This window comes from Papio anubis, chromosome 7 (genome assembly GCF_008728515.1).
Source record: "Papio anubis isolate 15944 chromosome 7, Panubis1.0, whole genome shotgun sequence".
Lineage (NCBI taxonomy): Eukaryota > Metazoa > Chordata > Mammalia > Primates > Cercopithecidae > Papio > Papio anubis.
Genome location: NC_044982.1, coordinates 25,087,216 through 25,209,111, shown reverse-complemented (window position 1 = coordinate 25,209,111; position 121,896 = coordinate 25,087,216). Strand labels below are relative to the sequence as shown.

The window sequence follows — 121,896 nt, the reverse complement described above, 5'->3', positions numbered from 1 at the left end:
GGACAGTGGAATGTTGTCATTTCCACCAGGAAGCCTTGTAAAGGGTCTGGTGTCAGTGGAATAAAAAGTCAATTTGGTTTCTTTTGGCACTTAAGACCTCCCACAGCTGGACAGGACCTTAAGGACCATCCCCACCCAGTCTCTTGATGCCTATGAGAACCCTGTCCAGCAAATCACTTGTCTGGGGCCACCCACCCAGTGTGAGGACTCGACTGCAGTCCAGAACTTTCTCGCTATGGCATCCTTCCCGTTTTCCTTTGCATTTTAGGGCCATTCAGTGGGGCTAGGACTGACCATCACTAATCTCTTTTGTGAAGGGATTGGGCAACTCAGGAGAACCCATGCGAGGATCAAACGGTTGGTTGTGTCTCAATCTCTTTTCCTTTTTTTGAGACGGATTCGTGCTGTTACCCAGGCTGGAGTGCAGTGGTGTGATCTTGGCTCACTGCAACCTCCACTTCCTGGGTTCAAGCCATTCTCCTGCCTCATCCTCCCAAGTAGCTGAGATTACAGGTGCGCACCACCATGCCCAGCTAATTTTTGTATTTTTAGTAGAGAGGGGATTTCACCATGTTGGCCAGGCTGGTCTCGAACTCCTGACCTCGTAATCCACCTGCCTCCGCCTCCCAAACTGCTGGGATTACAGGCGTGAGCCACCACACCTGGCCATGGACCTTTCCCTTATGCCTCTATCTGATCTGTTATAATGGCCTGCACTGAAATGGTGACTCACAATTAAAAAGCCCCTTTAAGGAGTGGCAACAGGTCAGATGAGATGGAGTTTCATTTCTCTGTAGTAAAGTTTGGGTTTCATCTCTGTTCATGGGTTTCTCCTCTGTTTAACTGCTCTAAGGCACAAATGTGCTCTCTTAACTTACTGTACTGTGTTGAGACTCAACAGATTCTTTGGTTTAGCTAACGTGAGAACACAAAACAACAGTCTAGTTATGAGGCTTTAACTAATTTTCAGTCTCAAATGAGTGATGAAATACACATACCAATTACACAAACTTAAGGCTTCAATTACTTTTTCCTCCTTTTGAAAAAATAAAGGCCCATTGTGGGTGCTTTAACCTCAGCACATACTTCAGCTAGGGTCCAAAGATGGCTACAAGGAAAATACCCTGCTCTTCTCAGCTCTCGCAGTCCTGGAAGTACATTTCCATGCACTGAAAGATGTAAGACGGGCTGGGTATGGTGGCTCACACCTGTAATCCCAGCACTTTGGGAGTGGGAGGATTGCTTGAGCCCAGGAGTTTGAGACCAGCCTGGGAAACATAGGGAGACCCTGTTTCTACAAAAAAATTAAAGAATAGCTGGCTGTGGTGGCACACACTAGTAGTCCCAGCTATGCAGGAGGCTGGGGTGGGAGAATTGCTTGAGCCCAGGAGTTTTGAGGCTGCAGTGGGCTCTAATTGAGCCACTGCACTCAGCCTGGACAACAGAGCGAGACCCTGTCTCAAAAGAAAAAAAAAAAAAAAGAAAAGAAAAGAGGTTTAAGACGCTACCAGCCACAGAACATTGTCCAAATGGTAGGTAAAAGAAAATACATGTACAGGTTGGAGAAATTCAAGTAAATTCTTCTTTTAGTACTTAAGGGAAACAAAATCAGCTGGAAGGCTCCCCAACTCCTCACCACCATGCACTCACACACACGCGCAGCCAGCGTTAGTCTCTACTCACTTCAGGACATTGCATTTAGAACAAAAAATGTTCAATTAATCAAATTTTCCTAAGAAAAGCATCTACGGGCATAGCCACAGAGGAAGGGTGAGGAAACGCAGGTGTGCAAACTCTTGAAACCCACAGCTGTGCTTTCACATCCTGAAATAAATCTGTTTCCAAGAACAGAGGTTTCTGTTGCCCACATTTAAATCTTGAATCGTGTAAAACTCAATGACATACTCATGTTCGAAGTTAGCCTCCTTACATGGGATACCTGAATCTCTTATCTCCCAAGGCTTATGGACATTCTTTCCAAGTCTGAGAGGTGAATTAATGAGGATATTATACTGGGCGGTAAAGAGGAGGCAAAGGGAAACCCGATTGAGCAGCAACAAATTATATGAACATTCCAAATTCAGTTAACCACATTCCACTCACACGAGAAAAAATTGTGCAGTTTTTAGAAATGGGATTTAATATACAATTCAGCATTAACGTTGTTTAAAAGAAATTAACCCAGATAAAAAGAATTTGGCCTCTAGGGAAAATCAGAGTTCTACTCAAATTCTAATACCAATAATAAACTACTAGGGTGGTGAAGTTTCAGAATCTAATGAAAAGCTTGTTCAATTCGATGGCGAAGTAGTGGCGTGACATGAGAAGGAATGTACAAAGCCCGTTACACAGCAGTACCTCCTTTTGAACTGATAGGTTCTAATGCTTTTTCTTATTCATAGAAAAATACCCAAAAAGTAAAAAATTTCCTTTTTTTTCATAGTTCCTACTACAAAAATTCTGATTTTTTTTTACTTGCATCTAATTTGTGTATCTGCTGTAACTTAATGTAAGTATACTTCTAAGCTGGTATAACTAACCTAAATTAGCATCATAAAGGAAGTTAGGAAAGAGGCTGTAGCTCATCAAGTTGCAGCCAGTGAAGATGGAGGACGTTCTAATGACTTGTCAGAAAGAGGCCAAGTGGTGAACAGGTATTGCCCCAGGTTGGAAGGTCACCTGCTGGTGTTAAGGCTCCGACATCCGACTTCCCCTACAACTTTTAGGTCAGTCAAGGTCATCTGGGGTCACTGACTGTGCTGCCACAAGTAAAATTTGAGATTTGACATCTCAGTTGCCACAATTTGCACCATACAGGCTTTTTATCCAAGATCTAATGCTTCTAAGCTTGAACATTTTACCTCAGGTACCTCTTTGAGTTGCCTGCTGGGAAGCTGGGGGCCAAATTTGTAGCCCACTTCCAGCTGCATTTTGTGTACATGTTCACTCTTGATTTAGTATTTTTTCATTTCTCCTTTACTCAGAACATATTTAGTCTAAATAAATGTTATTGTGTTGTACGTGTCTCTTAAAAATTTCCTGGCACAAGGCAATGCATAAACAAACTTTAGATAAATTATATTATCATCAGGCTAGAGTGAATCACGCTTACTACGTATCACAGGCCGCTTCAGGGCAAAGATGATCAGAGATTGAAAAGATAATCACATTTCTTAGCATATTCATGCTCTCCCTAGGGCAATATTGGACTTGTAAAACTCTGAATTTCAGGAGTTTCAAATGAAACATGAATTCAAATTGCCCCAAATGAATGTTTCCAGAAGCTTCTGAATTTCCAAAAAACATGAAAAAATGGAATCATTCAGCTTAAAAACAGTCTGTCTGGAAAGACGCCTGGTTGTGGTATATTACAGCATACAGGATAACCAGAGGTGGAATCTTTATTTCACAAGTTTCAAGATACAGTACAAAACGAATCTGTACATCTCTCTATTAACAGGGTTTGTTTGTTTACACAATTATATTACACTTCACCAACCTTTATACTGCATTTCATTAAATACAAAATACATTTACAAAAAGAGTCTACCATGGTGTTCCTTCACAATGCCAGCTTAAGGTCTTTTAAAACTTCCTTTTCTACATATTTATAGTGGTTATATCTTGATTATATCAACATTATGAGTTTTATGAGTTTATTTTTTAATCAGAGAGAATAGTGTCAGCCTGTTTCTCAGACCAAATAGGAAAAACAGCATGTGAGGTGATTCCCTGCACATAACCAAGGAATCCTTTTCATGCACACATCGGACTTTTACTTGTGCAAACAGTCACTTTAACATACAAATCATCTTTCCTTGGGATCGTTTTAAATTTTCTTGAAATACCAAGTGGGTGGAGAAATATAGCTTCTTTTCAATGAATACCACAAATTTAAAATCCAGATCGTGCCTCAGGCATTCAGGAGTGTTATATTTTCATTTATATTTGAGAGCGATGACCGATGAAAAATATTTGCATGAAAATAGAAATTTTCTTTTGTTCTAATCATTTCTTATATACTTCTAGTCATAATAATGTGTAATATATATACATATGAGATTCACTTTCAAAACAAGTATCAGCTGTCACTGAAACAAATATAACCCTGCTTGTCTTGGCAGGTAAAGGGGCTGTTTCCGTGACACATCTTGTTTTGAAATGTGCATGTTAAATGTTAGTCCGAACCTCTGTAAAGGAAGTTTTTGCATATGTAGTTGAGACATTAATGCACATGCTACCCACATAAAGAATTGTGTTTTTCACCTATAGGCCTGCATGCATACTTCCAAACACTGAAAAATGAACATGAGGATAAAAGAAGGGAGAGAAAGACAAAGCAAAAAAAAAAAAAAAAATCCTATATATATATTAATGAAATACTTAAGTTTCCTGGAGGCATCAACGGCTCTTTAAATAAATCATCAGATCATCACCAGATCACTGGCAGGGGTTTCCAAAACTTCCCAATAGTACAGAGACAAAATGGCTTAGTGGTAAGACTCTCACATGTAAGGTAAAAATTAACCTAATATGCAGAAGAGTAACAAATCCTTAGGAGTATCAAGATTAATAATTTATAAATTAATCTGAGTTAAGTGCTAAATAATAAATTTTGAAAAGAAGTCATCTTTGATTTAGTTTTTTTTTTTTTTTGCCATTGACTACTAATCAAAAATAAGCCTCACCTAGAAAACAGAAACTGAAACTTCAAACAGAGAGAGAGAGAGGAAAAAAAAAACCCACCAATGCTACCTCTGTAAAATAAAATAGAAGCAAAATGAATAGTTTCAAGACAGTCGGCTAACCAACAAACCAAATGCATAAGAGAATACTAAACAGGGTATTACTGTCATCACGCTCGAAGGCAGGAAGACAGACTACAAAAGGTCTTAGGAGAGATGGGCTACCGTGGACAAATGAAGCCACACTCTATCTGTTAAGTCTAAATTCTAACATTAAAACTCCTGAATCCTGAGTTAGTTTAAATGTCACTGACATTAACTAGCTTTAGTTACTGTCATTTTATTCAAATGGATGCCATTTGATTAGGTAAGTATTGAGCATTATTTTAGGAGAAAAACCAAACCCAACTCCTATTTGCTTAGGTACCATGTCCCATGAACACAAAAGAAGAAGAGAGCAAAGTATTTTTGAGACAGTCTTTAAGTGAAGCCATAAGAACTAAGTTATTTGAAAGATACCATTCACAAACTGCTGGCAGCAAATGACCCAGGGTAAAACAAAGTGGAAACAAGCCAAGAAAAGGAAATTCAGAACATTAACAATAAAAAAAGGCAAGTGGTAAACTAATAAGAAGTGGGTTATCATATGAAGAACGAGACTGCACTTTCCCATCCAGCCTTAGGTGGCACACACTGTTTTAAGACATGTTTTCTCAAAGCATGTACTCGATGGAGGAAAGGAAAGTTAGATATAAAAATCTTGCTGAAAGAAAAATGAGGGTGGACAGCAGAAGAAAAAAGTGAAAGTTGGTAGTCATCTTGGGTGGTTTTTCAACTTTTAAATAAATTATAACAGTTCTTTTTAAAGGAAGTGTGGCTGCTACCATGGATTACACTTATTTTGAAGCGGGGAGAAGGGGCCGTGGTGCAGACACCAAAGTACTGTACCAACTGAACTCAAATCTCTATGTGTAAGCGACCAAACAAGTCTTAGTATTTATAAGAGCTGCCTAAAGCAACATTACACTTAGTGGGGGTAGATTTCCTACCTTTCACAGATATGCTTTCATACATATGGTTCTCTTGGTGACCAACTCTTCGAATTTGGAAGCAATTATCTGGGAGGAAAGTTTTGCTTACCAGGTTTCCCATGATTCTCTAAACACAAAAAAGGTATACAACTTCACATTTAAAAGCCTTCATGTTCATTATAGACTAGTTAAATCTAGTTCTAACTACTACCCCAACTTCAAAAATCAAAGCAGTACACCTCTACAAGCAATAAACTTTTCAAGTTTTCTGGCAGATGAGGGATTCTGGGAAAAAAGCATGAAGGTTAGTATAAACAGACTGACATCAGTAGGCATAGAAAACCCGCTCAGATACAAATGCAGTCTCAGACAAGATACAGGCTGGTGAACACCACCATCTGACAATGAAATACAAATTCAGTTTAAGCTTTAATTCCTTCACGTGTGTGATTATGTGAACCTCTTCAGTTTTTTTCCCATACTATTTACCCCAGACAATCCTGAAAATTAAGTAGCCTTGACTTTCCTAATGTTAGTAGTGAGAAAATGGTGACTATGATAGCTAAGCAGTGGCTGGCTTTCTATTATAATATAAAACTATCAGAAATAAAAAGATACCTGAATAGTACAGAACAATATAGACAGGTTTTGGCTTTCATCAACCACTGAGTTTAATCCATCTTCGATTCTCTGAGTTTTAGTATTATAATAGTAGTCACTGTAAGCCATACCCTGGCAATGATATTTCATATTTAAAGAATTCAGGAAGGTGATGTGTTCTTTGTGCAAAAAGAAATGCCAAGTAAAATAAATCCTGGGAACAAATGCTTCAACTTTAGGAAAAGTGTGTCTGTGTCTGTGATCGTGGTACCCCAACCAGAGTTCGTTTTGTTTTCTAATTTCTCCCACTTAGTCCATCCTCTGGCTTCTGGATCAAGGCTCTGTATATTCAAAACAAACAAGCAAATTACAGAGTAGGTGGGGCAAATTCTCGTTAGCGCAAGGAGTCAGTTCACAAGGCTTTGCATATGTATATTCCATTCCAAAAAGTAAAGCTCACAAAAAGTTCCTTAACAAGGCCTTTCAGTCTTTGAAGGAGAGGAGTATGGTATACCGTATGACGATCACCAATAAGAAACCGCCCAACCTTCCCTTTTAAAATAATGAATATGCTGAATACATCTAATTGCATGTGGACTGGTAAGAGTTTCTCAGTTGTCGCAGTTTCCAAAAACTTAAAAGGCAAGTTCTATTTTCAGACTTTCGAACACATTTAAATTTGCAACTAACTGGGTTTTCCTTTTTACACTGATCAGTTTTTAGTGTCGATGCACAATACCTTAAAGATGGTTGACATTAAGAACTTATGCACACTGAAATCATGACCAAAAGGATCCAAGAGAGATAGCTGGATACAGTAGACGTTACTTTGAGTGTCTCACATATGTTTCCAGAAAAGAAAAAAGAAAGCCACTGAGAGTTGTTATTCCATATGGCACTGAAACAAACATTCAGCTTAGTTTAGGTAAGAGTTACTTATCCCTGAAAATAAAGGCATCAGATTCTAAGCAGCTTTAGGAGTTCAATGCTTCCTTGTGCCGTGCCTCTTCCGGGAGGTGACCACTGATCCAAGGTCAAATGCAAGTGTTCCCAGCAGATAACTTCCTTTGCCGTCACTGATCGAGGCTGGACCCAGTGGCTGTTACTGTGGTGGCTGCTGCTCTGGTGGCGCCTCTTGCTGGGGTGGAGCTGGCCGTGGCCCTGGAGGCCTGGGTGCAGGCAAGTCTTGGTGCTGCCTTTGTCTGTAAGCTATGACTGTTCCCAACAGCAGCGCAATGATGGTCATGAGGTAAAGGTCCCACTCAGGTCCCAAAAGCTGGTCCATATCAAGTTGGGTGAACATATCCCGAATCTTAATGAAAATAATATAGAAACCATTATTATCACTAAAATGTCAGGCAAGGAACAGGGAAAGTTACATCACCAGAGGTAAGTACAGAAACTAAAATAATTGGTTTTAAAAATGTTTTGCAATGCGTGTGTATGTTTACAAGGGTTTTAAAAGCCTTCAACTGAAGCTCAAAATAATGTGTCTGAGGAATTAAGCTATTAATGTATAACAGCTGACATTTAATATAAAATGTTTGACAGTGTTCTTTCCATCAGTAATCCAATACACTAATTTTAATCATTTTTCACAGAAAATATTTGAAAACAAACACAGGGGCTCACACCTTGTAATCCCAGCACTTTGGGAGGCTGAGGTGAGTGTATCACTTGAGGCCGGGAGCTCGAGACCAGCCTGGCCAACATGGCAAAATCCCGTTTCTACTAAAAATACAAAAATTAACCAGGCATGGTGGCGGGCGTCTATAATCCCAGCTATTTGGGAGGCTGAGGCACAAGAAATGCTTGAACCCAGGAGGTGGAGGTTGCAATGAGCTGAGATTGTGCCATTGCACTCCAGCCTGGGCGACAGAACGAGACTCTGTCTCAAAAAAAAGAAAAGAAAAGAAAAGAAAAAAACAGTGGCGAGCCAAGGGGAGAAATTAGTATCTTGGCACAGCGGATCTACTGGCAGTGACAGCACACCAGCTGGAAAGCTCTGTTCCATGACAGTGGGGCCACTTCACTGTTCTCCATGTAATTGAAAATAGCAGCAATTCAACCATTTAATAGCTGAATAAATAATGCTTCTCAATTAGGATTTAACTAAAACACAAAATATTTAACATCTGAATTGCAACCTGAAAGTTACGTCCTTAGGCTATGATATTTTAATTGTTTTAATATCACTTATTTCTGACACTTTCTGACTTCTATTATACTTACCCATTAAGATAGTAAATATGGGGTATAATTTTTAAAATAAAATTACATTTGAAGTATCTCTATAACACATTTGTAGGTACAGGTGCTAAATTTTTCTGGAAAAAAATCACAAGAAACCACTAATTGTGTTCTCTGGGGAAGAATCTGGGATGGGAGATCTGTGGTCTTCTGTACTGTTTGACTTTCTTACGATCACTACTTATTAGTCTTGTACTCTCTTTTTCTTTTTTGTTGGAATAGCTAGGTGGTAGGATTATGGGGCGTTTTTACTGTCTTCTTTATACTTCTATATTAACACAAATAGCAAAGATATAATATACCCAGTACAGCATATTGTAAGATGAAGTCCTAGACCATAACCAACAGTGAGTAATAAAAACTGTGAGAGAGAAGGGTCTGCAATGGTACTGAGAGAGAAAGAGGAGGCTGCCACATGATCGGCTTTTTAATGAAAGGAACACAGATTGCTTCAGTTGGCAGTGGTTACAGCACACCTGACTCACGCTACCATGCAATTAATGTATAAGTGACTGGGAGGCCAGAGTCCCACCAGACCAGTGCTCTGGAGCCCTCTCTGTGGAGGACTTCAGGTGCATGGACTAGACAAGCCCATTTCTTTTCACTGATGCTGGAACAGCATGGACTACATTGATACCTGTGACAGACATGAGGGAAAGCCCATTCTTGAATCTAATACTGAAAGCCATTAACAAAAGGGTGAATCACCACCCTTTTCTGGTCCTGAAGAAACCTCTCTTGTCCTAAATAAGCCTGTGTTAGAAACAAGGGCTCTGAACATCTTAGGGCTTTCAGAGTGAAATGCTGCACCAGTTAATCCATTCTAGGAACTACAGTACTAGAAACAAAATATAAAGCTGGCAGAACCCAAGAGTACCTACATGCCAGTATTGCCAACTAAAGTTGGTAATTTTGAAGAAAATGGGTAACCCACTTCCTATATAGGTTCTTCCATTAGCCTATTTAAATAATTTACGCTACTTTTAGAGAAGAAAATTCGGGTGGTGTTTTCAACTTAATGTTTCACTATCAGAAGAATCTGAAGTACAACAACCTGGGCAGGTTCTCAGGTTCTTTTTTCCTTTTTTTTTTTTTCTTTTTCTTTTTAAGGGACTCGTTTGAATCACTGCCAGGCGGTCATCTGATTTAACGTTTACTGAATTAAATACTGTTTCAAACTGCCGTTAGTCTCAGTTTTCCCTAAACCAGAAAACATCTGCCTCCATGAAAAATGCTTTAGCGTTAGGAAGTGTCAAACGCTATCTAAAAACTGCAGTAGCTGCTTTGTGCCTGCATTTATCCCTCCCCTGATAAGGTACTCTGGTACCTGAGCCGAGGGGAAGAAGGGAACACACCTGATACCTGCAGGACACTCTTCCCTGTGCTTCTCAACTTTTGAAAAACAAACCTCCAGGACAGACCTTCCATCATTTATATTTTAATGAAAAGCGGCATGGACCACTTACGTTTGTTTCCCGTATGTACTGCAAGAAATAGACAACGCCCAATTTGCAGAGGGCTAGGAAGACTGGAACTTGTGCGTCTGGGCTGGCTTCAGCTGCCATGTCATAAAAACGTTTTGCGAGGTGAATATCCTATAACATAGGTAAGAAACAAAAACGCATTTTCTTGTCAAAATAAGTAAAAATATTTAGTGAACATATTAGACAAATTTATTTTACCTTTGAGGTTTTCATTTTAAAATGAGTTTCCCTCACCTAAAGAAAAATGCCAAGCTTCACTTGGGTAAAATTCGTTTAATTATCTAACTGCTTAATATTGAAAAACTTAATTAAAAAACTCATTTTCCCCCAACATAATATCTCATTTGCTGTGTAGATATGCTGGATACAGCCATGTATCTATGCATTAGCACTTTTAACCTAGAGATTTCCAAGGGTGACCTCTGAAACTCACACTAATTTTTTGCTACTGAAAACTTCAATCAGTGTTAGCAACGTCTGGTTTCAGTTTGGGACAGTGATCTTCAAAGTGGGGTAGAGACACTCAAGATTTTACAACAAAGGCCAGGCCGGATGGCTCATTCCTGTAATCCTAACACTTAGGGAGGGTGAGGCAGGAGGATCACTTGAGGCCAGGAGTTCAAGACCAACCTGGGCAACATAGTGAAACTGTCTCTACAAAAAAATAAGCCAAATTAGCTGGGTGTGGTGGCGCCTGCCTGTAGTCCTAGCTACTTGGGAGGCTGAGGTGGGAGGATCACTTGAACCCAGGAGGCGGAGGTTGCAGTGGGCTGATATGGTGCCACTGAACTCCAGTCTGGGTGACAGACCCTGTCTCCAAAAAAAAGAAAAAGATTTACCAAGAGGTACTGGCATGGACATGTTAAAGGACTCCGTTCTGCAGTTCTGCAGCTTCCATATGTGCTTTTTCCTGAAAGGGATCTGCTGAGAATAGGCCTGTGTGCACAGCAATGTTTCTCTGCAAAAAAGGAGGCACAGCCCTTATCTACCCCACTCTTTCCTCAAGTGCATTGCCTTGGGGTGTAAAAACCTCAGGGGCTACCACCAGAAGAGATGCCTTGAAATACTGGTTCTGGAGAAGGCTCCTTTATCGACTAATTATAAACCCTTATTAGGGGATCTTGTGTTTCCCTGTGTTAGATCTTTCTGTAAGGGGTGAAACCAGTCATTCTTAATTTTGGCCCAGGTGGAGTATTCTGAATTCAGACATGTAATAGAATGGGATGGTGGGAATTTTCACTTAAAAATCTCACTTCTACTCCCTATTATCAAAGAATACCAAACTCTTAAAGAATTCCATGAGACATGAGGAAGAAAGGTTAAAGACCAAAAATGACTCCCCCTGCCAACATATTTAAATACAAGCAGTTATTTTCACCTATTCCTTATTCTTGTCCTTAGGGTGTGTCATTATTTAAAAAGAAGAGCATCTTCAAATAATGGTAACAGTATGGTTAGTGTCTGAGTTTTTAGAAAAATATAACTCAAATGGTTTTTTGGACTGCTGTATTTTTCAAGATCATGGATCAAACTTCCTGTGATTCATACACTGGATGATTCACTGGGGTAATTAAATAGATTCACTAGTGTGTAATTAAAACTTATCAAATAATATGATTTTTTTCAATTACAGTCAATCCTCATATTTAATATTTTCCTAACTATATTAAATGGGGGATTGCTTTTAGTAGCATGAATATTTTAAACCTCAAAAGAAAAAAATACAGAAGGTGATCACGATGTCTTATAAAAAAAAGTAATGGAACCGGGTGCGGTGGCTCACGCTTGTAATCCCAGCACTTTGGGAGGCCGAGGCAGGTGACTCATGAGGTCAGAAGTTCGAGACCAGCCTGGCCAAGATGGTGAAACCCCATCCCTACTAAAAATACAAACATTAGCTGGGCGTGAGGGCAGGCGCCTATAATCCCAGCTATTCGGGAGACTGAGACAGGAGAATAGCTTGAACCCAGGAGGCGGAGGTTGCAGTGAGCCAAGATCGCACCACTGCACTCCAGCCTGGGCGACAGAGTGAGACTCCATCTCAAAAAAAAAAAAAAAAAGTAATGGAGTTACTGATTTTTATACATGATTATTTATTTTCATACATGATTATTTATTCTCAAAAGCTAAACAAAAGTTCCCTCCCCCTACTCTTATCAACGGAATACTATGCCTTTTATCATATTCTTTATTCACAAGAATTTCTATTATTAGTTATACATTGTATTACAAATTAAATTAGAAGAGCACATTAATTTTCTTGTTTTATAACCTATTATAAAAACAAGAGTAGTTATATCATTTTAATCTTGACTACAGTCAGTAAATTATTACTAGATGTACTCCATGAAAGCTATAACTTACATGTGATTTTTATATTAGTCTTGTTAAACCTCACTCGATTTAAAAATAAAGTCAGCTGGGTGCAGTGGCTCATACTTGCAATCCCAGCACTTCTGGAGGCCAAGGCGCTTGAGTCCCCAGGGGTTTGAGACAAGCCTAAGCAACACAGTGGTACCCCATCTCCATTTAAAAAAAAAAAGACAAAAACCCATCAGCCTTTCTGATAGAAGCTAAGTCTAATTTGGGACACTGGATGACTGGGTTTGACAATAAAGAGAGGCTTTAATTACTACATTAAGTGGCAGAGATCTTCCAGAAGTTGAATGTACTGAGTTTGCTGCTCCTAAGCCTTGACTGAACTATACGTAAGTATCTAATTTTAGTAATATTCTAAATATTAAGGTAAGTTTAAAATATAAACATTTACATACTAATTAAAATAAAACATCCAAATGTGAACAAAGCAGCAGCATTTTGTCAAGAAAATACTGCATTAGCAAAAAATGAACTTAACTTTCCCTCAATCCTTAAGCAGAGTTAGGTCAACAAAGGGCCTCTAAGTGACACAGGAAGGAGTATAATTAACAGCCCATTTCATAAGTCTTGGTAAAGCCTTTTGTACTCTTCCTAGAAATTGAGAAAAGTGAAAGGCGCCAGTGTCAGGGAACGCATGTTTTCACAAGTCTCTCGTTTCCAATTCTTTGCTTTCGACACAACTGAAGAGGGACCTATCAAGTGGTCAGGGGATTGATCATTAAAAATAATTTCTAATGACAAGTGACTCTGATTTTTGGCATCTAACTCTTAAGGCAGTTTGAAGAATTAAGTGACCACGCTATAGTGAAACTCTTCCCATTTTTCATGTACATATTTATATGAATGACATTCTAGTGATACATTTTAAAAAATGAAAAACAGAATTAATGCGAAATCTCAATTTTTAACAAATACTCTATCTCATTAAAAGATGCATTTTCAATTAACAATACAAAAAGCAAAGTTTTATCAAAATGTATTTTGTAGATCTGACCAACAATGTATTAACTGACCAACTGTGACTAGTAATATCTCATGAATTTTTCTTAACACTTAGATCACTGGTAAAAAAATTCAAAATGAATTTATACACTTGTTTGTTTCAGATAAGTATGATACAGTAATCAATAAAAGACCTAAGCATTAAAAACAATATATTAGTATTACATTCTACAGAAGTCGTGGTAGAAAACATAAATTTAGGGAAACAGGAAAAGATATAACTTTCAATTAAAAAACTTGCTTGTATATTTCTAAAACATTAATAATGGTGGGTGAGTATTCAATTATTATTATTTAGAGTCTACTGGATATTTTAAGGGTAACTAACTTTATTTAAAAATGTTAATGATTAAAATAGCTAGAATTTAGACCCTTTGAAACTTAAGAAAAAACTGAAATGCCAACTTAAAAGTGTACAAGGGGGTCTGTAGTTTTTCCAATTTCTTTTGAGGGCACACAGGCAAAACCTTAAGTCATGAGTCCAGAGAATGTCAGACTTCATTAGGAAAGTATAAGAATCAGAAATAAATTTATCATAATGCATTTAATTCATTTCAAAATAATTTGAAAAGAATAGAATTTGGCTGAAGACGGACAGATAGTTTCTCAAACAAGTAGTTATCAGCAGAGGCAGCACTGCACTTCCATTTTCATCAGTCTGTCTTCAGCTTAATCCCTAAATAAAATGGCGTGGATAGTAGTATCTGTGGGTGCTGGAAGATGAGAGATGGAAGCACAGTCTTCTGAAATATTACAAATCAGGCCCATAATTTAGTGGCCTGAAATCCAACTGAATGTCAAGGAAAGTCTATTTTCTATTCAAATGCAAGTGTTTCCCCCAATCACAATTATATGATTCAAACATGTTTGGAAGCCACACTCACCTGTTTAATGCCCAGTCCTTTCTCATGCATGTATCCCAGATTAAACATAGCTTGTGCACTGTGTTGCTGCTCAGAAGCCAGACGGTAATGAATAAATGCAGTTTCATAATCGACATCGGTGCCAAATCCATAGAAATGATAGTCTCCGAGCTTAATTCTAGCCACAGTATAGCCTTAAACAAAAGTTAAATGCAGAACTGCCAATAAATAAAGTATGTTTAAAACAGACCAAACTTTTTTCTCCTCCTGTTAACATGCTTACATAAAACAAATAATTTTAATTCGTAGTACACAAACTTTGTAACAAATCCTTTCAGCCAAGTTATAAAGTCCGGTAAAAATTTAAACTAGAAGTGTAGCTCTTCTGCAGAAGGCTTTGGAATAGAGAGAGGTAAAACCAAGTTGGTGTGTGTGTTGGGGGACAGGTTTAATATCCCTAATTCAAAAATCTGAAATGCTCCAAAACCTGAAACTTGACATTCAAAGGTCATGCTCAAAAGGTAACGCTCACTGGAGCATTTCAGATTTCAGATTAAGGATGCTCAAACAATATATATGCGCAAATATTCCCAACACACACACACAAATACAAAAACATCCGAAATCTGAAACACTCTGGTCCTAAGCATTTCAGATAAGAGATACTCAACCCGTACTCCCTTCTTTCACAAACACTCCTATGTAAATGATCAGGCTCTACTTTATCATGTCACTTACATTTTAAAATAGTCCAGACTAACCATTTAGGCTTGGAGAAGGAACAAGCAGAGAATGTTGAGAGGAACATGTTCAAAAGAAATATTCAAAAGAAAAAGAGGAAAAAGTCTCTTAGGTTTCAGACTAATATTCTATCATATATTCTATTTAATTCCTGTTTCACACAGTATACTGGCCTCAAACTACAAACCAAAGAGTGAATCATAGCTTGACGGAAATGTGTTGTACAAAGACTTTACAACCCAATTTAGAAACTCTGGCTCTGAGAAACTTCTATGTTAAGAATAAATAAGAATAATATGCAAACAAATGAAGTCACAGTATCTCTGCTTAATTATTTTATTTTTTTGAGATGGAGTCTCATTCTGTCACCCAGGCTGGAGTGCAGTGGTGCGATCTTGGCTCACTATAACCTCTGTCTCCCAGGTTCAAGCGATTCTCCTGCCTCAGCCTCCTGAGTAGCTGGGATTAGAGACGCCTGCCACCATGCCCGGCTAATTCTTTTGTTTTTTTAATAGAGTTAGGGTTTCACTATGCTGGCCAGGCTGGTTTCGAACTCCTGACCTCAAGTGATCCTCCTGCCTTGGCCTCCCAAAGTGCCAGGCTTACAGGCGTGAGCCATCGTGCCCGGCTTCTGCTCAATTTAAAGGAGATGAATGGCATGGTTTAATATTCTCATGGGAGATAAACACCACAGGGAGGTCCCTGGGTGAAACTTTTATCCTAGAATTAATCACTCACCTTGAGAGGCAGCCCTGTTCCAATGTAGCAAAGCTCTGGGATAAGTTTCATTCTCACCTACAATGGTTGCTTCTCCTACAGGAAAAGAAACGAAATACAAATCAGGCATTTAAGAAAAGGCACTAGACTTAATTTTCATTTGCAAAGTAGGGAGGACAGGTGAAGCATAAGTTAAAGAAGAATTAGGATATAAGAATTAAAACAAATGCTGAAATTAGACAATTACTGAACTAAAATAGTGAGTTCAAAGCAATCATTGGATGCAAGAGCGCACTACTTTGTGAAACATGTTTTATCTATAGAACCAATCATGAGACTATTGAGCCACTTTTCTACACAGTGTTGGGAAAATGGCGTTTTTGTATCCACTGTATTTTGAAAAATATATTTAATCAAAGGGCTTAATTTTAAAATGAATGTCAAATCCATTCTACAGTCAACTCTGGTTATAAAACTAACTTTGATGGCTAAAGTAAAATATTAATAACTTAAGCATGTGTGTTCAGTTCCAGTTATAATAATAAAGAATGTTTCCTAGTAGCTTTTCTGTTTGAACAGATTAAACAGCTCACTGGTGTGAACTCATGCATTCTAAACCTAAGGTAGGAGTAAAATGAACCTTACTCTGATCAAGAATGAAGGCTGCATTGCTTTGTGCCACTTCATAGCCCTGTTCAGCCAGGAGGAGGTACTGGATCACTGCAGCATTGTAATCACCATCTTTATAGCTGTTATAGGCAGTCATAAGCCTTTCAGACCAACGGCCTCGTTCACATACATTCTTAAACAACTGTGTGAGGTGGGGGAAAAAAAAACCAGTAAAAGAAAATAAGAACGATATACCAGAAAATCACTTATGCACTTTGGCTACAGATAACTATTAAGCTTGCTCTTTCAATTTCTGGCAGCTTTCTTCAATAGACATAAAAGTTTGAGATACTTTAATTTAAAGTTTTCATTTACTCTTTAGAAGTCAATGGGTTTATAAAAAAATAACAGTACACAATTATTGTACTACAAAAATTACCATTTACTCTGCCCAGGTACTGTTCTAACGGTTTATGTGTATTATGATTCTTAATCCTCCCATGAGGTTCATGAGGGGCCACCCTATGACGTAAGTCCTGTCAACAGCCCCATTTGACAAGTGAGTGAACTAAAGTACAGAGATTTAGAAACTTTGCCAAGCATTTATCAATGTCACTTTAAAGTGCCAGGTCTAAGAAAGAGCTAAGAGGAAAATTTCCAATTAGGAGATATTAGCATTCCTTTTTGGAACATTCATTCAACTTTTTCTTTCTTTCCTTTTTTTTTTAAGTGATAGGCTCTTTCTATGTTGTCCAGGTTGGTCTCGAACTCCTGGGCTCAAGCCATCATCCACCTCAACCTCCTAAGTAGCCGGGACTACAGGCACGTGCCACTGTGCCCAGCTCACATTTTTTTTTGATGCTGATTATTATCAGATACTGTCTTAGGTGCGAGAGATACTGCAGACACTAATGTCTCCCCTCATACAGTTGATTTTAATAGGGAGAGACTATAATAAGTAAGTATAATAATTACACACCGACCCCTTAGTCTTCCCTCAGTATATCAAAGCTAGGTAGGCTGAGTCTAGAACTATGTAAGAAAACATACCAAGAAAACCAGAATTAAAAGCACAGACTTTCCTGCTGGGCAAATCAACTCCCTACACACAAGCTGGTAGAAAAGACCTTACCTCCACTGCAGTGTGACATGATCGCATCACACCGGTGCCACTGGCATGCATCTGAGCTAGGTTGTAGAAGGCCAAGATATGGCCTCCCTGAGAAGCTAAATTAAAATACTTCAAGGCCTGTTTATAATCTCTCTTGACTCCAATGCCGTCTGTAAGAAAAAAAAAAATCACACGAGATAATAGACTTAAGATTTAGTTAAGCATCAGAGGAGGCTTATATATGAGGAATAAAACTCTAATGAAAGAATTCTTACAAGTAAATATGTGAATCTAATACAAATTAGCGTATTGATACAGATTAATATAATTTACAATGAAAAACACAAGATGTATAAATCATTGAACTGGCAGAACATTTAACCAGCCAGAATTTGGTAACACCCATTTCCATATCATAACGCCATCCAGAGGAAAACAGCTTAATTTAGAACTTGGTGTATCCACCATTAATTCCAATGTTACTTACTATAGTACATGGAACCAAGCTGTAGTTGCCCATCCACCCAGCCTTGTTCAGCAGCTTTCTGGAAATACTTCAGGGCTAGATCATAATTCTGTAGAAAAAGATGTCATATGATGAGAACGCTCAAAAGGCTGACATACTCAAAAGAGACTTATTAAAAAAATGAACAAAGCATATAAAAAAATTCCCGAAGAGCCATTAAAAAGATCACTTTCTAATTCTTATAATAGATAATAATATACATTAAGTCACAGGGGGATTAATATTTAAGGCGGTGAAGAAAAGCAAATAAGAGTTTTTGTGAAACAATTTGTATGCTGCTCTCAGAAAGCATAAACACTAGTAGAACATCAGACCAGGAACTAAGAAACAGTCTCTTCTCTGCTAACCAATTAATCCTTTTTAAACCTCAATTTTCCTAAAATTAAAGAAGGGAAATTCTCTCCTTATTCTTTTATTCCCTGTGTACCTTACCAAACACTACATTATTATTATACTTCAAAGGTCATATGTACCCAAGGAGAAAAGTTAAAATAAAGGTTACTACTGAATTTTAGTGTCCTAGAATGACTACAAGGCCTCAAAATGAGAACACATTACTGTCTTTTGTGTTAGAGAATACCTATAGATATTAAAAACCTAGCTCTTAAACCTAGCTCTTAGTTTCAGCCTCAAATCAAAAGGACATATTACTTAGAAAGATCATATAGAGAAGGCAACAGCAATATGAATCCAGGGACATCCAATACGAGGAGGCTGCACCGAAGGATGAGATGCAATGGCCAAGGAAACCCAGACACAGACAGAACACCAGGGAAGGGAGAGGTCAAGTGAGGTAGAACCAAAAAATGTCAATTGGACTGACATTTAGGAGGTTACTGGTGATCTGTACAGACAGTATAGTTCCATGAAGCAGAAGTTCGATTGCTAAGAACTCAAGAGTGAATGGCAGCAGCTTAGTTTGACTCTTGAGTGAAGGGCTGGGAGAAGAGAGGTGGTAGCTAGAAGGGGCAAAGGGCAGAACAGAAAGCTTTCCTCCTCCTAAATGGAAGGCAGTTATGCATTTTGTCAGGCTTGAGTAAAAAAGTAGGCAAGGAGATAAAGTCCTGAGAAATGGTTAGAGCACGTCAGGTAGAGAGCAGAGATGGAAGAACAAGAAACAGCTCCACACCTTTGGGAGAAAGTGCCAGACACAGCTGTTCTAAGAGAGCTGAGAGGGTGTCTGTCGGGTGTGGGGTGGTAGTGAGACAAACTCAGACAACAGGAAGAGGTTCAGCTTTGCTTACAATGGAACAGCCCCACCTGGGCTGACTGGAAGCTAATTAAGGAACACGTCCCTACCTCTCCAGCCGACTGATTATTAAAGTCAGAATGTCAGACTGAACACTTACAACTTGAACTCCTCTCCCGTAGAGGTAGGCCATTCCGAGCCCACTCTGTCCAACTGGGTTGCCCTGCAAACCAGAGAAATCAGACAAAAGAGTGAAAAGAATTCATTCAAAAATAGGCAAGAATAAATAACTGCAAAATAAATCATTTGTAAGCATATTCAAAAACGTGTCTTAGTACTTTTCAGTTCAAAACAAAATTTCTTCTCATCAGACTAAACATAATATTTATTGGCTTTTAGACATTTGGGGGCTTTGAGTAATTTGCTGAAAAAGAGTAAAGAGTAAATTCATTTAGAATTCAATTTTGGTGACTTACTTTATGAACATCTGTACCATGAATTTATGACATAAAGCATGACTAATGTATTTCATCAAAATGAAAAGCAGGCCACATTTTTGCAGTTTTTCATTGGTAACATCCCACCCCAATAAAGAGGGAAGGTATCAAGGAACATCTTGTAATAAGAGCATAATCATGTAATAATAGCAATGCTGCTATCAGGTGACAAAAATATATACTTAGGATTATTGGAGTGTCATAGAGCAAAGAGAATCACTGTTTTGGGATTAGAAAAAAAAAGAATCTAGAATTTGCCTAAACTTAGAGGGACAGAAGACATCTTTAAAAAGACTGTCACAGCATTCCTTCGGAAAACATTCAAGTGATATCTGGAACTACAGTAACGTATAATAGTTGACAGAGAGGTAAGTGTACATACTGAAGACATACAAAATTGTAGGTATTCATATGCAGTTTTCTGAGCCAAAGAAAGCCTAAATTATGTACTATGATTATCAAAAGTACCCTATTATGTAGGCTTTTCAATTTCATGTTGCAATATAAATAGGGTAGATTATATAACTTCAAGTTCCACTACTAAAAATCAGTATTTCCCTGATTAGGAAACTTCTCAGTGAAACTTAACAATTAAAAATCAACAGTATGGTCCCTAAGAAAATTGCTTTTTATCAGGAGGGCTTTGTCTAATTAATACATTCACATGAATCATACTTAATAAGCAGTTTCAATAATGTATAGCATGAGTTGACTATGATTAACCTTTTAATATAACAAATTTATTTATTAAAATATTAGCAATAAGGTACACATTTCAGTACACTGAGACAAAGCCTTACCATGTCAGCAGCTTTCTTAAAGTAGTGGAGAGCTGTCTCATTACTCTGAGGTACAATGTCACTTCCTTCCGAATACATCTGGAAAACAGATCCCAATTTCAGTAAGAGCTGTAACCCTTTCTCGAATTACATTTTTCTCCTTTCTCACCTCCTTTCGGGTTTTGTTAGATCTCATGAAATCTTTCCAAAAAATTTAGAATTCCCCACAGGATATTTTAGAATTAAAATCAAAGGCTGGGTACAGTGGCTCATGCCTGTAATCCCAGCACTTTGGGAGGCCAAGGTGGGCAGATCACCTGAGGTCAGGAGTTCGAGACCAGCCTGGCATATGGCAAAACCCCGTCTCTACTAAAAATACAAACATTAGCCAGGCGTGGTGGCATGCACCTGTAATCCCAGCTACTCGGGAGGCTGAGGCAGCAGAATCACTTGAGGCCTGGAGGCTGCGGCTGCAGAGAACTGAGAGCTTGCCACTGCCCTCCAGACTGGGCCACAAAACATGACTTCATCTCCAAAAAAAAAAAAAAAAAAAAAAGAATTAAAAGTAAACCCTTAAAAGCAAACATTTTAATAATTATATATTTATTTTGATGCCATCTCAAATTTATGCCTTATTTGTAAACATGAATACATAAAATCAGCTCATATACTAGTCTCAGAAGAAATCTTTAAGCCCAGCATAAATCATTTTTCTCACTCTACTCCAGGGCAGTCAAATGGTTAGTAAGTTGCTTAGGATCAGATCAGTGATTCAACAAGGAAAGGGGGAGCTGCTTGCAGCATTCATTCTTCTTTCTCCTCTACCACTACTTTCCCCAGGATAAGATCACAAGTGGGTCTTAAGTTCAGGAAACGAAGTAACTAAAAGGTTTATTTGAAAAGGGTTTAAACACTAAACGACTAGAGTATCAGGTATGGAGAATGATAAAGGGCCGAGAGAAAGAAAAACAGAATGGTCAAGACCGCCTTTATTCACATACATGTTAAAGAAACAATACATCTAAAAGATAGCTTTTAAAGACAGTGACAGTAATTGAGAGCAAGAACCAAAAGAGGAATGAAAGGTTCTTAAATGCTTAACAAAAACAGATGGGAAATACCAAGTTCCATGCTACGGAGCAGCTGGAATATTTAAATGTAGTTACCACACCCCAATTACTAGTATGATCATGAGACAAATCATGATGAAATTTCCCTGTTGTAAAAACCTTTGTGATATATTCCATCTAAACTTCCTTACTTCAGGATTTACTTAGAAGTGAAAATACCCATTGATTTACAGTATGTTTCAAAATAATGAAAAAGTTTTGAGATTCTTCCATGACATAGGTAATTTATTTATAAAGTTTCTACACTTAAATGTTCTGTTCCCTTGATTGAGAACATAGCTACAATGAGAAGAGGTGGGTCATGGCTACCACATTTAAGACAATTAAAAGCTCTGCAGATAAATTTCAACAAACTCTAATTGCCTCTATTCAGTATGGAAGGAAACAGGTAACTGTGAGAGTCTTAGCAAAAAACTGCACAGCATCAAGAATACGTTCCTCATTATTGCATACAATACACAAAAAGTAGGAGCTCAATGAGAGTTAATTTCAATGGAGAATTAACATACTGATGAGTAAACAGTATGTTGTGTTTTTTTTTTTTTTTGAGATGGAGTCTCACTCTGTCACCCAGGCTGGAGTGCAGTGGTGCGGTCTCGGCTCACTGCAAGCTCCACCTCCTGGGTTCACACCATTCTCCTGCCTCAGCCTCCCAAGTAGCTGGGACTACAGGCACCCGCCACCATGCCAGGCTAATTTTTTGTATTTTGAGTAGAGACAGGGTTTCACCATGTTAGCCAGGATGGTCTCGATCTCCTGACCTCATGATCCACCCACCTTGGCCTCCCAAAGTGCTGAGATTACAGGCATGAGCCACTGCACCCAGCCGCAAACACTATGTTATATTTAAGTTGCCTAAGAAAATGCCTCTGAACAGCACTTTAAGATAAAATAGTCGTGCACTAGAAATTTTATTTCCAATTTATTTTTGGTAAATTGTTGATCCTGAACACAATACATGCTAATTATGCAAACACCTCTTGCTATTGCATAAAACATTCACAGGATGTACAGTACCTTTCCCAAAAAGGCCATGGCATGTGAATTGCCAGCATTTGCTGCTAAATTGAAGTAATCAAATGCTCTCTGTGAGAAAAGAATTTATTAAAATAATTAGTTTTTAACAGAATCTGCTTTTGACTTTCAGCCAAAATAATTATTTCAGGAACATTTTAAAAATCTTGTTATATATTGCAGTGTTTTAAAAACAAGAATACCCAGTCACGAATATTTTGAAAGAGAAATCGGAACATCTAGAAGTCTTATTTTACCAAATAACTGTACCATTTATCATTAAGTCACTGCATAATTATAGATACAAAGAAATTTCTTATGTCGCCTAAACTTAAGGTCCAAGAAGGCTCCTGTTATTTTTAGGCAAAATGAACATCAGCCTGCTTCAAAGACACATTTAAGAGCAGCTTGACTTCTTTGGTCTATTTCGCTAATGATAACCTGGGAGAAAGGAAAAACTAAGAAGCCTTTCCAAGACATGGAGCATATTTTCATTGTTCTCTAAAGGAATACAATTTCCTCTTGTACTGTTTAGACAAAAATTCTTGACCCTACTTAAAAATCACTTAAGTAAACACACTAGCGTCACAGAAATTCATTATCACCACTCTCAACTATATTGCCGCCCATTTTTTTTAAGGACCTTGTACCACTGGTTATTCCTCTTCTTTTCCTTGCTGACTTAACTTCTTCCTCTTTTGGAACCAGTTCCCCCTCAACCACATTCTATAATCTCATTATCAAAAACTAAAACTCAGCAGGGTGTGGTGGCTCTCACCTGTAATCCCTGCACTTTGGGAGGCCAAGACGGGCGAATCACTTAAGGTCAGGAGTTCGAGACCAGCCTGGCCAACATGGTGAAACCCCGTCTCTACTAAAAATACAAAAATTAGCCTGGCATGGTGGCATGCACCTGTATTCCCAGCTACTTGAGAGGCTGAGGTGGGACAATCAGTTGAAGCCAGGAGGTGGAGGTGGCAGTGAGCCAAGACTGTGCCACTGCACTCCAGCTTGGGTGACAAAGCGAGATCCCGCCTTAAAAATAAATAAATAAATAAAATAAAAAAACTCAAACCAAAACATACAAGATATGTAGCTCCTTTAGACCCCCAATTTCTCTCCAATGATGACTGTTCTATTAGCTACTTCCCTTCACAGCCAAGCTTCTCGAATAAATGGTGACATGCACTTCAATTCACTCTATCATCTAGTCTTAATTGGCTTCCATACGCTACATCAAAAAGACAGCTCGTCAAGGCCACGGATGACCTTCGTATTGCCAATCTAAATTTCAGCTCACCTCACTCCACCTTTCTCTGCAACATTTGGCAGAGTCCATCATGGCTTCCTTCTCAACAGACTCTCAGCTTGGCTTACAAGATGTCACACTCTCCTGGTTTCCATCCTAACTCTACGGGTACCACCTAAGTCTCCTTTGCTGGTTATTTTTCTATCAGTTGACTTCTGAACATTAAAGTTCTTCAGGGCTTAGTTTTGGACTCCATTCTCACTTTGCATTCTCTAAGCCAACTCATCTACTCCCATAGCTTCACACACCATCAAGATGATGGCAACTCCTAAATTTATATTTTCAGCTTCAATCCAGTCTATTCAACTACCTCTGAACACCCTATCCAATGCCTGAACATACCCCTAAAATCTTCTCTCCTTGACCTCAACTTGTTTCTCCTCCAGCAGCTCAATTTAAGCAAATGGCAATACCACCTTATTGGTTGCTTAAGGTATCAGCCCCCCTTCACTCATACTGTATCCATCACTAAGTCCTGTTACATTTACCACCAAATACGTCTTGAATCCATTACTATCTTCCATTACCGTAGTTCTAGTCCAAGCCACATTCTCTCTCACCTGAACTTCTGGAATATTCCCCTCCCTGATCTGCCTGATTTTATTCTTGGGGTCTTCTAATTCATTTTCTATACTGCAGCCAAAGCTCTTTTCAAATCTGAACATGCTGATCTTCGTAGCTCCCTGCAGTGCTACAGGGATATGCTGATGTGATCAGGCTTTGCTTATTTCTGTTTCATGTACTATGGGCAGAGCAGCCACATTCCTGTAGTATGGGCAGACTAGCCATATTCCTTCCTGTCTCTGGGTCTATGCACATACTGTTCTTTTTGGCCTGGAAGGACCTTATCTCCAGTGTCAACTAAAATGTTCTCTACTTCTCTTTATGGGAGTCTTCCCTGCCAAGTGGTACTTCCTATCCATTAACCAATTATTGTATCTTTTGAATTTCCTTTGTAAGAATAACCACAATTTATATTTGGTGTGATCATTTAAAAAATATCTAATGCTCCTATTAAAGCTCCAAAAGGGGAAAGACCAAAATTATTTTGTCCAATATTGCATCCTGCAGTGAATGGCACATAGTAGGCACTAGTATTTGTATTTTTCAGCTTTCTTAGGGGTTGGTTACATCTTGAAAGCTCATTTGTGATGGGTGTTTAAATGACACAAGTTTGATACTGGCATTGACTCAGCAAGAAATATATTGAGAACATCATTTCCTGCTATAACTGAGGTGCAAAGCCCTAGGAACAGGGTAGTTACCTGATGATTCTGTTCTACTCCACGTCCTCCGTGCAGATGCAGTTGTCCCAGACCAACCTGAAAATGATCACAAACAAGGCAAAAGTAAGTGGTAGCATCTGGCACACAATTAAAATCAAACCAACAAGAAATGATTTGGTCGTAAAATGGTTTCTGTTCAGGACTCAAAAAACTAAAAGATTTAGTCTTAACTCCTGAAAATGTTATTCTACTTTAACCTAAAAATTTTGAAAAGGAAAAACGTATACTTGTAATTGCAAAGCACCATTTGCGGCCAGGTGCTGTGGGTCACACCTGTAACCTCGACACTTTGAAAGGTCAAAGGTGAATCACTTGAGCCCAGGAGTTCAAGAACAACCTGGGCATCATCGCAAAATCCTGTCTCTCCAAAAAAAATAGAAAAATTAGCCGGGCGTGGTAGCATATACCTGTAGTCCCCGCTACTTGAAAGCCCGAGGTGGGAGGATCACCTGAGCCTGGAGAGGTCAAGGCTGCAGTGAGCTGTGTTGTGCCACTGCACTCCAGCCTGGGTGACAGAGAGAGACGCTTTCTCAAATAAAAAACAGGCTAGGCACAATGGCTCATGCCTGTAATCCCAGCACTTTGGGAGGCCAAGGCGGGTGGACTCTCTAAGGTCAGGAGTTCAAGACCAGTCTAGCTAACATGGTGAAACCCAGTCTTTACTAAAAATGCAAAAATTAGCTGGGCGTGGTGGTGGATGTCTGTAATCCCAAATACTTGGGAGGCTGAGGCAGGAGAATTGCTTGAACCTGGGAGGCAGAGGTTAAGGTGAGCCAAGATCATGCCACTGCACTCCATCCTGGGCGACAGAGCAAGACTTCGTCTCAAAAAACAAACAAATGAACAAACAAAACAAAAACCAAAAACACAAAGTATCCTGCTAAAGTGGAGGTGAAATCAAGGCATTTTCACATAAATTAAAACTGAATTTGTCCCCAGTGAACCTGCTCTAAAGGAAATACAAATGGGTGCTCTTCAGAAAGAAAGAAACTTACTAGAGGCTGGGAGATACAGTAAGAAATAAGAGCTGGCCAGGTGTGGTGGCTCATGCCTATAATCCCAGCACTTTGGGAGGCTGAGGTGGGCAGGATCACTTAGGCCAGGAGTTCAAGATCAGCCTGGCCAACATGTTGAAACCCCATCTCTACTAAAAATACAAAAAGTAGCTGGGCATGGTGGTGGACGTCTGTAATCCCAAATACTTGGGAGGCTGAGGCAGGAGAATTGCTTGAATCTGGGAAGCAAGAGGTTACGGTGAGCCGAGATAGTGCCACTACACTCCATCCTGGGTGACAGAGCAAGACTTCATCTCAGAAACACAAACAAAACAGAAAACAAAAATACAAAGTATCCTTCTAAAGTGGAGGTGAAATAAAGCATTTTTACATAAATTAAAACTGAATTTGTCCCCAGTGAACCTCCTCTAAAGGAAATACACAAATGGGTGCTTTTCAGAAAGAAGGAAAATTACTAGAAGCTGGGAGATACAGTAAGAAAGAGCTGGCCCAGTGTGGTGGCTCATGCCTGTAATCCCAGCACTTTGGGAGGCCGAGGTGGGCACGATCACTTAGGCCAGGAGTTTAAGATCAGCCTACCAACATGGTGAAACCCCATCTCTACTAAGAATACAAAAATTAGCTGGGTGTGGCGGTGCATGCCTGCATTCCCAGCTATTTGGGGAGGTTAAGGCACCAGAATCGCTTGACCCCAGGAGGCGGAGGTTGTACTGAGCCAAGATAGTGGCACTGGGCAACAGAGCAAGGATCTGTCTCAAAAAATAAAAAAAAATAAAAATAAAAAGCAATGAAAAGGTAAATTTGAAAATAAATATAAATTAATATGGACTGTACAAAACAACAGTATCTCATGGTACCAAAAGATATAAAATCAAACACACACAGAATACTCTGAGATCTCTGTGCTGTCCTGGAAATGGTAAAAGTGCTCATTGTACCAGACTTTGGTAAGTCAAGGATGCATGTTGTGATTGCTAGATAACCACTACAAGAGTAGCCATCATACTAGCAGAGGGGAAGAGATGCAACAGGAAAAAGCACTCAAACCAAAAAAGGGCAAGAAAGGAGAGAAAAGTAAACATGGAAAGCAAGATACACAGAAAGCAAGTAAAACAGAAAATTTTAAGTAAATTAAATTTTACATTAGTGTAAATGACGAGTTGATGGGTGCAGCACACCAACATGGCACAAGTATACATATGTAACAAACCTGCACGTTATGCACATGTACCCTACAACTTAAAGTATAATAATAATAAATAAATTAAAAAAAAAAAAAAAGATGTTGAACAAGTTTATTATAAGTCTATCAGCTAACATTTAGATCTACCTTTCACTACGTTTTTTTTTTCTTAAGACTCCACTGCTAGTCTTTTTTTTTTTTTTTGAGACGGAGTCTTACTGTGTCGCCCAGGCTGGAGTGCAGTGGCCGGATCTCAGTTCACTGCAAGCTCCGCCTCCCGGGTTCACGCCATTCTCCTGCCTCAGCCTCCCAAGTAGCTGGGACTACAGGCGCCGCCACCTCACCCGGCTAGTTTTTTGTATTTTTTAGTAGAGACGGGGTTTCACCGTGTTAGCCAGGATGGTCTCGATCTCCTGACCTCGTGATCCGCCCGTCTCGGCCTCCCAAAGTGCTGGGATTACAGGCTTGAGCCACCGCGCCCGGCCACTGCTAGTCTTAAAACCAACTGTTCTTAATAAGTATCTAATGCTCATCTGTACATGTCCTAAATTAGAAATAATTGCAAACTTAGTGGAAAAAAATGTAAATGTTAAAGTTCTTTTTATTTTAATATCAAAAGAAGCCACAAAACGCGTGTGTGCACACATGGTACTTTGATGGACATTATACAATTTCCATTAAACGAGCTTACTTCTGTTCTTGACCTTGAGAAAATTATGATTTAAGATGAGAAGAAAACATGAACGGTAAATAGCTCTGAAGAGCATCTGATATTGCAAATATTCCAGGGACTTCTTGTTTACAGAAAGTGACAGTTTTCATCATTGGTGACTCTAGTAAGAGCCTTCATCGTCGGTGTTAATGCTGCTCTGTTCAAGCAGTGATTTTTCAGCGGCAGTACATGGGAGAGTCACCTGGACAGTTTCAGGAACCAACGCCTAGGTCCCATCCCACACTAACCGAAATGGAATATCCTAAGAGTGTGAGACTCTTGGTATTTTTTTTTTTAAGGGGCTCAGGTGATTCTAATATGTAGTTCATAATTGCTCAGGGCAATGAAAATGTAACTTACAGATATAAGTGCTTGCTCCTGTCCCCCACAGATTAAAATACACAATGCAGTAAAGATATTTGGTGAGATGTTTAAACACGTACCTGTGCTTGCACATCACCTTTTTCAGCTAGGAACTGGTAATATTGAATCAAATCTTCTTCTAGCATTCCACTGTTCATTCCTGGATTTTCCACTTCATCAGGCAGCCGTATTCTCTGTACTACTGAGCCTCCTGTTAGTGAGATATCACTAGCAACTGAAATAGAGGGATAAAATAATAAGATTGAGGAAAATCAGAAGAACTGTTCCAGAGAGATGTACAATTCTAGCTGCCAAACGCTGACAAACACTATGTTAAAGGAATCTGTTTTTACGGTAGTCTATATAGATCGCAAATCAGTAACCTATTAATAAATTGAACTTTTTTCACAACATAAATAGAACCTAAAGCAAAAAATTATATTTAAAAAAAGTACTTCTGAACCTTAACTAGTTTAAAGATGAGTCTACATAAAACAGCCATTTATAACACTTCAAATACAACAATAAAAATAGAAATGTTTAAAGTTAATTTCAGTTATTTTTTTTTCCCTGAAAGGTAAAAGGGAAAACATAGATACCATGATTGGCAACAAGACGATAGTGAGTCAGTGCAGATTCACAACTCTGGAGGACGCCGATGCCAGCCCAGTATCTGTAACCCTGTAAAACAACTTCACGTGAGGAGGCAGCAGTTTCACGTACCTCAGTGGCATTCTTCGTGGAACAAATCAAGCTAAGCATCCCCAGAATTTTGCTGTCATTTGATCCAAGTACACTAACACCTTATTTATGCTAAGTTTTAGGTTTTGAGGTAATTTATTCAGCAACTTCAACAAGAAGGCCATAGCTAAGAACAAAGAAATAAATAATGTAGTTCCTAGAGCAATCAAAATAGATGTTACAAACTTTATTTTTGAAGTGTGTGCATTTTACTCGTAAGAGAAAAATTATAAGGGCTTTTGCTTAGAACCGGTTTTAATCTTAAGACACAATTTTATCAAAAATGAGTTAATCTTCCAAATTAGCAAAGAAAAAGTAACAGCAAAATAGGGAAAATGAGACTACTGGAAGAAGGCAAAGTGCCATTAGCAATAAATGACCAGAATAAATGGGAAGATAGCTAATCATGAAGAGTAAAAAACAGAAAGTAGAGCTCTCTGGAGTCATTCTGCACAAATAACTTCATGAACTTTAACAATCTTTAGGGCACTGCTGCAAAATAATGTATAATATTTCACGTTCTTTTTCTATAGCCACTATTTATAAAATTTTGAAAAACTAAAGTTTTAAAAATTATGATAATCTAATTAAAAAATGATTCTGACAATTCCAACTCAGAGAAAATTTAAAAAGAGACATTTATCAGATCGCTCTTTTTAGGGGCAATCAGCCAAACTAATCATTTTAAAGAAAAATTGTGGACGCCACCAATTTTCATTTACATGTAGATTCCATGTGTTATATCCATTAACAAGAATTTGAAGGAAGTTCAACTGAGTATTTGGTATTAATACAAGCAAATCTCGATCATGAAAGCTGAAAAAGTTGTGGCTGCTATAAACCACAAATTCTTCTGATATTAATGTTATTAGCCTTCTACTAAAGTCTACTTACCAAAACCATGTGGGCTATTAGATTGCCCCCAAGAGCTCCAAATGTGTAATATACAAGAGCCTGTGAAAGAACAAAAAATGTTTAACTGAACACAGGCACACATTTATTCAATTCAAACTGTAACATGCAATAAAGTTTTAATAGTATTACCTTTGCCTGACTTGAATTAACACCAAGTCCAGAGGCATAGAGAAAGCCAAGAGCCTGAAATAAATGATAAAGTAAGAAATCTTGAGTTGGTGAAGGTATATCCAAGACAGACACAGTTTTATATACTACTAAAAAATGCAAGAGTCTTTAAATGCTAAAAGACTTGAATTCAAGTATGTACAAACGTGGATTAAGGAGCCTTGGAAAAGCATTCAGGGTTTTACACATTACACAATTAAATTAAATGTAACATTAAAAAAAATTTTACTTATTTGTGGCCTTTTTTTTTTGAGACAGAGTCTCACTCTGTCATCCAGGCTGGAGTGCAGGGGCGTGATCTTGGCTCATTGCAACCTCTGCCTACTGGGTTCAAGTGGTTCTCCCACCTCAGCCTCCCGAGTAGCTGGGACTATGTAGAGGCGTATGCCACCGTGCCCGGCTAGTTTTTGTATTTTTTGGTAGAGACAAAGTTTCACTATGTTGGCCAGGCTGGTCTCGAACTACTGACCTGAAGTGATCCAACCGCCTCAGCCTCCCACACTGCTGAAATTACAGGCGTGAGCCACTGTACCCGGCCACAATTAAATGTAACTTTTTTTTTTTCATAATTGAGATTTTATTGGTTGAAGATCAGTACAGACATTTCAATTTGTACATAATTCTTAACATATGTAACGAAATTCTAAAAAGCCATGTATTGTAATTCTTTTTTAAAGTTATTCTAGTGACTTTCCAGCTTAAAATTTGGAAGCAAATTTTCCTTAAGAGGGTATCAAGTACCAGTATCTTCACATGTTGCTCAGCTGTTACATACAGCCCACCAGTTCACAACTGAATAGCATGTACACTACATATTCAAATTTGTAATCTTTCACAGCACAGTAACAAAGTTATTAGGAAAACAGGACTACCACAACCAAACATGTTACAGCGTGCACACAATTCCGACAGGGAGCGCCATGAACAAGGAGTGGTTTTCTTTAGGAAACAATTCTACTAAAAAACAACATGAGAATAGAAGTAATTTAAAATGTTCAAGACATTAAATGCAGGACTGACTCCATATTGCCATTTAATATGCTTTGTATTATAGGATATAAAAACTAACCCCCCATGTATGGAATGTTAAGCTGACACCCAAGACAGTCAAAGCCTCCCATAATTCAATATCCCACACTATTTTCTGGTTGTACCAAAAAATAACCAGCAAATGATTTCACCTCTTAAAAAAAAGCATTTATACTTAAAAAATGGAATGAGGTGGGATTCCCTCCTTCTTAAAAATGTTTCTAGAGCTACTAAAAAACTTGCATTTACAAAATAGTTGATAAAAATATTCTTCTGGATTGTACAAGAAGGGAGACAGGGACCACTGGTAAGACATGGTATATGGTATTAATCAGACTTGGCTTCTTTCTCTCCTGCTTCATCAGAGGCTGGACTCTCCTCAGTTATTGTTTCTCCGCTTTCTGTAGGTAAATCTTCTTTAAAAGGTTTCTTGGTTAGCCACTTCGGCCTGATTTCCCTTTGCTCCACTTTTCCCTTTTATTTGCACTTTTTGGTCTGAAGATTTATCCTTTGCTGCTGCCTTTTTCGGTTTCGCTTCCACTTTTGCAGGAGGTTTAGCTGACAACTGTGCCAATCTCCTCTTGGGCTCTTCCTTGGCGGCCCCTTCGGCGGAGCTGACCTTCCTCCTGGGCATCGTGGCGGCGGGGAAGGCGGGGAAGGCGCGTGCCGGGTGCCTGCGGGCCGCGGCGCATGGAGAGCCTTGGCGAAACTGGGCTGCCTGGCCACTACCACTCCTCCGGCAGCGCGAGCTTCTGAGACCCACAGCGGGGGCGGTGGGAGAACCGGATCAAATGTAACTTTATTTTTATTATTTTTTTCGAGACAGAGTCTTGCTCTGTCGCCTAAGCTGGACTGCAGTGGTGCAATCTCGGCTCACTGCAGCCTCTGCCTCCTGGGTTTAAGCAATTCTCCTGCCTCAGGCTCCCGAGTAGCTGGGATTACAGGTGCTGCCACCATGCCCAGCTAATTTTTTTTTTTTTTTTTAATATTTTTCGTAGAGACGGGGTTTCACCATGTTGGCCAGGCTGGTCTTGAACTTTGACCTTGTGATCCGCCCGCCCTGGCCTCCCAAAGTACTGGGATTACAGGCGTGAGTCACTGCGCCCAGCCAAATGTAAGTTTAAACAACAAACGTTTAGCTTGAAAACAATTTAATATTAACTAGAAAGACAAAGCTGAATACATGTAAACATGACTTTATGAACAACCATTATGAAGACAACTCCCATGATCGGTACATCAGCATATTTCTCTATATATGCAGACAGGAATACACTATGAAAACAGAGAAGATATGAATTACCAAGATAAACTATCCCAGATATAAAAAGAGGCAGCAAGGGGTCAAGTTGAAGGGGTCAAGGGAGAAAGGCTGCTCTACAATGTTAGAGCACACATGATTTTCTAAAAATAAAAACAAAAAATGGAACAAACAATGCATTGGTGAAGTTCAACCTTTTCAATCCTTTGCCTTCTGTGGATCGTCCTTGTTGTTGGAAAGTATAAGCTAACGTGACAAAGGCAGGTGTGGCAGAGACTGCAGTGCTCACTGAAATCATGAGCTCCTCTACATTTCCCAGCTTCTCTGGAGAATCACATGCCTGGGATATGGCTGTCAGGGATGTAAGCCTGAAAACATCCTAATGAATCCTGAGGCTCTCTTTTCTCACTTCATTGTGGCGTGGAAGCCCCGTGTAGCAATCAGTGTAGCTACATAACAGAAACAGCCCATGACCAGGAGTCACTATTCAGAAAAGAGTGACGCCAACAGGAGAGCTACATCAAATCTAGCATGAGCAAGAAACAACTCTCTGTTATTTCAGACAGTTGTAGTTAAGCCACTGTGATTTTCTGGTTTTGTCTGTTGCATCAACTAGAATTAATTTTCATGGAGAGAATGCTTTGCAACATATAAAGTGCTGTGGTTTTGTAAGGTTCTAATATTAGAGGGAACTCACGCCTTATAAAGTAAAACTGTTCTTCAGAGCAGAACGCCTCTGAAATAAAAGAATATATATGTTTTTATATAAACTGATTCACGCAAAGAAGGGAAAAAGTTTTGAAAACAAAGGGGAACCATTAAGATATAATCTGTTTATAATAAAATACTGAGGAAAAAGCTGCAGAATTGTTAGGTATTCAGTTTTAAGAAAACAATTGCTATGACTCCTGTTATTGGTCATATAGTTTGAAAACAGACTTTCCTCGCGATTAGATATTTCATTAATCTTTAAGCAAGTCTCACAGCTTGAATAAACTTGAATTATTGAAGGAATTTTAAATAAATATGATGGTCCCCTAAATCCAGGTGTCAATCTTAGCATTATTAACAGGGAAACAACCAGATATTTTATCAACTGATGTGATACAATGTAGAATACAGAACATCCCTTGTAATGTAGTCTGGCCAAAAATATTTTACTTGTGTTCATCAGCTTTTAGCTGTGACATCCTATTGACAGGAAATACAGGTGATGAAGAAACAAACTAAAAGCCACCATGAAAAAACAAACTGAAGTAGGATATTCTGCAGAAAAACTGGCCCTATCTCTAATACAGACAAAAAAGGCACTGGGGTATACTAGATAACAACAAAATGAAAGGTCGAGTCCTGGACTGAATACTGGTTTGGACAAAACAGGTATAAAGAAAATTTTTGGGTTCAACATCATATGAACATAGTGTGGATATTATGTGACTTAAAATGTGCTGGGATGAAAAGGTGAAGTTCTAGAACAATAGACAGTGATATCTCATTTTAATAAAAATATCATGTGTATATATACACAAAGAAAAAGATCTATTATAGAAGGATGTGCATGCACTAATATATTATTACTCATATTTGGGTGGTACATATGTGATGTGTACTTCTTAGTTTTGTTAGTTTGTATTTCTAGTTTCCTATAATGGACATGTACTGCTTCTGTAATAAAATACTTTTTTAAAAAAAACCCAAGATTAACATGAGCTGCAACATCTGAACTTTGGAAAAATGCAATGGTGAGTAATTTCAGATAAAAAATAATTTGCTTCATATTTCATTCTCTACAGATCTAATTTGGAAAACTACAAATGTAATTGTGGCAAGGCACAACTGCAAAAATGTCTTCACTGACTATAAATGTTCCCAGACTAAGGAAAAAGACTATCCAAGAAGACTGATAAAATGGTTAGCCACAAAATCAGTATTTAAAGATACTTCATCTTCCAGTCGGACTTTTTAAAAGAAGTCAGGACATAAAAGAGTAAATTGCTTTTAAAATGAACAAGTGCTATATGCAGAGAGATTCTTCACTGAGAATGTACTTACAGTCTGTCCCTTGGGAGAGCCTTCCTCAGTCAGCTTCTCAAACATCTCTCTCGCTGCCTGGATATTCTGTGGCAAGTAATCACCAAATAAAAGAGCATATGACACTCTCTCCAGGGCTTTGGTATGGTTCATGCCCGCTGCCTTCTGAAGATACCGATAAGCTCTTTAAATGTAAACAATTAAAAAACAAATTAGTAACGTTCTAAAACTGCCATTAAGTTTTTTTAATCTACTAAAATGCAGCATAATTTCCTTATGTTACAAAACCCCTTTGATAACCTTTTGAGATACGGAGTTTCACTCTTGTTGCCTGGCTGGAGTGCAATGGCATAATCTCGGTTCACTGCAACCTCCACCTCCTGGGTTCAAGCAATTCTCCTGCCTCAGCCTCCTCAGTAGCTGGGATTATAGGCGTGTGCCACTGCACCTGTCTAATTTTGTATTTTTAGTAGAGATGGGGTTTCACCATGTTGGTCGGGCTAGTTTCAAACTCCTGGCCACCTCAGCCTCCCAAAGTGCTGGGATTATAGTCATGAGCCACCACGCCCAGCCACCCCCTCTGATAAATCTTATTTCTATTTGGTCATGTTACTTATATATATATATAAAACATCCTGCTTTTTTATTAAAAAAATTTTTTTTTTGAGACACGGTCTTCCTCTGTTGCCCAGGCAATCACAGCACACTGCAGCCTCTCTACCTTCTAAGATCAAGTGATCCTCCCATCTCAGCCTCCCAAGCAGCGGGACCACAGTGTGCACCATCATGCCTGGCTAATTTTTAATTATTTTTTTAGAGACAGGGTTGCACTATGTTGCCCAGATTGGTTGGCTATTTTGTTTTTCATATGAGGTACCAGTTCTCCCTGTTATCCTAATATCTTGAAATAGTCTAATTATACTAACAGTAATTCTAAAAACTTCTATTAAAAAAAGTTAACCAGATTTGCAGTAAGAGATTACAATATGATGGTGTCCAGTATATTATCTAAAAATAACCGTTGCAATTTTCTTTTTAAATCTTTGCAGACTGTAAAAATGTCAGCTGAAATTAAAAGGACATAAGATGTTACGAGATAATCACTTGTTCTGTTTTTTTTTCCAAGCACAAATTCCTAAATTCCAGTCAAAAATTACAAAGCAAAACCAAAAAAAGTACTTGACAACAATTCTTTTTGTTTTATGTCATTTTGAATTATAAATAGTATATGCATTCTTGGTTCTTAGAAACTACTACAACTTGAGTCAATCATTGCCATTTTACTCACTGTTACTGTAATCAGTACGTGTAACAATTTTACCTTAACAAACTAAAGTGTGGTAAAAGCAATGCTACTAATGCCCGCAAGTCATATTACGTTTTCTTGTAATGGAACTTAAAAAAATCTTCTGTGTCTCTGGTAGTCCATTTTTTAAATAATGTAGTTGCTATTTGTCTCAGTAATGGCCTGTCTTGGGGGAAAAGTGGACTTAGCAGTGCTACCTACTCTCTTTTTTGGCTTTTCTTATTGCTTCCATTAAGGATTTTCATTCCAGTTTGATACATCATTTCTGCTTCCTGCATCTGCCGTCTCTTAGCAGCCTCTTCTTCAGCTAAAAACAAAATGTCAGATGCATTTAAATGGATTTTAATTCTACACCAATTATCAACCATAAGTATTTATTCTTTCTTTTGGGCAGTCATACAAACGTAATGAATGATCTTTCACTATTCTCAAATACGATTCTAAAAACACTTATGTGTGGCCTTTACATGACACAAGACAAAACTTAAAAAAATATATATATATAATTCATTGAAATCACTTTCTTATAGAAATACCAATACCAAGCTACTCTTAGAGGGTACTTTTCTGTTAGAAATGCTAACTTTTAAAAATATAATTCAACTAAAATTTCAGATTATATGTGATACGGTTTGGATCAGTGTCCCCACCAAATCTCACACTGAACTGTAATCCCCAGTGTTGGAGGTGGGGCCTGGTGAGAGGGATGGTTTCTCATGAATGGTTTAGCACCATCCTCTTGGTGCTGTTCTTGTGATAGTAAGTTCTCACGAGATCTGGTCATTTAAAAGTATGTGGCACCTTGCTCCTCACCATCTCTCTCGCTCCTGCTCCCACCATATGAGATGGCTGCATCTCACATGGAAGTTTCCCAAGGCCTCCCCAGAAGCCAAGCAGATGCCAGCATCATGTTTCCTGTACAGCTTGCAGAACCGTGAGCCAATTAAGCCTCCTTTCTTAATAAATTTCCCAGTCTCAGGTATTTCCTTATAGCAGTGTGAGAATGGACTAATACAACATGCCAAGGTCAGCTAAAATAAGGTCTGGACATTAGAACACAGTAGTCAGAAAAATGCTGTTATATCCAAAGGACACTTTAGCTCTATTGGAAATACTGTATATCTTTATGAGGATAAAATATTTGATTAAGTATATAATACAAATTAGTAAAAAATTGATTTTTATTAAATATAGAAACTGATTTAATGTTCAAGTTCACCAATTTTTCAAAATCATATAACACTGAAAATCACAGAACTGTTAAAGATTTTTCAAAAGTTATTTTGCTACTGTAAGAACTCATCAAAAGAAACATATTTCATTAGAACCAGTATTTATAGAAACAGAAGCAAATTCTTCTTATAATATAAAAAAATTCTGGTGCATTAACTGGAGTACCCAGTCACACTGGCCTACATCTAAAGATGGACTATATTTGATGTGCTTCCCCTTTTAGGATTGCCCAAATACTCTGTAAAAGCCATTTTCTTAAAAAAATTGGTATTTAATGGGTTATGTTCAAGATTTTCTGTTGTTTTTTCATAGTTAGAAAGTTTTTCCTGAACATAGCTTTCCTTAGAGGTCAGCATCTTTATAATGACATTAACACTAAAGATGGTTAAATATACTGTATTTGTCAAATGTTACCCTGGCATAGCATATTTCACTCTAAGTATTTTTTAAAAGTTATTTATTTTTCTTCTAATCACTATTAATCTTCTCCATAATGGCCCAGTTTCCTTTACTGTCCCCCAAAAGTTTTATGTTAATTTACCAGCCTGAAGGGTTTAACAAAACAATCTGTGTATACCAATGGAAAACCATCTCCAAAAAAATGTGAGTGTGACTTGAATGACACAGCCTGAAACTAAATACACCATATGCTTCCCACTCTTAAGTCCACTCTTTAAGGCTATAACGACATTAGCAATGTTGGCCATTTCTGACCAATGTGGAAAAGGATGACTAGAAAAAGGCCTTAAAAACATTGCCCTAGACATAAAGCAATGCAGATCTGCCTCCTACTGAGCAATACTTACTTTCACAAAAGCCCCACTTTTCATCTGCTTTGTAGTCATAGGTTGTAGCACACCACAGTCTGCCATCTTCCCTCCCATCTGATGTACATTCATCATATTCCTTATCCAGGAAAAGAAAAGGGAAGTGGCAGGGCTCCCCATGTGCTGTGCCTTCAATGGCGGTCAAAGCTGGAATGACAAGAAATAAAAATCTCAACATGAACAACACCTCTGGTATTCATGGATTCAATGCCATCAATTTTGGCTGTTAGAATTTGAAGCAAAGATTCATGATGCCTGATTTGTAATCGGGAACATAAAAGGGCTAGCAAAGATTTTGATTAGGGAGGACTCGGTTTAGTTAATTTAGTGAGCATGGCTAGCTGATTACTTAGCATCTGTGTCTAGGTTAGACTTTCTGAAGTTCCTGATATATAACCTTAGAATATTAAAAGTCTACTGTAAAACTCCTGCCCAAAAAGCAAGCACAAAAAATAGGCAAAATGCAAGTGAATCAATTCTACTGCTCAGCAAAGCTCTCTCTTGTTTCTGAATGCCAGAAGTCAATTTCTTCAGTAATACTGAGTTATATAGGGAAAATGCTCCCCCCAAGGCAAAGTTAACCACTCACATACTCCTCTGCAATCCTGTGGCATTTTATTACAGTACTTATCCCATGTATGGAAGTTACTTCTTTACCATACTCTGGTTCTCACTGGACTTTGAGCTTGTAAAGGGTAGAGACTGCATCTGTAATTTATTCTATAAATTATTTCTGAGTATCTCTTAGGTGTCGGAAATCATGCTAGGTGCTAGAAATGAGGTGGATCAGAGGTCTCTGCTACACACAACTTACTGCCTAGCCAGGAAGGGGGATATTAAGCAAATGTGTGATGGATGCTATGGAAAGGAAAGCCTCCCCTCTCAGGAACTGAGGTTTCAACTGAACCTCAAGGGCGTGCAGGAGTAGCAGTGAATGAAAGACTCGGGGGTGGGGTGGGTAGGAGTACTCTAACAGGTGCTAAGGTGGCAAAAATCAATGAGTGGCAAAGTGGACAAGAGAAGAGGCTAAAGCGGCACGAGGAAGCCAGACTGGGGAAAACCTTACAAGTCTTAATAAGGAGTTCGAACTTTTATCCTGAGAACAACGGAAACTCACTGAAAAGTTCTGCGTAGGAGTGACATGCTCACACTTTATTAGAAGAGTGGAAAGTATGTAAAAAGTAAGGCTGGATGTAAGGTGACCAGTTTAAAGGTTGTAACAGTAGTCTGAGAGGCATTGGTAGCCCAGAGAGGGGAATGGAATGGAAGATGTGGATGTACTCAAGTGATGTTAAGGAGGTAGATATGGTACCACTTTCCAGATGTGTGGATAAGAGGAAAGTTGAGTCAAGGAAGACACCCAGATGCTTTAGGGGTATATACATGGTTGCCCTTACTAAGATACAGAATTCTAAAGGAGGAGTAGGTTACCGGGTAGGTACTGCTATATTCAACGTGGCTACTAAACAAACAAACAACAAACAAAAAAAAACCCCACAAAAAACAACAGCAAAAACAAAAAAAACACAAGTGAAAATGTTTTAGACATGTTTCAGTCATAGATAAAAAAAAAAAAAAAATTCTCCAGTACACAGATAATAGTTGAATTCAAGGGTATGCATAAGAATGCTGCATGAGATGTATATGAGAACACCAGAGGTCCAGGACTAAGCCTAAAACCATACACAGTAGGTATGAGCCCATGTCAACTTCCACTAGTTGCTTTTACATGGAGAATTTAATTGGGTAGCAGAGCTTGGTGATGAAGGGTCTAGGTTCTGGAGTCAGAACATTTGATGCAAATCCTACCACTTATTAGATGTGTGCTTGGAGCAAATTATTTAATCTCTTAAGATTACTTAGCGATAACTTCCTTATCTCCAAATAGGAATAACAGTCCTTATTGCATTGGGCTGTTTGCAAAGAATGACTGAGATAATACATGTAAAGGATTCATCATGGTGCCTATCACTTTAGGTAATAAGAGTCCAAGAGATGACAGCTGCTATTATTATTATGGGCACCCCCGCTCTGAAGGCTAGAAAGTATCCCTTCTTTCTTTCCAGTGTAAAAAAAGGCATATCCTACTATACTAATTTAAAAAATATTTTCAATAAGCTATGAGAGACAAAATGAATTTCAAATGGTTTACACCAAGTAAATGTCACTCATCCTGGTAATAAGAGGCAAATAACTTTTTTACCTTTGCTTTGTCTATGTTTTAAAGCTGGAGGGATCATGCTACCTGACTTCAAACTATACTACAAGGCTACAGAAACCAAAACAGTATGGTACTGGTACCAAAACAGAGATATAGGCCAATGGAACAGAACAGAGTCCTCAGAAATAATACCACACATCTACAGCCATCTGATCTTTGACAAACCTGACAAAAACAAGAAATGGGGAAAGGATTCCCTATTTAATAAATGGTGCTGGGAAAATTGGCTAGCCATAAGTAGAAAGCTGAAACTGGATCCTTTCCTTATTCCTTATACGAAAATTAATTCAAGATGGATTAGAGATTTAAAATGTTAGACCTAATACCATAAAAACCCTAGAAGAAAACCTAGGTAATACCATTCAGGACATAGGCATGGGCAAGGACTTCATGTCTAAAACACCAAAAGCGACGGCAACAAAAGCCAAAATTGACAAATGGGATCTAATTAAATTAAAGAGCTTCTGCACAGCAAAAGAAACTACCATCAGAGTCAACAGGCAACCTACAGAATGGGAGAAAATTTTTGGAATCTACTCATCTGACAAAGGGCTAATATCCAGAACCTACAAAGAACTCAAACAAATTTACAAGAAAACAACCAACCAACCCCATCAAAAAGTGGGCAAAGGATATGAACAGACACTTCTCAAAAGAAGACATGCATACAGCCAACAGACACATGAAAAAATGCTTGTCATCACTGGCCATCAGAGAAATGCAAATCAAAACCACAATGAGATATCATCTCACACCAGTTAGAATGGCAATCATTAAAAAGTCAGGAAACAACAGGTGCTGGAGAGGATGTGGAGAAATAGGAACACTTTTACACTGTTGGTGGGATTGTAAACTAGTTCAACCATTGTGGAAAACAGTATGGTGATTCCTCAATGATCTAGAACTAGAAATGCCACTTGACCCAGCCATCCCATTACTGGGTATATACCCAAAGGATTATAAATCATGCTGCTATAAAGACACATGCACACGTATGCTTACTGCAGCACTATTCACAATAGCAAAGACTTGGAATCAACCCAAATGTCCATCAGTGACAGATTGGATTAAGAAAATGTGGCACATATACACCATGGAATACTATGCAGCCATAAAAAAGGATGAGTTCGTGTCCTTTGTAGGGACATGGATGCAGCTGGAAACCATCATTCTCAGCAAACTATCGCAAGAACAGAAAACCAAACACCGCATGTTCTCACTCATAGGTGGGAATTGAACAATGAGATCACTTGGACTCGGGAAGGGGAACATCACACACTGGGGCCTATTATGGGGATGGGGGAGGGGGGAGGGATGGCATTGGGAGTTATACCTGATGTAAATGATGAGTTGATGGGTGCTGACGAGTTGATGGGTGCAGCACACCAACATGGCACAAGTATACATATGTAACAAACCTGCACGTTGTGCACATGTACCCTAGAACTTAAAGTATTAAAAAAAAAAAAAAAAGGATCTCTAATGCAATGTATAGGCAAGGAATCCTTTAGTAACAACTTCAGAGGAGTCATTCTGACTACAGAATTTGGAAAGGACATCCCTATACACCGCTACTAGATCCAAACCTGCCGCTGCTTTAGAAAGACAGTGTCTGAGAGTCAGGCATGGTGGCTCACGCCTGTAATCCCAGCTTTTTGGGAGGCTGAGGTGAGCGGATCACTTGAACCCAGGAGTTTGAGACCAGCCTGGGCAACATGGTGAAATCGTCTCTACTAAAAATTCAAAAAATTAGCTGGGCGTGGCAGTAGACACCTGTAGTCTCAGCTACTTGGGAGGCTAAGGCAGGAGGATCACTTGAACCTGGGAGGCGGAGACTGCAGTGAGCTGAGAAAGTGTCTGTAGAACTGCAGTTTGTAAACCTGAATTTCAAATTAAATAGCAAATGACGGTTTAAAAGAATACTTCTATGATAATAGAAATCTTTGTCTTAAAAACAAATAGCTTATCATAGGAATTCTAGTTTGCCAAAACTTATATTTTCTAAGTATTTCAAATATATGAAATAATTCCTTTTCATGTGATGAACTATATGACAGAAAAGAAACCGGAGAGAGTAAAAAATTTTTTGACAACAAAAGGTTTTCATCTACTGCTGATTCAGCACTGACATAAGCAGGAAGAAACCCCATGAGGCACTTGCTTCAATTTAGTCAAAACTGCAACCTGTCAAAATAATTCATTAGTGAGTTACTACAATGAAAATTTGTTTCTCTCAGCTACCTTCTCCAAGGGAAATCACAATATGGAAAGTGTTATTACCTTTTAAACTTGTTTTAAAATCTTCCAAAAGTTATTGGTTGGGACTCCCTAGTTTCAAATTGATTATCTCAAACAGAAACTCCTCACAGTAGTTTTAATTTCAGTTAATTTTCTTTCTATGGAGAAATTCTGCAATAATTTCAAAGCCATCCTTTTAAAAACCTCCACAAGAACAGTGTCAATTTTAAAAACAAGGCAATCACTGCTCCGGTATAATGAAGCTGACAGGTTATGCAATTTAAATTAGCGATAACCAGTAATCAAATCTGACACCATGAAAGGGAAAAATGGGTTCTCAGTTCTGCAGCTTCATGTAAAATTCACATTTTCTAAATAATGAATCATATTTTGGCTCTACAATTAGTGACACAGTATCCCAATCTATTTGGACCTCAAGAGTAAGATATTTATAGTACAGAACTTATTGTAATACTGAACAGAATGCTTTACACTTCAACTGGTAGAAATCTGCTCTTGCAAAGTCAATTAAAATCAGTCAAGAAAGTAAGAAAAAGCAAAAAGCAAAACAGAACTGAAAATATTCAGTGTTGGCCAGAAGATGGGTAAATGAGTATGAAGACAGTGTCTGAGAGTCAGGCACGGTGACGATGGCTCACGCCTGTAATCGCAGCAAGTGAATATATTAATACAATCTCTTCAAGAGAGGCATTTGGTAATACCAATTAGAATGTAAAGGTCCATATCTTTAGATCCAGCTTTTCTACTTCTAGGATGTTTACTTAAAAAAATGTTCCCAATAACACACACAGAGATTATGTGCAAGAGAATACTTGTACAGTATCCTAATTTTAAAAACATAAAACCAAATGAACTCAAAGATCTACTGATAGGAAACTGGGAAATACACTATGGGGCAGCCATTAAATGAAAACCAGGGCATTGTCAACATGGAAGGATTTAAAGGTCCCTAGAGAGTAGTGGAGAGGGCGGGGGTGGGGGGTGGGGAAGAGGATCAAAGGCTGAGTCCTGAGGCAAGCTCGGGTTTCACCATCAGACAAATTCTCAGGAATCAGCAGCCAAGTGAAGAAAGTATCTTCAGGGAAAAGAACGATACTAGTGAGGGGTTAAGATGAGGACCAGGAACCAACCAGGTATTCAGCAATTAGAATGTGACTGGTGGAGAAGAGTAGATTTAGTAGTCTGGAGAAGGCTCAAGTCTTGCTGGAGCTGGATTAGAGAACAGGAAGAGACAAAGCGAAATCAGTGATTAAAGAGAACCCTTTCAAAGAATTATGCTACAAATGGGAGTAGAGGAGTGGGATGGTAGCTGGAGGGGGACTAAGGGACATAAGATTTTTGTTTTTAACAGATAAGATATTACAGTATGCTTGATGCTTGAACATTGAAGGAAAGAATCCAAGAGATAAAAAAGGTAAACATGGCTAGAATGCTGATCTCTCTCTCTCTCTATATATATATACACATATATATAGAATTAAAGGCTAGGTGTGGTGTGGCTGGGATCTACAAGGATGGTCTCCTAAAGGAGTTTCCTTGCACAAATAATTTTCTTGTAAAACCAAATCAAACCAAAGAAACAACAATAACAAAAAAAGCCTTTTCATGAAAGTCCGGACCTGCTGCAGGCAACTGCCTATGTCTTCTATCTTCTGTTTAATCTGATTGCTAGGATAAAGGTCGTTCCTTCCCTGCCATCCCCACTTAAGCAACAATGAAGTAGAAATCATTCTATTGCTCAACAACTTGCTGCAGAACCTAATTTTAAGCAAGATGTAGTCAGTTTAAACTCAGTTCCTTTTTGTGCCATTTAAAATAGACCAAGATGCCAATTACTCTATTTTTCTTTTTTAAGGCTATAAGGATGTGTTTACTGCAGAGACAAACACTAAGAAAGTATACAAAATTAAAGAAAAGTGACAGTTATCTTTACCTATCACTTCAAGTTATTTCTGTCTAGAGGTAATGACAGTTAGTGAAAAAAGTTCTGGACCTTTTTCAGTTGCAAACTTATTTTTACAAATGGCTTATTTTCACATAAAGGATTTGTGATGGTTAATTTTGTGTGTCAACCTGGCTGGGCCATAGTGCCCAGATATTCAGTATATCATTGTTTTGGATGTTTCTATGAAGGTGATTTTTGGATGAAATTAATATTTAAATTGGTGGACTCTGAATAAAGCAGATTATCCTCCATGATGTGGGTGGATGTCGCCCAATCAGTTGAAGGACTGAGTAGAAAGAAGACTGAACCCTATAAAGAAGAAATTCTCCAAGCAAATGGCCTTTGGTTCTGTTTCTCTGGAGAACTGTGACTAATACAAGATCATACTAACTGAACTACTTTTCAATAGGACATTTTTTTGCTTAACATATCATTGACATTCTTGTAGGTGGCAGACAGGGCAGACTGCCTCATTACCGATTCTGAACCACTTCCCCAGATGATAGTTTCAGAATTCTCCTAGTGTCTTCCGAAAATGCTTCTGCTTTTCTGATGCAGGCAACATTTCTTCCTGAGGACCCAGGCCCTGAAGGTGCAGCCACTATCAGATTTGACCACATGGAACAAACATGAGGATGAAGCCAGTCTACTTGAGGAGCTGAACAGAAGAAAGGGAGAGCTGGAGTCTCTGATGGCACAAGTCCTGAACTGCCTGTGTTCTACTTACATGAGCCAAATAAACCTCTGGTTCTGCCATTGTCTGACGGATTTTCTTATTTACAAGAAAACATGTTCCTTTTAAAATGGCTGAGTATTCTATAACAGGCAATACCACAAAGTAATCATTCTCCTTATGATGGCCATTTAATTATTCATTCATGATCAACAAATGTTTACTGAGATGATATGCAGAAAATAATTAGCACAGCAAATCTAACTAGTTATCCTTTGAAAGACTGCTTATCACGTGGCTGTCAGTTGCCATCAAGGAACTTAGATTTTGGAAGGGTTCCCACTGAGAGGTGAAGTCAGCTGGGCTACTGGGTAGGGTGGGGACTTGGAGAACTTTTCTGTCTAGCTAAAGGATTGTAAACACACCAACCAGCGCTCTGTGTCTAGCTAAAGGTTTGTAAACACACCAATCAGTACTCTGTAAACATGCACCAATCAGCGCGGTGTCTAGCTAAAGGTTTGTAAATGCACCAATCAGCACTCTGTAAAAACAGACCAATCAGCTCTTCAAAAAATGGACCAACCAGCAGGATGTGGGCGGGGCCAAATAAGGGAATAAAAGCTGGTTACCTGAGCCAGCAGCAGCAACCCGCTTGGGTCCCCTTCCACACTGTGGAAGCTTTGTTCTTTTGCTCTTCACAATAAATCTTGCTGCTGCTTACTCTTCGGGTCTGCGCTACCTTTATGAGCTGTAACACTCACTGCAAAGGTCTGTGGCGTCACTCCTGAAGTCAGTGAGACCATGAACCCACTGGGAGGAATAAACGACTCCAGACGCGCCACCTTTAAGAACTGTAACACTGGCTGGGCGCGGTGGCTCAAGCCTGTAATCCCAGCACTTTGGGAGGCCGAGACGGGCGGATCACGAGGTCAGGAGTTCGAGACCATCCTGGCTAACACGGTGAAACCCCGTCTCTACTAAAAAATACAAAAAACTAGCCGGGCGAGGTGGTGGGCGCCTGTAGTCCCAGCTACTCGGGAGGCTGAGGCAGGAGAATGGCGTAAAAACCCAGGAGGCGGAGCTTGCAATGAGCTGAGAGATCCGGCCACTGCACTCCAGCCTGGGCGACACAGCGAGACTCCGTCTCCAAAAAAAAAAAAAAAAAAAAAAGAACTGTAACACTCACTGCGAGGGTCTGTGGCTTCATTCTTGAAGTCAGCGAGACTAAGAAGGAATAAATTCTGGACACATTTTGGTGACCATGAAGGGACAATCACCAAGCAGTGAGTACCATCGGACCCCTTTCGCTTGCTATTCTGTCCAATTTTCCTTAGAATTCGGGCACTAAATACCGGCACCTGTTGGTCAGTTAAAAGCGACTAGCGTGGCCACCGGACTAAAGACATGGGTGTCAGGCTTTCTGGGAAAGAGCTCTCTAACAACCCCCAACTCTTCGGAGTTGGGAGTGTTGGTTTGCCTGGAACCAGCTTCTGCTTTCCCTGTACTTCTGGGCTGAGCCGAAGGTGGACAGAGAGGAAAGCCATTCAGTTCCGGGGTCCGGACAACAACTTGGTTGACCTTGCGGCCATGAGTGGAACTCTCAAAGTCACATTGCCCAAGCGAGACTCACCCATCTATCCTATCTATCCTGACCCTTGCCTCCTGGGTCCTAATGCTTGTCAGACAAACTTCCTCTCGCCTCTCTTATCTGAGGCTAGTCCTGCTTCTAAAAACCACTCCCTATCTCTGGTGCTTTTCTAGTTTCTCCTATAAGAATGATTTCTAGTATATACTCCAGGACTCTATTCCCTTCTTTAGGCACCTGGGCTCACTAGTCAGAGACACACAATTTTTGCCCAAAGCCCGGTCGGGGTGGGGGACTATCTTATCTGGAATTTTAGGGTCCCTCCTCAGGCTAGTGGGCCTAACAAAAGGTATTCCTGAAGCTAGGATATGGGGAGCCTCAGAAATGATACCCTTCTGATTCAAGTGAGGACAAAAGGCATCACTCTTCCAACTCTGGAGATCCTTCCCCTCACTTAGGGTATGCCCCACTTCACTTTTGGGGCATAATATCTTTATAGGATATGGGTAAAGTCCCAATACTAACAGGAGAATGCTTAGGACTCTAAAAGGTTTTCGAGACTGCGTCAGTAAGGGTCACTAAATCCGATTTTTCTTGGTCCTCTTTGTAGTCTAGGAGTAGAGGCAAGGGTGCAGGTTTTCGAGAATGCATTGGTAAAGGCCACTAAATCCGACCTTCCTCGGTCCTCTTTGTGGTCTAGGAGGAAAACTAGTGTTTCTGCTGCTGTGTCAATGAGCTCAACTATTCCGATCAGTAGGGCCCAGGGACCATTACGGGTTCCTGGACAGGGAGACAACCAAACCAAAACCACGGGCGGTTTGGTCTTTCAGATGGGAAACAGGCATCACCAGGCTCAACCATGAAATGCATCCTAAGCCATTGGGACCAATTTGACCCACAAACCCTGAAAAAGAGGCGGCTCATTTTTTTCTGCACTATGGCCTGGCCCCAGTATTCTCTCTGATGGGGAAAAATGGCCACCTGAGGGAAGTATGAATTATAATACTATCCTGCAGCTTGACTTTTCTGTAAGAGGGAAGGCAAATGGAGTGAAATACCTTATGTCCAAGCTTTCTTTTCATTGAAGGAGAATCCACAACTATGCAAAGCTTGCAATTTACATCCCACAGGAGGACCTCTGAGCTTACCTCCATATCCTAGCCTCCCTATAGCTCCCCTTCCTATTAATGATAAGACTCCTGTAATCCCCCCTGTCCAGAAGGAAACAAGCAAAGAAATCTCCAAAGGACCACAAAAGCCCCTGGGCTATCGGTTATGTCCCCTTCAAGCTGTAAGGGGAGGGGAATTTGGCCCAAGCTGGGTACATGTCCCCTTCACCCTCTCTGATTTAAAGCAGATCAAGGCAGACCTGGGGAGGCTTTCAGATGATCCTGATAGGTATACAGATGTCCTACAGGGTCTAGGGTAAACCTTCGCTCTCACTTGGAGAGATGTCATGCTCTTGTTAGATCAAACCCTGGCCTTTAAAGAAAACAATGCGGCTTTAGCTACAGCCTGAGAGTTTGGAGATACCTGGTATCTTAGTCAAGTAAATGACAGACTGACAGCCGAAGAAAGGGACAAATTCCCTACCGGTCAGCAAGCCGTCCCCAGTATGGATCCCCACTGGGATCTACATTCACATCATGGGGACTGGAGTCGTAAACATCTGCTGACCTGTGTTCTAAAAGGACTAAGGAGAATTAGGAAAAAGCCCATGAATTATTCAATTATGTCCACCATAACTCAGGGAAAGGAAGAAAATCCTTCTGCCTTCCTTGAGAGGCTATGGGAGGCCTTAAGAGAACATACTCCCCCGTCACCTGACTCACTTGAGGGTCAACTGATTCTAAAGGGTAAGTTCATTACCCAATCGGCCGCAGATATCAGAAGAAAGCTCCAAAAGCGAGCCCTGGCCCTGTACAAAATCTGGAGGCATTATTAAACCTGGCAACCTTGGTGTTCTATAATAGGGACCAAGAGGAACAGGCCAAAAAGAAAAAGTGAGACCAGAGAAAGGCTGCAGCCTTGGTCATGGCCCTCAAACCAACCTTGGTGGTTCAAAGAGGACAGAAAATGGAGCAGGCCAGTCACCTGGTAGGGCTTGTTGTCAGTGTGGTGTGCAAGGACACTTTATAAAAGGTTGTCCAATGAGAAACAAGCTGCCCCCTCACCCATGTCCGCTATGCCGAGGCAATCACTGGAAGGTGCACTGCCCCAGAGGACAGAGGTTCTCTGGGCCAGAAGCCCTCAACCAGATGATCCAACAACAGGACTGAGGGTGCCTGGGGCAAGCGCCAGCTCATGTCATCACCCTCAGTGAGCCCCGGGTACGTTTAACCATTGAGGGCCAGGAAACTGACTTCCTCCTGGACACTGGTGTGGCCTTCTCAATGTTAATCTCCTGTCCTCTCTCAAGGTCCGTTACCAACTGAGGAATCCTGGGACAGCCTGTAACCAGGTATTTCTCCCACCTCCTCAAGTTGTAATTGGGAGACTTTGCTCTTCTCACATGCCTTTGTTACGCCTGAAAGTCCCATGCCCTTATTAGGGAGGGATATAGTAGCCAAAGTTGGAGCTACTGTCTACATGAATATGGGGAACAAGTTACCCATTTGTTGTCCCCTGCTTGAGTAGGGAATTAACCCTGAAGTCTGGGCATTAGAAGGAACAAATTCCGGGCACACCACCATTCTAACTTATAAAAATGACTCACGGAGCCCAAACCGTACAAACCCGTGGTTTACTCTCAATACCCATTTTTCTTCTGGGATTCTACGGTTTTGGTACATGCTAGTAGAGGGTGATTAGAAACTAGTTTTCAATAAAAACTCCAGGCAGTGGGTCTCTAATGAGTCTCCCTGGTAGACAACATTTCACATGTGTTACAATTTGCTGCTGGGGGAATTAAGTGCATCCTGCATAAGTTCTGTGGGACAGGACCCTTGGAAGCTTCTACCTTGTTTCCTCCAGACTTCCCCCCATGTACCTTGTACCTGTGCTGATTTTGCTTTGCCCCCTTTTGCTGTAATAAATCATAGCTGTGAAGGCAACTATATGTCAAATCCCCCAGCAAATCATTAAACCTGGGGATGGTCTAGGGATCTCTGACACAGATGCATCAGAAGTGGGATTTGCTAGAATGACCCTGACTCACTGATATATGGTGAAAGTGCTGTCTGAGAAGAGAAAGGATAAAGGGCAGAATACGATGAATCTTTGGGGCCTGAGTGGTTACGCAGTCATCCACGGTATGAAGCAGTAACTGAGCTGCTATGCGTTGTGAGAGCCACAGAATCTGAAAGTGATAGATCCAGCTCCAGGAAACCTGGCTTGCTGGATGCCCCTGACTGCTTTTAGGCATCCTGGCTAAAATGAGGGAAAAGGCAGTGTAGTGCAGCCTGTGGTTTTTGTTCTCTCCTCTAGATGGAAAGAGAAAGGACCCCTAAATTCCCAAGGATGGGCCAAACCAAAAATGTTACAAGTTTGAACTGCTCTCTTTAAAAAGTTAAATCTGGTCTGGAACAAAATTTTGGATAAACCAGAAAACAAACAAACAAACAAACAAAAAAACTGGGGGAGGTAACAATCCAGCAGTTTTTTTTCAGGCTGGCTGCTGCTCTTGCTACAATATCCTCCCCCGCCTCCCTTCCTCCACTGCATTCCAGGATCTTCCCTGGCAGCTGTAATGTTAACAGTGCAAACACTGAATTTACTGCTACGAGGCTAAGTAAACTGCAGTGGGAAAAAAAAAAAAAAAAAAAAGGAAGAAAAATTTAAAAATGGCTTTATATTTTGTGGCTATTGCATCCAGATGTATTGTAAAAATTAATATAAAATGTTAAACACTTATAATTTTATAAATACCAGAGGAATAATCCTGATCAGGGGAAGCTGCAAAAAAAAAGGAAACGTGTTAGTGGCACACAACTTCTTTGCTTTTTGCTGCTAGTGGGAGGACTGGAATTTGAACTCTTTTGAGTTTTGGAAACAGATCTGTAATTGATGGTTTGCTTCCAGGGTTACCATGTGTACCCTCTGGAACTGAACTTTTTTTTTTTTTTGAGACAGTCTTACTCTGTCGCCCAGGCTGGAGTGCAGTGGCATAATCTCAGTTCACTGCAGCCTCTATCTCCCAGGCTCAAGCGATTCTCATACCACACTTGGCTAATTTTTTTATGTTCTTAGTAGAGATGGTGTTTTACAATATTGGCCAGGCTGGTCTTGAACTCCTAGCCTCAACTGATCCGCCTGCCTCGGCCTCCCAAAGTGCTGGGATTACAGGCATGAACCACCACGCCTGGCCTGGGACTGAACTTCGTGTACTCTGACTCTCATGAGACTGACTAAGCCCTGGAAAGCTTTTAGGTCAGCTTCCACTTACTAGGCTACAGTTGTGCTGTGCCTGATTTAAAAAACAAAAACAAAAACAAAAACAAACAGTTAACACAGAAACTTAAGATCACGTAAAAAAACAAATAATAGGTAAAATGTGTTTTCAAAAAGGTAGGCCGGGAGGAAGCCTATTGTTTTTCTAAGATAGACCATTATGATAAATGGGAATTCTTTACCTGGCTAAGTCCAGGCCTCCTAAATGAATACTGCAGGCTGGTCTTCCTACTTACTACTAACTGGGTCTTATTGGTAACTCTGCTGTAAAGATGCCTTGGCCAAAGACCTAGGGAGTAGACTGTGCAGAGAAGAGTTAACAAAATAGACATAAACTTCTCTCTTTGAGAAGGTCGGCTTACAAGGTTGGCCCTTGGTTGACATCTGGAAATTTAGATTGCTGGAGAGTTCCTACCATCCTACAGATAAGAGTGGCTCACCCAAACTATACAAACAATATGATTTATGTTGAACACTTGCTTTCCTTCTGCAAGTCTGGTACATGCCAGGAAGAGATCGCCAACTTAACCAGCCCCCAATAAAAACTCTAGGTCTCTAATAAGCTACCTGGGTAGAAAACATTTCACGTGTGTTATCTTAACTTGTTGCTGCCGGATGTAAGCACTCCCTGTGTGACTCCTCTGAGAGAGGACCCTTGAAAGCTTACATCTGGTTTCCCCTACACTTCATTTCATGCTTTTCCTTTGCTGATTTTGCCTTCTAGTCTTCCATTATGACAACTTATAGGTGTGAACACAACTCTACGCTGAGTCCTTGGAGTCAGCATAGATTTACTAGGAACACTTCCGACCCAATTACTGCACCTGAGGGTGTGGTCTTGGGGTTCCTCAACACAATTGGGAGTAAGTGTGAAATGTTCCAGAAATAGCAAGAGGACAAGTATGGCGGGAGTCACATAAAGGGAAGTGGCAGAAGTTAAAGAGACAGGAGGTGCCTGATGTCAGGCCTTGTTAATAGAAGAAGTTTGGATTTTATTTTGAGTAGGACAGGAAGCCAAAGGAGGTTTCTGAGCAGGGAGAAGGCTCAGTCTGGCTGCTGTTAGGGAACTGATAGCGGGGGAAAAGAGCAAAAGGAGGAAGGCCCGATTGGAAGCTCTTACATATAGTAAACACTTTGATTATCCTTGGGTGGTTCAGGAACCACTTCAGAAAGGAGAAACCTACGTTTATTTTTAAGAATGAACAGAAATTTGACAGTGGATTTGGGCAAGGGAATGAGGAAGGCATCCTAAGCAGTGAGGAGAACCTGTACAAAGGCCCAGAGGCATGAACTGTATGTTGTATTTGAAGAACAGAGAAGGGTTTTGTATTGCTGAAAAAGGCTGCTTAGGGGAGGGGTAAACCGAAGGCTCTGTGAATCATGCTAAGGACTGCATACTTCGTCTCCCAGGCAAACAGGGAGGTAATGGAGGCCTGTAAACAGGGGAGTTACAGGGTCAAATTTGAGTTTGAGAAAGGTTAATATGGTAGCAACAAGATTGAGAGGCTGACAAAGGGCAAAAGTTTCAAAGTAGCTGTCACATAACCCAGTTCTAGTGTAGCTGGAACTGTACACAGCCATACATATGCAATTTATGTTATATATTATATATGCCTAAGTACATAAGCCTTTTCTTGTATTAAGAATAAATTAAAAACAAGTCTAAATCATTATTGAAAAGTGAAAACAAACTGATACAAACTAATCTGAATGTTTATAAAGTTGTTGATAGAACCAGAGAATTATTAGTGATTTTAAAACACTGTATTATTATAAATCCCTAGCAAAATATATACTGAGGATAAGAAGGACCATAAAGGAATCTTGGGCTGCATTCTGTGGTCCCACAGTTAGTGGGAAGGGCCACTGTTATTTTGAAACTATATATACATATTTATTATAAAACAAAGTAACATTAATGTCATTAGGTACTAAGATTTTCAGCACCAGTGAAAGGAAATAACACAAAATAAGCAAAAACCTTGATGAGGTGGTAAGGCTCGCAGCAGACCTGTAATCTGTTCTTTCTTCTCACTGGCCCAAAACAGAGCGAGCAGATACCTCTCTCTAAGCATCATCAAATCACCTTAGAAATATGGTAAAGACAGACCTCTGGCAAACACACTGAAGGTATTTACTATCGGAAGAGTCCTTACTTATAAAATGCTTCAGCAGGATGAACTTGATCTGTCTACATTGCTCATTATACAAAAACCTGGGATGTAGGCAGGCATGACTCTAGAAAATATCACATACACTATGTAATTATCAGAGAAGAAACCGGTGATGTCTCATGTTGGAAACAGCTTTCTTTCGTGGAATTGACACTCTATAGGCATTACTTAGAGACCTCGAGTGCTGAACTCTGGGCTGGAGCACAGTCTAATTGAGGAAAGAAAAGACCTGAGAGCAGCTCTGGTAGCCACAGACTTCTCTACACCCTGCTTGTGTCTTATGATAATTTTATCTTTGAAAATATTTGCCAAGCTTGATAGTAGGTTAGGATCTCTGATCCTTATAAGTTCAATATGTCAATCTGATTTTTGTTATCTTGCCTGTAATATTTAATTTGAACTGGAAGTTATCGGTATGAAAGATACATTTCCTAACCCAACGCACCAAAAAGGCCTATAAGTAATGACAATTTAGCAATGCAGATCACTGGAGCTTATGGTATCTAACCCATTAAAAGCAATCTGGGTTCCTTGGAGAAATAGCTGACATTCACTTCCGGGTCAAGAAATGTACAAAATGAGTTTAGGACACCCTTGTTCTTCCTGGAAAAAAAAGTTACAAAAGATCACCAGGATCTAGTCAAAAAGACAAAGGAATGACTACCAACGGCCAAAACAGGAAAATTCTGAGCAATCAACAAAAAAGAATGATTGCAATGAACACAAATACAATCATGTGACAGACACATGACTCCCTGGTCAAAGACAGACTGTGGATACCATGGTGGTCTCATAAGATTATAATGAAGCTGAAAAATTCCTATCACCTAGTCATGTCCTAGTCATTATAATATTGTAGCACAATCCATTACTCACGTTTTTGTAGTGAAATTAGTGTGAATAAACCTATTGCACTTCCAGTTGTATAAAAGTACAGTAATACAATTATGTATGGCACTTAACACTTGATAGTGATAATAAACAACTATGCTACTGGTCTACATGCTTACTGTATTTTTCACCCTTATTTTAGCATGTACTCCTACTTATTTTAAAAAAAAAAGTTAACTGTACAACAGCATTAGGTGGGTCCTTCAGGAAGTATAGGCATCGTTATCACAGGAGATGACAGTTCCATGCCTGTTAATGGCTCTGAAGACCTTCCAGTGCGACAAGATGTGGAGGCGGAAGACAGTGATATTGATGATCCTGACCCTGTGTAGGCATAGGCTAATGTGTATATTTGTCTTAGTTTTTAACAAAAACGTTTTAAAAAAAATTAAAAAATAGAAAAAAGCTTATAGAATAAGGATAATGTATAAAGAAAATATTTTTGTATAGCTGTACAATGTTTGTATTTTAAGCTAAGTGTTACTACAAAATAGTCAAAAAGCTAAAAAATTTATAAATGAAAATATAAAAGTTTATAAACTAATTATCACTGTGTTACAACTGAGTACGGTATTCAATACAATAACAAGCTATGGAAGTTTGTAGCCTAGTGGAAATAGGCTATAACATATAGCCGAGGTACATAATAGGCTACAATAGCTAGCTATGTGTAAGTATACTCTGTTTGCATACTGATAAAATTAACTAGTGATGCATTTATCAGAATGCATCCCCATTGTTAAGTGACACATGACTGTCCCTCAGTATCACTGGAGGACTGGGTCCAGGACCTGGCCTGGTGGTACCAAAATCCATGAGTGCTCAAGTTGTTTAGATAAAATGATGTAGTGCTTGCATATAACCTAGGCAATCCTCCCGTATACTTTACATCATCCCTAGACTACTTCTAACACCTAATATAATGGAAATGCTATGTAAATAATTATACTACATTGTTCAGGGAATAATGACAGGAACAAAAACTGTGGACATGTTCAGTACACAGCTGCAACCACCCATTTTTTCCAAATATTTTCAAATATTTGGTTGAATCCATGGATACAGAGGGCTGACTATAAGAATCCATGAATTTATAATGATGCTTGTGATATTGCGAAAAAATATTTGATCTTCATCCCATTTCCAGAAATATAGCTCTTAAAATCCCTGGAATCTCTTGAGTGATTAGAATGTCTTCTGTATGATAATGAGATAACTGGTGGCTGGAGGCTCCTAGAAAGCCTTGGGATAGGACTTGGTTGCCAGGGAAACCAACCATTACATTAGAGGGTTAGCATTTACAGTCCCACCGCCCAACCTCAGAAGGGCAGAGGAGCTAAAAGTTGAGCTAATAAATCAATGCCCGGTGATTTAATCAATTATGCTTGCATAACGAAGCTTACATAAAAACCCCAAATAGCTGAGTTCTGGGAGTTTCTGGAAAGCTGAGCACATGGAGATTCCTGGAGGGTGGGTGGCATGGTCAGATCAGAGAGGGCATGGAAGCTCGGCAGCCCTTCTCCCATACCTTGCCCTATGCCTCACTTCCATCTGGCTTTTCGTCTCTATCCTTTGTAATATCCTTTATAATAAATGTAAATTCATATTTACATTTACCCATTTATCATGCTTCCCAGAGTCCTAAGTGCTAGCAAATTAACTGAACCCAAGAAGGGGGTTGTGGGAATCCTGATTTATAGCCAGTCTGTCAGAAGCACAGACAACCCGGGGCTTATGATTGGCATCTCAAGGAGTGGGGACTGGTCTTGTGAGACTGAGCCTTCAACTTGTGAGATCTAATGCTATCTCCAGGTAGTGTCAGAATGGAATTAAATTGGTAGACATCCTGCTGGTTTCTGCTGGAGAATCCTCTGTAGAACTGATTGCTTACTTGGTATGTGGGGAAACACTCACAATAGATCTGGTGTCAGAAGTGTTAACTCATTGAGAAAGAGAAAGAAAAACACACCTTCATTTGGTTTTTCCTATATCCTTACAATGCTCAAATACAAAGCAAAACAAATACAAACAAAAACATACTCATTAGTCTCTTTTGGAGATTGCTTGGGCACCAAATTTTCATTTTGAAACAGTTCAAAGGAAATAATCAAGAGTTTATCTAGCTTTCCCTGGATGAGACTATATTTCAGGGCAATCAAAGACTTGATGAAAGAAAATTCTTTATAAAAGAATCCCAGGTAACAAATGCAGGAGGAATGGTAGAATTAGAAAGTCACCATTTTGCAACCCCTAATAAATAAAAGATCCAGGCAATAAACATAAATGGTTGCCAAAATCTCTAGGCAAAAGATCAATGAGGAACGACGTAATGCAACAGAAAGTACACACCACCACCTACCTATGAAATACTCTCAATAAAAAGACAGAACCAAATCTACCCATGTCTCTAGAACTAACTCCCAGTTTATAGAATGAACAGCAGATAATGGAACAAGCTCAATGACGTTACAAGGACATGACTAGCTAGATCCAAAACGTGAGAAACCATATAGCACAAAGGACACTGCATATTTCTTTAGCAAATAAAATGACACTTAAAAACAAAGGAGGGGCTGGGTGCCGTGGCTCAGGCCTGTAATCCCAGCACTGTGGGAGGCCAAGGTGGGAAGATCACTTAAGGTTAGGAGTTTGAGACCAGCCTGACCAACATGGTGAAACCTCATCTCTACTAAAAATACAAAAAAATTAGCTGGGCATGGTGGCACGCGCCTGGTATCCCAGTTACTCAGGAGGCCGAGGCAGGAGAATCTCTTGAACCCGGGAGGCAGAGGCTGCAGTGAGCCAAGATCGTGCCATTGCACTCCCGACTGGGCAACAGTGCGAGACTCTGTCTCAAAAAAATAGAAAAGCAACAAGGGAGGGAGATCAGCAACAGATTAAGAGAAACCTAGGTCTTAGCTTGCAAATGAATTCAAACAAATAAATTGTAAACTGACACTTGAAGAAACTTGAAAAATTAAACAGTCTGGGTATTAGGTAATAAAGGAGTAATGGCTAATTCTGTGATTTTGCTGAAAAGAAAATTCTTCCTAGAGAGAGAGAGAGAGAGAGGTAAAAGCACAGGTGGAATTTGCCTTAAAATATTCTAGGAAAGAAAAAAAGAGGGAAATGTGGGTATGGTAGTAAAGATGAAAAGACCAGCAGAATGATGTCTATTGAAGCTGAGCGAGGGGTGGTAAGGGGGGTCATTGCATGTTTAAAAATTTCCCAGGCTTGCTGCAGTGTCTCATGCTTGTAATCCCAGCACTTTGGGAGGCCAAAGTGGGAGATCACCTGAGTTCAAGGCTATGGTGAGCTATGATTGTGCCACTGCACTCCAGCCTGGGTGACAGAGTGAAACCATGTCTCTAAAAATATAGAAACTAAAAAAAAATAAAAAATAAAAAATAAAAATCCCTAATCAAAAAATGAAGAATGAATTAAATTATAATATTTAGTAAAAAGTTTAAAATGGTAATGCACACTTCGCTGAGGTATTTTCAAACAAAGGAAACAGAATTACTTTTCTGAAGAACAATTTAACAATGTGTATCAACTGTCTTTTAAACTTTTACATCCAATTCAGCAAATATACTTTTAAGAATTCTAAGGAAATTTTCACAGATATGCACAAAGATACATCCAAAATGATCTCCCGGCATAACATAAACGTTTTGGTTTATGGTACCGTATATTTACATACAAAATTATTTATAGTCATTAACTATCAAATTGCAAAATAGCTAAATGACATGGAAAAACGTTTATGGTAAACTGTTAAGTGCAAAATGCAGGCTGCAACATAGAATACACATTTTGACTCAATTTACTTTTCTTAAAATTATTCATACACCTAAAAAAATCCTGAGAGAATATTCTCCATGATGTGAGTAGCTGTTATTTCTAGTTGATGGGATTCAGGTACTTTTAATTTTTTAAAAATAGTTTTTCTATTCATGAGAATGGTACATTGGTAGTAAAAAAAAAATTCTAGGGGGAGGTTCCAAGATGGCCGAATAGGAACAGCTCCAGTCTACAGCTTCCAGCGTGAGTGACGCAGAAGACGGGTGGTTTCTGCATTTCTAACTGAGGTACGGGGATCATCTCACTGGGGCTTGTCGGACAGTGGGTGCAGGACAGTGGGTGCAGCCCATGGACCATGAGCCGAAGCAGGGCAAGGCATCACCTCACTCGGGAAGCACAAGGGGTTGGGGAATTCCCTTTCCTAGCCAAGGGAAGCCGGGACAGATGGCACCTGGAAAAAGGGGTCACTTCCACCCTAATACTGTGCTTTTCCAATGGTCTTAGCAAACAGCACACCAGGAGATTATATCCCGCGCCTGGCTCGGAGGATCCCACGCCCATGGAGCCTCCCTCATTGCTAGCACAGCGGTCTGATATTGAACTGCAAGGCAGCAGTGAGGCTGGGGGAGGGGCGCCCACTATTGCTGAGGCTTGAGTAAGTAAACAAAGCAGCCTGGAAGCTTGAACTGGGTGGAGCCCACCACAGCTCAAGGAAGCCTACCTACCTCTGTAGAATCCACCTCTGGGAGCAGGGCATAGCTGAACAAAAGGCAGCAGAAACTTCTGCTGACTTAAACGTCCTGTCTGACAGCTTTGAAGAGAGTAGTGGTTCTCCCAGCATGGAGTTTGAGATCTGAGAACGGACAGACTGCCTCCTCAAGTGGGTCCCTGACCCCTGAGTAGCCTAACTGGGAGGCACCTCCCAGTAGGGGCCGACTGACACCTCATATGGCCGGGTGCCCCTCTGAGACGAAGCTTCCAGAGGAATGATCAGACAGCAACATTTGCTGTTCTGTAATATTTGCTGTTCTGCAGCCTCTGCTGGTGATACCCAGGCACCCAGGGTCTGGAGTGGACCTCCAGCAAACTCCAACAGACCTGCAGCTGAGGGTCCTGACTGTTAGAAGGAAAACTAACAAACAGAAAGGACATCCACACCAAAAGCCCACCTGTACATTACCATCATCAAAGATCAAAGGGAGATAAAACCACAAAAATTGGGAGAAACCAGAGCAGAAAAGCTGAAAATTCTGAAAATCAGAGTGCCTCTTCTCCTCCAAAGGAACGCAGCTCCTCGCCAGCAACGGAACAAAGCTGGACGGAGAATGACTTTGACGAGTTGAGAGAAGAAGGCTTCAGGTGATCAGTCATAACAAACTTCTCTAAGCTAAAGGAGGATGCTTGAACCCATAGCAAAGAAGCTAAAAACCTTGAAAAAAGATTAGACAAATGGCTAACTAGAATAACCACTGGAGAGAAGACCTTATATGACATGATGGAGCTAAAAACCATGGCATGAGAACTCTGTGACGCATGCACAAGCTTCAGTAGCCAATCTGATCAACTGGAAGAAAGGGTATCGGTGATTGAAGATCAAATGAATGAAATGAAGCGAGAAGAGAAGTTTAGAGAAAAAAGAGTAAAAAGAACAAAGCCTCCAAGAAATATGAGACTATGTGAAAAGACCAAATCTACATCTGATTGGTGTACCTGAAAGTGATGGGGAGAATGGAACCAAGTTGGAAAACACTCTGCAGGATATTATCCAGGAGAATTTCCCAAACCTAGCAAGGCAGGCCAACGTTCAAATTCAGGAAATACAGAGAACACCACAAAGAAACTCCTCGAGATGAGCAACTCCAAGACACATAATTGTCAGTTTCACCAAAGTTAAAATGAAGGAAAAAACGTTAAGGGTAGCCAGAGAGAAAGGTCGGGTTACCCACAAAGGGAAGCCCATCAGACTAACAGCGGATCTCTCGGCAGAAACTCTACAAGTCAGAAGACAGTGGGGGCCAATATTCAACATTCTTAAAGAAAAGAATTTTCAACCCAGAACTTCATATTCAGCCACACTAAGCTTCATAAGTGAAGGAGAAATAAAATCCTTTACAGATAAGCAAATGCTTAGAGATTTTGTCACCACCAGGCCTGCCTTACGAGAGCTCCTGAAGGAAGCACTAAATATGGAAAGGAACAATCAGTACCAGCGACTGCAAAAACATGCCAAATTGTAAAGACCATCGATGCTAGGAAGAAACTGCATCAACTAACGAGCAAAATAACCAGCTAACATCATAATGACAGGATCAAATTCACACATAACAATATTAACCTTAAAGTAAATGGGCTAAATGCTCCAATTAAAAGACACTGGCAAATTGGATAAAGAGTCAAGGCCCATCAGTGTGCTGTATTCAGGAGATGCAGCTCACATGCAGAGACATACATAGGCTCAAAATAAAGGGATGGAGGAAGATCTACCAAGCAAATGGAAAACAAACAAACAAAAAAAGCAGGGGTTGCAATACTAGTCTCTGATAAAACAGACTTTAAACCAAGAAAGATCAGAAGAGACAGAGAAGGCCATTACATAATGGTAAAGGGATCAATTCAACAAGAAGAGCTAACTATCCTAAATATATATATATACCCAATACAGGAGCACCAAGATTCATAAAGCAAGTCCTTAGAGACTTACAAAGAGACTTAGACCCCCACACAATAATAATAGAGACTTTAACATCCCACTGTCAACATTAGACAGATCAATGACACAGAAAGTTAACAAGGATATCCAGGAATTAAACTCAGCTCTGCACCAAGTGGACCAAATAGACATCTACAGAACTCTCCACCCCAAACCAACAGAATATACGTTCTTCTCAGCACCACACTGCACTTATTCCAAAATTGACCACATAGCTGGAAGTAAAGCACTCCTCAGCAAATGTAAAAGAACAGAAATTATAACAAACTGTCTCTCGGACCACAGTGCAATCAAACTAGAACTCAGGATTAAGAAACTCACTCAAAACCGCTCAACTACATGGAAACTGAACAACCTGCTCCTGAATGACTACTGGGTACATAACGAAATGAAGGCAGAAATAAAGATATTCTTTGAAACCAATGAGAACAAAGACACAACACAGAAGAATCTCTGGGACACATTTAAAGCAGTGTGTAGAGGGAAATTTATAGCACTAAATGCCCACAAGAGAAAGCAGGAAAGATCTAAAATTGACACCCTAACATCACAATTAAAAGAACTAGAGAAGCAAGAGCAAACAAATTCAAAAGCTAGCAGAAGGCAAGAAATAACTAAGATCAGAGCAGAACTGAAGGAGATAGAGACACAAAAAACCCTTCAAAAAAATCAATGAATCCAAGCAAGAGCTGTTTTTTTGAAAAGATCAACAAAATTGATAGACCACTAGCAAGACTAATAAAGAAGAAAAGAGAGAAGAATCAAATAGACTCAATAAAAAATGATAAAGGGGATATCACCACTGACATCACGGAAATACAAACTACCATCAGAGAATACTATAAACACCTCTATGCAAATAAACTAGAAAACCTAGAAGAAATGGATAAATTCCTGGACACATACACCCTCCCAAGACTAAACCAGGAAGAAGTTGAGTCCCTGAATAGACCAATAACAGGCTCTGAAATTGAGGCAATAATAGCCTACCAACCTAAAAAAGCCCAGGACCAGATGGATTCAAAGCCGAATTCTACCAGAGGTACAAACAGGAGCTGGTACCATTCCTTCTGAAACCACTCCAATCAATAGAAAAAGAGGGAATCCTCCGTAACTCATTTTGAGGCCAGCATCATCCTGATACCAAAGCCTGGCAGAGACACAACAAAAAAAGAATTTTAGACCAATATCCGTAATAAACATCGATGCAAAAATCCTCAATAAAATACTGGCCAACCGAATCCAGGAGCACATCAAAAAGTTTATTCACCATGATCAAGTGGGCTTCATCCCTGGGATGCAAGGCTGGTTCAACATATGCAAATCAATCAACGTAATCCATCATATAAACAGAACCAAAGACAAAAACCACATGATTATCTCAATAGATGCAGAAAAGGCCTTTGACAAATTTCAACAACCTTCATGCTAAAAACTCTCAATAAATTAGTTACTGATGGAACGTATCTCAAAATAATAACAGTGATTTATGACAAACCCACAGCCAATATCATACTGAATGGGCAAAAACTGGAAGCATTCCCTTGAAAACTGGCACAAGACAGGGATGCCCTCTCTCACCACTCCTATTCAACATAGTGTTGGAAGTTCTGGCCAGGGCAATCAGGCAGCAGAAAGAAGTAAAGGGTATTCAATCAGGAAAAGAGGAAGTCAAATTGGCCCTGTTTGCAGATAACATGATTGTATATTTAGAAAACCCCATTGTCTCAGCCCAAAATCTCCTTAAACTGATAAGCAACTTCAGCAAAGTCTCAGGATAAAAAATCAATGTGCAAAAATCACAAGCATTCTTATACACCAATAACAGACAAACAGAGAGTCAAATCATGAGTGCACTCCCATTCACAATTGCTTCAAAGAGAATAAAACACTAGGAATCCAACTTACAAAGGCTGTGAAGGACCTCTTCAAGGAAAACTACAAACCCTCAATGAAATAAAAGAGGACACAAACAAATGGAAGAACATTCTATGCTCATGGACAGGAAGAGTCAATATTGTGAAAATGGCCATACTGCCCAAGGTAATTTATAGATTCAATGCCATCCCCATTAAGCTACCAATGACTTTCTTCACAGAATTGGAAAAAACTACTTTAAAGTTCATATGGAACCAAAAAAGAGCCCGCATTGCCAAGACAATCCTAAGCCAAAAGAACAAAGCGGGGAGCATCACACTACCTGACTTCAAACTACAATACAAGGCTATAGTAACCAAAACAGCATGGTACTGCTACCAAAACAGAGATATAGACCAATGGAACATAACAGAGATAATATCTCTGAAATAATATCACACATCTACAACCATCTGATCTTTGACAAACCTGACAAAAACAAGAAATGGGAAAGGATTCCCTATTTAATAAATGGTGCTGGGAAAATGGCTAGGCATATGTAGAAAGCCGAAACTGGATCCCTTCCTTACACCTTATACAAAAATTAATTCAAGACGGATTAAAGACTTAAATGTTAGACCTAAAACCATAAAAACCCTAGAAGAAAACCTAGGCAATACCATTCAGGACATAGGCATGGGCAAGGACTTCATGTCTAAAACACCAAAAGCAATGGCAACAAAAGCCACAATTGACTAATGGGATCTAATTAAACTCAAGAGCTTCTGCATAGCAAAAGAAACTACCATTGGAGTGAACAGGCAACCTACAGAATGGGAGAAAATTTTTGCAATCTACCCATCTGGCAAAGGGCTAATATCCAGAATCTACAAAGAACTTAAACAAATTTACAAGAAAAAAATCAAACAACCGCAACAAAAAGTGGGCGAAGGATATGAACAGACATTTCTCAAAAGAAGACATTCATGCAGCCAACAGACCCATAAAAAAATGCTCATCATCACTCGCCATCAGAGAAATGCAAATCAAAACCACAATGAGATATCACCTCACACCAGTTAGAATGGCGATCATTAAAAAGTCAGGAAACAACAGGTGCTGGAGAGGATGTGGAGAAACAGGAATGCTTTTACACTGTTGGTGGGACTGTAAACTAGTTCAACCATTGTGGAAAACAGTGTGGCGATTCCTCAACGATCTAGAATTAGAAATACCATTTGACCCAGCCATCCCATTACTGGGTATACACCCAAAGGATTATAAATCATGCTGCTATAAAGACACATGCACACGTATGTTTATTGTGGCACTATTCACAATAGCAAAGACTTGGAACCAACCCAAATGTCCATTAAAGATAAACTGGACTAAGAAAATGTGGCACATATACACCACGGAATACTATGCAGCCACAAAAAAGGATGAGTTCGTGTCCTTTGTAGGGACATGGATTAAGCTGGAAACCATCATTCTGGGCAAACTGTTACAAGGACAGAAAACCAAACACCGCATGTTCTCACTCATAGGTGGGAATTGAACAATGAGAACACTTGGACACAGGATGGAGATCACATGTTGGGGCCTGTCGTGGGGCGGGGGGAGGGGAGATGGATAGCATTAGGAGATATACTTAACGTAAATGACGAGTTAATGGGTGCAGCACACCAACATGGCACATATATACATATGTAACAAACCTGCACGTTGTACACATGTACCCTAGACCTTAAAGTACAATTAAAAAAAAAAAAAAAGAATCAGGCCAAGTGGGCTATGTCCCAGCTCTGCCACTTATGAACTGTGGGACTCAGACATGGAATTCCCCTCTCTGTCCCTTAGTTTTCTCGTCTATAAAATGGCAACTATAATGCCTACTTTATAAGGCTATTGGGAGAATTAAGAGTTCATCTGACAGTGTCTGGCACATAGGCACTTGACAAATATTTATTATTACAGGTCTTTGAAATTACATCTTTCCCTTCAATTTGATAACTTAGTGGCAGGTTACTCTTTTATAATCTTGACACAGTCCCACTGTGCAAAGCTCTCCAATCCTAGCTTCACTATTTGTCATGTGAAATGACTATGATGAAACAAATTGTAATTACATAGAAAGATCACTTAGAATGTTAGAGTGGCTGCTGTTGCTTGTTTCTATGCTGTTTCACTTGCATATTAACTGACACTGCCTCCTTAAGTGACCAGGTCAAATGCCTAGGACTGTGTTAACTATTTTCCAACAGCTAACATAAGCAAGAAACAGAGGAGCAGGGTGACTGCTTAAGCTAAAGGAAGTTATTTCTTCACCAATTTTTGCCATTTTTTAAATTTTGTGATCAATTCTCAATTCAGTGGGAAAATGTGAATAGTTCCCACGTATCTCTCACTCTCTCTCACACACACACACACACACACACAAGCATGAACTTGGCCAAGAACAGACAATTTATATTATTCATTCTTTATAGTGAGAGTTTATAAAATTTCATCTGTTTATGAGAATTGTTACAAAATCCAGGGAATTAACAGGAAAACTGGACAACACTTCACTGAGTATTGGTAAGTGCCAGTTAAAGTGTACTTCTGGGTAAAATGAGTAATAAAAGTTGCCAAATCTAAAACAAACAAACAAACTCCTATTTTTTTAAGAAGTTCAAATTTGGATTAGTTCCTGAGAGTGGTTAGTAATGGAATAATAAACAGATAAGGCAGTGATCGTTGAAATAATAAATGACAGAAGGGTAGCAAGACATGGTAGAATGGATACATTAATAATTTTTAAAAGGATTAATATTTAGAAGACTATTGTGGAAAAGATCAAGTTTTAAATTGAAAAGTAGAAGTTTCAAGATGGTGAAAGTTAGAAAAGGACGGAAGTACACATAAGCTTCAACTGAGGGATAAACACCTAAATCAAATTACCTAGGATGATCCACAACGTTATTGTAATAATAATCCTACCACAATCCTGAAAACAACCATAGTGGCATGTTCGACAATTCTTCCTGAGTTTCTGTTTTGTATGCTACCCTGACAGATTATTTTTCAAAATTTCTCAGTGAGAAATGTATTTACATACTGGAGTCCAAAAAGAAATATTAGGATATTAATTAAAAAAAAATGCAATCTCATCTATTGAATTCAGCTTATGTAACTTGGGACAAATCAGTTAAGTGAATAATTTGGTATATTAAAATCTAGAAATTCTCACCAAACTACACTCCATATATTATTTGTGGGTAATAATCACTGAAGCCAGTTTTCTTCAGCCTCTTTATTCATTAGCTTAAAATTTTCAGTTGTCTCCTAAATAAATCAAAAAGCAAGGAAAGTGTCCAGACTACCTGGTTTCCGTACTTTCTTTGGCTCTTCATAGTCCTTGTTTTCTGGATTTGGAGACTCTAGAAAGCTGAGATCTTCTGTGACACTTTCCCCCTCTTGGCTCTTGAGGCTGTCTTCCTCTTCTTGAATAGAGGATTCTAATTCGGATTCTTCTGAATCAAGAAATATTTGACCAGCAACTACTCTGCCTGCAGTAGTATGGTCCTTTACTGACTCATCTGATGTCAAAGTAGTCTGAGAATATAAAGTATTTTTAGTTATCAACAATGCCAAGACTTCCCCCAACCCTATTTGACCGTAATTTTCACTTATCCAGATATCACATCTCCTTCAGCTCCCTGAAGTGCCACACTCACTCATCTCTACAGGCTTCGGCATGTGTCCATCACGTGCCTTCCTTCATCACCTAACTTGTAGTCTTTCTGAATTTCAACTTAGATGTTATTTCCCCCGGAAGCCTTCCTTAATTCCCAAAGTCTGGGTTAGGTTTTCCTCCACATGCCCCCAGCATACTTTATACTTCTACTTCCTGCTTTTATCTACATTCCCTCAAATCTAAAGATCAGAGCTCATAACTAATTGCAGGGTTGGGCTTGGTTAGTACTTGGATGGGAGAGCTCAATCAACCAATAAGTGCATTAGCTCACTGGATTTATTTTTGAAAACTGGAAAGTGGAAACAAATGACACTGGTTAAATTTTCAAACTTAGACACACACACTCATAGACACACACACACACACAGAGCACATTCAAGTTGAAATGAAATATTTACTATCCCCTCTTGTAGGTATTTTCTCCCTCCAGAAAAACTAGACCTAATACTAATACCATCTGTCTTTTTCTGTCCTTTTAAATTCAATTGTTACTCAAAAGTTGCAGATTTCATATCCTTTCTAAGACACATAATTCATGCTTTTAAATCAGGCAGCAAATACTGGTCAATACACATTTTAGTACATACCTTGGAATCTAAGGATTCATCCTGGCTGCCTTCTTCATCTGCAAAGAAATTTTAAGACAATTTAGTAATCTTTCTTGTTGAGAAATTATAGTTATTATTAAAAGAAAACATTTGAAAAGTATAGCATATAATGAGCAAACATTGGATAAATAAACCTAGAATTATTTTAAAATTAGCTATATTCAGCAATTGTTCAGAAAAGATCAAATGAAAGTGGAAAAAAAAATGGGTGGGGGGTTTAGTTTCTCTCTTTCTCCAGGGAAGACATTAGCTTAATCTGTTGCAAAGGTAGGAAGACCAACAGCCTCCACCAACAAAAACAGGTATTTCTTCACATGCCATCCAATTCTTGTGGGTCTATTTAGCCTATTTCTGAGAATGAGTTACTAAGTTCATAAAAAGAAATCTCTAATTTCATACTCCAGGTTTCCACCTATTCTGTTTCTCTGCTCAGGATCTTGAGTCAGAGTAGCCCATTTTAGTGCTAATTAGTATTTTTATTGTTTACTACTAGAGTAAGGATGGAAACTAAGAATTATTATTTGATAGCAGAGTGGCAAAACAAATATATTTAGGATTTGTGTTCTACTCTACTCAGAGATAACCAAATGCAGGTAAAAAGCAGCATGATCCTGTTATATGTTCACTCAATTGAGAGCTATGTATTAAGAAATCAATAACTTGCATTAAACAATTAAAAACAGTCACCGGTCACAACTTGCTTACACATTCACACAGCTCGCTTTTGGTGTTGTCTGATTATATTAATGTTCCTTCTGTTACTCTTTACATGTTTTCTGACTATTACTTTTCTGGCTACTTGTTACTCTTCTTCCTGCTCTTACATAAACACATGCAACAACTTAATGTTCAGATGCAAATGCGTGATTTTTGTATTCCTTGCCAGTTTAAAACAGCAAATCTGTCAGATCATCTTTAAGTTTCCCTCTTGCTCTTAAAATTACCTGATTTTATTCAGGAGTGAGTATCAGTTTTACCCACTCTATAAGCTGTATGAGAAATTAACCAGTAGACAAAATCTTGTAAGGCCATGTGATTTTTACTAGAAAATTTGCTATTAGAGTTTCATTTATACTTTACTTCATATGGCTTTATCTTAAATATTATTTGTAATTTGTAACTCTAAAATACAACAAAAAACATGTGTAAGAGTTTGTCAAAGTACTAAGAAGTATAATAAACTCAATTATGCACAAAATACAAGACACTATCTCACAATATTTCTTTTGAGTATTTGAGAAAACTAGCCCACTAGTGAGGTTTTGCCATATATGAAAGTGCTGTGAAGTTGACGAAAATTTAAATTACAGCTACTATTCATATTCACCTACGTTTAGATTACCTTCAAAGTATGTTTTACTTCTGGCAGATGAACAGAAGGTTATGCCACATATTAGTCTCATAGTGCCCATAACATTAGGAAATGATGTCAGTTAATTAACAATTGTCCTTCATGCTAACTTCTTCACAAGCATTACCCAAAGTCCCATTTCTAACATGTGGTTCAAATTCCATTCTCAGCAAATCTTTAAAGAAAAAAAACCATCTCTATAATATAACAAAGTTGTACTGTAAGTACATGTAATTAATCACAAACTTCAACTAGTTAATATATCAAGAACAGACATTAAATGTTTAAACGTATATTAAATATCCCCAAATGCTGAATGAAACTTTAGCTGGAACTCTAAATCACTCTCACTAAATTGCTACATTTAGTACCTCACCACAACAGGCTACATAGGTAGCTAACAGATGAATCATATAGACACACCGGTAAATACACTTGAAGACACGTACATTTCACACAGCACAAGCTGTTAGGCATTAGAGTAGCAAAATGTGTTTTCCAACTCCAAGAAACATGATTTGTGACATCAGGGTTATTTCATGTGAATTGCATCATGCTTCTCTTTCTCTCCCTCTCTCTTCGCAACCTGGACTAGATACTAATATTACCGGCAAATAAGATAATTCTCAGTTACTAAACTGGGAAAGCCTACTCCAGATGGTAGTCTCAAAGCATAAGCTATTTTCTTTTTCAAACTGATACAAACATTCACACAACACTTTTTAAAGAGTTGTTTATAACCTAGGAACTTCTGATATGTAGTATTCAGGTAAGGATTAAAGAGACTGAAGTTATGCATAAATAAAAAGCAAATAGTAATGTTTTCATCAGAATACAGATATCAAGCAACAAGAAAAAATGCAAAAGGATTAAGTTATGCATTTCTCGCTCATCCAAATGGTTCATACTACTTTATTAACTGTACACCTTCCTTTGAAAAAGACCAGTTTTTATTTTTATTGTATTAGCTAACAAAACTGCAAAGTACCAGAGATATGCCTTCAGGGAAAAGTAACCACTACAAAATCATTTTTCCACTCATCATGTAAATTAAACAGACTGATAACCTTTAAACACAGAAAGTCTAAAGAGTTTGGTGAAAACAGACCAGATCCCTGTTCTCTGCGTTAGCTCTGAATCGGTACAGATCCTAAGACATTCTCGATTCTAAATTTCTTCAATTCTGAGGCCTGGAGAGCTAGTTCTGGAACCTGGCTTCATCAAATGTTAATTCTGACACACATGGTTCAGTAACAAAAGCTTGCTCAGCCTCTGTTTCTCAACCTGTCAAAAGGGGTAACACCTCTGTCCCGCTAACTCACAATGTTTTAAGGAACAACTAAACCAGTGAAATTAAACATCCTCTGCTATCTGAAAACTATTCTCTGAATTTATAATTATTACCTGAAATACCTGGCAGTGGACCTCACTAAAATGACTAAAAAGAAAAATAAAGGTTAAGCCATTTGCCTCTTCCTGCCAAAAATAAGAAACATGCATTTGTGAGAAAAACTATAACGTTTTCACTATTATCCTGAGAAAATGAAGAAATATCCTTTTAGTGTCCTCCTTTAAATTTATTAACAGAAAAGAGAAAATGTTTCTAATATTAGCCACGTGTTAATGACGAGGATATCTTCTGAAAAGTGTATCACTGGGTGATTTCCTTTCTGTATACTTAAATAAGCCTAAATGGGATAGCCTTCTACATACCTGGGCTATATAGTGTAGCCTATTGTTCCTAAGCTACAAATCTGTACAGCATGTGACTATACAGACTACTGTAGGCAACTGTAACATAAAAGTATTTGTGCACATAAACATAGCTAAACATAGAAAAGCTACAGTAAAAATATGGTGTAAAAGATTAAAAAACGTGTACCTGTCTAGGGCACTTACCATAAATGGAAGTTGCAGGATTAAGAGCTGCTGTGGGTGAGTGAGTGGTGAGTGAATGTGAAGCCTAGGATGTTACTATACACTACTGTAAACACTGTACACTTAAACTACACTAAATTTATTTTTTTTAAAGTGTGCTACCATGTTACAATGGCTACAAATCACCAGGTGACAGGAATTTTTCAGCTCCATTATATTCTTACAGGGCCACTATCTTACATGGGGTTCATTGCTGACCAAAAGGTCATTATGTAGCATATGACTATATCATATTTTTACATGACTCTAAAACACGATATTAGATAACAGCTACCAACAGCAATAGAATCAAGATTATCTCTGTTGGCTGACCATACTCGACCTGGATAAACGCGACCTGCCCTGGGTAACCACTAACATTCACACACAAAATTATCACCAAAAACTTGATTTTCATACTGGAGTAAAACTTTAAACTTTGAGGCCAAAATCCTGTGAATGAAAATGACAACTGAAAATCCACTGCCTAATTTACACAACTTTATTTTACACAGTTTTTTTTTTTTTTTTTTTGACACAGGGTCTCACTCTGTTGTCCAGGCTGGAGTGCAGTGGCATAATCACAGCTCAGTGCAGCCTCAACCTCCTGGGGCTCACTCCATCCTCCCACCTCAGCCTCCCAAGTAGTTGGAACCACACGTGTGCACCACCACACCTGGAGTTAGGTAGAGATGGGGTTTCGCCATGTTGCCCAGGTTGGTCTTGAACTCCTGGGCTCAAGTGATCCTCCCACTTCAGCCACCCAAAGTGCTGGGATTACAGGCATGAGCCTGGCCCGCACACGTGTTTTATGATACATGAACTTCATGTGAGCACAGTACTGCCTTTATTACCTTTTAGCACCCACATCTACATTGTTTTAGTTCCAGCTAAGGCTTTTGCCTTTACCATGGAAATGTTTTGGTACAGCTTTAACTACCATGGAAATCAGAGCAGACATTTCTTGAATACAGTCCTCTACCTACATCAATACAACCCAAGGACTTAATCTATCAGTGTTGAGTCTTTTATTATAACATCCTGAAAGCCCCAACTGTTGATCTTCAAATATCTTTTCCACTAGCATGGAGCTCTAAGTATATGAAATGTAGTCAAAGACAGACAGAAAAATTTCTATGTTTTAATTTTCTTTAAACTCTGCCAATTAAATTCAGAGGGATACACACCGTGCTCTTTCATTACTGTAGTTCTCTTTAGTGTGAAGAATCCCTCATGGAGATTGTTAATCTATGTATACCTGAGCTGTTCCAGACCTAAAACCACATGTTTAACAACCCCATAAGAGGAATTCTGATGCAGAAGGTCCATGGTCCAGCAGGTACTCTACTCATTAAGCTCAACAACTTCATTTCATGCTTTTTGATCAAATATTAAATAACTGCTAAAAGTGCTTCCAGAGTTATGTAGAGTCTAAAGATCTGGTCATTAAACTCAAACCACCACTACTACTGGAGGGAGGGGAGTGGACCTCAAAGAATGACGTTGGCAGTAAAGTAATTAGCACAGGGTTGGTGCTTTTGAAATGGTATCTCAAACCACATCATGGATAGAATTTAGGTTTAGGCCTCTTATTTTAGAAGCAGAATGACGTTATGGCATTGATTTACAACTAGGACAGGTAATTTGGGGATTCAAATAACCATCTGGGAAATTTTCTGTTAAAAAAAAGCTGACATTTATTTTTTTAAAAAAGTTGACATTTATACTCTGTGTTGTCTCCCCAAAACGTAAAGCCACAGAACAGCTGTCTTGTTAACTGAAACAGATTAAAATTCCAAAGTTTACTGTACTAATTTTTCTTTATCAACACTTAGAAACACGAAGTTTTTCATGAACCCTCTCAAAATGGAAATTTTCAAATGTAGGCAGATTAAAACATTAAAAAAAGGCGGGGGGGGGGGGTGGGGGACTAGAACCAGAATAAAAATTAGCTAACTGGAAAATCAATTCAAAAGCACACAAATTTCTGTATCTATATAAAACGCAACTTACAAGAACCAAGATTTTCCCAAACATCATAAACAAACATGGGGCAACTCAGAAACACTGCGACAGGTCACCGCTTTCTCAGGAAGGTTTCAAAAAAGTAGAAAGTGGCTACCAGGAGATAAAAAGTCTTCGTTTTTAAACAAACGGCCCAGGGACCATCTCAGGTGTTAGGCAAACTCACCAAACTACTGTCAACATCCTGGTCTGGATGGATCCTCCTCTGCCCTAAAGAGACAGCTCCAGGTTTGTCAATTATTTAACTTTCAATTCCCAAGCCCAGAGTTCCAGACCAGACCCTTCCTCTACCCCAGGGTCGAGGAAGCACCACTCCTGCTCCTGGGTCGGGATTCATTCTTTTGGAGTCAATTCCGCGTTCGTGAGAAAGAGTCGCGTAAAGTTTGTTACGTGGGAGAGAGGTGTGGGCAGAGTGACCGCCCCTTCTTTTTCCACCCCACTCCACCTCCCTAAATAGCCCCTTTGGCGCAGGCCAAGCAAAGCCAAAGAGCGAGTGACAGGCCAGTGCGAGGTGTGCCCAGGGAGAACGGGGTCCCGAGTCTGGGTCCCCACGGCTCCGGCCGGCGGTAGAGGCTGGGGGGCGGAGGCTCTGGGCCTTCAGCCCGAGGGGGCGGATACTGACCCGAGGACGCCGAGGCCGAGCTCAGCAGCACCGCACAGAGCAGCAGCGTCAGCCCTATCCGGACCCGCATCCTGCTCTCGGGGCCGGTGCCAACCCCTAGAAGCTGTCGCCTTCGCCTCTGCCACCACGGAGTCACCGCCGCCGCCTCGCCGCTGCTCTTCCTGCTCTAGTCTCCTTCCTCCGCCCCTTCCCAGGCCTCCCTGACCCAGGGCGCAGCCAATCCCCGCCCGCCGTCGCGGGCGTCTGGTCCAATCACCATGGTCTCCCCGCCCACCCCCATTGCTCCGCCCCGGGGTCATTCATTGGCCAATCATTGTCCCAGGCTCCCACACCAGCTTTCCCGGTTGGACCACGACTCACGGACATGGCCCCTGCTAATTGGTAGCACCGTTTCAACCGGAATCAGGGCGTGAATCAAAGACTGAGAGAAAAGAGGCTCATCCAAGACTACAATTCCTAGAAGGCACTTCATGTGATTAACTCGGGGGGTGCTCTTGGGAAACGTAGTCCATCGTGGGGCAAGATTTACAAGTGCGGGTGACTGTTAAAGTTAGAATGTAACTAACACCTGGACTAAATTTTAACTCAAGGCTATGGATTCACAAGCCTTTTTAAATTGACCCAAAATAAATATTAAGGAATAATTTTAAGAACTTGTAATGTGTTTAGCATTTTTTCCTGTTTTATTAAAAAAATTTAAGTTGGGCATAGTGATATGAACACTGAGAAAAATGCCACAGCTAGTTGAATTTGAGGTGTTTTTTAAAACTTAGATAAGACAGTACCGTGAAGTATGGAAACCAGGGTGCAACTCACTACCTGTCCTCCTTTCTCCGACAAAACAAAAGGAAATAAATCCACTCAGTACAGATTATCTCAATACAGTATTTATTTTCACTGGGTTCACCAGACAATAATCATCTAGAAAATGTGCCAACAGCCTTTGAAAAAGTATTTTAAACACTTGTCCTCATCATTCTCTTCTTTTGAGTTGCATTGTTCTCTTCTTTCCTAACTAAAGTCAGGAGACCAGGTTCATGTGTGTGGAGGTAGAGGTGACAGTGATTGCATTGCAGGCACAGAAATACTCTATGTAATAAGCACCAATTCCAGGCATGTTCCAACTGGGTAGCAGAGCAGTGGCTTGGTGTTCCTGGCCCTTCTTTCATCAAACCTTATCGTTCTGCTTTCCCTATCATCCACCCACAGTCAGCTCTAAGGCCTAGAACCTAGTCCAGCCAAGTGAAGGGCTTTGGAAAAGTCTCTGCTGGGCATGTGTCTTAGCACTTCTGGGCATTTGTCTTTGTCTTCCTTTTTTTTTTTTTTTGAGATAGAGCCTTTTATTTTCAGGAAGATGGTAAAAAACCAACCACTGTTTCTCATTCACATCGGAGGAGTTGAAGGAAAGAATTATCTCCTCCAAAAACTTGTCTTTTCAACTACAACCTCCTCGGCTCTCATCACCATTTCTGTCACTAACAATGTTCCCTCTGAGTTCCTCTGATTATAAATCATAGAGTAAAATCTGGTATATTTTCCTTCCTTTTTCGTCTTATTGATAATCAAGTTCTATCAACTCACTATGTAACTTTTATTTTTTAAATTTTATTATGTACCTGTGTTCTCTCCCTCACTGAAGACTCCCCCTAATGCTTTCATTTTCTCTCACCTGGATAATGCACCTGAGTTCTAGCCATATTCACTGACATCATTCTCCCTTTAACTTGAATTGCCTATCATGGCCATATTAATTTTCCTTAAACACTACTTTCATATGCCTATTGAAAATTTTCAATGGCTACACTTCTCACAGAATAAAAAAAAATTAGAACTTATTCTCCTTACAAAATAGGAACTGTGCTGACAGTTCTACTCTGTTGGGGAAGTACTGGGGAAGAAACTTCTGCCTTGTACAGAAGAGCCAGTGATGATCTGTTTGATTAAAATTGGGGAAAGCTTACTGCTTAGTTAAGGCCTAACTTCTTTTTTCAGTTTTGTCTTTACTGAGTATGTCTTATACTTAAGACTTGTCCTGGGTGCTGCATGGACGAAATAGCTACTTCACTTTTACGTTCCAGATTTCACATTAACACAATCATGTCTTCCTAAGGGTGCCTATACCCTTTCTCCAACTGCCTTTGCTTCTTTCTCTTAGCTATAACTCTGGCATCCTTCCCAATTTCTTTCACATTTCGTCTTGGATCATACTTCTCCAACCAAATCTGTCCTCATTAGTCTTCATTTCTCTAAGAATCTATTGAACACTCACAACCTTGCCTTATAAACAGATTGTAAACGTGCTGAGGCCAGAGATGATAATGTGATTCTGTGTATAGGTATATAGCGCTGGACTTGCCACCACTAGCACTAAATAATTATTTGTTGGTTGATAGATACATCTTGTCTGTCTGTTGCGAGATTCAAAAGGGAGACACGGTATAAAAGCACTTTCTACATTGTAGGATGTTTTACATATAGTATTGTTTCTTATTGATTGCTTGGTTGAGGCAAAGGAGGGAAATTAGTTTTATACCCTTAATGTGAAAAGGGCTTAGAGCTGCTGGAGCTTTTGCCTTTGGCCAGCATTGAGTAACTGACATGCTCTGATAATTCTCACAGGACCTGACTTCCTGGGGAAGTTCCAAGTCTCCCAAGTGGTTCAGAATATGCCGTGGGAAAGTCAGATTTATTTTATCAGCCTGCTATATTGCATGAGATTAATTAGAAAAAAGGTTGTGAATTCTCCATGGCCTATCCAGTCTGTGCATACACTCCTCAAGGTTCCCTGCCAGCATTCCCAGTTAAGGTTATGTACTTGTACAAAATGTTAATATTATTTATTAATTCTTGGACTTCTTTAATATTTGCTCAGCTGTCTTTATTCCATCTGTCCATATCAGCATTCTGGGTCATTGTCAGAGATTTCCAAGTTGCAGAAAACCTGTTTGCTCTGCATTGCAACACAGCATAGCACTCAATAGAGGTAGGTAATAAACACCTTTTAATGCAGATGACGCTGATGTAACCTCATTCCATTGAAATGAATCAAGCAATCAGCAAATGCTTAGAACCTGAACGTGTTGAGGACATAAACCCAGCTTGCTTTTCACTTAAGGATGGTGAGACAACCTCCAGAGACTTTTCCTGAGAAGGGGGCAATTGTCACCAACCCTAGTGGGATATATCCTTTCCTGTGCTTTTCTTTGCTTTCCATTTGAATTGGTAATAGGCAAGACTGTCAGCATTTGTATTAAGGTATTTGCCAGGGCAGGATTAGGGAGAAGCAAGAAGCAGAATATTTTTCCCTTCAGGGCTTTGAAAAGAATGTGCTTTCTTTCCTATAGATGAGGTAAATTAAAGTTTTCAGGCATAAATGAAAATATAAACTCTTGCATTATATAGTGAGATAGAACCTGGCATCTTCTTATTTGTATTCTGACCTCTTGGAGTAAATGAACAATGGATTTATACCTCATCATATCCCTCCTAACTTCAGGATAGCATATGGCAGGTGATCAAAGTGATCGCATTAATAAGTTTTGGGTGTTCATGCAAGTTTCCATGGTTCTAATTAAGAGCATTAAGTTCAGATTGTAGATCATAGATTGTGGATGAGTATATTTGATCTACCTAATCTTTGAAGCTGATAGAAGATGAAAGGGGGAAGGGGGCTTCAGGCTGTTTACCAAGTTTCATCGTGAAGTGACATTTGCTTTGGACATGTGTGTTCTCTGAGCAGCGTTGACTCATACCAGATAAAGGAAAGGCCAGGGTACCTTTATACCCTAAATAACTGGACAGGCATCTTTGGGTTCAATATGTTCATAAATTTGTTAACTGCTAGTTCCAGGAAGAGACTGGATTATAACTAAATTCCAATAAGAATTTGATGAAGTGAACTTTATAAGGTAGAGATAAACAGCTTAGAGCTCCCATTAGATTCAGAATACTTAACCCTTGAGTAGGTGGCAATGTATTTAATTAGTGAATGTTGCATTAGGAACATTATTTTCACAGGACCTTCCTTCCTTCCTTCCACAAATATACAGGAACATTCCTGTAGTTGAGCACATGGCTTTATTACTCATTGCAGTGTTGAAAAAAAAAACACACCATAAGGTATCTCTGTAGGAGGTTATTAGAAAGAACCTATTACAGAATTTGGGCTTTGATTGGGTGATTTGTCAGAGACTAGGGAAGTTCAGTTTGCTCTAGATTGGATGCTGTTAGAAGTGCCTCTGTCTTCTATCGGGGGAAGCAGCCCCCAATATTTCAATGTAGGTTCTTTTTTTATTTTCCCTAAGTGTCGGCTGGTCTAAAAAATAAAGAGAAAGAGTACAAAGAGAGGAATTTTACAGCTGGGCCTCTGGGGGTGACATCACATATTGGTAGGACCATGATGACAACCCTGAGCCACAAAACTAGCAAGTTTTTATTAGGGATTTTAAAGGGGGAGGAGGTGTACAAACATGGAGTAGGTTACAAGGATCACATGCTTCAAAGGGCAATAAGGATCACAAGGCAAAGGCAAAATTAGAATTACTGATGAGGGTCTATGTCCCACTGTGCACATATTGTCTTGATAAATACCTTAACAGGAAACAGGGTTCAAGAGCAGAGAACCGGTCTCACCAAAATTTACCAGACTGGAATTTCCCAATCCTAGTAAGCCTGAGGATACTGCAGGAGATCAGGGCGTATTTCATTCCTTATCTCAATCACATAAGACAGACACTCCCAGAGTGGCCGTTTATAGACCTCCTCCCAGGAATGCATTCTTTCCCCAGGGTATCAATTATTAATATTCCTTGATGGGGAAAGAATTCAGCTATATCTCTCCTACTCACACGTCCGTTTATAGGCTTTCTGCAAGAAGAAAAATATGGCTCTATTCTGCCTGACCCCGCAGGCAGTCAGACCTTATGGTTATCTTCCGTTGTTCGCTGAAAATCACTGTTATTCTGTTCTTTTTCAGGGTGCACTGATTTCATATTGTTCAAACATACATGTTTTACAATCAATTTGTACAATAATGGTCCTGAGGTGACGTACATTCTCAGCTTACAAAGATAATGTGATTAAGAGATTAAAGTAAAGACAGACATAAGAAATTGTAAGAGTATTATTAGGGAAGTGATAAATGTCCATGAAATCTTCACAATTTATGTTCTTCTGCCTCAGCTCCAGCTGGTCCCTCTGTTCAGGGTCTCTGACTTCCCACAACACCTTCTATGATTTGATAGAAATAAATAATAATTAACAAGGCATGGTGGTGCACGCCTGTAGTTTCAGCTACTTGGGAGGCTGAGGCATGAGAATCAGTTGAATCTGGGAAGCAGAGGTACTGTGAGCCAAGATGGCACCACTACAGTCCAGACTAGGTGACAGAGTGAGATTCTGTCACAAAACAACAGCAACAACAACAACAAAACAGAAAAACAGAAATAAATCTTGAGGAGAGTAGACAAGAATAAGGATAAAGCTGTTAGTAGAAAAGAAGTAGCAGTCACTCATTTTGGCCAAGACAGGAGGTGTTTTGTGTTTTGTGGGTGGCACAGGGACCTTGTTTGGGTCTGTGCTTAAAGTCATAAAATGACTTACGACTTTGCATTGTCTCATTGTATCCTGCTCTCAGAGTAACCTGTCTAGGGTTGGTTTTCTGTGGGATTGCTTATATCTAATCAGAAAATAATATGCCCTAGTTCTGAGTGCCAGATCAGTTCTGCTTGTCAGAGACTGCCCTTTGTTTTCTTTCTCAGCACGTGCTGTGTGACACACCTGGTTCTTGATGAGGGATTGAACAATGAATAAAAACCAAAAAGCCATGGAGTTTACCCTCTAAACAGAGTGAAAACCAGACAAAACTAAATAAATAAATTATAAAATTAGGAGGTGATAAATGCTATGGAGAAAAAGATAAAGCAGGGAAGAACAATAAGAATCCTGGAGCAGGGGCATTAAAATTTAAAATGAGGAGGTTGGGACAGGCTTCCCTATAAAGTTTACATTTGAGCAAAGACTTAAGGTGATGACAGAATCAGTCATATAGATATGGGAGAGAAGAGCTGTCCAGGAATAGGGAGCAGGCTGTGTAAAGTTTCCAAGGCAAGAGCATGTCTGTTGTTTTCTAAAAACACCAAGGGGTTCTACGGTGGCAGAAGAAGGTGGGAGGGGTGGGAGTGGGGGGTAGGAGCCCGTGAGGTCCGAGCAGTGATTGAAGCCAGATGGTCTGAGGATTTTAGGCTAATATAAGGGAGCTGGTGAAGTGCTACTTTTGGTGACTTTGAGACAGGCTATCTCCATGTATCACCTGTATAGTGGCTGGAGATCCTCTCCTGCATGGGAATGACCAAATTAATTACACAAACTTTTAAATTCATTGTTTAGATATAATGCTGAAGTGACCAATTAAAACCATTACACTCAAAGGTTTATTCAGAGGAAGTTCATATGCTAGTTAGAAATGGAGATAGATGGGTGTGGCTGGCAAGATGGCCGAATAGGAACAGCTCCGGTCTGCAGCTCCCAGCGAGATCAACACAGAAGGTGAGTGATTTCTGCATTTCCAACCGAAGTACCTGGCTCATCTCATTGGGACAGGTTAGAGAGTGGGTGCAGCCCAGGGAGGGTGACCCAAAGCAGGGTGGGGTGTTGCCTCACCCAGGAAGCACAGGGGGTTGGGAAACTCCTTCCCCTAGCCTAGGGAAGCCATGAAGGACTGCACTGTGAGGAATGGTGCATTCTGGCCCAGATACTATGCTTTTCCCATGGTCTTTGCAACCTGCAGACCAGAAGATTCCCTCAGGTGCCTACACCACCAGGGCCCTGGGTTTCAAGCACAAAACTGGGTGGCCGTTTGGGCAGACACCGAGCTAGCTGATTACTCTCCTTAAGATTTCTGTTTTTCTGGTTTGTTGTTTTTGTCGTTTTGTGACAGAGTCTCACTCTGTCACCCAGGCTGGAGTGCAGTGGTGCCATCTCAGCTCACAGAAACCTCTGCTTCCCAGGTTCAAGCGATTCTTATGCTTCAGCCTGCAGGATTTGTTTTGTTTTGTTTTGCTTTTGCAGTTGCAAGATTTAATAGAGTGAAATAGAGTGAAAATAGAGCTCCCATACAAAGGGAGGGGACCCAAAGAGGGTAGCCGTTGCCAGCTTGAATGCCTGGGTTTATATCCCGATCATTGTCCCTCCCTTTGTGCTCTCAGGCAATAGATGATTGGCTATTTCTTTACCTCCTGTTTTTGCCTAATTAGCATTTTAGTGAGCTCTCTTTACTATCTGGTTAGTCAGGTGTGAGCTAAGTTGCAAGCTTCGTGTTTAAAGGTGGATGTGGTCTCCTTCCCAGCTAGGCGTGGGGATTCTTAGTTGGCCTAGGAGATCCAGCTAGTCTTCTCAGTCTCCCCTCTCAACAGGAAAACCCAAGTGCTGTTGGGGAGGTTGGCCGACGACTGCTCTAACTGCTTCCTGCTGAATTGGGTGTAGTGGGGATTGTGCAGTTGAGATTTCCTCGGGAGAGGTGCCTTTGATGTCATTAACATCGGATCATGGGCTAGCAGGCCAGTCCAGGGGTCCACGGTAGATGTTGGTCATGGATTACATCTGGGGCTCCACTTGAAGAACCATATGTAGTTTTATAGCTTCAACTCTGGAAGAGACAAACTTAACAAGGAGGTTAAAGATACAGGGATTGAAATGTATGGTCTGCAGTGCAGGGGATTATTTCTTTGGCACACTTCACAGGCCCTATCTTCTTGATAGTTTTAAAAAGGCCTGGTCCTGTAAATAATGACTTGGCCATCTGATGGGTGCTATCAATGCCTAAGTGAAAGGTTTGGTGAAGGGTTTTAAGTAATTTCCATTGGTTAGCTGTAGGCAAAAATATTTTCCCTTTTTTGGTGGCTAGCCATCCCGAGGGGAGGAAATGATGTCCTTGTGGGGTTCCCCATTCTACTTTTCCTGCTGAGTACTGGGGCTCAGTTTCCCAGAGGGGATTACCCCACACTAGGGGTCCTTCTACAAGCATTTCTAATGGAGGGTCCCACCTTGTGGCTCTTTTGGCTTCAATATCCACCTGGTGGCTCCCTTCTATTTCCCTTTGCTTTCCTTTCTGATGACCCCGGCAGTGTAAGACTGCCACCTCTTTAGGTTTCTGTACAGCCAATAATAATCTCCTAATGGCTTCCTGATGTTTGATAGGTGTTCCCTTGGAAGTTAGGAATTCCCTTTCTCTCCATATTGCTGCGTAGGCATGGAGGACTAGGTAAGCATACTTAGAGTCTGTATTATATTTACCCTTTTTCCTTCTCCTAATTCTAGTGCCTGAGTGAGGGCTATTAGTTCTGTCAGCTGAGCACTGGTTCCTCGAGTGAGGGGATTACTTTCAAGTATTCCATTATCACTGACCACTGCATACCCCACTTTTTGAAATCCTTTTTCTACAAAGGAACTTCCGTCAAAATACAAGTTGAGGTTGGGATCAGTCAAGGGAACCTCTAAAAGGTCCCCTTGAGTGGCGTAGGTTTGAGTAATTACTTGTTGACAGTTATGTTCTAGCTTTTCTTCATTGTCTGGAAGAAATGTGACTGGGTTAAGAGTTGCACAAGTGTGCAGTCACAGCACTGCCTCTTCAAGTAATAGAGCCTGATATTTAAGTAAATGGTTGTTTGACAGCCACAAGTCTCCTTTAGCAGTGAGTATGCTGTTCACATCATGAGATGTCCACACAGTAAGATCTCTTCCCTATATTATTTTAACTGCTTCAGATACTAAGACTGCTACTGCCACCACTACCCGTAAACAATGAGGCCAACCCTTTGCCACTACATCAATTTCCTTACTCAGGTAGGCTACAGGTTGCAAGCTCATCCCTTGGACCTGTGTAAGGACTCCAAGAGCTATTCCTGCTTTTTCTGTGACATATAAAGAAAAGTCTTGCCTTGTTGGCAAGCTTAACACTGGGACTTGGTTTAGGGCCTTCTTTGGGGCCTGGAAAGCCACTTCTGCTTCAGGTGTCTATCTTACTAAATGGGTATTGGCTTTCTGAGTTTCCTTAATTAGGGTATATAATGGTCTGGCTATTTCACCACACCTGGGAATCTGTATTTGGTAGAAACCTGTTATGCCAAGGAACACTCTTAGTTGCTTTAGGGTTTTAGGATGAGGATAACCCAGTATAGGCTGGATACATTCCTCACTGAGGGCCCTGGTGCCTTTGGATAATTTTGGTCCTAAGTATTTAACTTGCTGTGAGCAGAGCTGAGCCTTTGGTTTGGAAACCGTGTAGCCACAAGTGGTGAGGAAATTTAAGAGCGCTTGGGTGGCTTGATGGCACAAGATTTCTGAACGGGTGGCTAAAAGTCAATCATCCATGTACCGAAGGACAAGAGCGTCCAGGTATGAGAATTGGCTCCAGTCTTGAGCTAATTCCTGGCCAAATAGATGGGGGTTATCCCAGAACCCTTGGGGTAAAACAGTCCAGGTGTGTTGAGACCTTGGGTTTGAAGAATCTTCAAAGGCAAACAAGAATTGAGAGTCAGAATGTACAGGGATGCAGAAAAAGGCATCCTTAAGGTCCAGGACTGTAAACCACTCTGCTTCCTCTGGTATTTGGGAAAGCAGAGTATAAGGGTTAGGGACAGCTGGGTATAGAGGAACAACAGCCTCATTGATAATCCTGAGATCTTGCACTAACCTCCACTGTCCGTTGGGTTTCTGTACTCCTAAAATTGGAGTATTGCAGGAGCTATTGCATGGTTTTACTAGGCCTTGGGCTTTTAGGTCCTTAATCTTTTGGAGTCCTTGTTGGGCCTCGGGTCTAAGGGGGTACCTTCTTTGGTTGGGAAAGGAGGCAGAATCCTTTAGTTTAACTTGAACAAGATGGGCATTTTCTGCTCATCTATATTGTCCTTCTGTTGCCTAGACTTCAGGATTAATTCCTTCCTCAAGCAGGGGACAAAAAATGGGTGTTCCTTCTCCTATGTTCAGGTGTATAATGGCCCCTGCTTTTGCTAGAATGTCTCTCCCTAACAAGGGAGTGGGGCTTTCAGGCATAATTAGAAAAGCACGTGAAAAGAGTAAAGTTCCCCAGTCACAACTTAGTGGCTGGGAGAAGTATCTAGTGACTGGCTATCCTAGGAACCCTCGAATAGTGACAGATCTGGAGGACAGTTGTCTGGGATGGGAGAGTAAGACTGAGAAGGCCACACCCGTGTCCAGGAGACAGTTAACCTCCTGGCCCTCAATGGTCAAGCATAGCCGGGGCTCTGTGAGGGTGATGGCATGGGCTGGCGCTTGCCCCGGGCACCCTCAGCCCTGCTGCTGGATCATCTGGTTAGAGGCTTCTGACTCAGAGGACTTTCATCCCCTGGGGCAGTGGGCCTTCCAGTGATTCCCTTGACATAACGGGCATGGATGAGGGGGTGGCTTATTTCTACTTGGACAATCTTTTTTAAAGTGTCCTTGTAGACGGCACTAGAAGCAAGCCCTATTAGGCATTTGATTTGCAGAGCTTTTCCCTTTTCCAGAGCCTCCAAAGTCCACTTGCCTGAGGGCCATGACTAAAGCAGTGGCGTTTTATTTTCTTTCTTTCTTTTTTTTTTTTTTTTTTCGCATTTGTCCCATTCCACCTGCTCTTCCTGATCTCTATTATAAAAAACCTGGTTGCCAAGTTCAATAAGGTTTCTAAGTTTTGCTCCAGGTCTAAGGCTGACTTTTGAAGTTTTTTTTCTAATATCTGCAGCTGACTGAGTGATAAACTTACTCTTTAAGATTAGTTGGCCTTCAATAGAGTCAGGTGACAGGGAGGTATGCTTTCTCAATGCCTCCCTTAGTCTCTCTAGAAAGGCAGTAGGATTTTCTTCCTTTCCCTATGTTATAGTGGACATCATTGAATAATTTATAAGCTTTTTACTAGTTTTCCTTTGTCCTTCTGGCACTCAAGTTAGCAAATGTCTGTGGCACCAATCTCCATGTCCTGATTCTGTGTCCCAGTGAGGGTCTACACTGGGAACTGTCTGCTGGCCTGTGGGGAATCGTTCTCTTTCCTCTGTTGTCATCCTGTCATTGACCTTACTGAGATATCAGAGATCGCCAAAGTCTCGAGCTACAGTTATGGCAGCACTTCTCTCATTTGGGGTTAGTGTCTGATTTAGCAGTAACGTTATATCTCTCCATGTCAGATCAAAGGATTGTCCTAACCCTTGTAAAACATCAATATAGCCATCAGGGTTATCTAAGAACTTACCTAGGTCTATTTTAATTTGCTTTAAGTCTGAGAGAGAAAAAGGTACATGCACTCTAGGTGGGCCGAATTCTCCTCCTCCCACTGCTTGGAGGGGGCATAATCGGGGAATATTGACACTCTTTGGTTCCTTGTTTACCCCTTTGTCTATCTCCTTTGGACCATTTGGGTTAAAGGGGGTCCTTATTAGTTGGGAAAGGAGTCAGGGGGACGCTGGGATAGGGAGGTAGACTCTGAGGGCTTCCTGTAGGGCATAAACCACACTTTTTACGTAATTGCGAGTTGTTTCTTAATGAAAGGAAAGTTCGCACAAATGGCACTTCACTCCATTTGCCCTCCTTTCTACAGAAGAGGTTTAGCTGTAAGATGGTGTTATAATTTATACTTCCCTCGGGAGGCCAGGTTTCTCCCCATTGAAGAGGATATCGTGGCCATGAGGTACTGCACAAGAATATAAGTCATTTCTTTCTTAGCGTCTGAGGGTCAAATTGGTCCCAATTCTCCAGAATACATCTTAGGGGTGTTTTTGCCCTGAGGAGAACGTTTCCCATCTGAAAACAGAACATAGGGATGCCAGCACCCCCAGTCAATTTCCGATGGGCATTAGTCATAGAGTGTTCTCTATGGTCCTAATGCTTATTACTTTCCAGGGTGCGTAACCACTCACGGACCTCTGCTTATCGGATTAGTTATGCTCACCGATGTAGCAGTCCTGCACCTGTTTTCCCACCTTTCTTTACCACAAAGAAAGGGGTCCCGCCTGCTGGATTCTAGTGGTCCTTTAGCAGCGTGCCCAACATTGCCTTTGCGCTCAGGAGTGAGTCCTAGAGCTGGACTGGGTTCCTGAATATTTCATAACAACCCAGCTGCCCCACCAAGATGCATTCCCATAAACAACTGTTCTTATGCAAATTCGAAAAAGGGTGTAGCAACCTTTTGAGTCAGGATTGAGATAATCTTTTGATTCTGTAAATACTTTAAGGCTTGGCTGAGTGCAAACAGCTCGTACCTTTGAGAAGACCAATTATGAGGCAATTTTTCTAACTCTGCTTCCACAAGAGTCTCTGTTATCAATTACTGAATACCCATTGTGGTTTTTTCCTCAATCACCTGAGAGGAACCGTCCATCTTCCCGTCCTGAAGGGAGTTCCTCCTAGGTCTGGTCGGACCTTTGTATGGTAATTAAGATTTAAATCCCCTGTTAGGAAATCTGCTGGGTTAAGGTAATTATCAGTGGTTGGAGTTACATTACCCTTTTCTAACACAATAGCCCCATACTTTAAGGTTTTTGAGTTAGTAAGCTACCTTTTTGAGTTAGAATAATTCTGAACTGGTGAGGGGTGCTCACAATGAGGTTTCCTCTAAAAGTTACTTTTCTACTTTTAGCAAGGCAGTTGCTGCTACTGACTGAATGCATTTGGCCCATCTGCGGTTACTGGGTTAAGGATTTTTGATAGGAAGGCTATGGGTTGTCAGTGGCCTCAGTACTTTCGGGCTACGCTTTTATTTAAACTGACAACAAAGTGGTATTGGAGTGTTATAGGGTCATGGACAAGACCTTCAACTATCAATTACAGGTTTTAAATTTACCTCTGCTTTTAAAGGAAAGAGGCACACTTTTTTTTTCTTTCTTTCTGTCTTTCTTTCTTTTTTTTTTTCTATTTCTATTTTCTCCTTTCTTTTTCTCTTTGACTCCCTCTTTGTCTCTCTCTCTGTCTCTCTCTCTCTCTCTCCCCATCTGTCTCTCTCTTAGCCATTACAAACTTGGGGCCCTGGCAAGGGTGGTGGGGAATGGGTCCCACATAACTGCCCATGTTGAGAGCTGTATACCTAAATTGGGAGGGACACCAGGGATAAGACTCCCTGGGTTATAGCCTAAGTGCCTAAGGACACAGCGTAGAGCTTCCTTTGGAGGTAAGACTTGCTAGAGGAAATGAAAGTCTGAACCATTAGTACCTAGGAGGCAGGGATCAGAGGAAGTAGATTCAGAGATAAGAGAATTTTGGGGCTACAGTTTCAAGAAAGTCATGGTTGGGACCCAGGAGGATGGGTCAGAAGGATAGGTAGGAGCACACACATGGGCGGGTGACTGTTGAGTAGAGACTTATGGCTAAGCCATGATCTCAACCAGCTACTGCCAGGAGTTCAGGACAACAGCTTTCTGCCTCTAGTCGGCCCTCAGCTTCCCCAAGAAAATTGAAAGTGGAAGCTGGCTCCAGCCAGACCAATGTGTGCAACCCAGAAGGGTTGGGGCTTGTTAGAAAGCCCTTCCCCAGATAACCTCACACCTGAGTCTTAAGTCTGGCAGCCACGCTAATTGTTTTTAACTGGCTAACGGGTGCCTGGTATTTTCCTCTAATTCTAAGGAAAGATAAGACAGAATAGCAAGTAAAAGTGGTCCAATATTACTCACCTCTTTGGAGGTACCTTCATGGTCACCAAAATGTTACCAGGGGGTCCTTGCTCCCAGAGCTCCCAAGATGGTGGCGGGCTGCTTCCAAAATGGTGGCGGGCCACTTCCAGGATGGTGGCAAGCCTTGTGTTCTCTGACCTGGGGTTCTTGGCCTCACGGATTCCAAAGAATGGAATCTTGGGCCATGTGGTGACTGTTATAGCTCTATTAGAAGCCGTGGGTCATGGAAGAGAACCATGGAACCCAGTGACTAGTGTTCAGCTCGATTAGGATGAACCCAGGCACTTAGCGGTGCAGGAACAATGGCAAGCCTTTAGCCTGATTGGGAGTGGCAATGGGCACCTCGCTGGATCAGGAGCACAGCAGGACACCCTGCCGGATCCAGAGGGATGGAAGTCAGTGGCAGGTCTGCGACAGTGGCAAACTGCAGCAGTGGACAGTGAGTGAAAGCTCAGCTTGAGCCGTAACAAACATGGACCAGAAGGGTGCAGTTGCAAGATTGAATAGAGTGAAATAGAGTGAAAACTGAGCTCCCATACAAAGGGAGGGGACCCAAAGAGGGTAGCCCAGGAGTTTTTTTTCATACCCCAGTGGATCCTGAAATGCCAGTGAAACAGAACCATTCACTCCCCTGGAAAGGGGGCTGAAGCCAGGGAACCAAGTGGTCTAGCTCAGTGGATCCCACCCCCATGGTGCCCAGCAAGCTAAGATCCACTGGCTTTCAATTCTTGCTGCCAGCACAGCAGTCTGAAGTCAACATGGGATGCTCGAGCTTGGTGGGGGGAGGGGTGTCTGCCATTACTGATGCTTGAGTAGGCAGTTTTCCCCTCACAGTGTAAACAAAGCCACAGGGAAGTTTGAACTGGGTGGAGCCCACCGCAGCTTGGCAAAGCTGCTGTAGCCAGACTGCCTCTCTAGATTCCTCCTCTCTGGCCAGGGCATTTCTGAAAGAAAGGCAGCAGCCCCAGTCAGTGGCTTATAGATAAAACTCCCATCTCCCTGGGACAGAGCACCTGGGGGAAGGGGTGGCTGTGGGTGCAGCTTCAGCAGACTTAAATGTTCCTGCCTGCTGGCTCTGAAGAGAACAGCAGATCTCCCAGCACAGTACTCGAGCTCTGCTAAGGGACAGACTGCCTCCTCAAGTGGGTCCCTGACTCTCATGCCTCCTGAATGGGAGACACCTCATACAGGAGAGCTCTGGCTGGCATCTGGTGGGTGCCCCTCTGGGACAAAGCTTCCAGAGGAAGGAACAGGCAGCAATCTTTGCTGTTCTACAGCCTCTGCTGGTGATACCTAGGAAAACAGAGTCTGGAGTGGACCTCCAGCAAACTCCAGCAGACCTGCAGCAGAGACGTCTGACTGTTAGAAGGAAAACTAACAAACAGAAAGGAATAGCATCAACATCAACAAAAAGGATGTCTACTCAGAGACCCCATCTGAAGGTCACCAACATCAAAGACCAAAGGTAGATGAATCCATGAAGATGAGAAAAAACCAGCACAAAAAGCCTGAAAATTCCAAAAACCAGAATGCCTCTTCTCCTTCAAAGGATCACAACTCCTCACCAGCAAAGGAACAAAACTGGATGGAGAATGAGTTTGACGAATTGACAGAAGTAGGCTTCAGAAAGTGGGTAAAAACAAACTCCTCCGAGCTAAAGGAGCGTATTCTAACCCAATGCAAGGAAGCTAAGAACCTTGAAAAAAGGTTAGAGGAATTGCTAACCAGAATAATCAGTTTAGAGAAAAACATAAATGACCTGATAGAACTGAAAAACATAGCATGAGAACTTAGTGAAGCATACACAAGTATCAATAGCTGAACTGATCAAGTGGAAGAAAGTACATCAGAGATTGAAGATCAACTTAATGAAATAAAGCATGAAGACAAGATTAGAAAAGAAAGAATGAAAAGGAATGAATGAAGCTGCCAAGAAATATGGGACTATGGGAAGAGACCAAACCTATGTTTGACTGGTGTACCTGAAGGTGACGGGGAGAATGGAACCAAGTTGGAAAGCACTCTTCACAACCTTATCCAGGAGAACTACCCCAACCTAGCAAGAAAGGCCAACATTCAAATTCAGGAAATACAGAGAAGACCACAAAGTACTCCTTGAGAAGAGCAACCCCAAGACATAATTGTCAGTTTCACCAAGGTTGAAATGAAGGAAAAAATGTTAAAGGCAGCCAGAGAGAAAGGTCAGGTTACCCACACAGGGAAGCCCATCAGACTAACAGTGGATCTCTTTGCAGAAACCCTAAAAGCCATAAGAGAGTGGGGGCCAATATTCAACATTCTTAATGAAAAGAATTTTCAACCCGGAATTTCATATCCAGCCAAATTAAACTTCATAAGCGAAGGAGAAATAAAATCCTTTACAGACAACCAAGTGCTGAGAGATTTTGTCACCACCAGGCCTGCCTTACAAGAGCTCCTGAAGGAAGCACTAAATGTGGAAAGGAAAAACCGGTACCAGCCACACAAAAACATACGAAATTGTAAAGGCCATTGACACCATGAAGATACTGCGTCAACCAACAGGCAAAATAACCCTAGCATCATAATGACAGGATCAAATTCAAACATAACAATAATAGCCTTAAATGTAAATGGGCTAAATGCTTCAATTAAAAGACATAGATTGGCAAATTGGATAAAGAATCAAGACCCATCGGTGTGCTGTATTCAGGAGACCCATCTCATGTTGAAAGATACACATAGGCTCAAAATAAAGGGATGGAGGAATATTTACCAAGCAAATGGAAAGAAAAAAAAAGCAGGGGTGCAATCCTAGTCTCTGATAAAACAGACTTTAAACCAACAAAGATCAAAAGAGACAAAGAAGGGCATTACATAATGGTAAAGGAATGAACACAACAAGAAGAGCTAAGTGTCCTAAATATACATGCACCTAATACAGGAGTACCCAGATTCATAAAGCAAGTTCTGAGAGACCTACAAAGAGACTTAAACTCCCACAAAATAATAGTGGAAGACTTTAACACCCCACTGTCAATATTAGATCAACAAGACAGAAAATTAACAAGGTTATTCAGGACTTGAACTCAGCTCTGGACCAAGCAGACCTAACAGACATCTACTGAACTCTCCACCCCAAACAAAAGAATATACATTCTTCTCAGCACCACATCACACTTATTCTAAAACTGACCATGTAATTGGGAGTAAGGCACTCCTTAGCAAATGCAAAAGAATGGAAATCATAACCAGCCTCTAAGACCACAGTGCAATCAAATTAGAACTCAGGATTAAGAAACTCACTCAAAACCGCACAACTACATGGAAACTGAACAACCTGCTCCTGAATGACTACTGGGTAAATAATGAAATTAAGGCAGAAATAAATAAGTTCTTTGAAACCAATGAGAACAAAGACACAATGTACCAGAATCTCTGGGACACAGCTAAAACAGTGTTTAGAGGGAAATTTATAGCAGTAAATGAAGAGAGGAATCTGCATGTTCTGCACATGTATCCCAGAACTTAAAGTATAATTATATATATATGTAGTGGAATTTCTTAAAAAATAAAAAAAGAAATGGAGATAGATAAGTGCAAAATTGCAGTTAAGAAAAAGATCTTCAAACAAGGGAAATAATATTACTGTAAATGCAAATTACTTGAGAGTAAGTTTAGAAAACATTCATGATGCAAAACAAGGCTTTTGGACCATTTCCTATTCTCCCAGCTATGCCATGATGACATCACATAAATGGAAACTAAAGGGCTGCAGTTGACAAAATATATGTGATATATAAAGATATATTTTATGTAAATACATGAAAAATATTTTCATAGGCTCACACATATGTGATTAAAACAAACAGCATAAGAGTTGAGAGTAGGTTGCAGACATGATACTTTTCCCCCCAATTATGTTAGTGTGCATTTCCTGAAAACAAGCAATTCTCGTACACAACTACAGTACTGTTGTCAAAGTCAGGCACTTAATGCTGATCCAATACTATTGTCTAATCTACAGACTTTATTCAGATTGCATCGACTTGCCGTAATGATGTCCTTCCTAACAAAAGAATATCCAGGATCATGAAGTGTGTCCAGTTTGTCACATCTCATTAGTTTTCTTTCACCTGAAACAGTTCTTGAGGGGATTATGTGTGTGAGAGAGTGTGTGTCTGTGTGCATTTTCCTGAGTCTCATGACACTGGCATTTTGAAAGTGCATAACCCAGTAATTTTGTAAAACGTGCTAATTTCAGTTTGTGTCATGATTAGATTCAGGTTATGCACTTTTGGTAAGAACACCACAAAAATGATTCTGAATTCTCAGTGCACCGTATCAGGAGGCAAATGCTGTTGGTTAGTTCCTATTCTGGCAATGATTATTTTGATCAATTAGGTATAGAGGTGTTTTCACTGTATTATACCTTTTGTAATTAATAGGTATCTTGTAGGGGATACTTTAAGACTATGTAACTATCTTATGAGTTCTCAAACATTTACCCACTAATTTACCATATATATTCATGATTCTTGCCTGAATGAATAATTATGATGGCTGCCAAATGGTGATTTTCTATCATTCCTCCTATGTTTATCATTGGCTTTCTTCTGTAGGCAGGACTTTCTCTTCTTATTTATTTATTCATTTAATTAACTAATTTACATTGGTGTGGACTCTTAGATTCTTACTTTATTCAATAGGTATAATTCTTCACTATCATCAGATTATTTCAGATTTGACCAGTGGATACCCCTTCAAAGGGACACCTGTATCTTTTTTCTTTTTTTTTTTTGGTTTCATTTTATTTTATTTTTATTATTTTATTTTATTTTATTTTTATTATTATACTTTAACTTCTAGGGTACATGTGCACGACGTGCAGGTTTGTTACATATGTATACATGTGCCTTGTTGGTGTGCTGCTGCACCCATTAACTCGGCTATTACTTACATTAGGTATATATCTCCTAATGCTGTCTCTCCCCATAACCCCTCCTCCCACATGAGGACCTGGTGTGTGATGCTCCCCTTCCTGTGTCCCAAGACCCCATTGTTCAATTCCCACCTCTATGAGTGAGAACAGCGGTATTTGGTTTTCTCTTGTTCTTATGTATAGTTTGCTGAGAATGATGGTTTCCAGCTGCATCCATGTTCCTACAGAATACCAACTCATCCTTTTTTAGCGACTGGGGTCAGTATTAGTATTCCATGGTGTATATGTGCCACATTTTCTTAATCCAGTCTGTCACCTGATGGACATTTGGGTTGATTCCAAGACTTGCTATTGTGAATAGTGCCGCTAATAAACATATGTGTGCATGTGCCCTAAGTAGCAGCATGACTTATAATCCTTTGGGTATATTCCCAGTAATGGGATACAACAAATGGGTATTTCAGTTCTTAGATCCTGAGGAATTGCTACAATTGTTTTCCACAATGGTTGAACTAGTTTACAGTCCCACCAACAGTGTAAAAGTGTTCCTATTTCCCACATCCTCTCCAGCACCTATTGTTTTCCTGACTTTTAATGATTGCCATTCTTAACTGGTGTGAGATGGTATCTCATTGTGGTTTTGATTTGCATTTCTCTGATGTGAGGATGATGAGGCTTCTTTCGGTGCTTTGTTGGCTGTATGAATGTCTTCTTTGAGAAGTGTCTGTTCATATCCTTTGAGCACTTTTTGATGGGGTTGTTTGTTTTTCTTGTAAATTTGATTGAGTTCTTTATAGGTTCTGGATATTAGCCCTTTAATACGAGAAGATTGCAAATTTTTCCCATTCTGTAGGTTTTCTCGTCGCCGACTCTGATGGCAGTTTCTTTTGCTGTGCAGAAGCTCTTTAGTTTAATTAGATCCCATTTGTCAATTTTGGCTTTTGTCGCCGTTGCTTTTGGTGTTTTAGACATGAAGTCTTTGCCCAAGCCTATGTCCTGCACCAGCTGACCAGCATCAATTGACTGGCACTCCCCAGTGAGATGAACCCGGTACCTCAGTTGAAAATGCAGAAATCACCTGTCTTCTGTGTCACTCATGCTGGGAGCTGGAGGCTGGAGCTGTTCCTATTCAGCTATCTTGGGCACGCCCCCAACACCTATATCTTTGTGACATATTCCCATCATTCCTTGAGCACATCCTTACATTTTTGTACTCTTTACATTTTTTTCTACTTTCTCTGACCCAGCCCTGACATCAACCATTTCTCCAAGGAGCTCTGCTCTCCCTTCAGTGGAAAATGGTATTTATATCCACGGAGTGCTTATAGTTACTGAGGTGTTATTGCCTCTAAAATCTCTTAGCAGATAGAACTGGGAAATATATATGTATGTGCTCCTCTTGTGTGTGTGTGTGGGGGGGTTATAGATGTGTGTGAGTGTGTACATATGCATACATACACACACGTACACAGTCACACACATCTATAGTCATTTCTATGTCTATCTCTCTCTATTCAAATCTCTGAGTAAATGAATAAATGAGTCACAAAAAAATAGGAAAAAATATTTGTAGTACATATATTTTAAAGAGAGCATGTTTCTAAGATATATGAAAAACTCAATAAATTATAATGAATATATTATAAATACTATGTAGAATAAAACATGCAATTTGAATATGTATTAAATAATGTAAGCAATATAAATATGATATAACCCATACTATAAATATAAGAACTCAATATTAAAAACACACACAAAAAAATGGGAATGATTTGAACAGGCACCTCACAAAGAAAATATGCAGGTAGAAACATGAGAAGGTTTTCAACTTCATTAGTCATTAAGGAAAAACCAGTTAAGATCATAATGAAATATCACTTACCTCAGCTAGAATGGCTAAAATTTAAAAGCTTGACAATGTGAAATGTTGATGAGGATATGGAGCAATTGGAACTCTCAGATAAAACTGATAGAGCTGTAAATGTGTACAACTGTGAAAAATTGTTTGGCAGTATATCGTATAAATTTTAATGTATTCCTACCCTATAGCCCAGCATTTTTTATTATTATTTGTTCAAGAGAGATGAAATCATTTATCCACAAAACATCTCATGCGAAAATGTTGACAGAAGCTATATTTGCAACATCATTTTATAATAGTGAAGATCTTGGAAAAACTCAATGTCTACCTTCTGGTGAAGAGATAAACTGTGGTATATCCATACAATGAAATACTACTTGGCAATAAAAAGGAAAGAACTAATGATATGTGCAACATCATGGATGCATCTTGTGCTGAATGAAACATAAAACATTATGCCAAGTGAAAGAAACCAGACAGAAAAGAGCACATACTTTATGATTCCACTCATACGGAGCTCAAGAATAGGTGAAGCTGGCTGGGCGCGGTGGCTCACACCTGTAATCTCAGCATTTTGGGAGGTCAAGGAAGGTGGATCACCTGAGGTCAGCAGTTCGAGACCAGCCTGGCCAACACGGTGAAACCCTGTCTTTACTGAAAGTACAAAAATTAGCTGGGCACAGTGCAGGCGCCTGTAATCCCAGCTATTCAAGAGGCTGAGGCCGGAGAATTGCTTGAATCTGGGAGGCAGAGGTTGCAGTGAGCCGAGATCATGCCACTGTACTCCAGCCTGGGAGACAAGAGTGAGACTCTGTCAAAAAAAAAAAAAAATAATAATAATACATGAAGTTAATCTGCAGCAATAAAGATTAGAAAAGCAGTTGCTTGGGGTAAGGGTGGGCAGGGGAAAAACTGACTGGAAAGGGGCAGGAGGGAATTTTCGTGTGATGAAAATCTTCTATAATCTCATTCATGTGTGAGTAACATGAGTACACATATTTATCAAAACTCATAGAATTGCATGTTCAAGATCCAGGCATTTTACTGTGTGTGAATTATGCTTTGTGCTAGGCAGAATAACGCCTCCTCCTCAAAGAGGTTCATGTTCTAATCTCAAACTAGTGAATATGTTTCTTTACATGGCCAAAGGAACTTTGCTAATATGATTGCATTAAGTTTCTTGAGATGGGGAGATTCTCCTGTATTCTCCAGATGGGTTCTAAATGTAATCACAAGTGTTCTTATAAGAGGAAAGCCGGAGGGTCAAAGTCAAAAGGAGAAGATGTGATGATGCAAGCAGCGGTTGGAGTGGTGCCATTGCTGGAAGGCCGTGAACCAAGGAATGCAGGCAATTTCTAGAATCTGGAAAAGGTAAGGAATGGCTCTCCTCTAGAGCCTCCAGAAGGAGCACAGCCCTGACAACTTCCTGATTTTACCTTTGTAAGATCCATTTTTGGATGTTACAAAAATTATTTTTAATATTTTTTAAGAGGTGAGGTCTTGCTCTGTTGGCCAGGCTGGAGTGCAATGGTGCACACACGGCTCAATGCATCCTCGATCTCTCGGGCTCAAGTCATCCTGTCACCTCCACCTCCTGAGTAGCTGGACTTCAGGTGCATGCCACCACACTTGGCTAACTTTTTTCACGTTTTAAAAGAGACGAGACCTCACTATGTTGTCCAGGCTGGTCTTGAACTTCTGGGCTCAAGTGATCCGCCCACCTCAGCCTCCAAGTAGTTGACACTACAGGTGTGAGCCCCCGCACCTGACCGTTTTTGGACTTCTGATATCCAGAACTATAAGATAGTACTGTCAGGCCTCAGAGCCCAAGCTAAGCCATCATATCCCCTGTGACCTGCACGTATGCATCCAGATGGCCTGAAGTAACTGAAGAATCACAAAAGAAGTGAAAATGGCCTGTTCCTGCCTTAACTGATGACATTACCTTGTGAAATTCCTTCTCCTGTCTCATCCCGGCTCAAAAGCTCCCTGCTGAGCACCTTGTGTCCCCCGCCGCTGCCCGCCAAAGAACAACCCCCTTTGACTGTAATTTTCCATTACCTACCCAAATCCTATAAAACAGTCCCACCCCATCTCCCTTTGCTGACTCTCTTCAGACTCAGCCTGCCTGGAACCAGGGGAAATAAACAGCTTTGTTGCTCACACAAAGCCTGTTTGGTGGTCTCTTCACACGGACGCGAGTGAAATTTGGTGCCATGACTCGGATCGGGGGACCTCCCTTGGGCAATCAATCCCCTGTCCTCCTGCTCTTTACTCCGTGAGAAAGATCCACCTATGACCTCGGGTCCTCAGACCAACCAGCCCAAGGAACATCTCACCAATTTTAAATTGGGTAAGTGGCCTCTTTTTACTCTCTTCTCCAACCTCTCTCACTATCCCTCAACCTCTTTCTCCTTTCAATCTTGGCACCATCTTTCAATGTCTCCCTTCTCTTAATTTCGGTTCCTTCCCTTTTCTGGTAGAGACAGGAGACTCATTTTATCTGTGAACCCAAAACTCGGGCGCTGATCACGGACTCGGGAAGACAGTCTTCTCTTGGTGTTTAATCACGCGGGGATGCCTGCTTGATTATTCACCCACGTTTCAGAGGTGTCTGATCACGCCGGGATGCCTGCCTTGGTCCTTCATCTTTAGGGGCAAGCCCCGCTTTTCTCGGGGGCAAGTCCCCCACCCCTTCTCTCCATGTCTCTACCCCTTTTCCACCATCCTGTGGGGCAAGCACCTACCACCCCTTCTCTCTGTGTCTCTACTTTCTCCTTTCTCTGGGCTTGCCTCCTTCACCATGGGCAACCTTCCACCCTCCATTCCTCCCTCTTTTCCCTTAGCCTGTGTTCTCAAAAACTTAAAACCTCTTCAATTCATACCTGACCTAAAACCTAAATGCCTTATTTTCTTCTGCAACACCTTTTGGCCCCAATACAAACTTGACAATGGCTCTAAATGGCCAGAAAATGGCACTTTCGATTTCTCCATCCTACAAGACCTAGATAATTTTTGTCGAAAAATGGGCAAATGGTGTGAGATGCCTTACATCCAGGTATTTTTTTCACTTTGTTCCCTCCCTAGTCTCTGTTCCCAGTGCGATTCCTCCCAAATCCTCCTTCTTTCCCTCCTGCCTGTACCCTCAGTCCCAACCCCAAGTGTCGCTGAGTCTTTCTAATCTTCCTTTCCTGCAGACCCATCTGACCTCTCCCCTCCTCCCCAGGCTGCTTGTCACCAGGCTGAGCCAGGTCCCAATTCTTCCTCAGCCTCCGCTCCTCCACCCTATAATCCTTCCATCACCCCCACTCCTCACACCCGATCCGGCTTACAGTTTGGTTCTGTGACTAGCTCTTCCCCACCTGCCCAAGAATTTCCTCTTAGAGAGGTGGCTGGAGTTGAAGGCATAGTCAGGGTCCATGTGCCTTTTTCTCTATCAGACCTCTCCCAAATCAGCCAGCATTTAGGCTCTTTCTCATCAGACCCCACTAAATATATACGGGAATTCCGATCTCTAACTCTGTCCTACAATTTAACCTGGAGTGACTTAAATGTCATCCTAACTTCTACCCTCTCCCCAAGTGAACAGGAAAGAGTTTTTTCTCTGGCACAATCTCACACTGACAACTGCTGGCTCCATGAGCCAGACCTCCAGGAGGGCATTAAAGCAGCTCCCTGAGAGGATCCCCAGTGGAACTATCAGGCAGCTTCCCCAAGTATAGCTAGGTGAGATTACATGATTTCCTGCCTAACTGAAGGGCTTAAAAACGCAGCGTACAAAGCTGTTAATTATGACACACTTAAAGAAACTACCCAAGGTAAAGACAAAAACCCAGCCCCGTTCATGGCTCGTTTGGCAGCAACCCTGAGACGCTTTACAGCTCTAGACCTTGAAGGGTCAGAAGGCCATCTCATTCTAAATATGCATTTTATCACCCAGTCAGCTCCTGACATTAGAAAAGAGCTTCAAAAACTAGAATCCGGCCCTCAAACCCCACAACAGGAATTAATCAATCTCACCTTCAATGTGTGCAATAATAGAGAGGAGGCAGCCAGACAACAACGCGTTTCTGAGTTACAATTACATGCCTCTGCTGTGAGACAAAACCCAGCTGCACCTCCAGCACACAAGAACTTCAAAATGCCTAAGCCGCACACGCCTAAGCCGCAGCAGTCAGGCATTCCTACAATACTTCCTCCATCAGGATCTTGCTTCAAGTCCCAGAAATCTGGCCACTGGGCCAAGGAATGCCCACAGCCCGGGAATCCTCCCAAGCCGTGTCCCATCTGTGCAGGGACCCACTGGAAATCAGATTGCCCAGGTCACCCGGCAGCCACTTCTAAAGCCCCTAATGCTGTAGCCCAAGGCTCTCTGACTGACTCCTTCCCAGATCTGCTTGGCTTAGTGGCTGAAGACTGACGCTGCCCGATTGCCTCGGAAGCCCCCTGGACCATTACAGACACCGAGATTTGGGTAGCTCTCACACTGAAGGGTAAATCTGTCCCCTTCTTAATCAATACAGAGGCTACCCACTCCACATTACCTTCTTTTCAAGGACCTGTTTCCTTTGCCTCCATAACTATTGTGGGTATTAACGGCCAGTCTTCTAAACCTCTTAAAACTCCCCAACTCTGGTGCCAACTTGGACAATACTCTTTTAAGCACTCCTTTATAGTTATCCCCACCTGCCCAGTTCCCTTATTAGGTCTAGATATTTCAACTAAATTATCTGCTTCCCTGACTATTCCTAGGCTACAGCCACACCTCATTGCTGCCCTTTTCCCCAGTTCAAAGCCTCCTTCCCATCCTCCCCTTGTATCTCCTCACCTTAATCCACAGGTATGGGATTCCTCTACTCCCTCCTTGGTGACTGATCATGCACCCCTTATCATCTCATTAAAACCTAATAACCCTTACCCCGCCCAATGCCAATATCCCATCCCACAGCACGCTTTAAAAGGATTAAAGCCTGTTATCATTCGCCTGTTACAGCATGGCCTTTTAAAGCCTATACACTCTCCTTACAATTCCCCCATTTTACCTGTCCAAAACCTGGACAAGTCTTACCAAAAAAAAAACAAAAACAAAAACAAAATACCTTTTAAAATGTTAGAATAGTTTTAGGTTTACAGAAAAGTTGCAAAGCAATGTGGAGTTCCTGTGTACTCCACACTCAGTTTTCCCTTATTGCTAGCATCTTATATCAGTGTGGTGCATTTGTTACAATGAATGAACCAAACGGATCCATTATGATGAACTAAAATCCTCACTCTATTCAGCTTCCCCTAGTTTTTCGTGCCTTTTCTGTTCCAGAACCCCATCTGGGATACCACATTACCTTTCATCATGTCTCCTTAGGCAACACTTGGCTGTGATGGTTTCTCAGATGGTCCTTGTTTTTTATGACGTTGACAGTCCTGAGGGGTACTGGCAGGGCATTCTGCAGAAGGTCCCCTCAATTGGGATTTTTTTTTTTTTTTTTTGAGACAGAGTCTCTCTCTGTCGCCCAGGCTGGAGTGCAGTGGTACGATCTCGGCTCACTGCAACCTATGCCCTCCTGGGTTCAAGCGATCCTCCTGCCTCAGCCTCCCAAGTAGCTGTGACTACAGGTGCCTGCCACCACGCCTGGCTAATTTTTGTATTTTTAGTAGAGACAGGGTTTCACTATGTTGGTGAAACATAGTGAAACAGTGAAACATAGTGAATGTTGGTGAAACATAGTGAAACAGGGTTTCACCTGGCTGGTCTTGAACTCCTGACCTCAGGTGATCCACCTGCCTCGGCCTCCCAAAGTGCTGGGATTACAGGCGTGAGCCACCACATCCGGCCCCTCAATTGGGATTTGTCTGCTGTTTTTCTCATGATTAAACTGGAGTTATGGCTTTTGTGCGGAACACTACAGAGGTGAAATGCCATTCCCACCACATCATATCAAGGAAACATACTGCCAACATGGCTTGTCACTGTGGATGTTGACCTTGAGAACCTGGCTGAAGTAGTGTTTGGCAGGCTTCTCCACTGTCAAGTACTTTTTTTCCACCTTTCTGTAATCTAGAAGGAAGTCACTTTCCGGAGCCTGTTCTATCATGTTTCAATCTCAGTGTGAAGTCTGTCTCCAGCTATTGTTGTGTTTCACAGTCATTCCATAATCGATTTATTAATTGTGGTTACAGTCACACGAAAAAATAATGTTTGAACCCATTTACATGCACAAACATTCTTCGAAGCCTATTGCTTTGCAAAGAGACTGCACACTTGCATCAAGCCAAATACAAAATAGCAAACAACGAACAAAAAAGGAAGCTTTCATTGGTGATGCTGAGCATTGTGTCCCCCACCAGGAGACACACCTGGCACACACCTGGCAGGGCCCAGGGCATGAGTACAAATGGAGGCCTATATACCATGGCTCTTACAAATTAAAAGTTATAAATTAAGCAAACAAACTGTTAAATTATGTCCTATCTACCTGCCAAAACAAATACACCTTCACAAAAAAATGTGCAAAGTTATATAGTCTTATATTACTGAAAATCGGCAAATATCAAAGACAACTGACCGTAATTATTATTGCACGTGCCTGGGTGTTCCCTTGATGTGTTGGGCATGTTTGAGTGAGTCATAAATTAAAGACATATGTAATTTGCAAATTGTACGTTTATTCTAAAATTTTTATTTTTCTTGCCTAATGTCAGCGGTATCTCCAATTATGCTGTTTAATCAAGATTTCCACAAAATTTCTGTTCTCTTGATGGTAATGCCAAATTACAAAATCTTTTTTGAGTCATTGAAGTTATTATATGGTTTTAAAATTTCAACCTGGGAAACCTCTCTGCTGAGGCTGTAATAATTAAAATGGCCAATAAAGTTCTTAAGACATTACTTACATTAAAAAATGAACCACAAATATTACTAACATGTTACAACATTGTTATGGGGTTTTATGCGATAAATTATTTTTATCATAGAAAATATTACTACATATTTTAACTCATCTAAATTACTATTTTTGTATCACAACTGTAAGTGTCTTTTGATATCTAGATGCATTCAGTATTTTTTCTTTTTTTGTTTTTTTTTTGAATAGTCCTGTTGCAATAAGTATTTTCCTTTTAAATTTTTCAACACTATGGTATTATGAAGATAACTTGAAAATAGCGGTTTGAAACTCAATTTGTTAAAATCTCTCTTCAATTAAGAATATACCTCGATTTATGATTTGCCTTTCTGAAATGTTTCAGAATTATTTATACATGATCTTCTTTCATCGTCATAAAAACGTTATAATTTCGTTTTTAAAAGTTATCTCCGCAACTCTCTTTTTTTTGTGGAGACAGGGTCTTACTGTATTGCCCAGTCTGGTCTTGAACTCCTCGCCTCAAGAAATCCTTCTGGCTTGGTGTCCCAAAGCACTGGAATTACAGGTATGAGCAACCATGCTTGGCCTTTTTTAAAACAATTCTTTATACTTTAAGCATCACCTTTGTTGTATATTTTATGCCAGTTTTTTCAGTTAAGAAAATAATTTCTAAAATTAAACTATATATGTATATATAGCTTAATGCTTTTAACATAAAGTATCAAATTAGATCTGTCTTGTTTTGTTACTTTTTAAAAATTAAAATTAAGCAATAGGTTATACTAAATCAATGTGGATGGCACAAACTCAAAATTAATTTCATTTTGGTGATTATTCACTCATTTGGGAATGTTATTTTGCCACACTGTCCTAGTGGATCCTAAGTGTTCTAACATTGGTCCAAATTCCCATTGTGTGTCAAATAATGGTGTAGGGTCTAATTTCATATGTGTTTCATCATGTTAGTTCATTTTTGGGCTGACCCAGGAGATACCGCATTTTATCTCTGAATTGTTCCAAAGAAGAGTGTTGCCATAGGTGCAGACGAACTCATTTCTCCCAGCAATAGATTCCAACTCTGTGCATACGTGCACATGTGGCACAAAGAAATGCTTTTGGAGTTTTGGTAAACATTCTGGCTTAATCACCTTATTCTTTGCCAATCATGTCAGTGAGTTTTACAGTCATTCCATAAGCGATTGCCCTCATCAGTCTCTTAAATCAATGCCTAAAACTGAAAATTATTTTCTCAGCTTTTCAGTAAAGTCTAAACCTACTTTCACAACTCATGTAAACCAGCAAAATACTGTTGAGTTTTGACTTGTTTCCTTTTCTGGTAGTTGAACAACACATATAGTGAATATTACTTCATCAACATAAATTTTGACCCTGTTTCAACCTAGTTGAACTGAATAATAGTATCTTTAATTTCATTTATCTATCTGTTTATTTGTTTATTTAGTTAGGGACTCACTTTGTCACCCAGGCTGGAGTGCAGTGGCGTGATCACAGCTCGCTGCAGCTTGACCTCTCTGGCTCAGGTGATTCTCCCATCTCAGCCTTCTGAGTAGCTGGGACCACAGACATGCACCACCACACCTGGCTAATTTTTGTATTTTTTGTAGAGGCAAGGTTTCACCATGTTGTCCAGGCTGGTCTCAAACTCCTGGACTCAAGAGATCTGCCTGCCTCAGCCTCCCAAAGTGCTGGGGTTACAGGCATGAGCCACTGTGCCCAGCCAATAGTATCTTTTTAAAAATTATATATGTTTTTTTCTCATCTTATTACTCATTAAATTATTAGCTTCATTTTGAATTTTCTGACCTTGAGAGTGATCATTTGCTTCATCATATTTTTGTTCATTTTAGCATCAAAATGTGAGACAATTTCTACTAAACCTAGATATTGTGCTTTTACTGACACAGAAAGCATCATTATGCATAGCAAATTTTGGATACATAGTGTCATCCTTTTAAGAACATCAGCATAATGTTCTGAGGTGGCATTTCCTTATCTTTATTGAATATGATGAATTATTCTTTATTCATCCATTTTTTTCAGAAATTGCATTGTACTTTTTCTATGTGCAAATTACGTTTTGTGACATGTAATTACATCTTCATTTGATGAAGAATATGAAGTTGTAGGCATTTCATATGACCTGTGCAGACTGTGAATTGATAAGAATAATTTGCTAATTTTAATTTTTTAATCGCAATTAATTCTTCATTAAATAGAGAATACATAATATCTTGGTCAGGACTTTTCTGTGGGGCATACTTGCCAGACATTTGCTCATTTCCCTTGTTTCCAGTTTTAAAATACGTATGCAATCTGCCTCTTTGAAGAACTTCTACTTATTTTCTGGTTAGCTCATTTTCTTTTTGAGTTCCACTTTTGTATATTTTATTTCTATTATGATCTCAATGATCCAAAGCATTAAACGATAAAACTCAAAGTGCATGTAATTTAGACACACTACTACTTAAAATATAAGTGGAAGTAAATGTGAAAATTAAAAGTTGTAATAAAATATACATATTTTAGAAAATTACATTTCTTTGGAAATATCAAAAATTATATGCTAAAATTAAAAGACGGTGTACATTTTAATTAATAAAAACATTTTAAATAAAAATGATTAAAATGAAGTTTAAAATATTTCTATTTAATTTTTTGAAAAGTTATTTAAATCACATTAAATATTTTTATAAAACTACAATGATTTACAATTCCAAGATTCATTGTCTCTCCAGTTACCAATGTAAAGAGTCAATGTCAAGCTTTATACTTGTTATGTGTAGACCTATTTCTATTAAGTTAAGAGTAATATGAATTGTTTAATATTGCAAAATATTTTATTGCCATTATGCAACTGCTGTGAACATCTTGAAAGCTGTGAGAATCTCTAGAACTGTAACTTGGAGTATTAAGTGAATAAAAAAATGGATGTTTGGCATTACTGGGAAATGATAGTATACTTTGAGAAAATTCGTTACATTTCTGTTCTCTAAGAGAAATAAATCAGTTTGTGTTGTCTCTTACTGAAGCCGTGTCTACCTCTGGCATTGGCATCAGAGCAATTCTATTAGTCCATTCTCACACTGCTATAAATATCTGAGGCTGGGTAATTTATAGAGGAAAGAGGTTTAATTGACTTACAGTTCTGCAGGCTGTACAGGAAGCATGATGCTGGCCTCTGCTCAGCTTCTAGGGAGGCCTTAGGAAACTTACAATCATGACAGAAGGCCAACGGGAAGCATGCACGTCTTACATGGCTGGAGGAGGAAGAGAGCGCGAGGGGAAGTGCTACACACTTTTAAGCAGCTGGATCCCGAGAGAACTCTACATGAGAACAGCACTAGGGCGATGGTGCTAAACCATTCACGAGAAAACCGCTGCCAGGATCCAGTTACCTTCCACCAGGCCCCACCTCCAGCACTGGGAATTACATTTCAACATGAGATTTGGGTAGAGACACAGATCCAAACCATATCAGCAATACAAAGCCTTTCAAGACTTCTAGACACAGTTGCCTTCTGTTTCAGGGTCTTTGGAAAGATATGCAGAATCCTTTCCCAACCCTGGCTGGTGTTGGTTATGAGTTCGGTTTAGGTTTCAGGTCACACTGACCCAGAGTGCATTTGTGGCACTTGCAGAAGTATGTGTCCCCTAAAATATGGAGTCTAGAGTGGATCTCTTTTTGCTCAGGTCAGGGCAATCAGTACTGACACCTTGCATCACAGCAGGGTGGATCAAAGAAGAGATTGAGGGTTTAAAAAATTCTTTCTTTTTTTGTGTTAAAAAAAGACTTGTTAAATACAAACATGGGTTGAATCTCTTATAAATAGCCAACACCCAACAAACCAAACCAGATACCAAAAAAACTAGCAGAAAACCCTAACCCCCAAAACATTGTGTAAATTTTTTTCAAGTGAAAGGTAAGCATTTTCTCTTGCCAGATCAGTTGGTTTTTATAGCTCAACATCCACATGTAGCCCACAAATGAAAAAGAGCTTGTGAGTATTATCAACAGGTGTGGTCTCCCTGTTATACTTCATGGCGCTTATCCCAATATGTAGTTAATTTTAAATTTATGGATTATACGTTTAGTGTTTGTTTTTCTTGTTGGATTTTGAGGAAGATAATAAAGCCTACCTTTTTCTTCCTTCTTTGAGTTCAGAATCCATTAAGAAATAAGACCCTTTGGGAGGCTGAGGCGGGCAGGCAGATTGTTTGAGGTCAGGAGTTCGAGATCAGCCTGGGCAACATGATGAAACCCTGTCTTTACTAAAAATGCAAAAATTAGCCAGGCATGGTGGTGCATGACTGTAATCCCAGCTACTGGGGAGGTTGAGGCATGAGAATCACTTGAACCCAGGAGGCAGAGGTTGCAATGAGCCGAGATCACAACACTGCATTCCAGCCTGGGAAGCAGAGCAAGACTGTCCACCCCCCCACCAAAAAAAAAGAAACGAAGTAAGACAGACATCAGACACAGACACATAAAAGTATCAGCTTAATTACCGACAACTTCACTTTCTGCTGGTTTTTATAACTCATTCAAAGGGGGATGGAGTTTTTGCAAATTTAATTATAATCTTGCAGGATATACACAACACTCAAAATCACCCATTTCCCGGTTCTTTCAGGAGATATCTTAAACATTTCCAGAGATTAAAAAACAAACCTATTTGTAATTTCTTTTAATTAAAAAAAATTGTCATATGGCTCACTGGGAGTAGAACTGCAAAAGAATGAAGCCACGCCACACAAAAACAGGACCATGCTGGGTGATGCATAGTGTGTACACAGTGCCCATGCATGTTTGAACACAGCAAGTAGTGACTCTTCTCTGCATGCATGCCGGGTCATTCTTTCTCAGCATGTTCAACCAGGGGTGATGGAGATGGATATGTAAGGCGGATACCTAAGATTCCAGAGGTCTGGACTCTGCAGGCATCCTGGAGTCTTTGGCATAAAAGAGAGACCTCAATTTTCATTCCTTTTGAAAGGATGGCTTGAGAGAGTTCAGTTAGGTCATGTGAGGTAGCCAGGAGCCTCAAACTGGGAGAGAGATAAGAAAGGAGTGAATAAATAAATGAAAGTAGTTCAGCAAGAATGTTCAGACAGAGTAGAAACTTATATATTTATCGAAAGTAAGTAAACAAAACCAGATTAATGTTTAGAATGAGATTGTGGTTTGGGGAGGATTAGTTCTTCCCAGGAGGCCATGAGCCAGAGGTGAGCCTGCGGTGGTCGTGCAGGAAAAGCTACAGATAGGAGGTGTAGGAAGATGTGATAGGGCATACAGATAAGAGGCAAAAAATAAAATAAATAAAATAAAATAAAATAAAATAAAAATGCTCTGTCTTCTAAATAAATTGATTCAGGAGTCCGGAGATCCTGCAGCACGTCTGATGGGTTGCTGCTAGTGGAACAGACTAACAGCTTGTTGCCCTCAAATGTGAGCTGAGTAAAAAGCCATCGATAGGAGGAATGTACACAGAAACTTACCAGGTAGACCTGAAGGTGACGCTGCCTTGCAGAAGACGATTTCAGCTGTCTGAACTTTAAGAAACATTGGTTCAGATCTAACACTATGTAGAGTTTTGAGTGAATGGTTAGTAGCGTTTTCTCTAAAGGGGGATATTTCCACCCACAAACTAAATGACCCAAATAAGGCAGGTGCTATGGGGCTCAACCAAGTAAGCCATTCTGTCTGCACTGGTATCCCAGCCATGCCTTATTTATTTATCTGGCATTACTTTAGATTTTTATCTTACTACAATTATAGTAGGAGATCTAATAAATTCAGCAATAGGAACAGAGAGACCTTTAGACACGTAGATAGTAGCCGAGTAAATTTTTTTTTCTTTTTTGAGACAGAGTTTCGCTCTTGTTGCCTAGGCGGCAGTGTAATGGCATGATGTCGACTCACTGCAACCTCTGTCTCCCAGGTTCAAGTGGCGATTCTCTTGCCTCAGCCTCCTGAGTAGCTGGGATTACAGGTGCCCGCCACCACACCCAGCTAATTTTGTATTTTTAGTAGAGACAGGGTTTTGCTATGTTGGCCAGGCTGGTGTCGAATTCCTGACCTCAGGTGATCTGCCCATCTCGGCCTCCCAAAGTGCTAGGATTACAGGTGTGAGCCACCGTCCCCGGCCAGCAAAGCAAATCTTATATGTCCTGTGCAATTTTATGGGGGCAAAGTAGCCTAGAAGGTGGAAATGTCCTTCCAAATCTGCAGCTTCTGAAGAATTTGATTTTTGAAGACTAAGGGGTAACAAGACTGGCTGTTTTCTTTCACTCCTCAAAGTGAAAATTTAGCCTTGGATCCATCCTTTGAGATCATCTAATCTCACCTTCTCCTTTTAGAAAGGGTAACAGACCCATAAGGGGCCAATGCTTTGTTAAAGCTTCTAACACCCCACTAGCAGTCAGCCAGGAATCCCTGTATTCCCAAAACCGTAACTCAAAAGCATCCTCTGATTAGACTGAAATATTGAGGACCAAAAGAATCAGTATCTTCTTGTATGCGTGACATCTGGGCAGTAGGGGCTCCTGAGGCTGCCCTCAAGTCCTTCAACCAGTTTGTCCCCATGCATAGACCTTGTGGGACTCTCCCATTCCCCTGCCCCCCACGGAGATGACTTTGGGGAGCCCCAAGGAGGAGCGATGAGCCCTGCTGGAATGTGCCTCCAGCCACTACCACCCATATGCCGGGGCCCTGGCTTCCCAATGTGGCCCGTTGTCTTGGAGAACACAGAGGGTTTTGTGCTATTTTCTTTCCTTAGTGATTCAGGAAGAGAATTTACACACAGCTCAGTGACACTGGGGGAAAGTGAGGATTCACCTTTAGAGATCTGAATGTCAGATTTGAAATGTTCTGCAATTGATCAGCTGGGTCCGCGAGATTGATCTTCCTGCCAGTCCCCTTCTCACGCCTCTTTTCAGGCAGGAGCTTCCTCTTTATGGTTTAACTCACCCCCAGAGCCCTCCTCATTCCCTACTATACTTTGGAGGCTTTTCAGCCTCAGGAAAGCTCTCTTGCCTCCTGTGACCCCCTCAGATAAGAGAGAAAGAGACTTCCGGGAACTCATCAAAGGGCTGCGAACAGTCAGCAACTTCAGACTACCCAGGAAGAATATAAAGCAAGATGTCAGCTTTCCTTCCGTGTAAAATCCAACCCCAAAGCTATCTTAAGATAGGGCACGTGGCATGATTCAACAGATCTTTGTTGACTGAATGAATGAATTTGCAGTCACAAAGACTGAGATTTCAGAACATGGCGAGGTCTGTTTAACATTGATTGTCTGATCTCAGAGAAAAGGAAACAGAAAGGCAAATTGTCTCTAATTTCAATCAGAATATTTTGGAGATGACAGGAATCTTAGTGATTATTCTGTTTTCTTGTTGTTTTCTACAAATAGCAATTTAATGACTTGAATTTCTCACTCTCCGAACTTTGGTTTAATAACATATATTCAAGTATTTTTATTTTTGACTTGAATAGAATACCTATTGGAAAGTAGGTATTTTCTTTCCAAACTGCTCTTTCCTCAAATTTCCCATTCCTCACTCATACTTCCTAAATACTTGCCTGTGAAGTGGCTCACTAAGCTGGGAAACAGGTGGTGACTTTGGGGTCTTTATGCTTTAATCCTAGGTCCTGCTTTGGGCTCATGATTTCCAAAGCGGGGCCCCTTGACAGTGACAAAACTGCCTGAGGTTCAGATTTACAAATAACGGACAATCCTGCCAAAGCTGCTTTGATGAGTACAATTAAAAAACAACACAGACATTTTAAAAAAGCTATTTTTATGCCACTATCTTAAGTAATTTAGATAATCTAGGATGTTAATAATTAAGATCCATGCCCCAAAACACCACCCAGCAAACTCTTACAGAATTGTGGTTCAGTTCCAGCTCTTAGAGAAGCGAAGGAAAGGCCAGTACACTGGGCACGAGGCTTTAGACACATTATTCAAACTGTTCAAGCCTCACCCCAGCTTAAACAGTGTTCAGCACATAGTAGGTTTTTCATGCATTCTTATTGGACGATGAGTGCACATATCTATAACATATCTATAAATAGAGAGTGTACTTAAATTCTTTTAAAAAATAAAGTTGGGTGCAGTGGCTCATGCTTGTAATCCCAATCCTTTGGGAGACCGAGGGTGGGAAATTGCTTGACACCAGGAGTTTGAGACCAGCCTGGGCCACATAGTGAGAACCCCGTCTCTACCAAAATTTATATATATGTGTGTGTGTGTGTGTGTGTGTGAGTATAATATATATATACACATAGATGTATATATAAACATATATATATATGCATATTTTGTATATAAATTAAAAATAAAGAATGAGTTAAAGAATATAGCAGAACAAGTGCTTTGTTTTTTTTTAACTTTTAAGTTCAGGGGTACAAGTGCAGATTTGTTACACAGGGAAACTTGTGACATGGGGGTTTGCTGTACAGATTATTTCATCACCTAGGTATTAAGTCTATTATCCATTAGTTGTTTTTCTTGATCCCCTCCTTCCTCCCACTCTCCACTCACCACAAGACCCCAGTATGTGTCATTTGCCTCTGTGTGTCTATGTGTTCTCATCGTTAGCTCCCACTTATAAGTGAGAACATGTGGTATTTGATTTTCTGTTCTTGTGTTAGTTTGCTAAGGATAAGGGCCTCCAGTTCCATCTATGTCCCTGCAAAGGACACAATCTTGTTATTTTTCATGGCTGTGTAGTATTCCACGGTGTATATCTACCATAGTTTCTTTATCCAGTCTATCACTGTAGGAATTTAGGTTGATTCCATGTCTTTGCTATTGTGAATAGTGCTGCAATGAACATATGCTTGCATGTGTCTTCATAATAGAATGATTCATATTCCTTCGGTTATATATCCAGTAATGGGATTGCTGGGTAGAAGAATAAGTTCTGAACTTCTCCCTGGTTGAGCATAATGAAATTTTACATGTACATGGAAGGCACCCAACACATGATAGGTACTGACATAGACTTGCTGTATTTTTAACTGCTGCTGTAAAACCATAACTGCTGCTATTGTCATTCATCCATTCAGTAAATATTTAGTGAGTGTCCAGTATCCACCATGTGCAAGGCACTGTAGACACAGCTATCAACAAATTATTTATATAATATAGTGAAAAGCATTTGGGCTTTGGAATCAGACACAGCAGCTCTCTTACTTAACTAGCTCTAGTGTGAACTTGCTGTGCTAACTTCTCTGAGCTTCAGTTTTCTCATCTGTAACATGGGGATAATAGCATCATCTTTGAAAGTAGGGTTATTATGAGGATTACATGAAATCGGTAACATCTGAGAAGTTTACAGAGTCATAGAATGTGGTCTAAATTATCATTAGCAGTAGTAGTCTACTTCTAGAAGTTTTTCTGTTGAAATGTTGCAGCTGCTATATTTCATCACGAGAGGGCGGCATGACCACACTATTTGAAACCTGTCTGTTGTATGCAGGTGGCTCTCAGCATTGAACACAGCATCAGCCTCATTTTCTGAGTTTAACACAACATTTAGAGGTCTGAACAGCTTAGTCTAATATTTCTGAAGTGTCAGGTTTTAACCTCTAGGCTTCTATTCAACTGGATATCTATGGAACGATTAATTAAGTATTCTACATTCCAGATGCTGAAAATATTTTTCAAATTAGGACTCAGCAGGATCTGAAATTTTGAGTGTTAAAAATTAGGCCAAGTTATCTAAAAGCGTTAGGTTGTCTGTGGGTATATCCAGAATTTCATGCAGAGTTGGCCAAACTGTTAAACTCAGGCCTCCCAGCAGTCATTTGAAGTTCGTTTAAATTCAATTTACTGTGTACAAGCCGTTATAGTAGCTAGACGATACAAAGCTGGAGTCTTTATTTCAACAGATATTTACAGAGAACCCACAATGTACCATAGTTTCAGCAAGGGATTAAAAAAAAGAAACCAAAGTTCAGACGTGGTCACTGTCATTAAGAAATCTGTGAGATTTATCAAGCTCCTAAATGGAAAGTAACAAGCAAGAAGAGAGCAGCTCAATGGGCTGAGACAATAGAGCAGGGTCTGCTGCGTCTTACACCAGGGACTGGCTTGCAGCTATTTGTAGCCCTCTTTGTTGGAGAGGCGCAACTCCCTCCCTCAGGTGATCTCAGCCATGACTGATGGGCTGGACTCTGCCTACATGATGTCCCCGTGGGGAACATTTGTATCAGTGCTTCTAAACGTTCATGCCATGACACATAGGCATATTGCTAAGAACCATAATGAGGATGTTAGAGGCAATTTTCTTTCTTTTTTCCTTTTGGAGACAGAGTCTCCCTCTGTCACCCAGACTGGAGTGCAGTGGCACGATCTCAGCTCACTGCAACCTCCACGTTCCCGGTTCAAGTGATTCTCCTGCCTCAGCCTCCTGAGTAGCTGGGGTGGCATACGCCACCACACCCAGCTAATTTTTGTATTTTTAGTACAGATGGGGTTTTGTCATGTCAGCCAGGCTGGTCTCGAACTCCTGACCTCAAGTGATCTGCCCGCCTTGGCCTCCCAAAGTGCTGGGATTACAGGTTTGAGCCGCCGTGCCTGGCTGTAATTCTCTTTTATTGTGAATCTCAGCCTAGAAACCAGGGAACGAAACCTGTAGCTTGCTTTATCCTCCAATGAGTCCTTCTAATTTTATTTTGTCTCCTCAATTTGTTAGGATGCCAGAGACGTTATCATAGTCAATTCGTTTCTCTTGTTCTGGGACAGGTTGTGTGGCAGGGGCAGAGGGTGATATAAAGGCTTCCGTGAGTGTGTGGAGCTGTTAAGCCCTTCACATCACCTGGCCACGTGGGCATCTGTTGAGATGTCCGGTACTCATCTGGTTCTTGGTGATCAGTTTATTCAGGTTGCCTAGGAGATATCCTTTCTCTCCCTGCTAAGTTTCAGATTCATTGGCTCACTCTATCTCCTGGATGCTTTGGGGGCATGGGAATTGTTCTGTCACACTGCAGTTCAGCAAATTCTCTGAGGCCACCCATGGCTCTGTCCAGCGGTCCCGGAAACAGCAGGCCACAATGTCCTTTCTGCATTTTTCTGCCTCCCAGGGATCTTCCCCAAGCATGGGAACATTTTCCTGCTCTCAGATGCCTCACACCCACCTGGGGACTTTAGTACCTCCCTGGGGTTTGCCCAAGGTGCCCCTTTCCCCCGGTCCCCAACTTCTACCATCCCATTGCTTCCCCTTAGGCTCTCTATCTCAAGCTTGGGAAATCTTCTAAAATCTAGGAACGGGAGGGACCCTGGCTCTTGTAGTCATGATTTCTCTCTAAAACCTGTACGGCAAATTCTCTCTGTGGCACTTACATTTCCTGTCTTTTTGAAAAAACAAAATCCAGCATGAATCTCAAAGGTTGTGTGATTTTCTCCTCGCTGCCTCCTTTCTCCCTACAAAGCAAGTACAGGCCAATCCAGCAGCTTGGGGTTGGGCAAGAGGAGAAGGGTAGAAAGGTGAAAGCAAATGTAGGGAAAAATATTGGTTAATATTTCAAATATATTATCCTGCCATACCAATAATAAAGTACCAGCATTTGTGGATAATTTATCTTTTTTTTATAAGTTGAAGTGGTTTCAAGGTTATCCCTGTAATAACTTCCATCCTATTGTTGCTCTAAATTTCAGCTTAATCATTTCTTCCTCGGGGAGGAAGGGTCTCCTGACCTACCCCCACCTATGCTTTCACGGGACCATTTATCTCCCTCTTATAATACTCAATCTTGTTTTGTAAAAGTTGTAGTGAAATACACATAACAAAATGTACTGTCTTAACTGTTTTTAAGTGTACAGTTGAGTGGCATTAAGTACATTCACATTGTTGTGCTAGCGTCACCATCATCTATCCATGGAAATCTCTTCATCTTACAAAACTGAAATTAACTTAATGCTATTTATGTGTTTTGTTGGATTAATATCTGTCTGCTCCCATGGGCTCCAAGTTCCATAAGGGCTTAGACTGCCCCGTTTTGTTCATTGCTGTATGTTACCGTCACACTCAGTAAATACTGGTTGAGCGAGCACTCTGTGGTATGCACTGTGTCAGACAGTAACCCTTGCTTTTCATATATGCATTCTTGAGGGGAAAAGAAAGGAAGGAGGTACAATTGTTGTGTCAGAAATTGCTCAAACCCTGGGTGTACATGGAAGCGTGTTGTACGATTCAACAGCATATAGACAAGTATGAGACTCTGGGCTAACATGACTAAAACTGCATGCCTTCCCCAAAACATAATGAAATAAGGAAGTAGGAAAAGAAAAAAAAAAACACCATAAGCAGTAATCAAATGAAGAAATATAAAATAGTACAATAAACTTAAAAAAAAAAAAAAAACAAACACCTGACCATTATGAAAAGACTCAGAAGATGCTGGAACAGACTGGAATCCTAGTAATGCCTGAATTCTCCAGACTGGAGAGAAAATAACATTCTAAGAATTCTCACTACTAGCCCCAAATGTGAAGAGAAGCAGATGGAACAAAGTGGCCTTATTTTCTCCTTCTGACCGAGGAATCATGGAAATGATATTGGAAGAAAGGAGTGATTGAAGATAGCTCTACCACTACTCATGGGACTGAAGAAATCTACCGAAGCCCAAGGTTACTGAGCAATGGGAAGAAGATGCTTCCATCTCCACTGACATTAGGTAGGGTGATCCTTTGTACAGCACAGATAGCAAAATAATGGAAGAGAGAGCAGGATTAACTTTTCCAACCAAATCTGCCCTGCATACCCTCTCAAGAGTAGGGGCCCAGCTGGGTCTTCAGCAGAAAACTTAAACTGGTCTCAGACATGGTGAGAAGAGAGCCAAGAAGTCATCCCACTCTGTCAGACCACATAGAAAGTTCGCACAGGGCTGGCGAGCATGAGCAAAATGCAAATAAATAGCATGGCAGGAATGCAAACCCACTACAGTAAAAGAAACAACAAGTAAAACCCCAAGTCAAAGCAAGCAGGCTAGATGTATATTGCACAGATTCTGTCTAGAAGAAAACATGAGGAATAGAAGAAGTTCTTTGCAATCACTTTATGTTTTAGAGCAATTTGGCTTTATAAGAAAACAAATATAATAAGTCAAGAATTCGAAGATAATAAACCAATAGAATAAAATCAAGGAGTTATGGAAGCACTATGGAATTAGAAGAATTCAACAATATCACTCTCAAACTCATAATTGCTAACTGCAAAGAGCACAATTTAAACATTGCCGAAATTTGAAGTATTAATATAGAAGAAAGGCTTGAGGCTGAGTGCGGTGGCTCACGCCTGTAATCCCAGCACTTCGGGAGGTCAAGGCGGGCGGATCACCTGAGGTCTGGAGTTTGAGACCAGCCTGACCAGCATGGTGAAACCCTGTCTCTACTAAAAATACAAAAATTAGCTGGGCATGGTGGCTCATGCCTGTAATCCCAGCTACTCAGGAGGCTGAGGCAGGAGAATCACTTGAACCCAGGAGGTGGAGGTTGCAGTGAGCCAAGACCATGCCACTGTACTCCAGCCTGGGCGACAAAGTAAGACTCCATCTCAAAATGAAAAAAAAAAAAAAGAAAGGCTTGAGACATTCCAAATAAACGAAATGAAAAACACAAAAGATAAAGCAATTAAATTGAAGCTAATGGATGTAAAAGACAGAAAATTTCTACATAAAAACATTGGATGTCTCCAAAGAAGTATTCAAGGAAATAACAGAAACTTTTCTCTGAATTGAAAACAAAACTGAGTCTGCATATCCATCCCTTATACACCGTTGGTGGAAATGCACAATGGTGCAGCTATGAGGAAAGACAGTAAAGGGGTTCCTAAAAAAATTAAAAATGGAATTACCATATGAATCGACAATCCCACTTCCGGGTATTTATTCAAAAGAACTGAAATGAGGATCTTGAAAAGATACTAGCGCTCCCATGTTCATTGCAGCACTATTTGCAATAACCAAGTTGTGAAAACAACCTAAATGGTCATCAAGAGATGAATGGATAAAGAAAACGCAATAATATAAATACAAACATGACGAAGAATAGGAGGGACAGGAAAAAACTGGAGAATCTGAAAGTTTTCATCTCTCATAACAAATTGCAAGGAGTGAAGAAAAATCATTCCCCCTAAAATAGGTAGCTTTAAAAACTCCAATCTTCTCATGTTTTTAGTAAACTCATTTCTTAACCTCAGAAATATATTTTTAACAATATAGCTTTAAAAAGTGAAAAAAAGTTTGTTTGAAGTTCAAAAAGTACTTCGATTTCACTGCAGTTTCTTTTACTTCCATAAAATCAAAGTAAACTTAAAATTAATCCTTTTTAACGAAAAGTATGTATATACAAATAAGCCCATTTTTATAAATGGATTTTCCCTCCTCCCTCTCTCTACTTATCAGTTCTTTTTTCTGTATTTTTGCATAGAAAGATATATGGGATCATTTTAACCTTATATGAACAATCGTTATTCCTGGATGTGGAATTTGGATTTTAAAAACAATTATATTTGACTTTGTGATTTAGTGAAGTCTTTATATTTTTTAGAGTAGGAATGCATCATTTTTTACCAAAACAGGTGATTTTTAAATGTAAAAACCAAAGAAAAGACTAGAAATCAATATGACAAGATATGAATAGTAGTCAGTTTGGGCAGGGGATAAATGGATGATAATTAGATTTTTTTCTTTGTACTTTTCTGTATTTTTTAAATTTTCAAAAAAAATTATAGAGGAAAAAAACCCCAAAAGGATAAGTTGAAAATAACCAGATAATACCAACTGAATCGAAATCATGCTGGTCTCATTTATGGGCTACCTAAGAAATTCAAGGACAGGTTGATAGAATGACTGGCTGGCCAGAATGGGTTGTAGGATCTGTAATAATGAGCTTCAGAATGACAGGCTAGGGTGGCACATGGTCACTCTTGGGTGGCCGAGAAGAAAAAGTGACAGTGTCTGAGCACTGAGAGAATCACAGAAATCGCAAAAGAACAGTCAGATCTATTCATCATTGCATGTACTCAAATATGCCATGACTCATTTCTTCCCTTGAAGCATAACACCTAGTAAAGTCTGTGAACGCTCGTAGGTGTTAGTTTTTTCATCGACCTTTTAATGGCATCTTATTCTACTTATTAGGCACTCGATAAAGATGGAAATCTGTTAATGAAAACTAATGAAACAAATTTTAAAACTAAAAATGACAGCAGATTTTGCTAAATTAATAGGAAATGGATATGATTCTCAAGAAACAATAGGTAAAACGTAAAACTAGCATGGCTGAAAAGTGGTTGTACAGCAGTGATGCCCTAACCATGCTGGCCTGATCCTTCTCTTGGTGCACTGAGACAGGCAAGCATGGCAAAGCTGAAAGACTGTGGAGTTTCAAGTCAAATTCTTGCCCCTCCAATTATAGTTTCCTTCTCCATAAGATGAAGATCCTAGTGCCAACTTGGCTGATTTGATTAGGATAACAAGTGCATAAAAAACTGTCAAGAGTTCAATGGAGGTAATTACTACTGGAGCATGAAGCAGGGCAAACCTCTGCCCTCCTTCAGAATGACCACAGACTAGCTATTACCTAAAATTGTATGTTTTTTCTTCCTAACTGCTCTCTCTTTCTGTTCTTTTTCTTTTTTTTTTTTTTTTTTGAGACGGAGTCTCACTCTGTTGCTCAGGCTGGAGTGCAGTGGTGCGATCTCAGCTCACTGTGACCTCCTCCTCCTGGTTCAAGTGATTCTCCTGCCTCAGTGCCCTGAGTAGCTAGGATTATAGACATGCACCACACCTGGCTAATTTTTATATTGTTAGTAGAGATGGGGTTTCGCCATGTTGGCCAGGCCAGTCTTGAACTCCTGACCTTAAGTGATCTGCCTGCCTTGGCCTCCCAAAGTGCTGGGATTACAAGCCACAGCACCCAGCCCTAACTGCTCTCTTTATGTTCAACTTGACCAATAACCAACCCACACAGGCAGCTCCCTGGGGAATCTGCAAAATGAAACATGGATTAAACTTTATTCAGAGGCAGAGGGGGGATGTTCTGAGCTGACGGCCCTAAATCTATGTAGGAAGCACATGTGCATGAAGCCATGTTCTGAGCTGATCGCCCTGAATCTGTAAGGGAAGAACATGTGTGTGAAGCCTGTGTGTCTGGTGTGTACTGAGAGCTGGATGGATCACGGAGATGGTCTGATCCAATATTTTCACTTTGTAGAACACGACACCAAGACCCAGAGAGGTGGCGACTTGCTTAGGCTCATATTACTAGTAAGTATCTATGCTGTGACAAAAGAACTCAGCATCCTGACTCAGAATAAGTACTCCTATTTTGGGTTAGCAGGGAAGTTTTAATGGGAGGACTGGCTTATGGAGAAGCACAGAAGTTCAGAAACTAGACTGGGGAGAAAGAGTTGGCCCTGAAAACCCCTGCCGTAGCCCACGATTCAGTAGTGCACACATCCTTGTGCTGCCTCTCTATATGTGGTGAAATGATCACTTCCTTGTTGCAAGAAAGCCTTGCCATCTTTTTTCCTCTTCTTGGTTCACCTGCTGATGCGTGCATCGTCCTTCTCCAGAAGCTTCACTGGGCAATATCTATTCTCTTTGATGTGTGCATGGGGCTGGCATGAAAGAGACCTGAATGTGAGCATTCCTGGGTCCCAGAGAAAACAATGACAAGGAGCAAAGCCAGAGCTAGCGCTGGGCATCCTCCTAGACACAGAAGGAGGGGCTGAGGGAAAGATGCTGACTGGCAACGGGGCAGTTGGTAGCAGCAGAGTCAGGAACTAAGATGCAAATATTCTTTCATCTCTTGAAGCCAGAGGGCAGGAAAAGCTGAAGAGCAGGCTCCGTATTCAATTACAAGGTCTGCTGATCTCCAGAGAAGGTTGAATTTTGGGGGTCAGACCTAGAGTCGTTTCTAACAAGACCCTGGGAAGGAGAAAATCGGCAATGAAGTCATGCCAAGAACAAACCTGTAGCTCCACAGACGCTTAGGATCAGGCAGGAGTCGCAGTTACTGCCTCTCCTAACTTCTTAGACATCAGGTCTCTCACCTGAAGTCTGTGGCCTTGGTTGACTGTGATTCCCTTCCATGGGGACTGAAAGGGTGGGTCTGGAAGCGTGTCCTTCTTTCAAGATGAGCTGCGGGCAGACTCTCTGACAGCACTGGGCTGAGATGTGTACTTTGCCACGTTTTTATCTTCAATCCCTACTGGGAATCCCCTTCTATCCTCACCTTCTTTTCCTTTTTCCAGGGACTTCTCATCTGCAGAATTGAGAAAGCACACACTTAGAAATTCCAGGAGTACGGAACAAAAATGCTTTATAAAAAGGAGACATGATCTCATAGAAGAGGGATGTTTATTTGCCCCAGCCCAGGAGAAGTTCATTCTGACAGCATAATTTTAGAGTCGATCAGACAAACACACCTGGGAAGGAGCTGGATAAACTAAATTAGGAATAAAGAATGGTCAATTGCTTCAGGCCCTTAAATCTGAAGACACTAGCACAGATTTAGAAACCCACTCTCCAAGTTACTTTTTCCCCTCCACTGACTCATTTTCTGCTTTTGCTATTTATTCATGAACTTCTCTTTATATTTGGAGACAGGGAGGAGAATATTCTTGGGGATTTAACAGAGTTGGGTTAAAACAAGTAGCTACAGACATCAGGTATTAGTAATGACTCTTAGAAAGACAGTCCGTCCCAGCAGGAGTGGATGTGGACTTGGGGTTTGGACTTTGCTTCCTTCCATGCCTGCTTTTCCCGAAATCTGCTTTTCCCTTAATTTGCTCTCCATTTGTCCTCTTTCCACGAGGCTGTGGCACATCCATTGGCCGCCTCTGGCTTTCATATGCTGAGCTCAGTCTTCCATAAACAAGGCACCTTCCAACCCCTAGTTCTTGACAAAATAAACCATCATTAAGCCTGACACATAGTTGGCACTCAAATATTTGTTAAAGAACGAAATGAATAAGTTCCAAGTTTAACACAAATGGAGAAATGGAGGCTCAGAGACGTACTTACTCACTGCCCCAGGGTGCATCCTAGCAAGTGGCAGAGTTTACAGTCCAGTCGAAGTCAAGGAGAAAGCATCTAAAAATACTAGTAAAATTCTAGTGGGCTCAGGGTGTTCTCATGTCATCAGATGAGTATAGGGTGCAATTGTTACAACTTTCCCCAGTGGTGAACTGAGATGGCTACCACTGAAAGAAAATGCACTGGTGGGTGCAATAGCTCACCCTCAGCAGAGGCCTGGGGGAGGTGGTAATTATTGAATTACTACTAATTGAATGCTCTTGCTGGGGGGTATTGATGCACTTGCAAAAGATTGAGGGTGAACAGTGGCCATTTAAGGCCCTTGACTTACAACAGGCAGAGGTCCTCCTTGATAGATACAAATATTCTTTTATCTCTTGCAGCCAGAGGGCAGGAAAAGCTGAAGAACAGGCTCCACATTTAATTACAAGGACTGCTGATCTCCAGAGAAGGTTGAATTCACAACCCAGCAGGTGTACCTCACCAGGTCAAAACCCCCAATGGGAGGAGAGAGAACTCTGAGACTCAAGATGGGGACATCTGAGTGGATATGTTCAGAAATTTTTATCCCCAGAATTCCCTGGACCCTCCAGGCTGTGGAAGTGGCTACTTTGCTCTTCAGTCATCTGAGACTTGAAGTGTTAAAAGTCTGGACTAGGATGGTTTTAAAAAGACTTGAGAAATGTAGGGAGTGATGTGGGAGATGATGGGAAGAAATGAGGTTTGTGTTCCAGTGGCCACTAATGCTCCAGTGCTTCTTGGGATAAGAGGCAATTTAATACTTTGATGAATACGATATTGTAAGAGAAATAAATATAACTTGTCTATGTAGAAAGTAGATATAGTAACTCTTACATGTCCTGAAGATAGCATGTATTTTTCTTTTCCAATTTCCATTTTCAGTTTTATTTCATGAGATAATAACAATTCTCACAACAGTGATTAAACTAATAAATAACATTGTGCATTAGTGCATGAGAATGAAGAATGTACATTATAAATAATAATAGTTTATTTATGATACCGTCTCTATGGTATCATAAATAAATGATACCTTTTTTTTCTCCCAACAAAGTGCTTAAGGATCTCAAAAAACAAATACACCCATACACATGTATATACACAGGAGGTAGAATTATATATGTGTATTTCACCACAAGTAAGAAATCTTCCAAATGACAGTTGATAAAGAAAATGGTAATTTTAGAATAAAAATCATTAGAGATGGTGGACATTTATTAAATTTATGTACTATCGAAACTTGGTTTTATTAATTTCAAACTCAATTTGAACATTCTTGAAACACAAATAGATAAAAATCTTACTGACAATATTGACTCTCAGGCGGAAAAATACATTCACATGACCTTTTTTTTTTCCTGGCAAAGCTATATATATCCTGTCAGTTTCAGTGGTTTGCAGATGTCTGGATTCCTTGGACCAATACGTTTGAAAAAAAAGCCTTTTGGGGACCAATATTGAGTTTCATTCTATTTTGCCACTTAAGTTTATTTGGAAAAAAAATCACTGTTCTTTTACTACCATTCTTCTTCTTCAAAAGAATGAAGATTTAAAAGTAAAACAGTATGAGAGATATAATCTCACAGTAAAAACCTTTAAATGTACTCAATGAATTAAAAAATTAGCTTCATGAAAAACTCTTGGTTATCTCATTTATCTTATTCCTCTGGGGATCAGCAAAAAATTTTGTCAAGATAGGCATTGATGCTGTACATGAACAGAAATTTAGGACCCACTAATGTAATGCATTTCTAGAAATTAGATGTAGAGAGAGATGCATCTAGAGAGATGCAGAAAGCATATCACAGGATGATTCGAAGTCGTTGGCTCTGGGGCAGCTCTTCTCACATGTTAGCATCAGCATCTCTTACAGAGCATCTTAAAACACAGATTGGTATCCCACCACAGAGTTTGAGTCAGTGGATTAGTGGGAGCGGGTGGCTGAGAATGTACATTTCTAACAAGTTCTCAGGCGATGCTCATGCTACTGACCTGGAGGTCACCTTTTGAGAACCACTGCTCTATGGTAATAAAAAGGCAATTGCTAAAATGTATTTTTCATTTTCAAGCAATATTATAAGAACTTTTCAGACTTCTTATTTCTCAAAATGTAGAGTCAGACCTCAATCTCCATTTTACAGAACAGAGAATGCAAATATCTTGCCCAAGCGTTCCCATGGCCTAGGATGCCCTTATTGCCTTTTGAGTGAATGCTAACACGTCTTTCTAGAGCCTGTTTAAGTCTGATCTCCTTTTTCCTTAACCCCTCAGGTTGATTCTATCTAATCTTTCCTTCCCTTTTCCCTTTTCCTTTTCCCTCCCTCCCCTTCCTTCCTTCTTTCTTCGCTTCCTTGTATGGATGTTCCTATTAGATTTTGGGCTTGTGGAGAACAGGTGCTGTAGCTCGTTTATTTTTCAATCCTAGCATGTAGCATCAAGACTGGTGTTACTTTTTTCTGCCTGTTTGGCATATCATGGCAATAGCAATATTAGTGAGTTGAGTAACTGCTACTGGATTTGCTCTCTTAGATGGTTTGGATTATTTAGGTTAAACATTTTGCCTCACTTGCCCCTTATAATCAGTGTTATTTTTCTGAAATCACATGGATAGCTTCTTAAGCTGCACACTTAAGAAGTATCTACTACAGGGGTACTAGCCAATTAGTCAAATATTGGAGCAAGCATATGGAAGTCCTCAGTCCCCGTATTTGTCAATTATTAGCCTAATAGACTTCCCTGTACATAATCCTATTTACTATGCAAAAACTTGCATACTATTTCTTTTCTTTTTTTTTTTTTTGAGATGGAGTCTCACTCTGTCGCCCAGGCTGGAGTGCAGTGGTGTGATCTCGGCTCAATGCAAGCTCCATCTCCCAGGTTCATGCCATTCTCCTGCCTCAGCCTCCCCAGTAGCTGGGACTACAGGTGCCCGCCACCATGCCCAGCTAACTTTTTGTATTTTAGTAGACGGGGTTTCACCATGTTAGCCAGGATGGTCTCGATCTCCTGACCTCGTGATCTGCCTGCCTTGGCCTCCCAAAGTGCTGGGATTACAGGCGTGAGCCACTGCACCCGGCCAACTTGCATTCTATTTCTACCAGCCTTGGGTGACATAAAAACGTGATGCTTTAGCTACCCAAATTGAAAATTCTTCAAGTTTTTTTTTTGAATATCAAAAATACATGGAATAATAAATATGCTTGGAGTATTTTTCCACATTCCATAGGGAGGAATTGAAAGCTGAAGCCATCTGGTGCACCCAAGTTTTTCATAGTTCAGTACCTCTTCTCATTTCTTTATGTGCTATTTTTCTTTTGAAACTAAGGGACACACATAATGGTATAGCAAAAATACTGACAGGCATGAATTCATGCTAAATGCAGATGATTTTATTTTTGAATTGATGAATTGGTTTTTGCCATTTTGGCCAGAATTTCTTTCATTTTTATTTTATTTTATTTTTTAAAATTACACTTTAAGTTCTAGGGTATATGTGCACAACATGCAGGTTTGTTACATATGTATATATGTGCCATGTTGGTGTGCTGCAACCATTAACTCGTCATTTACATTAGGTATATCTCCTAATGCTGTCCCATCCCCCTCCTCCCACCCCCTGATTTCCACAGGCCTGGTATGTGATTTTCCCACCCTGTGTCCATGTTCTCATTGTTCAATTCCCACCTATGAGGGAGAACATGTGTCGGTTTTCTGTCCTTGTGATAGTTTGCTCAGAATGATGGTTTCC

General features: G+C 40.2%; 1 protein-coding gene and 1 pseudogene across 2 annotated transcripts; both read right to left on the bottom strand.

The window, feature by feature from the left end:
• Nucleotides 1–3,383: 3,383 nt before the first annotated feature.
• SEL1L (SEL1L adaptor subunit of ERAD E3 ubiquitin ligase) lies at nt 3,384–72,940 on the bottom strand. Its single transcript, XM_003902131.5, has 21 exons — nt 72,758–72,940; nt 66,822–66,859; nt 65,861–66,092; nt 37,967–38,134; nt 36,129–36,234; nt 34,643–34,805; nt 30,262–30,315; nt 30,112–30,171; nt 29,076–29,157; nt 28,557–28,711; nt 25,182–25,238; nt 22,611–22,679; nt 20,485–20,562; nt 19,348–19,410; nt 17,960–18,047; nt 17,494–17,642; nt 16,398–16,563; nt 15,774–15,848; nt 14,316–14,488; nt 10,033–10,161; nt 3,384–7,628 (listed from the first exon to the last, which is right to left on the bottom strand). The coding sequence occupies exons 1-21, from the start codon at nt 72,825–72,827 to the stop codon at nt 7,419–7,421; spliced, it is 2,385 nt and encodes a 794-aa protein (XP_003902180.1). The 5' UTR covers nt 72,828–72,940; the 3' UTR covers nt 3,384–7,418.
• LOC108586932 lies at nt 30,863–32,208 on the bottom strand (annotated as a pseudogene). Its single transcript, XR_001904950.3, has one exon. The product of XR_001904950.3 is annotated as a non-histone chromosomal protein HMG-14 pseudogene (transcript).
• Nucleotides 72,941–121,896: the final 48,956 nt, after the last annotated feature.

Excerpts from the sequence above, each read along its gene's own strand:
- SEL1L (XM_003902131.5), bottom strand. The coding sequence starts at position 72,827 with ATGCGGGTCCGGATAGGGCTGACGCTGCTGCTCTGTGCGGTGCTGCTG. Across the intron at positions 17,643-17,959 it reads GCTTGGTTCCATGTACTATA|ACGGCATTGGAGTCAAGAGA; the intron begins GTAAGTAACATT and ends TTTTTCTTACAG. Across the intron at positions 15,849-16,397 it reads AGCCTTCATTCTTGATCAGA|GAGAAGCAACCATTGTAGGT; the intron begins GTAAGGTTCATT and ends CTTTTCCTGTAG.